The sequence below is a fragment of the Homo sapiens genome, chromosome 20 (assembly GCF_000001405.40).
Source record: "Homo sapiens chromosome 20, GRCh38.p14 Primary Assembly".
Classification (NCBI taxonomy): Eukaryota; Metazoa; Chordata; class Mammalia; order Primates; family Hominidae; genus Homo; species Homo sapiens.
Window position 1 is genome coordinate 57,639,487 of NC_000020.11, and position 135,291 is coordinate 57,774,777.

General features: G+C 50.8%; 1 protein-coding gene and 2 long non-coding RNA genes across 11 annotated transcripts, besides 36 other annotated features; 2 read left to right on the forward strand and 1 right to left on the reverse strand.

Annotated features, from left to right (window-relative positions):
* PMEPA1 (prostate transmembrane protein, androgen induced 1) lies at positions 8,910–71,986 on the reverse strand. 5 transcript variants are annotated; one of them, NM_199171.3, is made up of 4 exons: positions 71,838–71,986; positions 20,057–20,211; positions 13,547–13,600; positions 8,910–13,112 (listed from the first exon to the last, which is right to left on the reverse strand). In NM_199171.3, the coding sequence occupies exons 2-4, from the start codon at positions 20,168–20,170 to the stop codon at positions 12,567–12,569; spliced, it is 714 nt and encodes a 237-aa protein (NP_954640.1). In that variant the 5' UTR covers positions 20,171–20,211; positions 71,838–71,986; the 3' UTR covers positions 8,910–12,566. The 5 variants fall into 5 exon arrangements, with proteins under 5 accessions (NP_954640.1, NP_954639.1, NP_954638.1 ...); NM_199170.3 differs by lacking the exon at positions 71,838–71,986 and adding an exon at positions 70,981–71,091; NM_199169.3 differs by lacking the exon at positions 71,838–71,986 and adding an exon at positions 70,974–71,091.
* Positions 14,944–15,023: a silencer, noted in NCBI's record as "silent region_13065". NCBI's record gives its function as "represses an Ori minimal core promoter by ATAC-STARR-seq in GM12878 lymphoblastoid cells {active_cell/tissue: GM12878}" and the evidence as "EXISTENCE:reporter gene assay evidence [ECO:0000049][PMID:35858748]".
* Positions 15,217–15,816: an enhancer, noted in NCBI's record as "H3K4me1 hESC enhancer chr20:56229759-56230358 (GRCh37/hg19 assembly coordinates)". NCBI's record gives its function as "activates a minimal SCP1, AML or CMV promoter by ChIP-STARR-seq in naive H9 embryonic stem cells {active_cell/tissue: H9 hESC(naive)}" and the evidence as "EXISTENCE:reporter gene assay evidence [ECO:0000049][PMID:30033119]".
* Positions 15,817–16,414: an enhancer, noted in NCBI's record as "H3K4me1 hESC enhancer chr20:56230359-56230956 (GRCh37/hg19 assembly coordinates)". NCBI's record gives its function as "activates a minimal SCP1, AML or CMV promoter by ChIP-STARR-seq in primed H9 embryonic stem cells {active_cell/tissue: H9 hESC(primed)}" and the evidence as "EXISTENCE:reporter gene assay evidence [ECO:0000049][PMID:30033119]".
* Positions 18,250–18,379: an enhancer, noted in NCBI's record as "active region_18168". NCBI's record gives its function as "activates an Ori minimal core promoter by ATAC-STARR-seq in GM12878 lymphoblastoid cells {active_cell/tissue: GM12878}" and the evidence as "EXISTENCE:reporter gene assay evidence [ECO:0000049][PMID:35858748]".
* Positions 22,231–23,103: an enhancer, noted in NCBI's record as "H3K4me1 hESC enhancer chr20:56236773-56237645 (GRCh37/hg19 assembly coordinates)". NCBI's record gives its function as "activates a minimal SCP1, AML or CMV promoter by ChIP-STARR-seq in naive H9 embryonic stem cells {active_cell/tissue: H9 hESC(naive)}" and the evidence as "EXISTENCE:reporter gene assay evidence [ECO:0000049][PMID:30033119]".
* Positions 24,363–24,877: an enhancer, noted in NCBI's record as "H3K4me1 hESC enhancer chr20:56238905-56239419 (GRCh37/hg19 assembly coordinates)". NCBI's record gives its function as "activates a minimal SCP1, AML or CMV promoter by ChIP-STARR-seq in primed H9 embryonic stem cells {active_cell/tissue: H9 hESC(primed)}" and the evidence as "EXISTENCE:reporter gene assay evidence [ECO:0000049][PMID:30033119]".
* Positions 27,383–27,999: an enhancer, noted in NCBI's record as "H3K4me1 hESC enhancer chr20:56241925-56242541 (GRCh37/hg19 assembly coordinates)". NCBI's record gives its function as "activates a minimal SCP1, AML or CMV promoter by ChIP-STARR-seq in primed H9 embryonic stem cells {active_cell/tissue: H9 hESC(primed)}" and the evidence as "EXISTENCE:reporter gene assay evidence [ECO:0000049][PMID:30033119]".
* Positions 37,291–37,874: an enhancer, noted in NCBI's record as "H3K4me1 hESC enhancer chr20:56251833-56252416 (GRCh37/hg19 assembly coordinates)". NCBI's record gives its function as "activates a minimal SCP1, AML or CMV promoter by ChIP-STARR-seq in naive H9 embryonic stem cells {active_cell/tissue: H9 hESC(naive)}" and the evidence as "EXISTENCE:reporter gene assay evidence [ECO:0000049][PMID:30033119]".
* Positions 38,529–39,045: an enhancer, noted in NCBI's record as "H3K4me1 hESC enhancer chr20:56253071-56253587 (GRCh37/hg19 assembly coordinates)". NCBI's record gives its function as "activates a minimal SCP1, AML or CMV promoter by ChIP-STARR-seq in naive H9 embryonic stem cells {active_cell/tissue: H9 hESC(naive)}" and the evidence as "EXISTENCE:reporter gene assay evidence [ECO:0000049][PMID:30033119]".
* Positions 39,046–39,561: an enhancer, noted in NCBI's record as "H3K4me1 hESC enhancer chr20:56253588-56254103 (GRCh37/hg19 assembly coordinates)". NCBI's record gives its function as "activates a minimal SCP1, AML or CMV promoter by ChIP-STARR-seq in naive H9 embryonic stem cells {active_cell/tissue: H9 hESC(naive)}" and the evidence as "EXISTENCE:reporter gene assay evidence [ECO:0000049][PMID:30033119]".
* Positions 40,126–40,650: an enhancer, noted in NCBI's record as "H3K27ac-H3K4me1 hESC enhancer chr20:56254668-56255192 (GRCh37/hg19 assembly coordinates)". NCBI's record gives its function as "activates a minimal SCP1, AML or CMV promoter by ChIP-STARR-seq in primed H9 embryonic stem cells {active_cell/tissue: H9 hESC(primed)}" and the evidence as "EXISTENCE:reporter gene assay evidence [ECO:0000049][PMID:30033119]".
* Positions 40,651–41,174: an enhancer, noted in NCBI's record as "H3K27ac-H3K4me1 hESC enhancer chr20:56255193-56255716 (GRCh37/hg19 assembly coordinates)". NCBI's record gives its function as "activates a minimal SCP1, AML or CMV promoter by ChIP-STARR-seq in primed H9 embryonic stem cells {active_cell/tissue: H9 hESC(primed)}" and the evidence as "EXISTENCE:reporter gene assay evidence [ECO:0000049][PMID:30033119]".
* Positions 41,001–41,070: an enhancer, noted in NCBI's record as "active region_18169". NCBI's record gives its function as "activates an Ori minimal core promoter by ATAC-STARR-seq in GM12878 lymphoblastoid cells {active_cell/tissue: GM12878}" and the evidence as "EXISTENCE:reporter gene assay evidence [ECO:0000049][PMID:35858748]".
* Positions 41,451–41,560: an enhancer, noted in NCBI's record as "active region_18170". NCBI's record gives its function as "activates an Ori minimal core promoter by ATAC-STARR-seq in GM12878 lymphoblastoid cells {active_cell/tissue: GM12878}" and the evidence as "EXISTENCE:reporter gene assay evidence [ECO:0000049][PMID:35858748]".
* Positions 41,971–42,030: an enhancer, noted in NCBI's record as "active region_18171". NCBI's record gives its function as "activates an Ori minimal core promoter by ATAC-STARR-seq in GM12878 lymphoblastoid cells {active_cell/tissue: GM12878}" and the evidence as "EXISTENCE:reporter gene assay evidence [ECO:0000049][PMID:35858748]".
* Positions 42,121–42,170: an enhancer, noted in NCBI's record as "active region_18172". NCBI's record gives its function as "activates an Ori minimal core promoter by ATAC-STARR-seq in GM12878 lymphoblastoid cells {active_cell/tissue: GM12878}" and the evidence as "EXISTENCE:reporter gene assay evidence [ECO:0000049][PMID:35858748]".
* Positions 42,389–42,552: a silencer, noted in NCBI's record as "fragment chr20:56256931-56257094 (GRCh37/hg19 assembly coordinates)". NCBI's record gives its function as "represses an EF-1alpha promoter that drives an FKBP-Casp9 reporter gene in an ReSE screen in K562 erythroleukemia cells {active_cell/tissue: K562}" and the evidence as "EXISTENCE:reporter gene assay evidence [ECO:0000049][PMID:32094911]".
* Positions 42,389–42,980: a biological region, named in NCBI's record as "H3K4me1 hESC enhancer GRCh37_chr20:56257022-56257522".
* Positions 42,480–42,980: an enhancer, noted in NCBI's record as "H3K4me1 hESC enhancer chr20:56257022-56257522 (GRCh37/hg19 assembly coordinates)". NCBI's record gives its function as "activates a minimal SCP1, AML or CMV promoter by ChIP-STARR-seq in naive H9 embryonic stem cells {active_cell/tissue: H9 hESC(naive)}" and the evidence as "EXISTENCE:reporter gene assay evidence [ECO:0000049][PMID:30033119]".
* Positions 53,321–54,140: an enhancer, noted in NCBI's record as "H3K4me1 hESC enhancer chr20:56267863-56268682 (GRCh37/hg19 assembly coordinates)". NCBI's record gives its function as "activates a minimal SCP1, AML or CMV promoter by ChIP-STARR-seq in naive and primed H9 embryonic stem cells {active_cell/tissue: H9 hESC(naive and primed)}" and the evidence as "EXISTENCE:reporter gene assay evidence [ECO:0000049][PMID:30033119]".
* Positions 56,829–57,361: an enhancer, noted in NCBI's record as "H3K4me1 hESC enhancer chr20:56271371-56271903 (GRCh37/hg19 assembly coordinates)". NCBI's record gives its function as "activates a minimal SCP1, AML or CMV promoter by ChIP-STARR-seq in primed H9 embryonic stem cells {active_cell/tissue: H9 hESC(primed)}" and the evidence as "EXISTENCE:reporter gene assay evidence [ECO:0000049][PMID:30033119]".
* Positions 58,242–59,441: an enhancer, noted in NCBI's record as "P300/CBP strongly-dependent group 1 enhancer chr20:56272784-56273983 (GRCh37/hg19 assembly coordinates)". NCBI's record gives its function as "activates an origin of replication core promoter dependent on BRD2, BRD4, P300/CBP, MED14 and CDK7 cofactors, with strong dependence on P300/CBP, by STARR-seq in HCT116 cells {active_cell/tissue: HCT116}" and the evidence as "EXISTENCE:reporter gene assay evidence [ECO:0000049][PMID:35650434]".
* Positions 65,226–65,820: an enhancer, noted in NCBI's record as "H3K4me1 hESC enhancer chr20:56279768-56280362 (GRCh37/hg19 assembly coordinates)". NCBI's record gives its function as "activates a minimal SCP1, AML or CMV promoter by ChIP-STARR-seq in naive H9 embryonic stem cells {active_cell/tissue: H9 hESC(naive)}" and the evidence as "EXISTENCE:reporter gene assay evidence [ECO:0000049][PMID:30033119]".
* Positions 68,911–69,522: an enhancer, noted in NCBI's record as "H3K27ac hESC enhancer chr20:56283453-56284064 (GRCh37/hg19 assembly coordinates)". NCBI's record gives its function as "activates a minimal SCP1, AML or CMV promoter by ChIP-STARR-seq in naive H9 embryonic stem cells {active_cell/tissue: H9 hESC(naive)}" and the evidence as "EXISTENCE:reporter gene assay evidence [ECO:0000049][PMID:30033119]".
* Positions 70,361–70,790: a silencer, noted in NCBI's record as "silent region_13066". NCBI's record gives its function as "represses an Ori minimal core promoter by ATAC-STARR-seq in GM12878 lymphoblastoid cells {active_cell/tissue: GM12878}" and the evidence as "EXISTENCE:reporter gene assay evidence [ECO:0000049][PMID:35858748]".
* On the forward strand, positions 70,697–73,294 carry NKILA (NF-kappaB interacting lncRNA). The gene has a single exon (NR_131157.1). It is a non-coding gene; the product is annotated as an NF-kappaB interacting lncRNA (long non-coding RNA).
* Positions 70,811–70,930: a silencer, noted in NCBI's record as "silent region_13067". NCBI's record gives its function as "represses an Ori minimal core promoter by ATAC-STARR-seq in GM12878 lymphoblastoid cells {active_cell/tissue: GM12878}" and the evidence as "EXISTENCE:reporter gene assay evidence [ECO:0000049][PMID:35858748]".
* Positions 72,583–73,194: an enhancer, noted in NCBI's record as "H3K27ac-H3K4me1 hESC enhancer chr20:56287125-56287736 (GRCh37/hg19 assembly coordinates)". NCBI's record gives its function as "activates a minimal SCP1, AML or CMV promoter by ChIP-STARR-seq in naive H9 embryonic stem cells {active_cell/tissue: H9 hESC(naive)}" and the evidence as "EXISTENCE:reporter gene assay evidence [ECO:0000049][PMID:30033119]".
* Positions 75,574–76,102: an enhancer, noted in NCBI's record as "H3K4me1 hESC enhancer chr20:56290116-56290644 (GRCh37/hg19 assembly coordinates)". NCBI's record gives its function as "activates a minimal SCP1, AML or CMV promoter by ChIP-STARR-seq in primed H9 embryonic stem cells {active_cell/tissue: H9 hESC(primed)}" and the evidence as "EXISTENCE:reporter gene assay evidence [ECO:0000049][PMID:30033119]".
* On the forward strand, positions 79,188–89,738 carry LOC105372692 (uncharacterized). Of its 5 annotated transcripts, none has more exons than XR_007067675.1 (6): positions 79,188–81,171; positions 81,849–81,972; positions 83,126–83,216; positions 84,160–84,239; positions 85,117–85,245; positions 85,578–89,738. It is a non-coding gene; the product is annotated as an uncharacterized LOC105372692 (long non-coding RNA). The 5 variants fall into 5 exon arrangements; XR_936917.3 differs by having other exon boundaries at positions 79,267–81,171; positions 84,160–84,355; XR_001754689.2 differs by having other exon boundaries at positions 80,995–81,171; positions 84,160–84,338; positions 85,117–89,738.
* Positions 85,312–85,812: an enhancer, noted in NCBI's record as "H3K4me1 hESC enhancer chr20:56299854-56300354 (GRCh37/hg19 assembly coordinates)". NCBI's record gives its function as "activates a minimal SCP1, AML or CMV promoter by ChIP-STARR-seq in naive H9 embryonic stem cells {active_cell/tissue: H9 hESC(naive)}" and the evidence as "EXISTENCE:reporter gene assay evidence [ECO:0000049][PMID:30033119]".
* Positions 85,813–86,313: an enhancer, noted in NCBI's record as "H3K4me1 hESC enhancer chr20:56300355-56300855 (GRCh37/hg19 assembly coordinates)". NCBI's record gives its function as "activates a minimal SCP1, AML or CMV promoter by ChIP-STARR-seq in naive and primed H9 embryonic stem cells {active_cell/tissue: H9 hESC(naive and primed)}" and the evidence as "EXISTENCE:reporter gene assay evidence [ECO:0000049][PMID:30033119]".
* Positions 105,309–105,810: an enhancer, noted in NCBI's record as "H3K4me1 hESC enhancer chr20:56319851-56320352 (GRCh37/hg19 assembly coordinates)". NCBI's record gives its function as "activates a minimal SCP1, AML or CMV promoter by ChIP-STARR-seq in naive H9 embryonic stem cells {active_cell/tissue: H9 hESC(naive)}" and the evidence as "EXISTENCE:reporter gene assay evidence [ECO:0000049][PMID:30033119]".
* Positions 105,811–106,310: an enhancer, noted in NCBI's record as "H3K4me1 hESC enhancer chr20:56320353-56320852 (GRCh37/hg19 assembly coordinates)". NCBI's record gives its function as "activates a minimal SCP1, AML or CMV promoter by ChIP-STARR-seq in naive H9 embryonic stem cells {active_cell/tissue: H9 hESC(naive)}" and the evidence as "EXISTENCE:reporter gene assay evidence [ECO:0000049][PMID:30033119]".
* Positions 108,187–109,046: an enhancer, noted in NCBI's record as "H3K27ac-H3K4me1 hESC enhancer chr20:56322729-56323588 (GRCh37/hg19 assembly coordinates)". NCBI's record gives its function as "activates a minimal SCP1, AML or CMV promoter by ChIP-STARR-seq in primed H9 embryonic stem cells {active_cell/tissue: H9 hESC(primed)}" and the evidence as "EXISTENCE:reporter gene assay evidence [ECO:0000049][PMID:30033119]".
* Positions 109,047–109,904: an enhancer, noted in NCBI's record as "H3K27ac-H3K4me1 hESC enhancer chr20:56323589-56324446 (GRCh37/hg19 assembly coordinates)". NCBI's record gives its function as "activates a minimal SCP1, AML or CMV promoter by ChIP-STARR-seq in naive H9 embryonic stem cells {active_cell/tissue: H9 hESC(naive)}" and the evidence as "EXISTENCE:reporter gene assay evidence [ECO:0000049][PMID:30033119]".
* Positions 132,265–132,908: an enhancer, noted in NCBI's record as "H3K27ac-H3K4me1 hESC enhancer chr20:56346807-56347450 (GRCh37/hg19 assembly coordinates)". NCBI's record gives its function as "activates a minimal SCP1, AML or CMV promoter by ChIP-STARR-seq in primed H9 embryonic stem cells {active_cell/tissue: H9 hESC(primed)}" and the evidence as "EXISTENCE:reporter gene assay evidence [ECO:0000049][PMID:30033119]".
* Positions 132,909–133,550: an enhancer, noted in NCBI's record as "H3K27ac-H3K4me1 hESC enhancer chr20:56347451-56348092 (GRCh37/hg19 assembly coordinates)". NCBI's record gives its function as "activates a minimal SCP1, AML or CMV promoter by ChIP-STARR-seq in primed H9 embryonic stem cells {active_cell/tissue: H9 hESC(primed)}" and the evidence as "EXISTENCE:reporter gene assay evidence [ECO:0000049][PMID:30033119]".

Sequence of the window (135,291 nt, forward strand, 5' to 3'; positions counted from 1 at the left end):
TTTTAAATAAATTTTTTTTCAGAATTATATTTTTGAAATTTCGATCTTTTGGGATTGTAAATTTTGGGATTTCAGACTTGGGTGACTTTTATCTTTTAAGATTTCAACATTCGGGACTGTGTCTTTGGGATTATGATTGGCTCTCAAACAACACATTCCTAAATAACCAATGAGTCAAAGAAGAAATGACAAGGAAAATTAGAATATACTTTGAGATAAATGAAAGCATGAAACATACCAAAACTTATAAGATGCAGCTAAAGCAGCACTTAGAGAAAACTTTTAGCACTAAAATGTAAAGATCAGCAAAGAAGAAAGATCTCAAATGAACAACCCAAGTCAACACCTGAAGAAACTAGAAAAAGGAGAATAATTTAAGCCTAAAGCAAATAGATGTGAAAATAAAAATCGTAAAACAATTTTAAAAAAATCAACAAAACCAAACCCTGGTTCATTAAAAAAATCAATAAAGTTAATAAACCTCTAGCTAGGCTAATCAAGAAAAAAGAGAAAAGACATAAACTACCAATATCTGAAATAAAAGAGTCATCATCATTACTGATTCCATGGACATTGAAAGGATAATAAAAAATATCAAAAATTGCCTGGCGTGGTGGCTTACACCTGCAATCTCAGCACTTTGGGAGGCTGAGACAGGTGGATCACTTGAAGCCAGGGTTTTGAAACCAGCCTGGCCAACATGATGAAACCCCATCTCTACTAAAAATACAAAAATTAGCTGGCTATGGTGGTGCATGCCTGTAGTCCCAGCTAAGAGGGAGGCTGAGGCCCAAGACTCGCTTGAACCCGGGAAGTGGCGGTTGCAGTGAGCTGAGATTGTGCCACTCTACTCCAGCCTGGGCAACAGAGCAAGACTCTGTCTCAGACAAACAAACAAACAAAGTAAAAAAAAAAACAAACAAAAAACAAATTCTAAACCTACAAATTTGGTGACTTAGGTGAAACAGACCAATTCCTTGAAAGATAGAAGCTGCAAAAAACTCACACAAGAATAAATAATCTGAATACCTATGTCAACAAATAAACTAATTTATAATTAATAACCTTCCAATAAAGAAAGCATCAGGCTCAGATGGTTTTCTTTGGTGAATTTTGCCAAACATTTAAGGAAGATATGATACAAATTTTCTACAGTCTCTTCCAGAAAATAGAAACAGAGGAAACATTATGTAAATCATTCTATGAGGCTAGAAGTACTCTATTAACAAAAGTTTATAAAAACTTCACAAGAAATAAAAACTATGAAACAATATCTTTTTTGAACATAGAGCAAAAATCCTTAACTAAATAATGGCAAATTGAATCCAACCATGTATAAAAAGAATTATACACCATGACCCATGACCCAGTGGTATGCAAGACTGGTTTAACACTCAGAAAACCCAACATCATCCACACTAACAGGCTAAAGAGGAAAAATCATATGATCATATCAGCGATACAGAAAAAGTATTCGACAAAATCCATTATCCATTCTTGATAAAAGGTAGTAGGAATAAAGATGCAATAGACGGACTGTGTATCCCCAAATGTATATGTAGAAATCTTAACTCTTAAGGTGATGGCATAAGATGGGCGCAGGAGGAAAGAGCTTTCATGATTGGGATTAGTGCCCTTATAAAAAAAGATTTCAGAGAGATCTCTCACTCCTTCCACCATATGAGTTCCCAGCAAAACGACAGCTGTCTATGTACCAGGAAGCCCTCCCCAGACACTGAATCTACCATGGCTTTGATCTTGGGCTTTCCAGCCTCCAGAACTGTAAGAAATACAGTTGTGTTGTTTTTAAGCCACCTAGTCTATGGCATTAATGTCATAGCAGCCCAAGTCAACTGAGACAAGAGGAGAACTGCTTCAGCTTAATAAAGAGCAGCTATACAAAGAACTTACCATTAACAGTATACTTAATGGTGAGAAGCTGGATAGCTTCCCTGCTAAAATTAGGAAGAAGGCAAGGATAACCTTCTCACTAGTTCTGTTCAGTATTGTTCAACATTGTACTGAAAGGCCTCGGTAACTACCTAGGACAATAAGACAATAAAAGGAAATAAAATGTGTACAGATACAGAAGAAATAAATAAAACTGTTTTTGTTCATAGATGACATTATTGTCTACATAGAAAATCCTAAAGAATCAACAACAACAACAAAAAGTACCTGCAACTAATAAGTAATAATAACAATGTCTTCGGGTATCAGGTTAATACAAAAGCTAATTACTTTCCTATATACCAGCAATGAACAATTAAAATTTGAAGTTAAAAATATCACTCAAAACAGCACCAACCAAAAATGAAATACTTAGGTATAAATCTAGCAATATATAAGATCTATATGTCTAAAACTACAAAATCCTAATAAAAGAAACAACAGATCTAAATAAATGGATAGTCTGTGCTCATGAATTGGAAGATTCAATATTATTAATGAGTCAATTTTTCCCAACCTGATTCATAGAGTCAATACAATCCCAATAAAAATCCTAGCAAACTATTTTGTAGATATTGACAAACTGATTCAAAATTGTATATTGAAAGGCAAAATATCTAAAATAGCCAAGACAATAATGAAGAAAAGAAAAAAGTCGGAGGGCTCACACTAACTTATCTGAAGACTTACTATAAAGCTGTATCCATCAAGATAGCATGGTATTGGCAAAAAAGTGGACAAATTGATTAGTGGAACAGAATAGAGGTCCAGAAAGAGACTACACAAATATAGTCAATTGATCTTTGATGAAGGAGCAAAGGAAATTCAATGTAGAGAGGAAAGTCCTTTTTAACAATTGGTCCTTTTAACAATTTTAACAATTGGAACACTTGAATATCATGTGCAAAAACATCAACCTAGACGCAATGCTTACGCTTTCCCAAAAATTCACTCAAAATGGATCCTGGACCTAAAACACAAAACCATAAAACCTTGAGAAAGAAATATGGGTAGAAAATCTAGGTGACCTTTGGCTTGGTGGTGAGCTATCAGATATAACCCGAAAAGCATGATCCATGAAAGAAAAAATTGATAATTATTGATAAATTGGACTTTATTAGGATAAAAAATCCTGATCGGTGAAAGACAATGTTAAGAGAATAAAAAGACAAGCCACAGATTGGGAGAAAATATTTACAAAACACACATCAGATAAAGGACTTGTATCAAAAATATACAAAGAACTTGTGAAACTCAACAATAAGGAAACAAACAACCCCATTTAAAAATGGGCCAAAGATCTGAACAGATACCTCAACACAGAAGATATACAGATGGCAAATAAGCATATGAAAAGATGCTCAAAATCATTTGCCACTAGGGAATTTCAAATTAAAAAACAATAAGTTATCATCACACATCTATTAAAATAACTAAAATAAAAAGAAAACCTGACTATACCAATGCTGGCAAAAATATGGAGCAACAGGCGTTCTCATTCTTGCTGGTGAGAATGCAAAATGGTACAGCTACTTTGGAAGATGGTTTGGTAGCTTCAGACAAGGCAAACATAGTCTTACTATGTAATCCAGCAATTGTGGTACTAGGTATTACCCAGAGGATCTGAAACTTATGACCACAAAAAAAGCCTGCATATGAACATTTTAGCAACTCTGTTTGGAATTGCAAACTAGTGATTATGAAACAACAAAAATGTCCTTCAGTAGGGGAATAGATAAACAGAACATGGTATATTGATACAATAGAATACTATCAGCAATGAAAGCAAATGAGCTACCAAGGCACAAAAAGACATGGATGAATTGTAAATGAATACTGCTAAGTGAAAGAAGCTAGTCTGAAAATGTTACATATTGTATGCTTCAATTACTTGACATTCTGTAAAAGGCAAAATTATAGTAATAGTACAAAGATAAATGGTTGCCAGGGGATTGGGGGGATGGTAAAGGGGAGAAGAGATTCATTAGGTGAAAAATGGGAGATGTTTAGGCCAGTGAAACTATTCCATAATGATGAGGTAGGAGGCAGGACTTGACTCCAGAAGTGGGGCTCAGACACTAGGCCAACCTGAGGACTAGCTAAAACAGGGATGGGGTGGAAGCAGCTTTCCATGAGACACACCACCAGTGTGCCATGTCAGTTTGCCATTACCGTGGCAACACCTGGGAGTTACTGCCCCTTTCCATGACAATGACCTAACAACCCAAAAGTTACCACCCTTTTCCTAGAGATTTCTGTGTAAACCACCCCTTAGTCTACACGTAACTAAAAGTAGGTATAAGTACGATTGCAGAACTGCCCTGAGCTGCTACTTTCAGCACACTGCCTACAGGGTGGCCCTGCTCTGCAGGAGCAGTCATGGGGCTGTAACACTTTTAGAACTCTAATAATGCTGCTTCAAAAAAGCTGTTTTCATCTACCCTACCACTGACTCACCTTTGGATTCTTTCCTGGGTGAAGCCAAGAACCCTTGCAGGCTAAGCCCCACTTTGGGGTTTGCCTGCCGTACATCAATGATACCTTAATGGTAGATTTATGACACTATGCACTTGTCAAAATCCATAGAACTTTGCAGAACAAAGAATGAACCTTAATGTATGTAATTTTTTTAAAGATTAGGAGGTTGAGGGAATCTCAGGGTGAAATGCAGAATGTGACCGAACAATCTAACTGCATTACAAATGTAGGGAACAACCTCACCGAAAGGGAAAGGGTGCTAACCCAAGTAACTTTGGAAATGAGTGGAGTCTGTAAGACTAAAGACAAAAGAAACTGTACATAAAAACTGGATGCTAGTTGATAAAATTATTTCCTATGAGGATACCAGTTAACAATTCTGATACTGCTACCTAAGTACACAGGAACTGGATAATTAAATAAATGGATGATGAGTGATGGGACCCATGTTTCTCACTGCTGGGGTGAGAGATTGCAGATAAGTAAGGGGAGAAGGCTAGAATAATTCATGCGGTGACAGATTAGGATTGGAGATAGCAGTATGAATTCATGTTTAGTTTAATTTAAATACAGATGGTTACATATACAAATATTTATAAATATATGTATATGTATATATAAATATAAATATTTATAAATATAAAATATTGATAAATATATGTATAAATATGGGCTACTATACACACATATATTTCCTTGCTAAGTCAGCTGAAAGGGTCTAGAAACAATGGAACCCATAATAGCATGAACACCTAGAGTTTGGAATGTCCTAGAGACTTGTTGAATGGCTTTGTCCAAAATGCTGATAGTGATATGGACAATAAAGTCCAGGCTGAGGTGGTCACAGATGGAGATAAGGAACCTGCTGGGAGGTGAAGCAAAGGTGACTCTTGTTATGTTTTAGCAAAGAGACTAGCAGCATTTTGCTCCTGCCCTAGAGATTTGTGGAACTTTGAACTTGAGAGAGATGATTTAGGGTATCTGGCAGAAGAAATTTCTAAGCAGCAAAGCAGTCAAGAGGTGACTTGGGTGCTGTTAAAGGCATTCAGTTTTAAAAGGGAAACAAAGCATAAAAGTTTGGAAAATTTGCAGCCTGACAATGCGATATAAAGGAAAACCCCATTTTCTGAGGACAAATTCAAGCTGGCCACAGAATTGGCATAAGTAATGAGGAGCTGAATGTTAATCACCAAGGCAATGGTGATGGCAGCCCTTCCCATTATAGGCCCAGAGGCTTAAGAGGAAAAAATAGTTTAGTGGGCCAGCCCCAGGGTCCCTCTGTTGGGTGCAGTCTAGGGACTTGGTGCCCTGCATCCCAGCTGCTCCAGCCGTGACTAAAAGGGGACAAGGTACAGGTCGGGCTGTTGCTTCAGAGGGTGGAAGTCCCAGGCTTTGGCAGCTTCCACAGGGTGTTGAGCCTGTGGGTGTACAGAAGTCAAGAATTGAGATTTCAGAGGATCTATGGAAATGCCTAGATGTCCAGGCAGAAGTTTGCTGCAGGGGTGGGGCACTTATGGAGAGCCTCTGCTAGGGCAGTGCAGAAGGGAAATGTGGGGTCAGAGCCCTCACACAGAGTCCCTATTAGGGTACTGCCTAGTGGAGCTGCGAGAAGAGGGCCACCATCCTCCAGAACTGAGAATGGTCGATCCACTGACAGCTTGCACTGTGCACCTAGAAAAGCCACTCAACACCAGCCTGCCCATGAAAGCAGCTGGGAAGGAGGCTGTACCCTGCAAAGCCACAGGGGTGCAGCTGCCCAAGGCGGTGGGAGCCCACCTCTTGCATCAGCATGACCTGGATGTGAGACATGGAGTCAAAGGAGATCATTTTGGAGCTTTAGGATTTGACTGCTCTGCTGGATTTTGTACTTGCATGAGGCCTGTAGCCCCTTTGTTTAGATCAATTTCTCCCATTTGGAACAGCTGTATTTATCTAATGCCTGTACCCCCGTTGTATCTAGGAAGTAACTAACTTGCTTTTGATGTTATAGGCTCATAGGCAGAAGGGGCTTGCCTTGTCTTTGATGAGACTTTGGACTGTCGACTTTTGAGTTAATGCTGAAATGAGTTAAGAATTTGGGGGACTGTTGGGAAGGCATGTTTTGTTTTGAAATGTAAAAATGGATATGAGATTTGGGAGGGTTCAGGGGTGGAATGGTAAGGTTTGGCTGTGTACCCACCCAAATCTCCTCTTGAATTGTATCTCCCACAATTACTACATGTCATGGGAGGAATCTGGTGGGAGGAAATTGAATCACGGGGATGCGTCTTTCCCATGCTGTTCTTGTGATAGTGAATAAGTCTTACAAGATCTGATGGTTTTAAAAATGGAAGTTTTGCTGCACAAGCTCTCTTCTCTTGTCTGCTGCCATGTGAGATGTGCCTTTCAGCTTCTGCCATGATTGTGAGGCCTCCCCAGCCACCTGGAACTGCAAGTCTAATAAACCTCTTTCTTTTGTAAATTGCCCAGTCTCTGGAATGTCTTTATCAGCAGTGTGAAAACAAACGAATACAGCAGAGATCAGAAAACTTTGGCAAAGGGTCAGATTCTAAACATTTTAGGCTTTGTACATCGTATGGCCTTTGTGGCAATTACTCAACTCTACCATTGCAGCACAAAAGCAGCCATAGGTGACCTGTAACTAAACTGGTGTGGCTGTTTTCCAATAAAGCTTTATTTACAAAAACAGGCAGCTGGGGATTTGGTGTATGGGCCAATGTTTGGTGACCCCTGGTCTAGAGGGACGACACAAACAGCCCAGGAGCCCAGCAGGGCCCTGACACTCCTTAGAGCATCTTGCTATCGAAATAATGCATTTCCTAGTCACTGAAATCCCTGTTTGCTTATTTTTTGTTACTTGCAGCCAGAAGCCCCCAGACAGATACAAGTGTGCCAGCTCCTGTGCCCACTCCTCCCCTGTTTCCTACTGGCTGCACTGGGGTGGGTGGGGGAGGCCAGGGGTGGACAGGCAGCTGGATGGTGCACATCTGTCTACTCATATCTGACTGTCCATCCATGGGAAGATTTTGAGGAAATTGGATGAGGAAACAGCGTGGGTGGGATAGAGCATCCCAACTCTTCCAAGCCAGTGACACAGAAGGCCGGCTGACTTCTCTGCCTCGGTTTCCATGTCTGAAGAATGGGGTGTTGTGAGAATGGAAGCAGTTGTGGAGTGCAGGCCTGGTCCCTCCTGGGAGCACGTGTTTATCCCCCATGGACAATGGACGTGAGTCTGGCCCTGACCTCAGGCAGTGCAGTGACCTTGGGGAGGAGCCATGAACGCCACAAGCAGTGCAGTGACTGCCTCAGTAGAGCCGGCACAGAGAAGCTGGGGGCATCCTGGGAGGCTTTCTGGAGAAGGTGCTATCAGAACTGGGTCTGGGTCTGAATGATGTCAGGGCAATGTGGGCTTTGAGAGAAGGGGATCCCAGGCAGAAGGGGCAGCAGTGAGCATAGCCACAGGGAGAAAATGGGGTGTGTGGGGGGAGAAACCGGTGCATGTTGCTGGAACATCTGGGAGATGCCAGAGAGAATGGGAAGGCTCTGCAGGGCCTTGTGAGCCTCGAGGGAGGTCAAGGCTGCAGTGAGCTATGATCATACCACTGTACTCCAGCCTAGGTGACAAGGCGAGATCCCCATCTCTAAAAAAATTTTATTTACAAGTAACGCATGGATTTTTGACAGCAAGGGGGTTCAGCGTGCCTTGAACCCCTCGTTGTTCAAGGGCCAAGTGTAGTAAAATAAATGAGACAGGGTCTGTAGTGGGTGCTGCAGGTGCCCCCAGGTCCCACTGGAACCCTTTAGGGAGTCTGTACAGCCCTCCCCCTGTCTCCATGAGCATTGCTAGTGGCTGGCTTCTGGGAGGACAGTTCTGCAGCTTCTGAGACTCACTCCTCCATCTTGTGCACCAGGAGCCAGAGGGGTCTGGGACTCTACCTTTCCAGGGTCCAGAGCCCCCACAGGTCCTCTTGGGATCAAGCTGAGGCTGGAACTCTGTCCACAAGTGTCTCCCTTGCTCAGGTTCTCCCCCTCCTTGATCCTCTTCCCTGACTCCCTTAGCGGAAGCCCCCTGGGAGCACATCCTTAAAACGTCCTAATCCCTTACACACAAGGCCACGTCTTGGGGTTACTTCTGGAAGAACCCTACCTAAGACAGTTTCTTTTTTCCTTGCAGACCTTATCAGAGCTTTCGTCATGCTATGGTGAATAATGATTTCCCGACGGAGGAAAAGTATGCAGTGTTTTGCAAAATTGTTTAACAACGACCACCCCCTTTACCAGAACCTGCCTGAGCTAGTGTTTTCACTGGGCTCCCTGAATGCTGCCTGAACTAATAAAACAGAAAGTTTGAACGAACTGTTCAAGGTTGCCCAGCAGCTCCGAGGGATCGCTTCGCCTCCCTTGAATGCACCCGGGGTTATTGTAGAAAGGGGTGGGAAGTGAGAAGAGCTACATTTGGCCAAAGAAGTGAAAAAGCCTCATTCCAAAGAATTGTAAAATTTATTGTATAAGTATTGCAGCTTTTCAGAATGTCATCATTGCCACTAATGATTACTGATACACAACAAGCAGTTTCTTCAGGCCTGTGGATTGGCATCCAAATACAGAGTCTTACGCAGCGGGGACGTGGGTGCGCGCCCCGCATGCCACGGAAAGCTTACATAAGTTTAACTTGAACAGAGCTTGGGAAATGGGGCTGCAAAGGAGAGCAGTTCCCACGCCAGGAACCAACGTGAAAGCATTGGAATCAGCACAACAGCCATGGAATCAGGCAGGCAGGGGAGGACGGGCTGTGTCCTTCTGAGCTCTATAGTACAGCAAGATTTCAAGCAGTTTCCAGAAAAACAACAACAACGACATTTTCTTTCCTTATCGACGGGATATTTTATGGTTCTGGAAGCTTCGTGTTGCACATAGGAAAAAAAATTTCTCTGAAACGTACAATTCATAGGGACGACCAATGAGGACAGGGAATGAACCCGGCTCTCCCCCAGCCCTGATTTTTGCTACATATGGGGTCCCTTTTCATTCTTTGCAAAAACACTGGGCTTTCTGAGAACACGGACGGTTCTTAGCACAATTTGTGAAATCTGTGTAGAACCGGGCTTTGCAGGGGAGATAATTTTCCTCCTCTGGAGGAAAGGTGGTGATTGACAGGCAGGGAGACAGTGACAAGGCTAGAGAAAGCCACGCTCGGCCTTCTCTGAACCAGGATGGAACGGCAGACCCCTGAAACGAAGCTTGTCCCCTTCCAATCAGCCACTTCTGAGAACCCCCATCTAACTTCCTACTGGAAAAGAGGGCCTCCTCAGGAGCAGTCCAAGAGTTTTCAAAGATAACGTGACAACTACCATCTAGAGGAAAGGGTGCACCCTCAGCAGAGAAGCCGAGAGCTTAACTCTGGTCGTTTCCAGAGACAACCTGCTGGCTGTCTTGGGATGCGCCCAGCCTTTGAGAGGCCACTACCCCATGAACTTCTGCCATCCACTGGACATGAAGCTGAGGACACTGGGCTTCAACACTGAGTTGTCATGAGAGGGACAGGCTCTGTCCTCAAGCCGGCTGAGGGCAGCAACCACTCTCCTCCCCTTTCTCACGCAAAGCCATTCCCACAAATCCAGACCATACCATGAAGCAACGAGACCCAAACAGTTTGGCTCAAGAGGATATGAGGACTGTCTCAGCCTGGCTTTGGGCTGACACCATGCACACACACAAGGTCCACTTCTAGGTTTTCAGCCTAGATGGGAGTCGTGTACAAACCTTGGCAAAAAAAGGTTGGAGGAGCAGGAGTAACCTCACCAAGCTAGGCACCTCCCTGGTAGAGACAGGGTGAGGACGCGCGAGGATGATGGGGTGTCTGAAAAGCAGGAGCCCTTGGTGGACCCTGGGAGGGGATACCAGTCCCAGGTGAGTGAGGCACTGTCCGGGAACGTCCTCACCGAGCGACGGGAGTGTCACTGCTTCTTCAGTAAGGCACTAGAGACGCGTCACATAAAGGAAAGATACGTTTTAATCATCTTTACAAGTGCGTCCTTGTACCTTTCGGGATAACCTGTACTGATTTCTCTGCAGGACCTTTTCAAAGAATCCTCTTCAAGAGAGAAACAAATTTTAGGCTGACGACTTCACGGAGAGGCAGGTTCTGCTGTTGCCAATGAACGAGAACTTTCTACTAGGCTGGCGGCATGCAGAGCCCACGTCTGTCAGCTGCCACCTTCGTAAAGCACACGTTTCACATGCATGAGCTCGAGTGGCTAGAACTTCAAAACTGTGCTCAGGTTTTTGTTTTGGAAGTTATAAAAAAGTTGCTCACAAACAATAGTTATTGCCTTTTATATCTTTTATGTTAGTCTACTAGTCAGCATTCTGCCCAAAATGGAAAGCCACTCCCATGGGAAGGGAGGGGGTAGCAGCTGGGAGTCTGCTCTTCCAGCTGGGGGCCCTCCCACCCCCATGGGGAGGAAAGACGTCAAGCTCCAGCCACTGGCCCCGGTGGGTCCCAAAGCCCCACCCCTCATGCTCTCCTCTGGTCACCTCTATTTACGCTCACATGCCCCTTCCTGTCCTTCACCTGCACGTCACCAGCAGGTCCCGCCAACCCCAAATCTATCTGGTGAAAACCTGGAGAACAAGAGCGGAGTCTAAGAGAGATGTAAATGAAAACACAGATCAACAGACACACCAGAAGGGAAGCGTTGTTTCCGCGGGGAAAGGAGATGGAAAGGGGAAGAGAAGGTGAAGAATTCTGCGCCCGAAGCTCGGGTTGGTGTTTGCTCAACTGCTTTACTCATTTTAACCCTTTCACCTATCCTGGGAGAAACCCAGGCTTGTCACCTTTTCATGTTGGGTTGTTTATTGGCCTCTTAAGTGAGAATTGATCCGTGAAGGGAAACAGACAGGAGGAGGTCAGATTGCGAATACCTGGGGCTTCCTAGGGTCCAGTGCGGCAGTTACCGCACCTGCCTTCACCGGTGAACCTTTAGCCAGCTGAACAACCACCAAAGCGCCCTGCAGAGACAAGTCATCGAGCCCTCTGGCATGTCCCTGGTAGCCCGGGCACCAGCCGCTGCGGCTTGTGAGGGGCACCATGCTCCACCCCACGGGGACCTTCACAGTTGGAAAAAAGAAGAGGAAAAACTAATTCCTTCGGTAACAGTTTATTTTCATTTTTGGGAAAGGCAAAACCACTACCTGGAACTCGGTGCCTCCGTGGTTAACTTTCCTATTTTGCTTGTGATTTAAAGGCTGTTCTGGGTCAGGGGGGAAAAGGTGTCTCCTTCGGTAGGGAATATATAACGTGGTGATAACCTGTCACTAGGCAGAAGCATCCACTCTGCAGGGACAGTGGCCCCTCGGGAAAGCCCGCCGCTCCTGGCCAAGGCCTCTCTGCAGACTCCACGGGGGCTCACCCTCTGCCGTCAGGCGACTCTGAAATTCCGACATTTCTCCCTTAAAGTCTCAACAGACACAAGAGAAGTTTCCATCAAGCAAGCACTGACATATTTATATTAAAAAATAGTGCAAAATCTCAACATTTATATAAATAACTCTAAACCCCTGCTTTGTAATTTTTTTCTTTACAAGGTAATACACACTTTCTGACTTGGCACTCAAAAATTGCCATTTTTTTCCTCTTCTAGTTCAGAAAACAACTTTTTTTTTTAATAGGCCTCTTCTAATACAAAAATACTCCTGCCCTCGCACATACAGTTTCTCTTATCTTATATATATTTATATATATAATATTGCAGATCTTTAAACAAAGGTTTTGTGCAAATATGTCTTTAAAGTTAAGTGAAATTATCATAAACAAAAGAAAATAAGCATTCACGCACGCAGCTCAACTAGAAACAAGAAAGACTACTGTAGAAATTTTTTTTCTTTTGCCTTCAAGACACAGCTCAACAAAGAAACGTGGTTTTTTTTTTTCTTTTTTCTTTTTTTTTTTGCAAGCTCTCTTAGCTTGTGCATTCAGACCAGACATCACATGTAAATATTTATACACAGGGAGGTGGGAGGGGAGGGCCACACGATGCGTTGCTGCGCCCCCCGCCTTCCTCTCACTCCTCTTCTAAGAAGCGCGGAGTGTTCTGCCTTTTCACCTACGCAGCCCCAGCCCGGCCCCCCTGGGGACCCTAGAGAGGGTGTCCTTTCTGTTTATCCTTCTCTTTGCTCCAGATGGCTGCGCTCTCTAGGGGCGCGATGTGTGTGTGGTGGAGCCGGGTCCCCTCCAGCAAGGAGGGCGGCCCACTGCTCTGCTGGTGCTGGAAGGAGGACCCCGGGTAGTGGCCGATGACCTCGCTGTAGGTGGGCGGCGGCCCCTCCATGCGCCCGCCGCTGCCGTAGCACGTGGCGCTGATGCCCGAGTTACTGCTGGGGGGGCAGGGGCCGCCCAGCCTGGCACTATCCATCAGGTCACTGTCGAAGATGGTTCTGTTTGGGGGTGCGCGCACCGACTCCCGGTTCAGTTCCAGCTGCTGCTCGGGGTCCCGAAGCTGGAGGGTGCAGGGGCCCTGGTAGGGTGGGGGCTCCTCCCCGTCTGACAGCGAGATGGTGGGTGGCAGGTCGATCTCGTGCTGCAGGTACGGATAGGTGGGCTGGAAGCGGTGGAAGCGCTCCCGCTGGGCGAAGGGCGGCACGGCCAGGCGGTCGGTGGGCCGAGGCGGGGCGTAGACCTGCGGCTGGAGGAAGCAGAGCGGGAGTGAGGGAGGGCGGCTGTCTCAGGTGGGTTGTCCAGAAGCGATCCTGAGACTGGAGTTCTGCTGCATGGGACTTGGCTCTCTGGGGAAAGGGAGAGGGCAGCAGGGCTGGCGGGGGCGGGAGCCCAGAGCCTGATCCCGCGGGGGCCCTGGCCTGGGGGGCAGCACTGCAGAGCTGCACCGCCCTCCTCCAAACAGTGGCAGCGTCCGTGCTCCCGTGTGCAGAGAGCAGAGAGCTGGGCTGCTCCCTCAGGGGCAGGGAGCAGATGATCTCCGGCAAGGAGGATCCCAGCAGCAAGGGCACTGCAGAGGAGGGCGGAGGGGTGAGCCTTTAGCAGCCCACACTGTTCCAGCCGCAGCGGGAGCAGCCCAGGGTGGGATGGGGGTGTTGGAGGGGAGGCCGAGGGAGGTCTCACCTCTGGGATTCCGTTGCCTGACACTGTGCTCTCCGAGGGCCACAGGCATCCTTCCTGCACAGGAAGAAACGTACAAGCAGGGTCAGTGGGGTGGGCAGGAGGGACAGCAAAGGCTCAACCCAGATTCGACTCTTAGGCCTTTACCCTGGAATCAGCTCTTGAACCCGCCCACCTCTCTGCATCGGAACCAGCTTCCCCAGCCCCTGGCCCTGGGCGCTTTTCCAGGACGTGAGCGCAATCACCTCCTCACTGATCCCTGAGGTGCCCTCTGCTGTCCCCTGAAAATCCAGCCTGACACTTTCCAAAACATACACCCACTTGTGGGGCCCCCTTCTCAAAGCTGCCTGTAGCTTCCCGTGGGCCTCAGTGGCTTCTCACCAGGCTGAACATGGCCTCAGCCCCTCACCCCTGGCCCCACTCCCCTGGGCCTGGGCCCCCTGCTGGCTGTGTGACCTGCGTCAAGTTACTTAATTTCAACGCTGCAGTTTCTGTACCTGAATTACAGTTCTTGAGATTACAGTACTTGCCTCATAGTTGCTCAAGCACTTGCTGAATTTGAATGTAAAAACCACCCGGAGCCCACGTGGCACTCAGGTAGCATGTGAATGTGCTGGGTGTCACCTCCACACTCCCACCAGCCATGCTGACCAGCCCCCTGGGGCCTCAACAAGCTCAGCCCGAGCCCCAGGTCCTTTACACGGCAGGCCAGGCTGCACGGCCCGCTGCTGTCCACTTTCAGTTCCAGCGTCCCCTGCAGACCCTTGGAGACCAGCATCTGAAGGGCCTCTCCCGTGAACCTTGTCATCTGTTGATTCCCTTTCCAGCACCTGTCCTAACTTAATCATTGCTTCTATGCATTTATTTCTTTACAGTCTTTCTCTCCCTTGATCTAGTGAGCCCATCATTACTGATGTCCCAGTTCACAGGTGAAAAACAGGAGAGTTGAGGAAAGTGCCCAAGGCGGCTGCTCTGCCATAAAACAGTGATTCAGCCTCTGGCAAAGGAGGTGTGTGGTTCCACTGTGGCGCCAAGCTCTGGTCTGGGTGCAGGGGCACAGCTGCCACTTCATGAAGCTTATGCCATCTGCTCTGAGGAAAATGAGACCCCATGCCAGGACCAGTTCCTCTGAGTTTCCCCAAATGCCATGACGGTGAGCCCTGGGCCCGGGGAAAGGGATGTCTGTTACTTTTATAGCTTCATTGAAATATAACTGATATGCAAATAAATGGACATATTCAAAGCATACAATTTGGTTCGGGCATATATTTATACCAAGAACCTCTCACCACAATCAAGATAATGAGTATGTCCATCACCTCAAACGTTCCCTTGGGGCAGGTTTTTTGAGGGTTCCCAGGTAGGATACCGCTCACCTGCAGCCTGGGTAGGAACGGCCAGAGGGTGGTAATTTCCCATATGGCCACTAGGAGGCTCTGTGGCCCCTCAAAACTGTCCCGTCAGGACCGCTCCTACCCCTTAAGGAGGTCTTAACTGCCTCGTCTCCTGATTTAGCGAATGGCTCTGATATTCTTCAAGTTGCAAAGCCAGATCCACAGGATCATTCCTGACAGCTCCTCTCCCCACCACCCTTGTTCCACCCACCCTTGATCCCCTCTCACTTCTCCTTCTATTAGACAGTTCTATCCACCTCTCTCCCCAGCATCTGTGCCTAGTGGACAGCAAAGTCCTATGGAACCAGGGCCTCCATGTGCAGACAGTCCATCTGCAGCCTGCAAAAATGCAGATTCTGTAGCAGGAGGGCTGGCGAGCCTGCGTGTCTCACCATCTCCCAGAGGCTGCGAGTGCCGCTGGTCTTTGAGGTCCTTGAGGGGTCTCCCAGGGTCTCCTCCACTCTTGCCCTTCCCCAGGGCCCTTCCTCCTCACAGAAGTGGGAACATCTCCCTCATGCCCCCCACCCCACACCCTGCCACTCCTCTGCTTAAACCGTCTGGGCCCCCCGCTGCCTCCAGGAGAGAAAGTTCCAACCCCTTACCGAGGCCCATACCCCCTAGATGTCCACGGCCGTAGTATAGCTGTTTCCTTTAACGGGTTTTCCTATCTGTATAGCGGGCTGATGACAGCGCCTGCAATGCACCATACAGTGTGTTCTGCAAGGTGCCCAGTGAACACAGACTCTCACGTCTTGCCTTTGGATCTGAGCCCATCCTGGGTCTGGACCAATGGCCCCTCTTTCCTCCCTTTCCTGAAGAACTTTGACTGGCCCCTCAAGCCTCTGCCCAGGTGTGCTAACCCCAGAGCTCTCCGTTAGCCCCCCAGGCGGGTCAGGCACCTCCTCCCATCTCCTCCAGTCCCCTCCTGCACCACAGCCTTTGTCCCTCTGCCCCCGGTGGCCTATTCAGGGGTCTCACTCGCCCTGCAGGAGCTGCTACCGTTTCCCCAGTGCCAGGCGCCGGCGTGCTATGCAGTCAGGGAGTGCTCAGGTTGCTACTTAAGTGCGGAAGTTGCTGGGTGACCCGTGCAAGTCATCTTTGTGGAATTAGGTTCCAAAGTGGCTTGAGAAGTCGGGGGAGGTGGGCCCAGCTTCAGAATTGTCTGGAACCTTCCCCAGCCTCTGGCTATGTCTGCCAGTCACCCCAGGTGGAGGACAAGGACAGGTTCCAATCCTACAGCCACTGCTGACGAGCCCCCTGCTCCCAGCAGCCTCCAACCACTCCCAGACTCCCAGGGCTCGGGGTGGACTCCTCTTCTTTGAAGTGGGCGCACCCAGTCCACCTGCGCCTTCCCCATTTAGATGCTTCTAGACCAAGGGTCTGAAAACTGTTTCCATAAAGAGCCAGAGAGTAAAATATTTTCTGGTTTGTGGGCCGGCGGGTCTCTGTCATACCACTGAACCCTGCTGCTACAGCCAAGCGCAGCTATGGGCAAAACGCACTCGAAAACACTTCATTCACACTCAGAAAAGACCTCATTGACAAAACCAGGCAGCCGCAGTGAGCTGACGCTCAGGCAGCTCCTCCCAGACCCCTCCAGAGTCTTAACACCACGAGGCCAGAACGTAGCTGCCCATTCTTCCCCTGGAGTCCCCAGGAACATCCAAGGGGACGGGATGGCCTTCTATCAAACTTCGAGGACTCAGAGATGTTTCTAAAGAATAAAGAGATGTTCCTAAAAAATTCGGTACCTCCCATGTCCTCAGGAGATACTGAATTCCCCCACAGCCCAGCACAAGGGGCCTGGGGGAATTCGGTATCTCCTGAGGCCATGGGAGTGGACGCTAGGTCTTTGGCTCCCGCTGCTGGCAGATTGTCGCACATTGGCCTGGCCACAGTCTTGTCCCTGCCCCTGGGAAATGGGCCCTTGGTGGGCTGGGTTCTCTCGGGAGCAGGAGACCCACACTGAGGACTGATTGGGGGATAAAGAGGACAAAGGGTCACCCCATCCAAGGCCTGAGTTCCTAGTCTGAGCAGGCCTTGGGCACAAAGACTGGGATTGCCTTTCTGGGTAAACCTGAAGTCTGCGCCACTCCGTGGCTGGGCGGTCACTGCAGTGACGTTCTGCATCATGTCCCGAATACCCTCGGAGCAGCGCCAGGGTGGAAGTGCCATCCCTGGTCGAGGGGCTTGCCTGCACTGGAGCCTCACCCTCAGAGGGCAGATCCTTGCCCAGTGTCACACAACAAGGAGGTGACAAGGCCGAGAAAAGACCTCAGAGCTCAGGGTCTTACCTGAGATGGTGAGGCAGGTGGGTGAGGCACGAGCTCTTGTCTCCATACAGGCAAGAGGGGACCCCCAGGGTCACCCTGAAAAGGGGCCATGGTCGGATAGCCATGCCAGGGGCAGAGCATGGATGGGCTGGGGGGATGTAGACTGGGCCCGGGACAGATAAGAGCTGTATGTGGATCTCTATGGAAGGCCGCGGGGCCCAGGGACTCCTGTCTGGCAGGGGGTCCCCAGGGGAGCTGCCACATTCTGCTTTAGGCCTAGTGAGGCTCCACGTTTACCCAGCCAGGCATCCCGGGCGGCTGTGCAGGCGGCTGGGTAGACAGTGGGAGGAGACTTTCTATTGGCCGAAGGTGTGACGGAATCCTACCCCTTCCTGGCAGCAGGATCCCAGGTGCCGTCTCCTGCTCCACAACAGTGAAGCCCCTGCAGTCGGCCTCTGGGTACGGTACACTCTCCACTAACTGCATCCTCCCCATGACCACGGGCCGCACAGGCCTAGCTTCAACCCACTGTGGAGATGCACACACTGAGGCTCCGAGGGGCAAGGTGAGTCCAGCCTGGAGTTAGTGCCCCTCCAGGGCTGGTGCCTTCTGGAATGTCCAGGCACCGTCACTCTCCCCAGCACTTGAGGGAGGACGGAATAGGCTGTGGGCTCTTCACACCGGCAGTGACAAGCAGTGTGGCCTCCGGCAAATGTTCCACCTCTCTCATCCCCAGTTTCTCCTCTGGAAAGTGGGGTGAACCCCTGAAGTCCCTGATGGCATCCCTGGGCAGACGTAACCAGTGCTTGTTGCTGGAGTGGTAGCAACAGCAAATAAACACGTCGGGGCTTGAGAGCAGCAGGTCTGCAGCACGCCCTCCGGACAGCGTGCTGGGACGCACAGTGGGCCCCGGGTCTGTGGGCCAGGCATTCCCATCAGAGGTCCCAGGGCTGATGCTCCTTGCCCTGGCAACCTGGTGACGCACTGAGGCTGGGGCCTGATGCAAGCAGAGGTGTCCAGACCTGCCAGGGACAGGCCTTCCGGCTAGGGACTGTGGCCAACAGGCTTCTCAGCTGACTTGGCTCAGCCCAGGGACTCTGGGCGCCACCACCAACCCCAGGCGTCCCCAGAAGTGGGGAGGCCACACTCAGTGCTGCCTGTTCTGTGAGTCCTCCCCACACCTGGTGAGCCCCGGCTCAGAGACGTGCCGCAGCCCCAGGGCTGGCCACGTGCCACCTCCTCCCCACAGTTCCCAGCCTGCTCTTTAAACAGCCGCTTCCTGCCCCACGTGGTTGAGTTACACATCCTGGGTGCAGAGATGGAAGCCATTAAGAGATTAACTCTGTGCCGCCCTTTGGTCCACCTGCTGAAGGATACCGAACAGCCGGGCTTCAGGCGGCCGACATGGAGCCGGGAGTTCACCGTCAGAGGCGGGCAAGTTCCCACCGACCCAGATCTGCCCTGTTTGCCCCTGACTTTGTGGAGATTCGAAAGGGAAATTCTTGGGGTTTCCAGAACACCCACCAATGCTCACAACTCTGAGAGATCAACACCCAGGACTGTAATGGAGAGCGGGGTCCCTCCTGCAGGGCTCTGTCCTCCTCACACTCCCGCGCCCACTTCACCTGGTCCTGCACAGCACGGCCTCAAGAGCAGCTCGCCCCAACTTCCTGGCCACGGCCCTCGGCTTCCTTCATCCGTGCACCTGCTCCTGTCTGCGCCCATCCAACTCACCAGCAGCACCCCCTGGGACTGGCTCACAGCCACTTCCCAAACGCAGGGGGAATTTTGCATACCCCGTGTGTGTGCTGGGTAGAGATCTGTCAGGTGGATGGATGGATGGATGGAAGTGCTTTTATAGCCAGTAATGACCAGACCCGTGCTCTGTGCTAAAGCCCTGAATCTCTGGGGAGGTGGATGTGACTGTCAGCCCATTTTACAAATGGGGGATCTGAAGCCCCATTTTGTAGATCAGGGACAGGTCTGAGGGCACGTGGCCAGTACTGGTGGAGATGGGATTAAACTTAGGCCCCGGGACCTGGTGTCCTGTTGCCTCTATGGCTCTCCAAGGCATTGTGACCACATGACCAGATGTCAGCATAGCACGGGCACGAGGGCAGGGCCGCCACCTCCCTTCCGTCTGGGTCAGGGCTGCAGGACTGCAGGCACCTTTCCCACCACTACCCCGGTGGGTAAGAGCCAAATGCCGGCCCCTCGTCTCCACCATCCTGTTGTGTCAGGCCTCTGTGTGGACCCAGAATGCCTTCCTGTGCTGCCTGCCCCAGGTGCCTCCCTGCTTTCAGCCTCATCTCTCTAGGTCTGTCTCCACTCAGCCTCGAGAGATGTGGGTCAAGACGGGGGTCAGCTTGCGCTGCTTGTGAGCCCAGCCCTGCCTCCCTAGCCGAGGGTTCCTCGCAGAGGCTCCCCCAGGTCCCAGTGGTCGCATCTCCTGCATGGCGCTATCACCACTGGGCGTCTCATCTCCCTCCTGGAACGTCAGCTCCATGACAGCAAGGACCTGTGTGCTGCCCTCTCCCCAGGCCCTGCACAGAGCCTGCGACCCGAGGCTGCTCGAGAGTCAGCTGAGTGCGTGAGTGGATCACGAAGCCTCTTCCCAGCCCAGCTCTTCATTCCCCACGTTCCTCCAGCATCTCTGAGGCCCGCCTGGCGGGTGCTTTCCTCCCATTTCAGGGGAGGAAGCTGCTGTCAGGTGGGCTCCCCAGCCCCTGTCTTCCTGCCCTGAATCTGTTTCCTGCAAACGCTGCCATTGGATCCCGTCTGAGTTTTTACAAGGGGCGTCCCACTGCCGCACCCTCAGGCCACAGATGGGATGGCGGGGCACTTACTGAGGACAGGGCATCTTCTCTCCTCCGCCCCTGGCTGTGCCGGCTGATGAAGGACCGTGCAGACAGCTTGTAGTGGCTCAGCAGGCACGTGATCACCACCACCATCACCATCATCACCACCACGATGATGATGATCTGAACAAACTCCAGCTCCGCTGTGGAGACAAAGAGGGACACGTGAGACCCTGGACACCTGCAGGTCGCTGTGCTCAGGGCTCAGCCCTTTTGAGCTTTTTCACCCACCTAGGGGGACGAGAGTGCAACCCAGACTCAGGAAAGCCCCCGCCACTCTCCCGGCAAGGTCACAGGCGATGCCTGGGGCTGGGGTACGTGCAGGGAAGCTGCTCTCACGGCGGAGGAGGGGGTACTGCTGGCTGGGAGAGCACCTCAAAGGTGTCCTGGGACCCAGACACCCCCTCTGTAGGGACTGACCGGAAGGAGGTAACGGGACAGGCAGGAGGAAGGCCCTGCTCTCTGCTCTCAGAGCCTCCTGGAGCCGTTCTGCAGATGCACAGCGTGAGCTGACTGGCAGAAAGGGAGCCCTGCGCACTGGCTCCTGTCGCTGGGCAAAGGCTCGGGCAGACGGTCACAGACCCTTCTTAGGGGCCCAGGGAGGGAGCAGTTGGGAGGAGAAGGGGACCCCTGAGTGCGGAGAGAGGAAGTTGGCACTGAGTTTGGGAGTGAAGCTTTGTGGAATTAAACAAAGAGGAGCTACATGTGAACGTGTGTACACAAACCTATGCACACCTGACACTCCTACACATATGTCAACACACCAACACTCCTACACACACAACACCAACACAAATGCCCCAACACTCCTACACACACAACGCTCCTAAGTACACGTCAACACCAACACACACCCAACACTCCTACACAAATAACACCCCAACACGTACCCCTAACACTCCTACACACAAAACACCCCAACACTCCTACACACACAACACCCCAACACTCCTACACACACGTCAACAACGCTACATACTCCAACACTCCTACACACACGTCAACACCAACACATGACCCAACACTCCTACACAAATAACACCCCAACACGTACCCCTAACACTCCTACACACACAACACCCCAACACTACATACTCCAACACTCCTACACACACATCAACACCAACACATGACCCAACACTCCTACACAAATAACACCCCAACACGTACCCCTAACACTCCTACACACACAACACCCCAACACTCCTCCACACACAACACCCCAACACTCCTACACACACGTCAACAACACTACATACTCCAACACTCCTACACACACGTCAACACCAACACACGACCCAACACTCCTACACACATATCAACACCCCAACACACACCCCTCAACAGTCCCACACCCAAGTCAACATCCCAACACACACTTCCCAACAGACACAAACACACACAGACACAGCGCACCACACGTGCCCACACACACACATCCATCCCAGGACTCACAAACACACGCCACGCTCAACAGGACGGGGGTGTCAGGACCCTCCTCTTGGTGAAAAGGCCTCAGAAAACCCACATTCCAGATGGCTGCGGATGTTGCCATTCGCATTTTCTAAGGTTGGGTTTTTTTGTTTTTTCTTTTTTGGTTTTTGATTTGTTTTTCCCCTAGAAGGCGGAAAAACCCTCAAGTGCTGGAATAGGAAGAAGGTTATTTTGATCCTGCCTGAGCCGGGCAGTTTCTGCTGACTCAAGCGGGTCTGTGCCGAAGCGGCCTCGGCAGCTGGCCGAGCACGGTGCCAGCAGAGCCCCCAGCAATGGGCAAGACGCCGGGTCCCTTGGAGTTGACACGGCAGAGTGGGCACCAGCCGGCAGCGTCCGGGGCCAAAGCTCCTCCAGCTTCGCCCTGCCCAGGACACCCTGCCCAAGGTGTGCAGGAATGTGACTCCCCAGACCCCGGCTGGCATGGGGGCAAGGAGGACTCCCCAGGGCTCCCTGGCACTAACAAGCAATTAGCCAGGCTCCCTGGGGGCCCCAGTTCAAGCCCAGTGCCACTGACTCAGTTCCTCCTCCTCCCAGGACCGAGGAACCAAAGCCGGGGGAGGGGGATCGGGGTGGGCAGGTGTCAGGTGGCAACTGGAGAAAAAACAGGCCGTGCAGAGCCGATGCCAGGCGCTCGGGCCATCAGACAGCCCAGGCAAGCACACTCCAAACCCGGGGGGCCCAGCCATCTCCTGCCACCAGCCTCGCTCTCCCCAAGGCAGGAAAGCAGCCCATCCTAGGTGGGAATGTCACTGTCTGTGAAGTGGCAGACGCCTCTCCACACAGAAGCACTCCCACACCTGTGTCCACTGCCACTCCTTCTTCCCCAACAGGTTTTCCAGAACTTCCCCGTCTCGGGCACTTTATGCATCTGTGCCACCCTCAGCGCGCCATTGTCTACACTGCTACTGAGCCAGTGTTTCTCAGCTGGGGCCGCGTCTGCACCCAGGGCTCAGCGTGCCACTGTCTACACTGCTACTGAGCCCGTGTTTCTCAGCTGGGGCCGCATCTGCACCCAGGGCTCAGCGCGCCATTGTCTACACTGCTAATGAGCCAGTGTTTCTCAGCTGGGGCCACGTCTGCACCCAGGGAACATGTGGCGATGTCTGGAGCCATTTTTGGTTGTCACAACTGGGGGGTACTCCTGGCATGGAGTGGGTGGAGGCCAGGGGCTGTGGTAACCGTCCTGCACCGACAGGACTGTCCCCCATGACAAAGAATGATCCAATCCAGTCGGTCATGCTGTGGGCTGAGCACACCTAAGAACGGGCGTTTTTATTATCATCCCCATTTCACGGGTGAGGAGACACGGGCTCAGAGGGAAAAGTGATTGCCTCGAGAAGTCCAAGACCCTAGAGCTGGCGCGTCCTCCCACTAGGCTTGGTGGGGCTTTCCCAAGCCCCGAGAAGGCTTCGGCCCTGCCTGCTGGGAACTCAGGCCCCAAGCCCTGGGCCGCCTGTGGGACACCCGCATGTTCCTGGCCAGGAGAGATCAGGCTTCAGACCCAGGTCGCTGTGGCCACACCTCCTGTCTCCCCAGACAGGCAGGTCCAGGGCCGGGGCAGCCTGGCCTGATTCTGTAGGGCCCAGGTCCGTCTGTTAGCACTCAGGATAAAGCCGCATTCAGGGTACACACAGGGCTGGCTTTGTGTAACACCCACGCCCCCCCACCCCCGGGGCCTGCAATTCCCTGCCCCCCAACCCTGTGCACTCTTCACCCCAGTTCCCCCTTCCCCAGCTGTCTCCAGGGGCCCAGCCCACATCAGCCCTGGAGGGAGGGAGGTGTGTGGCTGTTTTTGTCCCTGTCCCGGGCCCTGGCAGCCCGCAGGACCCAGACAGCAGTGAGACGGTAGCTGGGGCTGCAGGGCCGGTGGGATGCAGGGGCAATGGAGGAGGCCCCTGCAGACTGAATGGGTGTGGACAAACCCTCACGGCTCTCCTGGCCCCGCCAGGCTCGGCCCCAGGGGCAGGGGGATCTGACTTTTGGACGTCTGTATCCACAGAGTGAGAAAAACGCTCCCAGAAATGAGCACCGGGCTCAGTAGCGCATAAGAGCGTCACCCTGGTCCCTGGGCCACCAACTCCCATTGGGTCACTGGCCCAGGAAAATTCACATGGGAGAGGAGAGAGAAAAACTCTCTAGAAAAGAGAAACTACAACTGACTGCTGGCTAGACTTGGTGAGCCAAGGGCCTGGGTCCAGGCTTAGGGAGATGGAGATTTGCAAGGGTTGCCGAGACTACGGCTCAGGAGCACCCTGGAGAGGAGCAGGGTGGTGGCAGGGAAGCACAGTGGCTCTCTCAGAGGGCCCGGGTCCCAGCCTGGCTCTTGGGGGCCCTCTCTGAGTCCATCGCAGTCTCCCTGTGTCAGCGGGGGGACGGTGGGCAGCAGGGGGACAGTGGGCAGCAGGATGTGCGGGGGACATGTGCTCAGCATGTAGTGCTCCCTGGAGGTGGACCCAGACACGGGATGCTCAATTCCATCCTGGCTCCACCAGAACAAGGGTGGCCCAAACCCATCCACCCTCAAAGAGACATGACCTGCTCTGGAATCGCAGAGGGAGCATCTAATGGAAGACCCTGGAGGGCTCCCTGTAAGGTGGGCACTGAGGCTTTTGGTGCAGGGCACGGAGTGCGGGGCAGAGTGGAGCACAGGCAGAGGGTATAGGTGAGCAGAGGCCGGAACCCAGACCCTCCTGGATGCCCCTGGACATGCCCAGACCTGGAGGTGTTGAGGGGGGCAAGAGAGGTGCTCCAGCCAGCAGCCGGGTCACCCCCACCCATCAGGAAGGCAACACCCTGGGCCAAGGAGGCCCCGAAATCTCCATCCAGCTCCAGTCAAGCCCCACCGGCGCGGATGCTGTGCGGGAGGAAGGCTGGTCAGGCACAGCAGCATTGGGGCCCACAAACAGGTCCAACGAAGACCACCCTTGGGCATGGGGTGAGGAGGCACCTTCCACGCACTTTCACACCCATGGTGCTGCTTCCAGGAGACGCTCAGCTTTAGGGGACAGGAATGCATTCTCTGGGGAGTGGACCATGCAGTGCCTGCTGGCGAGGTCGGTCGCAAACCAGAGACCCAAGGGCACGCGCACCGACCGTCCCTGGCCCCAGCCGTGTTCCCACCTGGCATCACGGGAGCAGGGCTGTGGGCAGCCACCCTCTCCACAGGCCTGGTCCCGGGACTCACCTGGCCTGGGACAGCCACGCCCTGACACTGTCGGTCCCCACCCCACACCACCCCAGGGATGCCTGAGACTCAGCATGCGGGCCTCTACGACGCACTGATCAGGGCCCACTCAGGCCGAGTTCATCAAGCATGGGCTCCCTCCCCACACTAAGTCCCACACATCCCTCTGGGCAGGCACCGTGAATCCACCAGCAAAGACCCCTTGGGGGAGAGAAAGGTGCCTCCCCGCAAAGGCCTTGGAGTCAAGTTCAAAACATGATGTGTGTATGAAGCGGCACCAATATAAACACGGCTCTCCACCCGCGGCAGCTCGCAGAATCCTCTTCGTGCCTGCATTTGTTCCGAGGAGCGCAGGGAGGCTGCTGGGGCCCATTCCCAGTCGCAGCTTGAGAGCCGGACTCTCAGGATCAGATGCCTCGCGGGCAAGGGAAGGAACCCCAGCAGGACTGCCAACGCGAGGCGGAAGGAGAGAAGGCCCAGCGCGGCCGCATCCCTCCCTCTCTCCAGAGGACCCTGGAGCCGGCTGTGAAGCTGTGGTCCTTTAAGGCTGGAACCTCATTTAAGAGTTTTAAAAGGGCCAAGCAGGCCACACCCAAGGCATCTGCAGGGCAGGCGGCTTCAGGACTTCTGGCCAAGAGTTGGGCCCCAGGTCACTTAGTGACTACTGGCAGATATGGAGCCACACCAATCCTGCCTCAGTTTCCCTAATCTGACAGACTGCCCCTTTACCAAGGCATGGACAAAGACATCCCAGATCAAATGCCCAGTATGACACCTGCAGGGGTGGGTCCTACCACTGTCCCTGACCTAGGCTCAACTCTGCTGTGACCACAGGACACATTGCCAAGCAGTCATAGGCCACAGGGGACAGAGCAGGAGAGGGCACACCCAAACTCACTGTAGTCACTGTAAGTATTGTCATGATTCTAACACATGACCCGGGGCCACTGAGCTGAGCCTCCCCAATTTAGGTAACATCACCATGCCCATTTTGCAGATGAAGAAACTGAGGCTTAGGGAGAAGTAGCCCTAGAAGATGCAACTAGGAGCAAGGTTGAGACTTGAGCCCAGAGCCGCCATATAGGAACTCAAAAGGGGGAAGGGTTTCATTCTCCTGCTAAATTTTCCTAGCTCGCCCACGGCGTTAGTCCGCCCGCCCCCTGCCCCGGGAATCTGAGGATGTGGTTCTGATGTTCTGGTCCAGTCCTCGTGCATCCATTGTCTGTGTGATGCTGTGCGCATCTACCTCCTTGAGAGGAAGTTACCTCATCTGTCAAAAAAAAAAAAAAAAAAGAACCAACCGGGGCAGGGGTGAAATAATGGATGCGAGAGCTCAGAACGGGACAGAACGTAGCACACTCAACTGTCACCATTGTCACAATTACTGACACTCCTCTGGGGACAAAAAGCATCCCTCGTTCCCCTGATGGTCCCTGGAAATGCTGAGGTTTGCTGGGCTGCAGAGTACAAGCCTGCTTAGCCAGGTGTTCCCTGACTGGCTTCTGTCCCCAAGGTGGGAGATTTGAGCTCAAGTCAGTCCCAAAGGTCACCCAGGATGGTGGCTGGACCCAAGGCCCCTCAGGGGCTAACATGCGCTGGATCCCATGTTTATATTGGTGCCGCTTCATACACACATCATGTTTTGAACTTGACTCTGAGGCCCTTGCGGGGAGGCACCTTTCTCTCCCCCAAGGGCCCGCCGTGGCAACACAAGCCGCTGGGAAGGAGAAACATCTCGCTCTCATTTCATTCTGGGCATCAAGGCTGTGCTCATCACTTGGAGGGCCCGGGGGCTCCTGCCATTTTTCTTCGTAATTTTTCCCTTGGGGAGGGTGATGAATGCAGCAGGCTCTCGGGGGTGACCAAGCCCATCTTCCAAACACAAAATAAGGTCACTCTAATTTAATTTAGTGTCCTCTTTCCTTGTGAATAATTTCACATTAACAGGTTCGTGTGCCTCGTTGGAGAGGCCCCATCCTCCTTTTCATGGTCTCCTCCAGAGACAGGCACAGTCCCTCTGGGAGGTGCGGGCACAGCTCTGCCCTGTCCTGTTTGTCCTACACTGGCAGGAGAGGAACCGTGAGCAGGCCACTCCCTAGATGCCATGCAGGGGGGCCGAACCCTTTATGCACATCATCTGATTGAATTCTCACCGTCATTCTGTGAGGTCCGTACTTATGGGACCCCCACTTTGCAGATGAGGAGACTGAGGCTGGGAGAGGTGAGGCGACCGCCAAAGACCGCACAGTCCAAGGCTCAGAAATGAGTTCCTCTGACCCCAAAGCCTGACCGTTTGCCCGACCCCCAGCAGTCCTGAGTGTGATTATCCCAAAATGCCAGAAACAGCGGGAGATTGAGCCAAGGGCTTGTGTTGAATGTGACTGATCTTGGGGTCAGTAACAAGTGCCTGGCGTGTCGCCCCCAACGCAGTCCATGAAGCTGGTATTCATGGCCTGTGGTACCCACCTCTGAGCCAGCGCAGAGCAAAATCCGGACGGTGAGGAAGGAAGCGGGTGCCAGGAGTTATGGGCACCTGCCATGGCATAACACAGACGCTGACAGCTGCCCTCTCCTCTGCCTCTTCCTGTGTGCCAAGCCCCTCACCACGAAAGACTTCACCCTGTCTCTGAGTTTTTCATGACAAGCCCCGAGGGGCAGCATTGCCCCAATCACAGGCGAGGGGACGGGCCTGGAAATAGTTTCCAAACTCCGAAGCAGATTTGTGACACGGGAATGATACACACGATGGCACGTGTGCGATACAGAAATATAATTGCATTAAATGACCTCGCAGTGGACACCCACAGCGTCCAGAGCTGGAAGGCCTGTACGGGACATGGGCCTGTGGAGTGAAGATGGTGGCTCCCACCTCCAGCTGTGTCTTTGGTGCAGTCAAGGAGACGATGGTCAGGTGCCTGCATTTGGGATCCAAGGGGACCCCACCTTTCAGTTAGAGCTCAGGTAAGGCAAAGACACTATTCTTTCCCATCCAAGTTTCTGGACCTCTGTTCTTGGGGGCAGAGCCTGGACCTGAACTGAGGGCAGAGCAGGGGCCTCAGGGTTCAGATCCCTGTTGGGACGTTTCATGGCTGTAAACGGGGAGAGGGTCGCTGGAAAATTTGTTAATGTGCAAGAAGAACCCACCCAGCCCACGGGGGCACTAGGCGGGGAGGTGCGGCGGCGACTGAGTTTCTCAGAAATAACGGGGGCAACAATGGGGTGCTGGGGCTCATTTCTCTCTCTTCAGCTGGGGAGCTGGGAGCAGAGTCCACCCGGCTCCTGCCGGCCCCATGGAGGTTTCCAGACCAGACGACCCCCCTCCACCGCCACCCCAACAGTCTGTCCCAGGGGAGGGGCAGCTGGCGTCCTTCCTGGTTAACAAGCAGCCAGTGCATGGGGCCCTGTCTGGCCTCCTGGCCGCACACCGAGGAATTAGGAATTGGCGCTGTCTGAAATTTATGAAAATCTAATCTTGTTAGGCCTGCCTGGATGAGACCCGCCTGGCGGGGCCTCATTGTCATTCTGCAGAGCCCCAGCGGCCCTGGGGTTCCAGCCACTTCATTTACTGCCCTCTCCCCTACCTACCCCCACTACATTTGAATAGGAACCCAGCTCCCTGCCACCCCACCCCAGCCCCCCGAATTTTAAGTACAATCAAACCAGCCGTCAAAGGAATAACTTTCTGATCACTCCTGGTGCCATTTCAAACACCCCCGACGGCATGTCTATTTCTTAGGGTAAGACCTTTTATGGGTAAAAAAATTTGCTCTGTCTTCCTCTTGAGGTTTGGGGGGCGGGCGGCAAATCTAGGCCGGTTTTCTCGTTTTTAAAACCAGACTGTACTGCTTTCAGAGTGCTTGCTTTGTGGCAAGCACACGGCTGAGCACCTGGCACCCGGACAGGTGAACCTGGGACACTGTCCCATGTTGGGGAGGGACGCTGAGAGGGGACAAGTCACGTGGTCAGCCAGGGTGGGGACTGGGGCCCACATCAGGGCCTGCGCTGGCTCCCTGCCCTGCTGTTCTTGGTAGAATCTTGGGATAGAGGTTAACAGCATGCAGCTAGCACCCAGTGGTCCTGGGCTCAAGTCCTCGCATTGCCATTTGCTGTGACCTTCAGTAAATCTCCTGGTACCCTCATCTGAGAAGAAAACGGAGAGATAACTAAGTCCCCTGTACACAAGGTTGTAGCAAGAACTACGAAAGTTAACTTCCCGGATGGAACCTCTTGAGTCAAGAACTCCAAGCTCTGGGCTAGGCTCCTCCTACGCCTGTCCCCTGTCCCCACAAGACATGAGCTGCAGGCATCCAAACTCACAGTGGGTGGAGAAGGTTCCCTTAAGCAGGCCCCGGTCCAGCGCCATCACTTATGTGCAGTGTAGGCTGGAGCACCTCTGCAGAGTGAAACAGCAAACTCTGGATATTTTCAGGTGTGAACCTTTGCTCCAGCATATAGACAGCTGGGTGCTGATCACCCATTTCCAGTTCCCCTGGGCTCCTCCCCCATGTGCTCTGTTCCAGCCACTTGTTTTCTGTTCTATAAAAGCACCATGCATGACCCACCTCAGGACCCTGGCACGTGCCATTCTTCCTGCCTGGAATGATTTTTCCTCAATATCTTCATGGCTTGCTCCCTTCATTGCCTTGATCCCGGCCCCCAGGTCCCTGCCTCAGACTAAAACAGCCCTCTGCCCTCCAGCCTCCAGGACCCCCATCCCTGTGCCTGCTTTACTGATCTCTGCAGCCCTGATCTGGAAGCTGTATATGACCCACCCAACACTGCACTCTCTGCCTCTCCCCTCTGGAATATCAGTGGCTCAGAGCGAACTCATTCTCCATGGTGTCCTCAGCACCTAGAATGGTGCCTTCCCCAAGGCAGGCACGTAATGACTACACTGAATAAAAAAGCACATTTATTTATTTATTTATTTATTTATTTATTTATTTTTGAGACAGAGTCTCACTCTGTCGCCCAGGCTGGAGTGCAGTGGTGCAATCTTGACTCACTGCAACCTCCACCTCCTGGTCAGGCAATTCTTGTGCCTCAGCCTCCCAAGTAGCTGGGACTACAGGCACCCGCCAGCACGCCCAGCTAATTTTTGTATTTTGAGTACAGACGGGGTTTCACCATGTTGGACAGGCTGGTCTCGAACTCCTGACCTCAAGGGATCCACCCACCTCGGCCTCCAAAAGTGCTGGGATTACAGGCGTGAGCCACCGCACCCAACTGAAGCTCATTTATTCTGGTGTACACAGATGAGTGTGCAAGAAGGCCCCCTGCAGGTTTGCACAAAAGGTCACAATCAACTGGGAACCACTGAAATGTCCCTGGCAGGGATGACACCACCCTGGGAAGCACAGCCACCGGTCAGTCTGTATCCTCACGGGATGAGCCCAAACTGGGTTAGAAAAGAACAACAAATATGTTTTTAAAAATACAGGTGAAACCTTCTGATACACACCTATATTTATGAGTGACTGTCCACGTCTGCACAGACCAGGGACCAGCAGGGCATGCATGAAACTGCCAGCTGTGGGTCCCTCGAGGAGGGACCACAGACACCAGGGGACATCCCTTCCGTGTAATACATTTCTGCAATCTCAGCATTTTGGAGCACATATAATTATATTTATAGTAAAAGAGGGAAAAAAAAAAGATTTGAGAAGCATCTGTCAGTATCCAAAACAGACAGCTGCTCCCATAACGAGGCTTCCCAGGTGGTCTCTGCGGAGGTGCTGTCACCCTGGGCTGACAAGGGCTGCTGCGGGAGGGGCTCGGAATTAGGGTGGGAAGGCCGGACAGTCTCTGCCTGACCCTAGGAGCACAGATACTGCACTGGGAATGGGTGGGGCAGGGAGGGGCACCTGACCACCCCTCCACGTGCCCTGGCTGAGGGCCCCAAGGTGGCATCCAGGCACCAGACATCTCGCTTCCTGGGCCTTCCCTCTCCTGGCCTGGAGGTAGGGGTGGGGTGGGGGGGGTAGTACATGGAGCCAGGCATGCAGGCTGCCCTGTGGCACCCACCGGTCCACTGTCTCTCCTTCACTGGGCCACTCCAGGGAGGAAGGTGTCTTCTCTAGGCCTCCGTGGTGCAGCACAGCTAATGGGCTGGCAGATGATGGTTCTGAGTGTGCTGTCTCACCACCCGGCCTCAAGCCCCAGGATCCACACTCATGCCCGCTGTCTAGAGACCACTTCCACCTTTTCTTCACCTGGCTGACTCACCACAATCTTTCCTCCCTCCTTCCAACCTCCCTCCCTCCTAGGTGCCAGGATCAAGGCTGACACGCCTGACAAGCCTCCACCCTCAGGTCGCATGCACACCTGCAATGCCCCGTCGGCCTTGGTCTTCCCCTTCCAGGCTCCCACACTAACTCCCACTTGGCCCCCTGCCCTATGGTCTGAGCCTGTCAGGCTGGGTGTGCCTGACTCCGCGTTGTATTCCGTCCCCAGCCAGCACAGACCCAAGGGATTTCAGAGATCAATGAACGGCACATACCTGGCCTCTGTGTGCTTCTCTTTTCACTGGTACCCTGTTCTAGTTTGCAAAGGCCCACTCAGGTTAGGGGCGGGCTGCCTTTTTATACCACCCAGAGAGAACTGTGCAGAACCCCATTCATTTCCGAAGCTTTGGGAGTTCCTGAGCAACACAGAGAAACACGTTCTTCCCCACCGCCCCCCCAACCCCCAACCAGTGTCCCGAGTCATCACACAGGAGGTGGACCTGGAGGAGGATGCAGCGCGGCCGTGGGTGAGCCCTGCGTCTGAAAGTGCATTCAGGGAACAGGAAAGTAAACGGTCTCTAGAATCATTTTAGAACCTGATGATTTTAGAATACTCCTCCAATGAGAAAAGACAAAGCTGTGCCTTTTATCCTTCTTGCTATTATCCAAATGGAAAGAACTAATGGGATTTTTGTTTCTATTGTCACTGACATCGAACACCTTTAAACATCCACTGTCAGCAAAATATCAGTCACCGTTTGAATTATTGGCAGAACGGAGTGAACTCACAGTGAGCGAGCAGTCAGTGGACATGTCGGAGGTGCATAACATCCGAAAGTTATTTAAAATAAACCAAATGTGTTTGTTAATTGAGGAGAGTGGACGACAAATGGGGAACGGGTGGGCGTGGGTGAGTGAGTCCGTGGTGGTGTTGACGGCCACAGTCTTCTTGGAGGATATTGAGCAGTGCCTGTCAACATTACACAAGCACTTCACCTTTCAACCCTGCAAGTTCAACTTCCAGAATCATATCCAGTGGAAAAATTCACAGAAGGGCCCAAAACGTATATATAGATATACACAAAACAAATATGTATATACACACACATATATATCCCTGTTCATATATATATATTGCATGGGGTGTTTTTCAAATGATCAACCAGAGACCATCTAAATGCCACCAAACACACCTTGGTACATCACATTATGGGATGAGGCCATTAAAACTGATGACATAAATCTACGCTGAGCTCTGAGCAGGGGAAACTGAGCTTGGAGCTGGATCATCTCTATTGTGGGGCCGTCCTAAGCAGCAGGGTGTTCAGCAGCAACCTGGGCTCTACCCACTAGAGGCTAGAAGCACCATCAATCCCCATTGCGACACTCAAAAATGTCTCCAGGGATTGCCAAACGCCCCCTGTGGGGCAAGTCACCCCTGGCTAAGAACTGCTGGTCCACTGTCTGGCTCCCAGGAATTGAATCCAATTCAGTCTGATAATGGATGGATGCTGGCAATTATTGTGGGGCAGAAATAATGAAACTGGAATGGTAAATAAAATATGGATCCATTTTTATAGCAAAAATGAGGATAAAAAATTAAATTGTTCATGATGACTTCTTCTAGATGAAGGGGCTATCCCTTTTACTTTTTTGTATTCGTAAATTGTTTGCATTTTTATAACAGGCATAACACTTCTAATTTTTTAAATCTTAATAACATACCAGAAAGACTCTCGCACGCGCACGTGTGTGCCTGCATGCACTCACATGTGTGTTTCCAACCGGCCGACAGTGACGCACGTATGCCCTCGCCACTCGGCAAGCACCTCGTGCTCCTTGGTAACCAGCAGATGTTTCTCTCAATTACTGATTTTCAAGAGCCTGGTGTTTCCTGACATGAGCCAGGATGGCGGGCGGCGCCCAGGGGAGGGGAAGTGAACCGGGGCTCCGTTTCCAAGGCTCTTGGACAAAAAGCGAAGCCCTGGATCAGGAAGCACAATGCGGCTGGTATTTAGCCGCTTCTCAATAGTGCCTCATTCAATCCCCGGGGCCTCATTGATGCCCGCCGCGTGCTGGAGAGCCTCTGAGGGTCAGTCGGCGACGGGCACCGTCTGGAGGGGTCTCGCCGCTAACCCGGGGTGGCTCTGTCTTTCGGGAGCAAGAGGGGCCCAGCTATTCTCGGTCTCCCCTGGGGCAGAGGCAGGGAGGTGGGCAGATGGGCAAGGTCAGGCGTCAGAGAGGCTGGAGGAAGCAGTGAGGGTCTGGGCAGGCCCCTTGCACCATCGGGCTCCCAGGAGTCGAATCCAATTCAGTAAACACTCAGCGGAGTAGCTTAGCGGTTAAAAGGAATCCTGGCGCTGTCCTGCCTGGATCCAACCCCCAGCTCTCCCCATGGCCAAACACAGGGCATCAGGAAGTGATTCGTTCACTCTCTGTGCCTCGGTTTCCACATCTGGAAAAGCGGAATACCACTAGCACCCACGCACGGGTTGCTGTGTGGATGCAGTGGAGTGAAGAGCCATAAAGTACAATGAACGGCACCTGGTGCATACTTAGGTGCGCAGTAAGTATCAGCCGCCAGTAAGAGGGCTGCTCCCTGGGCCCAACATGCCGGTTCTCCTGGGCCCCCGCCCCGACTTCATCACCAATTGCCCCTGACTGTGGTCCAAGCCTCTTGGCCGCCAGCACCCTGGCCGCACTGGGAGCAGAAGGCCTGCCTTCTTGGGGCCACACCTTTGCCCGGGCTGGCCCACCTGCCTGGGGTGCCTGCCCTCCTCCTGCTGCCCATTCTCGGTGGCCTGCGTCTACCCCATTTCCAATGGCCCAGCCCCTGCAGCCACTTCCTTCTCTGGCTGTCTCTGGCAGTTTTAAACTCTCCCATGTGGTGGTTAATTTTGTAAATACCACCCAAGACATCTGCTATGACTTCTAAGAAAATGTCTAAGTCATGACTTAGCCTTTCCTCGGTCTATGTCTTGCTGCCATCGTTGGTGTGGCCACTCTGTCAGATGCAATCGCCTCGTCCTGCAGCCTCCTCAAAGCCGGCATGAGCCCGGCATGCAGGAGTCCAGTCTCTAACTGGTAGACTCCTCTTTAACCCTCAAAGCCCAGGGCTGGTCGCCTGAGAACTGCCACATCCTGCATAGTAGTAGTAACTACTGTGGTGTCAAGCACAGGCCACCACCACGTGGGACTCCCAGCTACAAGGAAAAGAGTGTCCCATCATGAGTGTCCCTTTACCAGTGTCCCTGGCACCTGGTCCACAGCCAGCAAAGAGACCCACAGCCAGTCAACACATGATCAGCCAAGCTACTACCTCCAGAGCAGTACAGAGGCTCACGGTGTGAACCTGGATGTGGCACACACCTGCACCCTAGTCCGGACCCTGCTACCTGCCACCTGAGTGCTACCCTCCCCTCTCTGGGCTTGTTTTCCCACCTTCAGACCCCAAGAGCAAATGGGGCCTCACTCATGCAACCAACATGGGAGTTCCATAGTAAATGCCTCTCCCAAAGCCTGACAAGTGGTGGCCACTATTGGGTTGTTGCTAATAGTAACATTATAGAGGTGGCCATTCCCACCTCCCTTCCCAAACCCTCTGTTTGGAGCAGAAAGCAAAGGACCTCGTGTTATAGACCTCTGTGCCCCTCCAACATATGTTGAAGCCCTGACCCCTGGTGTGGCTGCATGTAAAGACGGAGCCTCTAGGGAAGTAATTAAGGTTAAAAGAGGTCATAAAGGTGGGGGCCTGATCCAACAGGATTAGTGACCTGATAAGAAGAGACAGCATAGAGCTCATTCTCTCCCCCCTCCTTCCATGTGCTGGCACCAAGGAACGGCCATGTGAGGACGCAGCCAGGAGGTGGCCATCTACAAGCCACAAAGCAGTTCTCACCAGAACCCAAACTTGCTGGCCCCTTGATCTTGGACTTCCCAACCTCCAGAACTGCAGGAAAACAAATGTCTACTGTCTAAGCCACACAGTCCGGGGTTATTTTATTACAGCGGCCTGAGCAGAATAATACACCTTGTTTAGACAGACAGAGGGGGCTGAACAGAGGGAAATGAGCTGCAAGGTGAGGAGGCAGGACCCCTGCCCTGGATGATGGACTTGCAGAATCCCAGCTACACCCCTTTGGGACAGAATATTAGCAACCTGCCCTCTGTCTCCATGCAGGGACGCCCAGGGGGATGTCTTATTTTATTTTCCATGAAAGACATTTTCTTCTGTCATCTAAATCTATCCTCAGGCCCTTTCCCTTCCTATTCCCTCACTGCGGCAGCGCATATATTTATCGTGCCCCTGCTGTATGCCAGGCCCTGCATGAGCACTGAGAATTCACGATGATTGAGGCCAGGCCTCAGGAGCGAGGGCACGCAAATTCTACTGTGATCTGTCCTCTCTGGAGCACAGCAATTTGATCCTGTACCCCAGAAATCAGGCTGGACTTATATCTGGACAGATGAATGTGGACATACGAGGAATAGCTTGGAATCTTCTAAAGCCGTTCTGACCACAGTGAACGTGCAGTAGGTACAGTGAGCTCCTGCTGTGTTTCATGCCCCATATGGAGGGGTTTCTGTCATCTCATTTAATTTTCTCAGCAGCTTCCCAGGAAGTACGCTTGTCTTATTATCATCCCATTTTTGGGATAAGGAATCTGAGGCTCGGAGAGGTGCAACAATGTCACCGCCCACCCTCCACCCGTCCCGCCCAGAAAAGTCACAGAAGTTCAGGTGGCAAGGGCCAGACTTTCCCTGTGCCTGGGACACAGAGCCCGGTGCTGTGATATCTGTTCTCACTAGTCACAAGAGTGGACAACAAACTCAAAACAAAGTACCCACCCCGAAAAGCAGCCTCCAGCAGCCCCGACCCCTCCACCGGCAGCCATGCCTTCACCTCCTCCGACCTCTTGGAAGCAGCAAAAGGCAAGGCCTGAGTCCGTCAGGAGCCCGACTGAGCTGGAAGGTCACTGCCATCATGACCCACGTGCCCCCCAACCATGCCAACTTGCTGACCCTAGCCTGGCGCTTGGCTCATCACCTTCATGTGGGGCTCAGAGGCCCAGGAAGACCCCTGGCCCACAGGCGGGGCATTCCTTGCTACGAGTGTTTTCCGGTTTGGGGGAGGAGGGTCTAGGAAATGCTGCTGGCCACACTGACAGTCGGCCCCTGAATGGATTGCCGGGCCCAGCGGCAGCTTGAGGAGGGAAGGAGCTCAGATGGGAAGGGCGACCTCGCTAGAGAGGGGGCTCCAGGGCAGCAAACGTGTCCAAGGGTGTCTGTGTGTCTGCCTCCCACCTTTGATTGTTTGGGGGTGTGTCCTTTCCTCTGGGGCATCTGTCTGTCTGTCTGTCTCCGGTGTGTGACTGTCTGGGGTCTAAATCCGTTGAGTCTTTCCCTGTGTCTCCATCTGTATGAGTCTCTTCCTCTTTCTTTTTCAGGCAACGTGAAAAACAGATTCCAAGAAGGAAGTTCTAAGCCTCCCAGACATCAGCCGCCTCTCCCTGTCCCCGCCCCACAGGCGAGGCTATTCCAGCCCTTGCTATCACTTCCTTTCGAAGCAGCATCTTCCAGAAGCAGAAAATCCCAAATTCTGGGAAGACGAGGTTCTGACCAACTGTTCTGCGAAGGCAGCAGGGGAAGCTTCCGGAGGTGTCTTTTCTCTGAGCGTCGAGATGGGGACACAGCAAAGCTGTGGAAGGCAGGGAGCCTGGCTCTGGATTCGAATCCAGATGCAGCCACCTGCTGTATGTGTGGTGTCTGTGGTGACCTGGCCCCTTGCCTCAGCTTCTTCACAGTAAGGCACGAATCAACAACAGTACCTGCCTCACAGGACTGCTTAAGGGTGAACTCAACAGGGACATAGGTACTAGCTCTCGGAACGCTAGCTGGTACACAGCAAGTGCATAATAAATGGTGATCATCATGACATGGCAAAGCAGGCATCATGACATGGCAAAGCATGCATGCTGACCGGGCAAGCATGGTGAATGCGTCAAGGATGTCAGGCGCACGTTTATTAACGATCTGGAGTGACTGATACTGAGCAGGTAAATTCAATTTATAGAATCACAACTGGTACGAAAAGAGGAAGAAAGAGAAATGGTGAGAAAACTCAAGAAACCAGAAACATCCATCAGAAGACAGACCTAGATGGGAGCTCACGGTCCAGCTGCAGAGGCTCAAGGGGCCGACTGGCTGGGGATCAGCTCTCCTGCCCTCGAGGGGCGGAGCTGTGGGAGAGCCACTGGGAGCTGGACCCCCCATGACGAGAGGCCTCCTTGCACTGCTGAGCACCCACACAGAGACCCTGTGGCCAAAGGAGGAGGAGAGAGAACCTTGGCGTTCATCCCTCAAGAGCAGAAGGTTTCTCCACGTGGCCTCCTTGTCTCCCTACTTCCTCTCTTGCAAACACACCCCCCGTCTATTCTCCACCCTGCAGCCGGAACAATCTTTAAAAAAAATCAAGTCTCTGACTTCCCACACTATGCTCAGGTTAAAACCCTGCGAGGCCCACCCCACCTCACCACTGCACTTCCCATCTCCTTCCTCGCTCACCATGCGCCAGCCAGCCTGGCCTTTCGCCTGCTCCCACCCCAAGGCCTTTGCACATGCAGTTTTGTCTGTGGGAAGACTTGCCCTGGGTCTGTCATCCCACATGTGCTCTCACCTCTTCTCTTACTCTGCATCGCCTGGTGGCCTGTCTTGGTCACGAGGGGCAGTGCAGAGTATGGTCAGGAGCATGGATTATTCTGGCTGTGGGAGCAGCTGTGTGTCTCCACTTCCTTGTCTGTACCATGGAGTGAACTATGGCCCCGTCTCATTGGGTTGTTTGAGGATCGTAAAGAACCCAGAAAGCACCTGGTGTGTAGGAAGCACTGAGTACGTGTTGGCTGCTATGAGAAACCATCTTCTTTCTAAGTGCTTGCTTGTTCATTGTCAAGTGCACCTCACCAGCAAGAAAGCGCCTCGATGACCCTTATTTACCCTGGCGCTGTATCCGTGAGGGCTAACACCACACCTGACACAAGAAGTGGCCCTCGATTAACATGTGAAAGAGGAAGGAATCTCTGCAAAATGTCCATTCCCCAGCACTCGCATCTTTCCACCAAAGCCAGAGACCAGAGGAGGGCATGGATGTGAATGGAAACTGAAGGGTCTTTCAAAAACTAAATCTGCAACTCCCATCCGACCCAGCAATTGCACTCCTGGGCATTTATCCCAGAGAAATGAAGACTTAATGTTCACACAAAAACCTGTGCATGAGTGTTCACGGCAGCTTTACTTTTCATAGCAAAAACAAACAAACAAACAAAAAAAACTGGAAGCAATCCAGATGTCCCTCAACAGGTGAATGGTTAAACTAACCATGGTGCATTCATACCTTGGAACACTACGCAGCAACAAGAAGGAATGAACTACTGACACCTACAGCAACGTGGAGACATCTTCAGAGAATTACGTTAAGTGAAAAAAGCCAATTTCAAAAGGCTAGATAGTGTATGACTCCATTTCTATAACATGCTTAAAATAACAATATTATAGAAATGGAGAAGAGATTAGTGGTTTCATGGGTAAGGGGGTGGATACAGTTAGAAAAGGGTAGAATGAGATGTTCTTGTGATGGGACTGTTGTGTCTTGACTGGTGGTTACACAAATCTACGCATACAATAAAACTGCATTGAACGAAACACACACACAGACACACACACTCGAATGAGTGTGTGTAAAACTGGGGAAAGGTAAGGTTGATGGTTTGTGACAAATGTCAACTGCTGGCTTTGGCACTGTACTACAGTTATGTAAGACGGTACCATTGGGGGAAGCTGGAGGATATCTACATAGAACCTCTCTGTATTATTTTTTACAACCGCATGCTAACAAACAATTGTCTCAAAATAAAAAGTTTTCTGAAAACAAGTGAACGGTCTGGGAGTGCCCTGTCCCTTGGCATCACCAGAATCGCCCTGGCAGAGGCTGAGGCCAGCAGCCTTAAGCGGTCCTTAGGGCCTGGCCCAGGCCTGGCACTGGGGGAGGGGGTTAGTTTCCTGCAAAGGGAGGGTAAGAGCCGAAACAGAAGCCGCTTCCCTCTCTCGCAGCCTCCCTCGCCTCCCGCTCACAGCATCTGCCATCTGGCTGCTGCAGCCACACGAAACCATCTCTCGGCTGTCATCTCTCCACTTGCAGGTCTGGCTCCCAGGTTTGAAGATTAAATTCTAAACACGTCATTTAAAATTTAGAAACGAGGAAAGGAGATTTTAAGTAATCTGGAAGCACTGGCTCCTATTGTCTGCCCCAAGTAATAAGCATGGAACCTCCAACCTCTGTCTTAAAGGTGACAAGAGCCAGGGGAGGGAGAGCAGCTTGGGATTCCCCGATGTAAAGTGTCACTGCCTCCCCAATACAATCAAATACTCCCAAAAGGATGTCCCAAACTACCACTGTACCCCCAAGAGAAAGCATCACTGTAAAGTATCAACATATTGTTCAGGAAGAACTGCGGACGTCTCTGCCAGTGAGCACTTCAGGCACAGAAGAGCCAGGAACTGCAGGGATCTCTGAACAACACGAGTGTTTTTGAAGAAGAGTCCTCCTCTGTCTTCTCCAGAACATGGAACAGAACTAGAGCAGGTTTGTGATAATGAGCACCTAGGAGCGGGGACCTCCTTAAATGATCTGGTTAGGGACAGCCTTTCGGAGGAGGTGGCTTTTCAGCAGAGACCTTAAATATGAGGAGAGTTGGGGAAAAAACACTCCTGGCCAAACAATGGCAAGTGCAAATGCCCTGAGGTAGGAAACCTTTGTCTCATTCAAGGGCAAGAAACCCTACCTCCTGGGGCATAGCATGAAGATACAATGAGGAGCTAGCTGCTTTGGGGCTTGGCAAAGCTGCACTGAGACTTCCTGCAGGTGGCCATGGGTGTGTATTGGGGCAAAGGCAGCATAGACAACGTGAACTTGAAACGATTCAGGTATCATTTTCCAGTGTGACTCTCCAAACACGGCACACATCAGACCTGCTGGGGAAGCTCCTTTCAGACAATGCGGGAGCCGTGTCCAACAGGCTGAAATTGACATCGTTCAGTGGCGGGTTCCGGGACCTGCAGGGAATGGACTTACAAGCGCCCGCTATGGATGAACAGATTCCAACCAGGCGCTCGCTTCCTTAGTGAAGGAACCACTTGTTCAATTATGAAGCCCAGGATGTGAAAGCAACTGCTGGAGCCACATAGGTGAATTTGTTATGCTGGAAGGGGGTGGTCACCTGGCACTGTGAGTGGCTCAGAGATCCCTAAGTGATCAGAATTGTAAACGACCCAGGGGAAAACCTTGGGAAAAAACTCACCCTCTTAGATACTGAGTTTCTAGGGGAGGAGAGTGGCTTAGAAGCCCCTAAAATGGGTCAGATGAGAAAAGGACAGGGCCAGAGAGGGGGAGGGAGTTGCCCAGAGACACAGAGCAACCGTGCAAAGCTGGCTAGAGCCAGAGCCTGCGCCTTCCAGTTCCTTGGGTACAGGCTGTCCACGCAGGCATCCCTGGTGGGAGTGAGGGTCACAATGGCTGTGACCTTGACCATCTTTGCAAGGTGAGCCTAGCTTGTGGCATGGAGTCTGGCTTGCACTGCAAGCCCCAGGGAACCGTCGGGGGATGAGTGGATGGTAAAAACGACTTCTGCCCGTCAGACACTCAGACACACCAGCGGGGAGAGCTGCAGCCACTCCAGCTTTAGCTGGGTTGTGCTAAGAGCTTTAAGTGCATTATATCATTCAAAGCTCCCAAGGAGCCGCTTTGGGGAGTCCCGTCAACACCCGCATTCTGCAGATGAAGGGACTGGGACCTCAAGGGCAGCTGCTAGGGCTAAGGTGTGGTTCTTCTACCGGAGATGATTTTGCCCCAGGGGACATCTGGCCATATCTGGAAACACTTGTGGTTGCCACAACTGGGAGGGGGTGTTACTAGCATCCAGTGGGCGAGGGGAAGTAGCTAAACATCCACCCTGCCACGCACAGGGAAGTCCCCCACAGAAAAGAATTATTGAGCCCAAACGTCAGCACCAAGGTCGAGAAACTCTGGATTAAATCAGATGATAGTGAATATCTCAGGCACAGTGCCGGGTGCATAGTGCTTGCTCAATAAACATTAGCTAGGCAACAGCTGATTCCTAATTAGGCCTCAATGTGAAGACAGAAGCAGGGACTGAAACCACACACAACCGGTTTGAAGAATAACAACAACTTAGTCTAAAAACATCTGCTTTGAAAGCAAACGCTTAGGAAAGGGCAGTTGTTCATTTCACACTTGGATTGTACATTTCTGTAGGCTGGAGTCGCAACCACCTTGATCACCGATCAACGCACACTGGCACCAACCACCATGCCAGACACACAGGAGGCACTTCGTAAATGCTTGTGAAATGAATACATGGGTGAGGGAAAGTGGCGGAGAGCAGTCTGCGTGAGGACGTAAGCACAGGTCCTTCTCTGGAGGCAGGAGAATGAAAATCATCCCACGGGTCGGGGCCGGGTCAGTGAGGAAGGGAGGGAAGGAGTTCTGAGAATGTCAATCTGCAGGACAACTTCTAGTTTCCACCTTTTGCATGAGGGATTTCCAAGTGCCCCAGGGCCTGGGAGTCCCCATTCATCAACCCTGGGTGCTACCAGGGACAGGGCCCATTGTGATTTGTGAGGCCTGCCTGAGTGCTGGTGGGGCAGGGGTGAGGCAGGCGCCCATGCTCCTTCCTGACCTCTCCAGCACGCTCCATCCACTTGCATGGAATCACGGCAGTGGGGAATGAGAAACACCCCTCCATCACTGCCACTGGGAACCCCCGTCCCTCCAAACCTGCCGCCTGCCTGAGCTCCTGAGGGCACCCTCACCCTGCATGGGCCTCCTTCCTGCCAGGGAGGGAGCCCTGTGCGAGGCAACCAGGGGTTGCCCCGGAGCCAGTCCCACTTCTGCCATCTGCGGGTGACAGCGAGAGACCTCTCTAGGGTGTCCCCTGCCTGAGACGACCGTGAGGATGGTGTGGCGCTGCCTCTTACAAGGGTGGTCCCAGCATCAAGAAGGGAACGGCCCTCCCAGACCTTTCACTGCTTAAAATAACCAACTTTTTAATTTAGCAACCATTGTCGTTTCACGTTCAATTCTGTAAGCAATAATAGAGCTCTCCACGTACCCTCCACCTCCTCCCCTGCTGGCAGCACCTTACAAAACTCGATTCTCTGTGGTTTTCCCAGAATCAGAACTTGTGTACGCTTTAGTCACCCCCTCATTTTACAGAAGAAGGAACTGCAACCTGGTCAGTCCCCCCTCAAGGTGACACGGCCAGCTGGGAACTGGACATGGCCACCACACCTAGCTTAGCAGACCTCACCCTCTCGGCTTCTCCTCTCTGCCTGAGGTACTCCCCCCAAGGTCTTCCCACCGCTGACTCCTTCTCATCCCTCATTCTCAGCACAAGGTCAGCCCTGCTGAGAGACCCTCTCAGACCAATAAAGCAGCCCCCAGGCACAGTCATGTGACACTGTCGAATCTCCTCCTCCGTTCAGTATCTGACTCTGTTTCCCATCTGCACCAGACTAGTAGCTCCCTGAGGGCAGGCTCAGGCCTGTTCCATTCACCAGGTCCTCCCATCTCCAGTGGCACAGGGAAGGAGCTCACCTACTGGATAAATGAACAGAAGATGGGTGATTCGCCCAAATACCGGGTCTGTCCTCCTTCCTTAGGTCACTATTACACACAGACAGACACAGCTACCTTCGATGGGAGGTGACGGCGTAGCAAAGGCTCCCAGTGGGAATGAAGGCTTGAGCTGAGTGTGAATGGTGCTCAGAGCGGGGGACCAGCTCCACCAGCGGTTCCCTGTGTGACCTTGGGCAAGCTGTTCTCTGAGCCTCGGTGGTTTCATCCATAAAATGGGGAAATGACAGCCCGCTGCCCTTGCATACCTAAGCACAAAGTCACTGGTAACTAGGGGCCCAGGTTCTGGGTCTCCCTGGAGTGTCGGGGTCCTAGGCGCCGGCCCAGAGGAGTTTCAAAGTCAGCCTTTAACTGCCCTCCCAGTAAAGAGGCTGCTGAATGCTACAGAGCAGGCTCCCGTGCCCACCGCCCCACACCTGGAAGACGAAAGGACACGAGAAGGAGAGGCACAGCTGCGTCGCTGGCTGTGACCCACACTCCTCCAGTTTTTGATTTAAAAAAAATCCCTGAAACAGCACCCACTCCCTGTCAAGTCTGTGTCCCCATCGCCAGCAGAAACCAACTCCTCCTGGAGGAAGGAAAGTTCAATGGATGAGCTATAAATATTTCTGCTAGATGCTGCCTGGGAGCTGGGCTTTCTGCATGAGCAGGCCCCGCTGAAAAGGAAGGCGGCTCGCCAGATTTGTTTCGAATTATGAAAATAGATGTTGTCTCCCCACCACATCTGTTTTGCCTGACAAATGAGCAGCAGCTCGCCTCCTAAATAAGGCAGCACACCAAGACGGTCTTGAAACTCCGGCTTCTCCAACTCTTCAGAAAAGGAGAAGAAGAAGAAAAAAGAGTCCAAGCCTCCCAGGTTTGAGCTCTAAAAGCCAGACCTTTTTCAATGTCATCTCTCACGCCGCAGTCTCCGGGGGCATTTACGCCACACTTGTCCTTAAGCTCAGATCTCCCTGAGCAGGTAGAGGCTGCTCACGTTAGAGGGCACGGATATCCCCCACTGCTTTTTAAAAAGAAAAAGAAGGCCAGGAGACACGCGATCAATTATAAAAAGTGCAAAGAAAGGAAAGCTCCCTAAACTCAAGCCAAGGGTGCGTTTTTGATGTGCTGAGAGAGGCCAGTTTTTGGAGGGAAACATCAATACTGTTGCCATTCAGTTCTCTATGCCATGCTGGCCTGGTGACTTGGGTTAATATAATCATTTTCCTTTAATTACTCCAGGAAAGACCCAATTACAGCGCAGACGCATCTGCCAGCCTGAGGATCCAATATTTAATAGCCCATCCTTCAGGAACATTCCTGCTTGGGAGCTTCCTGGAGCGAGCAGCCCTGCATGCATTACGAACTTGCATTACTATACTAACTCGGTGGTGGTGTTCTGGCCTGTGTGCGTGTGTGTGTGTGTGTGTGTGTGTGTGTGTTTCTTTTAAAAGTCTCTTCCCCTGAAAATACTTCATGTTGATATTTCTTCTTAAAGATGCTGTAATTATGAGAGAGCAGAAAGAACCCCCGAATGACTGTATAACTTGAAATATTACAAGCACAGTCACCCCACTTCCCCACTCCGCGGGGAAATTTACAGGCTTCCAGGCTGCCACCAAGAGGGAAGGACTAGAGCCCAGCAGCTCTCAGAGTTCTTGGAGTTCTCGGCCTCCGAAGCACACTGTCCAGCCACCTGCACAAAGTCCATCATAAACCCATGCGGGGCACAATGGGAGTAGCTGCTCAACAGACCACTCCTGCCTGTGGGCTGTCTGTTTTGGGGGTAGAAATAAAAAGATCTGGCCAAGAAACCTGGAGTGTTATGGGATGTCCTTCTCTATCTCCTGCAGACGAAATGTCCCACCACGCCCCACCCCCGGCTCCGCAACACCGCAGTCAAGTAGGCTGATAGGTTAGACTCGCTTCATCTGGCAGAAATGAGACGCAGTTTAGGGATCCCAGGAGACATCTGGTCAGCTGCCCACGCCTGACTCCCCCTCCCCAGCTTTTGTGCCCCCTACCAAGTAAAAACCGGAGGGCAGATTGATGACTGCGGGAGGGGAGGCGGGTGGAAATTTATGGCTTTGCAGCAGGTCAATGGTAATGACAATAGTTTTCACGGGTGGGGGTCGGGGAGTTAGGGGTCTAGCTGGGAGGGGGGCAGGGTGACTTCTCTCCACCCCGCAGCCCTCGCTCCAGAAGGGAACTCGGAAGCCTGCTTCCCTCCTGACCTGAACATGTAGCGGGCCTGGAAGTCAACTGAATTTCCCAAGTCCACTGGGCTGTGTAGCTGCCTAAGAAGGAGGGGGGCTCTGAGAACCGCCCCCACCACCCACTGCAGAGTCTGAAGGAGCCAAAGTGGGACCACTTTCTGGTTGCTGGCAGGACGATGCCTATTTGGCCTCTGCACCGGTTCCTGTTGGGCGGGTGATGGGTGATTGGGGGGCCCGGGAGACCCTCCACCCCCATAGCTTGCCAGTTTTTCACTGCGGTAACAATGACCTAGTCGCTATGGCAATGAGGTTAATTAATGCATCTATTTGGCAGAACTAAAACCTCGGACGCATTCAACTAGCCCTGATATTTTCATCCTTAAGAAGCCAACCTCTGGTGTTTTATTTGTCTAGGCATGTAGGCATGCCACAAAACAAAACATTGCCACAAAAGGAGGAGCTGTAAGAAGAAATGGGGGAAGTTGTGGGGAGGAGCTGGGAGGGGGGGGTCTCTGCCCACCCCTCAGAGAGAAGAAAACCTGGAATGTCACTTTTCCTTTTTCGATGATGGTATAAAATTAGCACAGTCAAGTAAATGTGTTATAAACACAAAGATGCTGCCAGGAGGCAAAGTGCCTTCATTTAAGGAGAGGAAGAATGGCTGAGGGGTTTTAGAAAGGGGGCTGGGTGGTCAAACGGTTGGAGGGGGTGCCGTCTGCAACCCTCCCAAGTACTGTAACCAGAGGGAAAAGCCATTTCCCCCGAGAACGTGCATCTGCAGAACGTCTAGACAGTCATAAAGAGGACAATTAAAAAAAGAAAAAAGCTGCAAGCCGCAGTCACTCTCCTCGCCAGGGTACCCACCCGGCTGCAACCTCCAGCTAACTGCCCGAGCAGGTGAAAAATTATAAAAGCAAGAAAAGCCAGTGTGGGCTAGGAGGAGGCCGGGGAGTCTGGGCCGAAAACAGTTTATGAGCAAGTGTTTTGAAATCCCGCTTTAAATAAGCCGGTAAATGAATTCAACCTTGTCAGATCTCTCTCCCCTCACGCAGACCAAATATTCCGCTGGCGTGCTGTCTAGACACAGATAACAAAGGACTTTTTACAGCGCACAGAGACGCGCTGACAAAGTAGCCATTTAAAGATGCAGTATTGCTTTCTCGGCCTAAAACGATTTGTCAGATGGACTTAAATGAAAATGCTAAGTTATCGGTCTGGTTTGGGGTCTGCTGGTGGACTGGCTGGGGGGAGGGGGCTGGCTGCTCCAGAGAACTAGAAACCATCATCTGTGATTGGGCTGCCCTCCAGGTCGCTCTTAAAATAGGACTGTACGTGGCCGCCCAGCAAATAATTCTGGCTCTTCTTGTTCTGGGAAGGCGCCTGCTAAGATGTCTCTAACACCTAGTAGCAGCAATTTTGTTGTAGCACTGTTCACTTAAAGGGGGCGTGTGGCAAAAAAAGGTTACATGAAAATGCATGGGGGAGAACTTGTTTCCACCTGCTCCGGGTGGACCAGAACCAAGAGGAGAGGAATCTGGTCTCACCTCCAACTTTGCATTTTAGCCCTTCTCATACAAAGGGTCACTATAAAATGAGTCACCCTCCCTTCCCAGGAAAGAAAGACAGGGTTGGAGGTGGGCTGGCTGCAAGGGTGTGGCCCGGGGACACACTCAGGGTGACACCCAAACACCCTCTAAACTGGGGAGTGGGCCTCCATGCAGCCAAGGTTCCAAGGGAGGAAGAACAGCATCCAGGAGCTCCCAGAGCCTCAACACAAGCCGTGCGCTGACCTCTCCTTCAGGTTACACTCCGGGGCAGCCGGACAGGGGTGGTTCTCCTAAATGGGGGAACTAGTTTCTTCCCCTGGGACTGTCAGCTTCCAATCTAGAGAAAGACCTGCTGCCTGCCAGATGCCCAGTGAGGGCTCATTCACTCCAGCGACCTTTCTCTGATGGGGTGCCGGCCAAGCGGTCACTTCCTTTCCATGCCTGCCCTGCTCATGGCAGCTTCTATATGAGACTGGTCTGCTCTCCTTCCTCTGTCTTTCCTTCCTGTCCTCCCTTCCTTCCTTTTTCTCTCTCAAATGTTGTAAAGCCCAGACGCTGGAACCAGACAAAGCCCATCTCCACCACCTTCAGGCTGTGTGGTCCAAGGGAAGTCACCTCCCTGAGCCTCAGTTTACCCTGCTGTGAAATGGGGTCTCAACCACCTGTCCTAAAGAGCTGTTGTGAGGATTAAATGCCCTTGTGCATTAAACCCACTAACCAGCCACTAACACGGCATCCACCGGCCTCTTTCAACAGCGAGGCCCTGGGCAGGCTCCTTCCCCCTCTCTGGGCCTCAAGGCCCTCACCTGTGAGATGGAGTGACCAGAAGTACCTGCCTCAATCCCATGCAATGAAGAGGAGATGACAGTGCACACCAAAGAGTGGAGCTCAGTGCTGGACCCGCAGTGAACACCCCACAAACAAAACCATGGTCAGGCTTAGGATCCCCACCAAAAACAGCTGTCTACACTAATCCCGTGGGAAGGACAGTGCACCAGGGAGATACACCCAGAGGACTTCTCCAGCTGCTCCTTACAGCAGCCTCCCAAAAGGGTGATGGGCTATGTCAGAGGACTGCAGAGTTTTCCCCCATTTCTGTTTTTGGTTTCCGCACTCTCATTTTTAATAATTGCTTTTAAACGACTGTTCCTAATCTTCGCTCCTCTTGCAGCAAGCAGCCCACAAGCTCTGCCGTCTGTGGGCACAGCCTCTGGTTCTGCCCCAGACGTGGATGTGTAGGTTCTAGAACCGATCTGCCAACGCGGAGGAATGAGTTCAAGATGTGGAGCAATGTTCTTTTTCCGTTAAGGGGTTCAACTGAGCGACTTCCTTCTTCTCCAGGTGATCTCCTGTGCCTGGGGCACCTGTGCCTGGGGCTGGTCCAAGGCTCCGCAAGATAGCACATCAGTGAAGTGACCCAGAAGCCACTGACTCAGCCCTGCCATTTAACAGAGGGACCCCAAGGCCAGAGGGGACATGACTTGCCCAGAGCAACCCAACCAGGTCAGGAAAGAACCCAGGTGCTTTTTGCATGTGTGACTTCCCCTACACATACCTACAGCCACTCCCTGGTCTGGCAACCACGACTGACATTACTAATCAATTGCCACACTCCTTCTCAAAGAGCCCAGCCCTGCCTCCAGGAGCTTCCTCTCCCCACTGCACCAGGAAGGCTCTATCCATCAGGCAAATACAACTTTTTTGGCCAACTCTTCCCCAAACATAGTCATGGGGTGGTTGACCTGAAAAGAAAGGATAAAATACTCAGAAGAAAGATGAGAAATCCAGCAGGACAAGATCAGGGGCATTTGGGGAGCAACTGACACAGCTGGGCTCCAGGAGTCACCAGAAATATCCACAGCAATGTCCAGCCTCTGCACCTGTGCTACAGGGCCCTGCTCAGCCTGCCCTTCTCAACTCCAAGCTGACCCAAGCTTGCCCAAACTCATTTCCAGCCCACAAGGGCCCCCAGCAGGGCTCCTGAGCCATGAGCTCTCTCTAGTCTATGGGTTCCCTGTCCAGGGAAGTAAGTCTGAACCTGCATCTAGATCGGGCCCTGACATTGGATCCACCCTGGGTTCAGTGTCTTTCCCTCTTCCCCTCTCACTGTGAGCACCATAAGGTCAGGCCGGGTGGTTCAGGCCTCTCTGCTACCTCTGCCCTCATCTCGGGACGGCCTCAGCTCAGCCTCCGCCTCGGGACGGCCTCAGCTCAGCCTCCACCAGCTTTGAATTCCCCAGGGGAGTAGGCACCTGGGTGTTTCTCCCCATTCCAAGATTTCTCCGTTTTCCTCCTCAGGTCAGTGCAACTACTTTCTATTTAGCCTCATGTGAGTAATTATGCAGGGAGCAAGTTGGAGAGGGGGGTGTCTGGGGCCTGGATTGAGTTAAATCAGGGTTCCTCAACCTCCACCTGCCTGACCTTAGGAAGGAGACACTTCTTTGTGGGGTGGGCTGTTCTGGGCATGGCAGGCTGTTGAGTTGCATCCCTGGCCTCTACCTACTAGACGCCTACGGGGTAGGCACTTCCTCCATGCCCCAGGTTGTGACAACCAAAAAGTCTCCAGACACTGCCAATGTCCCTAGGGGGCAGTTGAGAACCCCAGAGTTAGAGTATCAGGAAGCCACAAAGAACGGCAGGCAGCAAGGGCTGAATGACTACCACATCATCATCCTCAGCACCCAGTGGTCGACCTCACTCTGCCAGGCAGGGAACTTTGTGCCAGGCAGAGCCTCACATTCATTCTCCCTAAGGAATCACGGCAAATGCTCACATTCCCATTTGACAGATGAGGCGACCGAGGCTAAAAGAGGTACAGGCCTTGGATAGGCAAACACTAAGCCTAGAGCCAGGGAATCAAACTGGAGATTCTGCCTCTCTCCTGGGTCAGTACTTGGAGCTTCTTGTCACTAACGGCCATGAGGACAAGGTGGCTTCGGGGATGTTCCCGCCTGTCCTCCCCTTTACGAGGCACCCAGGCATGGTGAGCATTCCCTGAGCGGGTGGGGGTGGGAATTCTGCATCTTTCCCCAGGGGTTTCTTTGGCTCAGACCTGGCTGAGCGCTGCCTCTGGGCCTTCGATCCCCGCTGGCAGCCCGCCCCAGACTTATTGGCACAGGCTGTGGGGTTTTATTTAGACGGTGTCAGCTAAACAGCTCTGGGCGCATGGGCCCGAGTGGGCGTCAGCTTGATTGGGTTTCAAAACGCGTTTCTGTTTGGGAGCTGCCTCTATCATTAGAAATTGGTGCACGTTTTGTTGGTAGGGCTGGTCACTCGCTGGGCAGGCGGAGGGAGAACTGGCCGCCTCCTTTGAAGCCAGTTTCCCCTCACCCACTACCCACCCCCTCTCTTCTATCTCGGCCCAAATCCCACTTTCTGGGGCCCTCCCCCAACTCCTGACCCTTCGGAACAAAGGGAGCATGAGTGTCTAGACCGCCAGTCTGAACGTGAGAAGGGGGTATTGTGTGACCAGGACAGAGGCCTGGCCTTCCCAGGCAGAAAGGTCGGCTGGGGAGTGGGGCGAGGTGAGGGGTGACTCTGGCCTGGTCCACCTCTGTGGCAACAGACACCACCCCGTTCCTCCTGGGGAGTCCAGCATCGGACCCAGCACCGGGAATCGGACCTAGGTCAGTGCCAAGATGGGACAGTCTCCAAATGAAACTCGGGGAATCCTCTTTGCCCGTCGCTAAAGGAACTAGTTCAAGGAGAGTCCTCACAACTGTGCCCACATAAATAGCTGTTTCTCATGATGATCAGCTTAGAAGCTTCAAGTACATTCCCAGCTCCGGGGACAAGGGGACCCAGGGGCCGCCCTGAATCTGCCTCCCAGGGCCATGGGGAGATGCTCCTGCCTCCTACTCACCCTCTCTGGGTCTCAGGGACCTGTCGTAAAAAGAGAGGCTGTGGCCTTTCAGACGTGTTTGACCACAGAAGCCTTTGATTGTGAATCAAAGTCTGATTCAGCAGCTCTATATATCGGAGGGACACAGACACGGCGCTGCTGGGGCTGACGTGGGTCCCAGGGGCCAGTGGCTGCATCGCCCGGCAGCAGCCGAGGTCCATGGGGCACTTACTGTGTGCGAGGCATTTGCTGAGCTTCTCCCAACACCCGATGCACTCCTCACCTCAGCTCCACGAGCTAGGAACTGTCGGTGTCACCCCATTTTATGGATAAGGAGGACGAGGCTCTTGGGTGAAGGCAGAGCCAGCCAGATCTAACCTTCCCACCTGCCTGGCTTTCAGCCTGGGGGCCTCCATGTGGAACCCTCCCTGCCTCTGCCAGCTGGGCTGACAGGGAGGCCAGAGAGGTTCCCAAGCAAGCCTCTGACCTCACCTCTTAGCGAAGAGACGCTGGGCAGCGGCTTGGGGCACAGACCACCCGGGGGGGCCGGGCCCAGTGCCTGCACCCACCCCCACCACTGCCACCCGCCCTGCATCAGCGCTACACATGCAAATGCTCCTGAGAATATCCCCAGAGAAGAAACTTACCTCCATGTGCTGGAATTGCAGGCATTTTGACTTTTCGCCTGTCATTTATCAAATTCTTTGAATTTTTCGTTAAATAAGGAGTGTATATCACTTTTTACAATCAGAAGAGCCATGCTATTTTTATTGTGAAGCAAAAAAGAAGGATTAATTAACTGTAGCAGGAGGCGGGGTCTCCATTGCTATGGCGGGTGTAGAGGGTCATGTGCAAACAGGTGGCAGGGGCCTGGAGAGCAGGCGCGCACCCCAGCCTGCGCTTCTCCTGCTTGGGCTCTGTCCTGGGAAACACTCGGTGCAGATGAAGATCTGGCTTCTTCTGAGTTTTGTAAGTGACACGCCCAGCCGACCCCCACCTGCCGGAAGTCTGGGGTGGAGCCTGGCCGTCTACTCCTCACCCACCAGTTGGTGAGGATCCAGGAGCCGGGGGTTCTGGAACTTGCACCTCCTGGGAGAAAATGTGTGAGCATGCAGGTTCCTGCACTCGCCCCATTTCAGCTCACATCCGAGGAAAGAACTACTGCGCCTGATAAACGCTGATGCCTCTACACCCCGAGGCCTGGGGATCCCGCTTACAAGGCTACCAGAGAAGCAGGGTTAGAGAAAGCTGGTCCTGGTGCCTCCTCCTCGTCCCTACCGGCCCCTCGGTCTTTTCCTACGGGACTTCTGAAAAGCTGTTCTACAGTCATTGGTTTTCTGGCCGATTTCCAGTCTGCCACACTAGGAGCTGGCCTGTCTTTTTCACGGTTGTGTGTGTCCAAAACACTAGGCCCACCACACAGTAGGTGCTCAATGAATGTGTCAGATGAGTTCATGAATGGCGTGAAATATTGAGTAAAATTACCCATTAGCGAGGTTCCTAATTGTGCAAAATGGCAAATGCCACCCAGCCTTCTGGTGTCCCCTCCCATTAACATGGCATGAGGGGAGCCTCCTTCTCCCCAACTCTTCCGAAGGTCCCTCCAGCAGAGGGGCTGCGCTAGGGGTTCTTGTGCAGGCTCTGAAAGAGGAGGAACAGACCGAGGACCAGTCAAGGCCCCAGACTGACTGAGAGTTGAATCACAGTCTCTGGGCTGGTCTAGGAGGGCGAAGGTGTCCAGGCTATAGCAGCCCCAGGGACAGGCACCACTGGCACCGCTCCTCTCCCCTGAGCTGATGCCAGCTCCTACTCCCCAAAACTCCTTTCCTGCTTCCTCAGGGATGGGGTAGGGAGAACGTTTTCCCCCGAAGAAAATCATTACTCTGCTGTTGAGGGTTACACAGGTTGCAGCAGAGGTGGGAATAGGACAGGGGAGGCAGGACCCTCACCCTCACTCTCACCCCTCTCAGAGGAAGAAGCTGCGAGCTAAGGCTGGGTGCACCATCTCCCGGTCCAGACTGTCCATTTCATGCTCACAGAGGAGCTCAGACCCACCTCACTGGTGCCCGCAGCCCTCGTTCCAAAGCCACCCCCGCTGTGTGGTCTTGAACAACTACCTCCATCTGCAGAGAGGGGAAACAGAACCCTGGGTGTGCCTGGGACGGGCTGCTTCCTGAAACCTCCCCCTGGGCAGAACTCCTACTCACACTGCAGGCCTCATTCTCACATCTCCTTCCCCGACGAGCCTCCCAACTTTTCACATCCCATCACCCTCTTCTCCCTTTTCACGGGTAGGTCCCGGGGCTTACGGAGCCACCACTCCTCCAATACTGGCTACGTCTTACAAACAGAACAGGCTTTGTTTCTCGAGCATTTACAAAGCACCCAGGACTGAGCTGAGCCCTTGCCACAAACTGTCTCATTTAATTCTTACGATGCCCCCTGTGTAGTGGGTGCCTATTACAATCCCCATTTTACAGATGAAGAAACAGAGGCTCATAGAGGAGACGCAACCCCGAGGACACTCTTACGTGGTGACCACTCACTCCCTATGGATGGGGTGTGGCCTCCCCTGGACTTGGGCAGCTGCAAGCACCAAGGCACAGCCCACCAGGTGTGGGAAGAGTCATGGGGGCAGGTGAGCAATGGTCTGTCAGGGCTGGTGGCAGGAACTCACAGGGCGGCCCAGACAGGGGAGCGAAGCTCCCACCTCATGACCAGGATGCCCAGTACTCCTGAGCCCGGTCCCCCTGAAGCCCCTCCCTGCCAGGCCACTGCTCCTTCCAAGGGCCCAGGTCTGTACCTGGCCTGCAGCTGGCGGGTCACGAGCACGGCCACTTTTGGCCCCAGGAGGATTCAATTCCTCGAGGGCTGAGGCTGCCAGATGCAGAGGAGGCCAAGTGGCTGTCCCACCCCATGCCAGCCGGGTGCCACTGGCAGGGCGGCTTGTGGAAGCCATGGTCACCTGGAGCCTGAGGAACCTCCGTCCACCTCCTCTTGCCTGGATACTCTTCATTGTGGAAAGAAAAGGCAGAGATCCAGGCCAGGCTAAGTGGGAGGGTTCTGTTCTACAGGACAGCACTCAGCAATGTCTCAGGGAGCAGGGGGCTGCCTAAGTGCTGCTGGTAATAGGACTATTTTCCATCTTTCACAACTCATGATAATCAACTGTTTATCTCAATCCCTGCTGTGGGTCAAGGTGTCCCAGGCAGTGGTCAAACCGAAACCTAATCAGAATTAACCTGGCAGAATCAGGGCATAAGGAAACGTGGCAAAACTCAGCCAAGTCCCGAAGTGGCAAAACCACGATGTTCACGCTTATGTTGTGAGCAGGCCGGGAGTGGCCGCCTCGCTCTGCGTTCCTGCCCAGCAGCCAGGAGCTGTGTCTGAAGCCCGCCTACCCCACGCCTCCCAGGGCCAGGATCTCACATTCCAGCCGACCTGCAGTACCTCTGCGGGCTGCCATAAAAATTCCTAGACAGGTAGTCAGGTAGGAGGCAGGCCCACAGGATGAGCAGAGAGACCAGGCCCAGAGTGCCAAGTGCCCTCCCTGCCCCACACAAGTCAGAGCCAGTGGGCTCAGGAGCTGCCTCCTCGACCTTTCCCCCTAGTTCTTGTAGGATGAGACTCAAGCCCAGGATCCGAGACCTGCATCCAGGAAGGTCTGCCAAACCACAAGCCAGACAGGCGGCAGAACTTCCCCAACACCTCCCCGCCCCGGGACTTTTCCTAGCAGTAAAAGTCGAAGGTGGGGGCCAGCAGACGGTGGCGGCCAGCAGGTGGCAGGTGTAACTGCAAGGCCTGGGGCTGGGACACACCTGAGCCCTTTTCTTCACTTGCTTCCAATTGTCTTTCTCCCCAGAGCTAAAAAGGTACATGAGGAGGCTAAATAATAAGTCACAGACCTATTCTGCAGAATATCCACCCATTTCAGACATCACAGAACAATTAAATTAAGGAGATTTTTTTTTTCCATTACAAAAAGGGAACATCGAGATCTTGGTTAAAATACACAGAGATCAGGATGCCACACAGCTGCGACCTGGGGCAGGATACAGACACTCTGAGTCTCAGCAGGCTCTTCTGCAAGCCTTGTGAGGAGGTGTTGGGTGGTGACGGGGCACCAAGGAAGTACTCAGTGAAGTGCTGGCTTCTCCATCATCAGCAGCAGGCTGAGATTCAGGCTGGAGCCTCATCACCAGCTGGGAGCATCTCTGAGCTTTCTCTGCCGGTGAGGATGGGAGGTCCTTCTCTGTCCACACCTCTCCACCTCCCAGCCCTGCAGCAGGGCCACAGCCTGGACCACAGAACTCCATCTCCCACTTTCCTGGGGGCAACATGACCCTGTGACCTTGATCTCATTAGAATCGAGTTGCCCCTGACCTTCAAATAGCTGGGTGACCTCAAAAGGCCAAAGAGCAAAGTGCTTCCATCCTACAGGAGGAGCTGCAGATCTGTAACTGCTGATTAAAGGCCCACGAGGGACTTGGGACACAGCTCCCAAATGACACTCTCAGCCTTCCCGATTTTTGCCATACTCAAGTACCCCATTAAAGGCATTAAAATTCTTCAGTATTTTTCTTTTCAACTGAAATAAAATATTCAATTGGTTTACTTATTACTTAACCCGATCTTAAGCAATAATACTCACGAAATCGACAATGTGCTTGTTATATTTTTCCTAACATACATTCACATGAGTACGGAACTATTAAATTTTAAATGACCATCCACGTGCCATCTCCAGTTTTCTCATGTGCTACCGTTTGCTTCGGGTTTATAGATTTCTTGGAACTGACATGGGAGGGTGGCTAGGACACAGATGGGTGCAGTGGGCTGGACATCCAGTGGGGCCAATTACGAGTCATGCACCCTTGGGCAATTGACTTCTGCCCTCTGAGCCTCAGTCTATTTATCTGTAAAACAGGTCTAGTAGCTCTTGGAGGGTTGCATGTAGCGCCATGTAAGACAAGTCTAGTAGCTCTTGCAGGGCTGCATGTGGTGCTGTGCCTGGCACATGGTAGGCATTCAGGAAATAAGGGGAGGGGGGTCCATGCTGCCCTCACAACAGGAGGAAGTCAGGACTGCTTCCCAGCACTTCTATCTCTAGATGAAAAATAGGCCTGAGAGCCACAAAGCCGGTAAGTGAGGCTGCCATGACTGTGACCTGGTATCCCGGTGCCACAGCCACACTGCTCTTTTCTTCTTCTTCTTCAGAGCATGCTAGAGTCAAGGGGAGAGGGACCACTGCCTGTCAGCCCATCTCACTCCAATGAGGCCCTTCAAACACCCACCTCAGCAGCCATGCCCCAAGCCCAGGACACGAAGCTCCACACTGAGGTCCACGCTGTCTGGGAGGAAGGCAGCCTCGGCGTTTGCCGCCTCTGAGTAACCACCTCCCCAAGACATGATTCATACCTGTCTGGGGTCACCCACATCCTCATTCCCTGCAAAGGAATGCAGGCCAGGTGAGGCGGGCAGGCGGTGGCTCTGGGCTGGAGCCCAGCGGGGCTGGCAACAGCGGCTGATGGGCCAACCCAGCCCCAGAGCTGCTGGAGTCTGTCCAGTCTCCAAGGCTCTGCCACTATCCTGGGCCCCCTGGCTGGGGCTGGGACAGACACCCAGGTCTCTGGTACCCGTTACGGGCCCAGATTCAGGTTACAAAATGTTTTCCCCGCTGAAGCACCTGGCATTTCACCGCTAGAGAATCGGACCTCCAGCCCAGCTTGGCCCTTTCACAATCCGTCTGCCCTGCTTAAAACTGCAGGCCTGGCCCGGCGCAGCGGCTCACGCCTGTAATCTTTGGGAGGCTGAAGCAGGAAGATCAATTGAGATCAGAAGTTCGAGACCAGTCTGGCCAACATGGTGAAAACCCATCTCCCAAACTACTAGAATTACAGGTGTGAGCCACTGGGCCTGGCCTAGCAGTACTCCTCTGATTAGCACCAGAAGGATTTTGTGGCTGAAAAGTGGCCTGAGTTTCCTCCTCCCCCTCACCAGACCTCAACTTACCCATCTGCAAGCTTGGGGCTGAGGGCAGCTTAGCGGGCTTAACTCTGCCACACCCTGGAATTACCTGGGGAGCTTTAGGAAACCCAGATGGCCCGGCCCCATCCCAGAGGTAGTGGGTCTGGGGTGCTGCCACAGCCCCTCAGGTGGTGTTAATGTGTGGCCAGGACTGAGAACCACTGCATTTTGAAGAAGGCTAGAGAGGGTCCCTCCAGTCCAGATGTTCTCTGGACTCTCTCCTCACCCCTCCTGGGGAGCTCAGATCCTGCCCAAGCACCTCACTGGTCACAGGGACCACTTTCTCCCTTCAGCTGCAACCTGTTACCGACAATTTCTGCTCCCTCCTGCTCTGAGCCCCAGGGATCGCTGCTGGCACCCTTCCAAGGAGGGAAGTGTGTGGAGGATGGGAGGAGGAGGAAGGAGCAGAGGCCCCCAACCAGCCCATCCCTTAAACCAAGTGACAGGCGGTTCTGAGGCTCAGGGGAAGGTGGGCTCGTCCCTGCCTAGACAAATGAGGCACAGGCTTCAGGAAGAAAGAGGTATGAGCCTGGGCGCCCCTGGGGCTCCAGGAATGCCAGGAAAACCTTGTGTCTAGAACTTTCCCCTTCAACCATGGGCTGGCAAAGGGTCCCGCTTCTCTGTGACTCTCCCTCCCACCCTGTGCCAAGACACTGCAGCCCAAGTTCAAATCCTGCTCTGCGGTGTGCTGGGCAATCCCTGGCAGGTGACTTAGCTCCACCTCCTCCATGCGATGGGGTTGCCATGAGGATTAGTGAGACAGGGTGTGCAAAGAGCTCAGTGAGCACCTGCCACTGTCAGTAGGAATTGCTAGGGTTCAAAAAGCCGCGACGTCACCGGCAAGAACCCAGAAAAACAAGGAGACAAAGCTGTTGGGTGTTGGGTTCATTCCCTAAATACTGACTGCCTCCCAGATTCTCCCCTTTCTTGTCTTTGTTCCTGAACCCCACCCTCAACTCCGCTCTGAGTCTATTCTGGGAAAAGGATCCAGAGCTCATTCTCACTAGAGTGAAAGGGAATGCCGCGAAGCGCTCAGAGCAGAGCTCAAGATTTCTGTGGAGAGAGGCTGGCAAGAGAAAATGGAGGCCTCTGTGCACATTTCCGTTTACACCCCTGATTTTTAAAAAAGGAAAATGACATATTGTCAAGGAACCAAGGAGTAATGCTTACTCCGGGCAGCCATGCTCTTCGGGGAGGCTTGCTCTTGGAGTCACCCTTGGATGCTGCTTCACTGAAGTGTGGGAGTTCCCGCTACATGGTAGCTGAAGTGTGGGGCTGGGCCATCTACAGATGGGGAACGTCCTTAGAACTCATGGAAGGAACTGCCTTGGGACTCACACAGGGTGACAAGGAGGAGCAGATGGGAGTTGGTCCTGGTGGCTGCATGCACCAGGATTTCTGCAGCCCCACTAGTCTTTCAGTCAGCCATTTGTCTGCACAACTTCCAGTTTTCCCCATAAGGATCATCCACAACCCGATGGTCAACAAGTGTCATCACTCAAGCCCTCTCTGAACCCCGACTGGGAGCAGACACTGGGAGTACCACCTCGGTGAGGATCTGAGTGCAGCAAGGATGGAGGGTGCAATTGATTAGCAATGTCTGTTATGGGCAGCAAGTAGGGGACACTGGATGGAATGCCATGCACTCAACATCCCTCATCTATACTTTGGAAGTCACTAGGCAGCTCAATAAATACTGGCTGGATTCTACAGGGTTACTGGCAAATTTCTCCTCCAGTGAACTTTCTCACAGCCATCCAACCAGCAGCTAGACAGACACCAATGACACGCTTTGCACTTGGCCCTAAGCTAGGAGCTGGATATTGAAAACGACCTGAGAGAGACCCTTGTTCCCCGATGCAGAGTGGAGGATGCAGTGCAGCTATGCAGATGGGGAACCAACCAGAGGAAAGCACTGCAGGAAGAAATATTCCCCTTGCAGGCAGAGCCTAGATTTATACGGACAGTTGGAATTTGGACTCATAATTACACCTCTGGGCCATGTGGCAAACAACTCTGATTACCCTCTAGACGGGAGGACAGTGACAATTTAGGGCCAAAGCAACTAATAAAATTAGGCAAAATAAGTGGCACCATGTGTAAGTTCACACAGTTTGGAGAATAATGCAAAGAACGAACAACCGCAAACATCTAATAATTGTCATTGTTAGAGAAATGAGTAGGGAATGGGGCAGAGGCTCCCTTACACGTGAGCCTAAACATTTAAACATTTGTTTCATGGTAGGTCCAGCTGATACATTTTTTAAAGAGGCAACATTCTCTGCATCTGTGGCTTATGACTTGAAACGTCTCTCCAGGTCTGGGGTGGGGGCATCCCTCCCGTGTCAGCCTGCTCAGAGATCAAGATCCATAAACACAGGGAGAGATACACCCGAGATAGGAGTGCATTGAGCTGCGATCTATCCTAACGATCAACAGCAGCAAATGGAGTGGTGTTTAAAGGCTGGTTGGTGTTATTTCATTGGTTATATTCACCCATGTAATTGACACCCTCTCCATCATCTCAATACACCCGCCTCTTTTTCCCATATCATAAACAGATTAGAAAACCAGCTTCCTCCTATGGCCGTGACCCTATTGGCTTCTAAGCTCAGCCCCATATGAATCAGCCCTGGCTCACCGTGATGGCATCTGAAATGACTCAATAACGAGGAGGCATAGACACCAATAAATGAATCATGCCTTCCGCAAGACCAAACCTTTGGCTTTTACAGACACCAATTACAAAGTAGAAAGAAAAGAACAAAGAAATTACTCAGGGTGTTTGCGCAAAGTTGATTCAGACATTTACAGAATTATTACCAACTAAATTGTTTTTAGGAAGGCAATTAGAACTCTGGCCAGCTACAGACATCAGCTCAGCCCGGTGAGGGGAATCTGCGGAACTGGCGCGGCGGGCACCAAGTTCCTGCAGGGTTCCCAGACCTGTGCAAAGCTCCCCGGCTTCACTTTCCACCTTCTTCTGGAAAGCTGTTCCGGACCTTGCAGAAATCCTAAGAAGTCAGCACGTACATATAGAGGCACACACACACACACAGACTTGGCAAGTCTCTGTATTAACTTTTATTTTTTATTCCTTAAATGTAGCAGCCATAAGAGGACATTGAGAGTCTCCCTTCTCTGGGAGTCTGAAGCACATCACTGACCACAACCAAACTCTCACGCCATCTCTCAACTGACATCCACGAGGTGTTTCAGATTGAAGCTCTGCTACCTGCTGTATAACTCAGGGGAATGAAGAAAGGCGTTTGCTGTGGCCCCATGCAAATTCTGAGCCTCCCTAAAGGAAGTGTGGTCTCTGGAATGCATCACCCCACAGGGCTCGAACCGAATCTTGTTGTCTGGGCATCTGAACCTTATGGGACAGCTTGTGCAGTCTGTGGGTGTTGCCCACATCAAGGATGTGCAAGCCTAGTGGGCAGCTTGATGCAAGAAGGAGCCAACCTGAGCTCCGCCCAGCTCACACTCTCGGGCAGCCATCCTGCTTACCACCAATCCCTACTTACCATCGGCACCAACACTCTCGTGGCCATTTATTGAGCATCTACTAGGAATTAGCCCTGTGATAGGTGCTTAAAAGACAATTTGTTTAATCACCTCCGTGCAGTAATTATAAATCCTAGTTTATAAATCAGTCAGCCAAGATCAGGGAGAGTAAGGAGCTGACCAAAGACTCCACATCTAGAAAGCGGCTGAGCTATGTTAAAGAGCCCCAGGACCCCGCCACAGTCTCTCTCCCTGTGCAACTACCAGGTGCCAGGACTGCCCCACAGGCCAAGCAAGGCGTGTGGGGTGCAGGGCAGTCTCTCGGGATTTGGTCTAGATGAGCAGAGGGGTAACTAGGCAACTGAGACCACTGGTGCTGAAAACCTCCTGGGGGAAAGAGCAGTTTGCATTGCTCAAAATTTCTGAAAAACCGATTCAGCTTCCTACTTCTCTTGCTGCCGAGGACATGGCCTGGAAAATCTGATTTCACCTGCCTGGGGGAACCCGGGGCAAAGCTGGGAGAAGGTCAGGCTCACCTGAGCTCACCCTGTGACACACCTGTGGGAGGTGGGATGTCCGTGGTGGACTCCAACAAGGGACCTCAGAGAAGCCTCCCGGCCTCGGCGGTTGGAACGCACATGTTTCGACAGTCCGCGTTTTACATATATCATACATAAAATACAAATGTATATTGTATATACTTGAAGATACGTGGCTCTAAATATAAAAACACACCTTTTTGTATTCTTAACCACTGACACTCAGGCAAATTCATGGCTGGATTTGTCACTTTCATGCTCCCAAAGCCAGTGATGGAACTGGCCCCTCCTGGAGACCTTAAGGACCAGCAGAGACTCTTCCACTCCTGATGCTGATGCGACTTGCATACTGGGAATCCATGACAACCTGTCAATGACAATAGAGGCTGACAGCTGCCACTGACAGACCCCTCCACAGGCCCATGCTTTACCGAACATGTTCGGGGGAACAGGGAAACTGAGGTACACAATAACTCCACTTCCACCAACTGTCAAAATGTTTATTGATCTATTTGGTGCCAAGATCGTGCAACTTTTATCAACACAAATAAGCACTTGGCACAGCCACCTCCCCTGAAGCCCCAAAAGCCTATAGTGGGGGCAAATGATATAGGACAGTTTCTTAAGACTTAAAAGGCAAAGTGGCATCTCGAACCTGCATGGCTGTTAGGTGGTTCTAGCTGTGGCCGTCCAGCCCAAGGGGAGTCTAGCACCACTGCTAAGGAGGATTGCGAGGTGTTTCTTGCTGATGGTGAAGAGTTGGTTCGTGGAGGTCACAATCAACCTTTATCCACCATCCAGATCCCAGAGCCACTGGGGATTTTCAACTTGTTACTAAATAAAATTCTCTTTTCTGCCAGTAGAGCCATTTCCCAAGCCCACTGAAACAATAACAAATGATTTTAGTTAAAAGACATCAAAAAAGGAGCCGGGCATGGTAGCTCACACCTGTAATCTCAGCACTTTGGGAGGCTGAGGCGGGCAGATCACCGGAGGTCAGGAGTTTGAGACCAGCCTGGCCAACATGGCAAAACCCTGTCTCTACTAAAAATACAAAAAAACTAGCCAGGTGTGATGACTCATGCCTGTAGTCCCAGCTACTTGGGAGACTGAGGCAGGAGAATCACTTGAACCCGGGAGGTAGAGGTTGCAGTGAGCTGAGATCGCACCACTGCACTCCAGCCTGGGTGACAGAGCAAGACTCCATTTCAAAAAAAAAGAAAAGAAAAGAAAAAAGAAGACATCAAAAAAAAAAAGAGAAGAAAATCAGACTATAGTTCGAATCTTTCTGACATCCTTATTAGTTTATGGCAGGCACTGATTCCAAGCCACCTTTCTTCCTACCCCCATTCCCATTAACAACAGGTACATATTAGAATGTGCTGGAGCATTAGGAATAGCTGATCACCACCTGATACCGCCGAAGTTGAGTCACAATAGCTGCTTAGCTCGGTCCAGCATATGGCATCTCAACATCACCTCTGAGCAAACTCCACCTTCCTCCGTGAGGACAATAACCCCAAAACACTCCCAGTCTGCAGCAAGTGTGTGCCAAGAAGAATCACCCTAGGAATTCTCCTTCTGGGGGCCTGCAGCAAGCTCTGGCAATGCGTTTTTGCCATTTGATGGCCTTTGGAGGACTAAAGCCATCACTGTGAAACCTTGACCACCCAGGGCAACTGGAGCGGGTGCAGGGGAGGTGGGTCTGCATTGACTTCTGTACCTGCCCCTTAGCTCTAGAAGAGAGGGCAGGTATGAAACTCGGGCACAGTTTCCTGCCCCCAATAGTGGAAACTTTGGAGCATTAAAAATCACATTTTGTACCAGAGGTGCTTTTCAGGTAACGGTCCTGACAACCCCATAGAACAGATGTCATTCTTCCTTCCACCTCACAGAGGGTCAACTGGAGACTCGGGAGGATACCACGCTCACCCCCAGAATGAAGGTCTTCAAAGCCTGTATCTTGACCACAAGAATCTGGAATCTCTTGAAAGTTCACCTGCCCACTTCCTCCCTTCATCCAACGCACATGAGACTCCTACCAGGTTCAGGGACACAACCAACAACAACCCCTCGGTGCTTGGTGCCTGGAGGGAAAGCAGACATGGCACAGCTAATGACACAAAGATTCGATTACTGCCATGACAGGTGTGACAGGAGGAAGGCCAGGGTGCTCCTGGGCCCCAAACAGGACACCAGGCTGGGGGTCTCCCTAGGCGAGGCCCTGAAGGTGCCTCTGAGTGTGGCCTCTCAGCTTCCCTTCTGAAATGACTCGTGTTCTTTCACCTGTCTCCCTACAAGGGCAGCAGCTCGTAGAGGGCAGGAATTTGTCTGTGTCGTTCCCTGACGTTCTGCGGCCCTGGGAACAGCACCGGAGGTCAGAGGTGTGTGGCAGATGGTGCTGAACGCTGAGCCCCTGCGGAGGCTGTGTCTAGTGATGTCCCCTATCAAGTCTACATTTGATTCCCTGGGAACATTCCCCAGCTACTCCCCAAACCCCCGCCACGACATCTGTTGGTGCTGGTATGTCAGAGATGCACAGAGAGCTGGAGACAGAGACACCAGCTCCTCATGCAGCCTGACAAGGCACGTGTGTTTTGGGGAGACATTTCCAATGAATGTCAGCCGGTGTCTTGCCAGAGCAGAATGGACCCAATTGCTCTGAGAGGTGGCCAATTCGTATGTGTTCTTCCCTAACAAATGGTCCAATATGGGCTTGCAGTCTTGGGAGCCTAAAATAGCACTGCAATGGCCAATCTTGCAAAGAAAGCCCTGGAGCTCAGGAGGTCGGTGTAGTGGAAAAGAAAGCCTGGGAGTGTGGACTGCAAGGTCAGGGAGCTTGCGTTTGAATCCCAATGGAGCATCAGTTCCTGGCTGTGTGACCTCGAGCAAGTATCTTACACTCTCTGATCCCATTTTTGTATCCGCAGATTGGTGCAATAGCTCTCTCAGGGTTGTTTTGAACACTGAGAAAAATGCGTCACTAATACCTGGCACATAATAATCTCTTCACATTCAACTAGGAAAAAGAGCAGAAGCAAAAAAATCCATCAGTAACCCAGGAACAGAAAAGAGAAGCCATTCTGTGGCTCTCGGATAGTCTGGGGATGCCCCAAGCTCTTCCAGGCTCACCCCAGGGTGCTGAAGCCCCTGCCCTGGCTGGTAAGTCATTCTGGGATTTTTCCCGGTTTGGTGACAAACAGTTCTGCCAGTGCCTGCCTGACAAGACCCTGACGAGACCCCTGAGGTGTCAAGGTTTGGCTTTGTAGTGTCATCCAACGGGAAAATGAGGTTGACTGTCAGTACTCGGCACTGTCACAGCTTCACAGAGGGGTGCAGCCCACCCTGGGGAGAAGGCAGGAAGGAGTGCTTGGAGCAGAAGTGAAACTGAAGACCGGCCCCTCCCCGGCCCTCCCCCGCTGCACCTGTTGATGGGGGTGGGGGACATCAGGGCCTTTCTTTTAATGGTTTGCCCCCACATATGATCACCTGTTAAAAATTTCAATTGATTCTCACAAAGGGGAGCCCCAAACCATCAGAAGCTTCTGGGCTTTCTGCTCCCAGGTTAGGCTGTCTTAGGAACTGCAGCCAGTGGGGCATCTGGACGTCAGGGCGGTGTTGACCTCACGGCCCCAGTTTTGTGCCTTGCCTTGTACCCCCTCTTCCAGCCTCTGTCCACCAAGCCTGGCAGTGGATTAAGGGAACCCTGCTGGCAGACCCGAAGAGACCGTCTGGGGCCTCTTGGGCCAGCAACGGGCATGCTGGGGTCGTTGCCAGCCAGGTCTGCGGTGGGCCTGGCAAGGACAAGGAGTATTACACAGATAGTCAATTACCTCCATGTTCAAGGCCATGGGCCCCAGATGGGCCTGTTGATTCCAACCTTCCCAGCCAGTCCGAGGATGGGCAACCTTTTTCTGGTGAAGGCCTTCTCATCACTAGGCACTCTGTTACAGAGTGACCGCTAGGGAACCAGGCAGAATGGACCATCGAGTCCAATCCGCCCCACCATCATCGCTCACCTCTATGAACACACAGCTGCTCCAGACACTAGGCCACACACAGCCAGAATCTCTCTGCACCCTCAGCACAGGGACTATTATCACCCCACTTTACAGACCCATCAGATGACAGTGAAGGGGGGCACAAAGGGGACACGGCCAGCAAGTTTTGACGCCTCCATCCCTCTGGCCCTCGGTCTCACTCCTAACCCACCCACAGCAGGGCAGGTCACTTGATGAGACAGATGGGGTCTGCCAGCAGGTTCTGTGGGGCTTCTTGGTGACAGGGGAGACAAAAGGAACTGCCAGCACTTAAAACCCAGGAGTTTTATGTCAAAATCTAACCATTCGGCTGCCCTGGAACGGAAAGATCTGGCCACTCAGGGCCCATGTGGCAATGGTGGGCTGAGCAGTGGCCACAGTGCCTTTAAACTGGACTCTTGCCCCTGGTTCCCTGGAGCCCACCCCAAAGACAACTGAGTTTGCTTCCCTGAACCATGCTCCCCCAGCCTCGGGGAGCCCCTGGCACAGCATGGTACCATCCTTGTCACTCCAGAGGGTGCATGAAGAGTAGGTCCGTCTCCCGCACAGCTCCCGCACGTGCCCCAACCATGCGTGCGTTACGCAACACTTTGTAAAAAGCAAAAAATGGGCCCTCGGCTTCAATCTCCTTCTCTCAGCATGTGCACCGTACAGAACCCGAGGCTGGCAGCAGCACAGCCTCCGAAATTCACCGTGTAAGAGTTCCTTCTCTTTGGGCAGGATCCCAGACACCGAGGTGCCTGCAAACTTGGTCTCTGGATGCTAACACCTGAAGAGAGAAGGCCACACCGATCCTCAGGTTTGGACCCTGCCACCAGCACCTTCCTCCAAACATTTTCTGGCTTTTAAACTATTGACCGGACTATAAACGTTTAAACCCCCTGGCCCTGGGCCACGATGGGAGTGGAGATGGTGGGGGCAGGCATGTGGGCACACCTGACCCCGTGGCTCTGGGGCAATTTGGTGGCGGGTGCATCTTGCAGCATGGAGGCTTCCTTGGGGCTCCTGAGGGAGGCAACTCTGCTGTAGACGCTTCCAGCCTCCACAGACCTCCCGACGGCCTCCCTTCTCCTGGGCAGCGGCACACAGGGGTCCACCTTCCTTCTTTTATGGAGAGGGTGCATACCTTCGCACCTCTTACAGGGGAGAATGTGCACTCTTCCTCCTTTTCTTCTTACATGCCCAGAAGTTTTAACCATTCCCAACCCAAAGAGAAGAGGGCAGGAAAGACAGATGGGGTAGAAGCTGTGTGTGCCTGTGTATGACTGTGTGTGCGCGTGTGTGTGTCTGCACGTGTGCGCATGCAAGCACCCACTCACAGGCGCGTGTGTGTTTGTACAGGAACAATTAGTTATTTTGTGCTTTGACAAATGCTAAACTCACCTCGACCCTGGGTCACACTGGGCAGTGTAGCTGGCTTAACCCAGACCTCCTGGGAAGCTGAGGCCAACTGTCTGACCTAAGATTCGGGTCATAGAACTCAACTCCCTTAATAACTCCCCTATTGCACCACAACCTAAAACCCAGACAGTCAGAAAACCTGTGGGTGAAAAGTCCCAGGGTTTAGCGGGTCCACAGGGGAGAACAGCTGGTGTTGGACATCTGTATTTTAACCCCAATCCAAAACATCAGCTTTCACTAACGCCAGGGTCTCTCCTTAGAAAAGCAAATCCAAGACGAAAACGGGAAAACTTCATCTCAAGAGGAAGCCCCTATCTTTCCTTCATGGCACACAACAGGCACTCAGTAAAAGCTGAGTGGATGAGTGGCTGCGGAGTGGCCACAGGCCTTCACAGGGACGAACGTCTGACGGGAATTAAGGGTCTCCTGGCAACGCAGATGCTGCCCTCTGGCCCTCAAGCCCCTTAGGAGAAACCACTAACTGATTAAACAGTGGTCTCAGTAGGGGGCATTTGACCATGTCTGGAGACATTTCTGGCTGTCAAACCTGGGAGAGGGGTGCTGGTATCTAGTGGGTGTGGGAGAGGGGTGCTGGTAACACCTTACAGAGCACAGGACGGCCTTTCCTGCCCCCCAACAAAGAATTACCGGGCTCAGAATGTCACAGTGCCAAGGCACTGTCTCTACACCCTCACTTGATTCAAGCAAGTGTCAAACAGCATGTGCCAGGCAAGCCCAGGGAAACCTGGGTGTCCTGTGAGTTTCTGATATTTTCTCATATTTGTTTGGAAAAGGTTGGAGAAGAAGAATCAGAGGCTCGGTGACTCTGGCCAGTGGGTGATGTTAAAAAGACAGCTGCCACCGTAGATACCACCAGAGATGGGCCCAGGGCAGGGGCACCTCCCAGAACTCTCAGGAAACGCCTCCCGCGTGAGCAGACACCGGGTGGCCCCAGGTTCAGTCTTTCCCGAGAGCGAACTTAGCATCCATCTGGGCCCCAGAAGTTTGAGGCAATAACCAGAGGAGAAAGACCGGGGGTAATCTCTGAGACGCAGCAGAACTGAAATGAGGTAGATGAGGTTGCCAGGAAAACCAGGTGCCAGGAGTCCTTTCCTCAAAAGTAGCCGCTTCAAGCTCCAGGCTGACATCTGCAAGGCTGTCACTCGTGCTGCCTGCTTTTAATCCCAGGACCCTTGGCTTTTTAAAAGAAAGGGTTTTCCCACGGGTATGTTTTGGGAACACTGAATTCCCACCAGACAGCAGCCTCATCCCTCGACTCTCAGAAAAAATGGGGCCCCAGGAGTGTCCTGTTACAGTCAAGCCCACTCCATTCAGCATCCTGAGAGCAGACGTGGCTCCCGGCGTACAAAGGGGCTCTGACAATTTCCCCCAGCCCCCAATTTCAAGGAGGACCTGCTCTGGGGCCCAAGTACCAAATTCAAGAGGTGTGGGCGTGCAGTCCAAGAGAAACCACCCTGGCCTGGGGCTGGTGTGGGTTTTGGACCTCGGGCAAAACTTTCCACGGTGGACTTTCCTCATCTGTAAGTCAGGGATGTGAACCCCGAGCTTGCGTAGGCTCCTCTCAGGTCTGAAATTTGGGGTAGCTGAAGACCACACAGGGGAACCAGCAGTGGGTGGGAAGCCCGGTCCAGCCTGAAGACCTCCAGCCAGGCTCAGCAGGGGAGAGGCCCTATCTTGAAAGACTATAGAATTCTAGATTTCATCCATCACGGCCTCATTCTTCAGATGAAGACAGTGAGGCCCATCATGGCTTAAGGACCTAGCAAGGTCAATTTCCTTCTGCCAAAAGAAGGTATCTTACAGGATAGGAGCCACTTGGACACTGCCTCAAAGCCCAACTCCAAACCATCCATCAAGTTCTCGTTGCAAACAACTCCCAGCATGTACTAGATGAAAAACAGCAGCCACTACTAGTTAAAAGAAAAACCAAATACTAGCTTTTTTCCTTTCTTTTTTCCTTCCCTCCTTCCTTCCTATCTTTTGGTGTAAAGAAACTCCAGGAGACACCAGGCCTTACCACTTCCTCACCCTAGTCTCTCGGGGAAATCTGATGAAAACAAACTGTTACAGTATACCTGCATTTTAAAGACTGGTTGGTTCCCTCCGTGCCTTGCAGCTTTCTTCCAATAAGTAGGGGGCTGTGTATACACAGAACACAGGACTAACTGGGGCACCCAGGGGCCAGCTGGAACAGGCTAGGGTTCCAGGTATTAACCCCAAGGGTCCCAATCACTCAAAGGCTGCTGGCGGCGGCGGGGCAAAGTGCAGAGGGCGGCGGCAAGGCATTTAACAAGAGGCCTTGATGTCAGGTCAAAAACATCATGGACTGATGAGCCTAAGAAAGGACAGAAATAAGAACAATGCTTTTTTTTTTTTTTTTTAAGTCCTGAACCATAAAGAGAGACAAGAGCAAAATGATGCACTGTGCCCAGCCCTTGGAATAAGGGTGACACAAGGATGTGTGCCCCTCGAGCAGGAGGTCCTCAAGGCAGCTTTACAGAGCGAAAGGCAAAAAGTGAGGCAAGGAGGGCACTGAAGCAGCAATCCATCTAAGGCAAGACTCTCCAAACGTGTGCGAACGTATTTTAATAACATTCTCGTGCATTTCATTAGCCTCCTGAGTTCACAAAGGGCCTCTGGGAAGGCAAGTCGGTTCCGCAAACGCTGGCTCTGGGCAGGTCCTCCTGGCACCTCGCTAGTCTGGCACAGGCCAGCTAAGGTGGGGTAGGGGGAGAGCTTTCCATTCCAGGCTGGGAGGGAGTGTGGAGAGGTGGATGGATGGAAGGACCCACCACCAAAGCCCGGCCAGCCTGGTTATTTTTACCACTTGAAGCTCACTGTATAGGCTCAGGGGCCACAAACTGGCAGCCGCCTGCGGACACTTGCTTATGAGCCGCCCAGACACTGCCTTCATTCCACAGCGGCTGCTTCTCAGCTCCGGGCCCCAGCTAGGGGCAGCCTGGCCCCCAGCAGGGAAGGACTGTGTGCCCCTTCACCTGGCGTGCTTCTTCAGGGTGGGGATGGGGAAACTAAAGCTCAGGGAAGCAAAAGGTCCCCGAAAAGGTGGGCTGGGGGACAAGGTGTAGGCTAGAAGCTAGAAGCCAGAACCCGGGAGGTAGTGGTTCAATTCTCCACTCAACCAAATGTCCACCTAGGTGGGCTGTGTGTGCAGGAGGTAGAGACTTACTTATCTGAACTTTTGGGTGCCCAGGCGGCTGCGTTAGCGACAAGGTTCAAAACCCCACTCCCCACCGTTGGTCCACTGATCCCTTATTTAGGGCCAGGCAGTCCCAAACACAAACAGCCCCAAACTTTGACTCCTTTGTAACCATGGTCTCAGCCAGACTGAACCAAGCTGTCCAGACAGAGGCTATTTATAGGTGCGTCGGGGACACAGACACTGGCACAATGACACACACACATTCAAGATCCACGCTGGGCCAGACGGGCCAGAGCTGAGCCCTGGATTCAGACACCTGGACACACACGGTCCCCAGATCCGGCCCAACCAGACCAGACCCCCAGAAAGATGGACACGCTCAAGAAAGGCACCCCGGCCCGGACACGGGAAAGACACACAGAGAGAGGCAGGAAGACTCGGTGACACGCACTCTTGGGCAAGACCGCGACTCAGACCCCCAGACACCCCGAGAGACGCCGAAGACCCAGACAGAGCCACGCAGCCACGCACACTCCACAGACGCACGGACATCCACTCAGAGCCCGAGACACAGCGCCGCGAACACTCCAGACACACGCCCGGAGCCCCAGACACCTCGCAGACCAGACAGTGTCTCACACGCCCCTCCACCCCCGCCCAAAGTTGATAAAGAGCCGGCCTAAATGCTCCATCGCGACTGCCCTCAGGGAAATAAAATGGAAACTTCACGGATCCGCCCGCCCCAACCCTCCCGCGCCGTGCGCCGCCGCTGAGCCCCGGGTCCGAGTCCGGGCGGGCGGGGCGCGGACAGCGGGGGCCGTGCCAGGCTCGCAGCGCCGCGGGACAAAGCCGGGCCGGCCGCCAGCTGCCGCGAGCCGGGAGGGCGCGCCCGGGGCGCGGCGGGCGCTGCCCGGGCGCAGGGCGTTCGGTCCGAGGGGGCGCGCAGGGCCCGGACCCCCGCTCGCAGCTGTGCCCCGACATAGGGTCCGAGCCCGATGGAGTCTCCGGGGAGGGGGGCGTGGGGTCACTCACTGATCTCCATGCTCTGGAACAAAGAGCGTTTGCAGTTGCACGTGCAGGAGACATTGGGCTGCCCGGCGGCGGCGGCGGCGGTGCTGTTGACCCCCATCAAGCGGTGCATGGACGGCGCGGCGGCGCGGCGCGGGGCGCGGGGGGCTCGGGGGCGGCCGGGGGGGGCTCCGGCCGGCGCCCGGAGCTGGGGCCCCGCATGCAGGAGGCGCGCGGCGGGGGAGGCGCGCCCCGGCTCGCCGGGCTCGGGTCGCCGCCAAGTTCCCGGGGCGCCGCGGGGCTCAGTGCGCGGGACCGCGCTCCGCTGCGCCCCCCCGGCCTCCCCTCGGCAGCCCCGGGGGCGTCGGCAGTGCCCGCGGGTGGCGTCCGGAAAATGGGCTGGCAGCGGGGCGCGCGCTGCCGCCGGGGCTGAGCCTCTGCCGCTAGCTTTCCCCAGCCGAGCGCCTCCGCCGCCGCCGCCGCCGCCGCCTCCTCCTCCTCATTCAAGTCCAAGGAGATCGGGTTTCGCTCCGAGACCGCGGTCGGAGGCAGGCAGACGGTCTGACGTCAGCGCTAGACGGGGCTGCCGGTTCCCACCGCGCGGGGGCCGGGGAGGGGGCGCGCGCTGCGCCAATCCCCGCCGAGGTTCCCCCGCACCCCCTCCCCGAGCCGGGGGGCGGGGTGACGGGAAACGGGGCGGGCTCTTAAAGGGCCAGAGCTAGGCGGCCCACGTAGACCCGGCACCCGCGCAACGGAGGAGGGGCGCTGTGCCCTCTCCCCAACGGCGGTCAGCTTGGAACGCCTGCCCGGCGCACGCCCGGGGCCGGGGAGCCGAACTCGGTGCCAGCCGCACCCGGGCGGGTTGCTGGTGCGCCCTCCCCTCGCCCCCGTCCCTGGGGTCCTTGACCCAGGCTCTTGGGGCTAGCCTATCTTCTGAGGAGCACAAGGTCCCTGGGGGCTCAGGGAAGAGAAATTGGAGAAAGGGGGAGGAAGCCCCCAAGATGGATCACCCATTGCCTGGTTTCGCAGGAGACTGTCCGCCTTCAGTTCTCCAGCAGCTCGGGGATCATGGCCCACTGAACCCCCAAGCGCTTTCACCCGAACCCAAGGAGGACGACCAGGAAAGACGGGAACTCGCGTAGACACGCCCGGAAGCCCTTGTCATGTAAATAGCTGTCGGGGACTGGTGTATTGTCGCCGCCCCAGCCGGCGGGACCTGGGGCGAATCCACACCCATTGTCTGCTGCCCAAGGGGCCTCCGGCTGGGGGGCGCGGCTGCGGAGTTCAAAAGGGGTATGAGCAGGAGGGGTGTACTTTTAGTTCATTAAGTTTTAATTACAGGAGTGCTACAAGAACACATTCTTCAGGTTTAAAAAGATATTAAAATATTACATAAGAGACCTCCCCTCCCTGGCCCACCTCCAGCCTCTTAAAAATTTAGTGTGTCGCCTTTTAGACACTTTCTCAAAGCTTCACTTATTTAACAGGCACTTAAGGAGCACCTACCTGTGCCAGAAACTCTCCAAATATTAACTCAACCTGACACCGACTCAGTGTGGCCGAATATTACTCTCCCCATTTTACAGAGCGGGCAGCTGGTCAAGGAAGTCGCTTGTTGAAAGTCACACAGTGGTGGAGCCTGTGTGCCAACCCAGGACCCTGGGGAGCTGCCTCCCCCTCTCCCACGTAGTCCTGATTCTTTAAGTGTCCACATATTCCTGTAATGCCTGGAGTTTCAGTAATTAGCAGGGACTTAGTGTGTTCAGAGAAAAAAAAAGCTTTTAAAAATTATTGTTACTGTGTTTGTAACAGTTTGGATAGAGAAGGAAAAGCTGGAATTTGGGAAGTGAAGGTGGCCTCGGGGTAGAACTTACCTAGACCAGAGCGAATTCATCCTGAAGAACTCAGAGAAAGCCGGTGCAGGAAGTGGGTTCCCGCTCTCCCTGCACAGGCACAGTGATGCTGCCAGAGCTCTCCCAGAAAGACCAGGAGGCTTGTTCTGGAGAAGTCAAGCCCAGGGATGTGGCTCAGGCTGGTCCAAGCTCTTTGGAGGAGTCCAAGCGTGCCCAGCCCAGAGGGAGGTTCAGAGGCACTGACCGTCTTCTGTTTGGGAGGAGAAGCTCACTCTTGGAGCCACAGCCAGCACTAGGTCAGGACCCAGGCCCCGGCCCAGGAGTGGGGCAATACCCAGCGTCTACCCCAGATGGCACCCTGCTGTGAACTGGGCGCCCTCAGCCCCTGCCTTGAGGAAGGGGCAATACCACCAGCGTGTCTTTTATCAGGGAAGATATTGCTGCAGTTTGGCCGCTGCAACTTAAGAGAAAAGCTAAGGGGTCCCCCAGCATCCCTTGGGGTGCCACTGCAAATACTGGCTGGGCCTGGAGATGACCTGGGTCCCATTCACTTCCTAGGGTGAAGGAGGTCATCATTACCACCCCTGCTTTCAGCCATTTCTTCATTCATTCAATCAACAAACTGGCTGAGCTGCAACCCTGAGCCGGGGAATTCAGCCACTCCAGACACAGCCCCTGCCCTCCGGGAAGTCTCGGGAGACCTGGCTAGTCTGGCTGGGAGAAGTCACACGTTGATTGTCTTGGAAGTGAGATGGCATTTACACAATGGAGGCTGCACTGCCAGCAGGCAAAAATAACCAGTTAATTCAGTGGCTTAAAGAAACCAAACCTACCCACAACGCTTGACCTCCCATTGATCCATCTGCGACACCGGCAGTGGCTACCATTTATTGAGTGCTGATGGTGTCACCTGGGATTGACTTAGTGGTCTCTGGCGCTAGTTCCGAAGTTGATTCTGTCTGGAGAGCTTAATGCAGTGTTCAGACCTCAGGGTCCGAACCTGAGGGTCACCCAAAGATGAGTGGGACATAGCTGTGTGACCTCGGCTGAGTGCTTTCACCTCTCCAACCTCAGTTTCCTCTTCTGCAAAATGGGGTGGCTTCATGGCACCTTCACGTGGTGTGATTGCGAGGAATGAAGGGATCGATGCCTTGCAAGTAGAGGAGAAGGGGCCGGATACATCTTAGTTGTTATGTTATTTAATCATCTTGGCAACCCCGGGAGGGAGGAACCACTATCATTTTATTTTCCATTTTGCAGTTGAGGACAATGATGATTCCAGCACAGACAGGGCCCCTGACGGGGCAGTAGGAAAGGAGAATTGCTTTGGAAGGAGCATAGGCTGGACTGCCAGCACTCATAGGAGGCTTCGTGTGTGCCCAGGACTGCGAGAATTAAATACAGGACACCCAGTTCAGTTTGAATTTCAGATAAACTATGAATAATGATTAGTGTAAGTATATCTCAATTTAACTGGATAGCTTGTATTTTTCTTTGCGAAATCTGATAACCCTAGATGTGCCAGGGACTGTGATGCTGGCATTTTGGGCATGAAGGGCAGAGCCCACTGTCAGGCACAGGCAGAGAAGGTCACAACTCCCTGATTCTACCCAGGAGAAATGGGCAGAGCCAAGGTGTTAATGGGCTGAGGAGGGAGGGCTCACTGCTGGGAGTGGGAGTGGGGAGGGGGCACCGCGATTGGGCAGGCCTGAGTCCCTGGGAAGAATGCCACAAGTCAGAGGCAAAAAAAAAAAGGTTTTGTTCACTCATTGAACAAACATTCTGCTCCTATTCAGTGTGAAGCTCTGTGCTGGGTATGGGGCACAGGGCTGGGAAGAAAACCAACTCCCTGACCTCGTGTGACATTGTGGGGGACAAAGGGACTAAAGACACACACACACATGCAAACTCATAGCTCAATGAGGTCAGGAGGTCATTTCAGACATGGTGATAACAGGCCAAAGGCCAGAGTTGGGGTGAGATCAAGGAAGCCCTCCCTGAGGAGGTGGCATCTCATTCCACCTGCAGTTACCAACCACCCACAGGTGCAGCCCCAGCCATACTGAGGCTCACAGGTGAGGCTGACATCACATGTGTAAAAAGATGAGTCCAGGTGATAATTTCAGAGAGGGACGAGACCTGGGAAGAATATAAAAGGAGAGGGTTTGGAGGCGACTTGAGCCCAAAGGGTTGGGCCTCCTCTCTGGGGAGATGTGGGCTGGGCATGTAGGGGACAGTAGAGAGGGGATGCCAGGCCAGTGGGGGCATCAGGAACTGGGAGACTCTCATGGTCCCAGCAGGTTTGGAGTTTGGGACACATTTCTCAGCCTGGCTGTGGCCATGGGGTTGTGAAATGGGTGTGTGAAGCAAATGGATTGTGAAATGGGTGACTGCAGAGACAGGCCTTTCTGGGACTCCAGACAGCGTGTGCCACCATCCGCCCTGCCCATGGGTTGAATCCGCGGCCGGGGGGATTTTCCAGAGGAAACGTCCTGTTTCAGCAGGTTAAGGGGCTTTGCTCCCAGCAGCGCCGCGCATCTGTGCTCTGCTGGACTTGTGTGCAGAGCCAGCTTCGTGGGAGTGTGACCCCCCTGCACTCTCCAGGGCCCCATGCTCTGAAGGGTCGGGGGTTTATTGTATTATTTTATTTATTTATTTTTTAGTTTAATTTTTTCTACTGTTGACATCGTGAAATTCCTAATAGTTAACAGTTTCTGAACACGGGGGCCTGCAAATCTGTAACCAGTCCTGCTCAGATGCCAGGCCCACACTGGCAGCCAGTTGGGACCCCATGGAAGTCAGTGTGGGTTTTGGCCACAGCTGAGGGTGGCTGGCAGTGTTCTGACTGTGCCCGCTGGCCGAGGGTGGCTGGCCACTGTGGAAAGTGCCTGACTGAGCCAACAAAAGTCCTGCTTGGGGAGCCGGTTGAGGGGACAAGGCAGAGGCCCTCCTCAGGGCCAGCCGTGCCCCTGTCTGCCTGCCACCCCCGGCCTGCCTGGACGGAGCTGCCTCTGCAGAATTAGTCTTGGGAAACCTTAGGCAGATTAATGACCTCCCCTCCCAACTTAGCACCTTTGGAAACACCGTCCAGCAGGGTCATTTTCTTCCTCAGGTTGGGGTTAATTGGGGCTGTCAACTTTCACAGGTTAGCAACTTTGGATTTCATTTTTTTTGTCTTGTTTTACTTTTAAACACTAGTAAGAGCCAATGTTTATTGGGCACTGCCCATGTGCCATGCCAGGCCCTGTTCTAACCACTTCACATTCTTCCACTTAGTCATTCCACAAATATGCATTGGGATCCTACGGAGAGCCAGAAATGAGCTCACTGGATCCCCACGACAACCCTCTGAGGTCCAAGCTGATATTATTCCCATTTGACAGATGGGGACACTGAGGCTCAGGGACCCAAGGATGAGGTGGAGCTGGGATGTGAATCAGGTACTTGGGCCCTAAAGCCCATGGGCTGGCCTCAGCAAATGATGCCTTCTGCACCCTGTCTCCCTCCTCACTGCCTTTGACTGGGTCCTCCCTGGCCGTCCCACTGGACTCGGTTGGCACTGTGCCCCTGGCCGTCCCACTGGACTCGGTTGGCACCGTCCCCCTGGCCGTCCCACTGGACTTGGTTGGCGCCGTCCCCCTGGCCGTCCCACTGGACTCGGTTGGCGCCGTCCCCCTCAGCTCCACGGAGGCCCCCGGGGATCCACCATTTGCCTCACCGCTGGTGGTGTCTGTTCATAAAACCTCATCTCCGACCATGAGGGGCAGCTGACTCTGCAGCGGAGTGAGGCTGGAGCGGCTGGGTTGGTGAGAGGCCACTCCAGCACCTGCTCTGGGTCTGGCGTGGGCAGCCTTGGCAGGCTGCTTCAGCTCACTGAACCTGCGTCCCCTCTGCCACTAAACAGGGAGGAGCGGGATTTCACAGTGAGGGAGAGGCAGTGTGGGGAGGCCTCAGCACAGGGCCCAGCGGCCCCTGGACTCGGTGTCTGTGAGTTCACCATCCCCTCCACTGCTCCAGGGGGCAGGCCAGTCTGGCATGCCTTGCTTGGGGTCTGGCCTGCAGTGGGTGCTTGGCAAACCTCTGTGGACTAAATGCAGGAGGGACACCTACCCACAAACACATCCAAATCCCATTTTTGGCTGCCTTCATGACTGGCTAACAAGTCTTCCCGCTCACTCACCCTCTCCACCTCCAAGTATCCTCTTGCAGCTGAGTATCCAGAAGCCAGTCACCTGGGCTAGCACCTACCAAGAAGAGCAAGGAGCGTTTGCATGGTATCAACCAGAACCAGAAGTCTCAGCCAGAAAGACGTGTTGTGCATGTGTGGTCTCCACTGTGAGCTTGTGGGTGTGCGTTGCATGTATATGCAGGACGTACATGTGCATATTCACGCTGTGGGGTATTTGTGTGTGTGTGGTGTGTGTCGTCTGTGTTGAGGGTTTGAGGGTGCACGTTGTATTGTACATATGTTTGGGGTACGCATGTGAGTATTTGTGCTATGAGGGTATGTGTGTGTTGTGCGTGCATCTGCATGTGTTCTCGCATTTTCTTGGTTGTGTTGTGTGTGTTTAGGCGCTGATACAGGAGCTTCGCTGCTGTACAAATATACAGGAGCTTTGCTGCTGGACAAATGTCAGATGGTTGAGTTCTCCAACAGCAATCCAAAGATGCTCGGCTAAATTGGCCACAGATGACACCCCCACCTCCATCCCGGGGTGCCATCCCATTCTCTTCTGTCCAATTTTTCAATTCCAGCAGGGAACTGAATTCTTCCCGAGAAGAGAGGGCTTTGGAAGCCAGGCAGGGAGACAAGGGTGGGCAGAAGGAGAGGACAGAAGGGAACATTAGAGCCAATTTTGTCTTCTGACAGATGGGTAAACTGAGGCCCAGAGAGGGCCATGACTTGGAGAAGATTCAAGGTGCCAGTGAAAGGCAGAGCTGAGCTAGGATCCATTCAGTGCCTGACAGCAGCCCAGGCCCTGCAGGGTCTTTGGTTACCTTAAATAGCTTAATACACAGACTTTTCTACCACAGGTTGAGCTTGAGAGGGGAATGGAAGATTCCAGATGTTTAACTCATGTCTGAAACACTTTCAGAAAGAACTATGAGTCACTCAAGCTGATTTCACGGACCAGAAATACCCAACCAAAAGTGTTCTGCGTCTCTCTTGTCATGAATGACACATTGTACTGTTATTAGGAGTAATTAATAATATAAAACTGTGCTTCTCAATGACACCAGAGCGATTTAGGGGAGGCTGGCCCTTGGTGTTCTGCTGCTGGGTTTGAGGGGAAGCAGGTAGAGTGGTCTGGGTGTGACAGCAAAGGCCATGCTGATCACAGAGGACTCGGACATGACCGTGTCTGCCAGGCTCTGTGCAGTGCTAATGCCAGGCACCACACCTGGCACAGAGACAATTCCACACCTCGTGCCAGGTGCTGCAACAAGCCGTGGGGCTGCACAGTGACTAGCGCAGGCCAGCTCTGCCTCCACGGTATCCCCTCTGATGGGCTTACCCACTCATCTGCCCATTTCCCCCAAACCTGAATTCTGCATGCTGAAAACCGTGGGGTCAGGCAAGTACATGTTACCACTTCTGTGTGACCTTGCTGAAGAAAGTGAATGAACTACTCCGGACCTTAGTTTCTTCATCTTAAAAGTGGAGATCTGACAGGTATCCATCCACTCATAGGGCCAGTGGAAGATTACATGGGTAACTCATGCAGGGCACTCAGCACAGGGCCTGGCTTGGAGCAAGCTCTTGAAAAAGCTAATTACAGTAGTCCCCCGCCACCCACCCCATGCATGGCTTCCCTTTCCAAGGTTTCAGTTACCCATGGTCAGCCGAGGTCCAAAAATAGTGGGTACAGTACAGTAAGATATTTTGAGAGTGAGAGAGAGAGAGGGGGAGGGACCACATCCACACAATTTTTATTACACTATATTGTTATAATTGTTCTATTTTATTGTTAACTGTTGTTGTCAATCTGTTACTAGGCCTAATTTATAAATTAAACCTTATTGTAGTATCCATGTGTATGAAAAAATAGAGTATATAGGGTTCGGTGCTGTGTGAGGTTTCAGGCATCCACTGGGAGTCTCAGAACGTACCCCCATGGATAGGAGGGAAGACTGATTAACACTGCGCATTGTGCATCCCAGGGGCTCCCCGTCCCGGACAAAATACAAACAGACCCTACTAAATCCCTCTTCTTCCCTTTGGATAACTTATCTCAAATTATAAATTATAATTTTGTGTGTGTGAATTTGTGAGTGGCTTCATTCAGTGTCTCTCCCCAGCTAGACTGTGTCCTGTGTCTCCCCAGTGTCTGGTCTAGGGACAAATGCTGAGACGTCTGCAAGGCCATCTAGAACGCCAGGAAGGCACTGTGGGAACCCAGAGGAACAGGGCACGACGGTGCCCAACAGTCCCAGGAAAACACTCTGTGCCCTTCACCTACATCTCCATGCCAGGGTTGGAGACAGGGTCCTGTCCCATCTGCACATGGAGCCCTCCGGACGGGTGAATCTGTCGTCAGTTTGGGGCTTGGGAATCGGTGTCCAAGAGCTGGCTTCAAAGGCAATGAAACTGGCATTGCATCTTTGAAGGCAGCACAGGCTACATCTGTCTTATTCTCCGTGTCCACAGCCCCTAGCAGTGACTGGCATGTGGTCACGCCCAATAAATATTTGCTGAATGAATGAACGCAAAACAATTTGCAATGTGGACTAGTCCCTTAAAGTATGTGTATCTGCAACCGGTAAGTCTACCACATATCTTAAGGAAATAATCAGAGAAGTGAACAGTTTTAAGGAGAAGAACGTTGATCCTATCTTCATTCGTAAAAGCAAAAGTGCAATGAAATTAAAAACAAATAGAAGATGCGTAAATAAAAGGCAGTGATCATAAAACTGTTCAAAACCTTGTTTTCAAAAATTATCTGATGATATAAAGTCCCATATAAACTAAATTTAAAAATAGGCTGCAGAACCGATCTCAACTTTTTACAAAAATATTATTAGAAAAAGGATTAAAATGATATTTGCCAAAATATTAACAGTGGTCAGCTTTGTGCAATGGATTAAATGCAATATATTTCTCATATTGTTTGCTCTATTTTCTACCATGAGCATTCATTTAGAAAAATTTTTAAAAATTTTTACTTAATAGTGCCTCTGAAGCACCTCTCAAGTCCTACCTCCTGCGGCTCCTTTAACAGCGGCCAAGACACCGAAGAGGCGGGGGTGCCAGACAGGCTGACGTCATGGGCAGCCCGAAATGACACAGCTAACCGGCCAATCCCAAGTTTGGATTCCGGGAGAAGCACGATCTATTGGATACAAGTGCTGGTGGCCTCGGCCAATGGTGGGAGAGGGGCCGGAGCCCGGCGGCTGCGTGGGTTTTAAATCCACGTGGTGGCTGCGGGGCGGGGCGCGGGGCCTCGGTGTTTAAAGGCTTTGGGTCCGCCGGGGCTGCAGCGGCGGCGGCTCCGAAGCGCTTGTTCTTTTTTGTGAAAGGCGATTCCTCCACCACCTCTTAGGATCTTGGGCAAGTCACTCAGCCTCGCTGAGCCTGTTTGCATCAGTAGGGTTTTGTGAGGCTCCAGCCCTTCAACAGAACATTTGCTGAGCATCTACTGTGTGCCCAGCAGGGCCTTCTTAGATCAGGTATAAGGCAGGAGGGAAGCGTCGGGAGTCCCAGGCCTGCTGCCTCTGTAACCATGGGCAGGTGGTTCAACATTACCTCCCCTTCTTCCCCACTGCTCTGCCCCATCCTGGCTTTTATTGTATCTCCTCTAAAAGGGTGTGAGCTCCACGGGGAGGTACCCATGTGCTTTGAGGAAGGTCTGCCCCAGTTTATATTCAATAGGTACTTTTTGAATAATTATTGCAAAGACTAGTTCTCAGCACAGAGCTTAACACATAGGAGGTGTTTGATAAATGGCAATTGTTCATGCAATAAAGAACAATAGCAGGCCAGGTGCGCGGTGGCTCACACCTGTAATCTTAGCACTTTGGGAGTCTGAGGCAGGATTATTGCTTGAGCCCAGGAGTTTGAGACCCCTGGGCAATGGTAGTGGGACCTCATCTCTTAAAAAAAAAAAAGAAAAAAAGAAAAAAAGAAAAGAAAAAGAAAGACAGAAATATATTAGCCAGGTGTCTTGGTGCATGCCAGTAGTCCCAGTTAATTGGGAGGCTGAGGCAGGAGGATGGCTTGAGCCCAGGAGTTTGACGCTGCAGTGAGCTATGATTGTGCCACTGCACTCCAGCCCGGGCAACAGAACAAGACCCTGTCTCCAACAGCAACAACAGCAAAGAAGAACAGATAGCACTGATGGAATGCCTATTACGTGTAAAGTGGTGTTCTGGGCATTTCACGTGTATTACATGCAATTTAACATTAACAAAATTACAAGTCTTATATAACAATATTCACAAAAAAAAACCAGATTAGTCACCATTATTATTCCTATTTTGCTGATGTGGAAACCAAGGCAGAGAGAGGCGAGGTAACTTTTCTAAGGTCGCGTGGCTAGGAGGTGGTGGGGCTTGATTCAAATCCAGGTCTGTCTACTCCTGGGGCCCTTGTTCTTAACCCCTGCGCTATCCCAATACTTGTCTAGTACTCAGCCTTTTTTTTCCAAGAACGTTCTAAGTTAGGCCTGTGCTAGTGGGAAGTGGGAGAGGAGGGGATAGGAATCAGGTGGGTGAGGCAGAGCCAGGTGAGCTGGGGTCCTGCCCCCTATGGCATGGCCCAGCCCTATGGGGTGGCATTGGGCAGGAAGAGGGGCAGTGAGACAGACAGCCACTGGGGCCACGTGTCCTGTAAACAGGCTACCTGCTTGCCAGGCCCTGTGCTGGGCTGGTGGGGGGCAGTGCGGGGCAGTGCTGGGCATGACACACCCTCCCTGCCCTCATGGGGCTGTCAGTCTAAACCAGCTACCACTAATGGTGACCTGAGTGCAGCCTGCAGGAGGGGTTTTGGTTTTGCCTGCATGGTATTTAAACACTTTTTAAACATGAATTGCCTCGGTCCCCACCCCTCCCTAGTGTCACAGATGTCAGCTTTACTCATGTGTCCCACCAGCTCCTGAATGCCCTGAGCAGCTTTGTTCCCTGGTCTCCCCATGCCAGCAGCCCGCGGGGGGGGGGTGGGGGGGGGGCTCTGTGGCTGGCACACAGTGACTGCCCTGGCTTTCTTTGCTTTGCCTCCTGTCTGTGTTTGAAATCCCGAAATCACCGCCTTGAGCTCTGAAGCCCAGCGGCTCCGAGGCTGCAAGCCTCTCCGCTGGCCCCAGATGTGCAGCATGCAGCTTGAATCTCTGAGGACTCTGGTGGTGGATGCCAACTCCAAGTAAGTCAGACTTGGTTTCAAGTCCCAGCATCACTGCTAACCAGATGAGTGACGCAGGGCAAGCTAATAAAATCTGCAGAGTCTCAGTTTTTCTCCTCTGCGAAATGGGGATAATAGCTCCTTCTTCATCCGGTTATGGTGAAGGGTAAGTGCGTTGATGCAGGCTGAACGCTTGGCACAGAGTAACACTCTTTCTTTGGAGGCAGCTCATTTAGAACCATTGTCACTGGCAGGAAGTCCTTCCATACATCAGGCTGAGGTCTGCCTGCTTTATAACTTCCATAATTTGTTTTCCTAGCAGCATAAACATGCTTCTCTCTCCATAGAACGGCCCTTCAGTAACTAAGGGCCATGCTAAACATCACGGTGTTCTATTCAAGCTCTCCTACATCATTTGTGGAGCCCATTGCAAACTAAAAATGCCAGGCTCCATGTTCAAAAATTAGCAAGAACTTCAGGTTGGTGACAGCAGAACTCAGAGCCCCTTCTGAGGGCAGAGCCCCATGTGGCTACACGTTACATCCCTTGAAGCTGGCTCTGTTCTCACTGGGGGTCCATGGTATGGCAGCATCCTCCAGTACCACAAGATGGGGTCTTTCCGGAGCTGAGCAGGGCAAGGACAGGTTCTGGCTGGACCCAGGGAAGCCCACCTGCAGGTGTGGCCTCTATCTCTGCAGCTCACAGTGGGAATCTGGCCCACAGGACCCAGCCTGCCACCCTCCAGGGAGCCGTGGAGATTTCAGGATTTCTCCTCTGCGAAATGGGGATAACAGCTCCCTCTTCATCCGGTTATGGTCAGGGGTAAGTGCGTTGATGTAGGTTGAATGCTTGGGCAGAGTAGTGCTTTTTTGTTGTTGACGGCGCATATATTGAGAGCAAAGCACACAAATCCAAAGTCGATTGTTTGATGACTTTTCACGTTGAATATACCTGGATCACCACCTCCCGGATCAAGATTGAGAGCATTCCCGTCACTCCAGAAAGTTTCCGGTTACCGCCCACCTTGTTTCCAGTTACTGCCCACCTCATTTCTAGTTACTGCCCCCCTCATTTCTAGTTACTGCCCGCCTGCGTCCCTGCAGAAGAGATAACCACGATTCTGACTTCTTTGACGGTAGATTTCTTTAGTTCATGCTTGACTTTCTATTGTTTTATTTTTATTTTTGTATTTTTAGAGACAGGGTCTCACTTTGTCACCCAGGCTGGAGTGCAATGGTGTGATCATGGCTTACTTCAGCCTCCATCTCCCCTGGGCTCAAGTGATCCTCCCACCCCAGCCTCTCAAGTAGCTGGGACTACAGGTGCGTGCCACCACGCCCAACTAATTTTTTAATTTTTTGTAGAGACGAGGTCTTGCTATGTTGCCCAGGCTGGTCTTGAACTCCTGGGTTCAAGCTCCCACCATGTCCTTCCAAAGTGCCGGGATTATAGGCATGAATCAAGGCACCTAGGCTTGATGTTCTGTAAACAGAATCCTGCGGTATGTATTCTTTTGGGTCTGACTTCTTCACTCACGGTTAGGCGTGCTAGGTTCACCCTAAGCACAAAGGCATGCTGCTTTGTTCTTTTTCATGGCTCTGCAGCTTTCCTTTGTGTGCAGACACCGTGATTTGTCCCTTCTCTTGTCATGGGCATGGGTTGTTCCCAGCTGTTGGCTCTTGCAGGTGGGGCCGCTGTGGACACTCTTACCATTGTCTCTTGGCTTGCTCCTTGCACACTTATTCTCCTTTCTCTGGGGTCCTTTGTCAGGAGTGGGAACGCTGGCAGAGGGTGGGCTTGTATTTAGCTATAATAGATATTCCTGATCAGTCTTCCAAGGTGGTCGTACCGACGCCCATTCATTGCCACCCGCAGTGGACGGAGACTTCCTGGTGTTCCACATCCTCCCCAGCACTCGGTTTGCCGCTCTTATTAATGTAGCCATTCTGATCAGTGTCACCCTTGGATTTTGCAGCTGACCTAAGGGGGCTGAGGGTGAAGGCCACAGGCTGAGAAGCTCTTGCCAGTGGTCAGTGAGGAGCAGCAAATTCGGGTCTTGGCACTTGGTAGGTGCCCCTTACCCTTGGAGACACTTGCAAATCTGACCAGCATGGGTTCTGTGACTTCATCTAAGTGACTGACGAGCACCCAGAAGAGGACAGACCCCACTGCAGAGAAAGCCGGGGCTTCCTCTTAGACAAGCCCCTCCCAGTCATCGCGTTTTCACTCATGTCCTCTCCCAACAAAAGCGTGGAACAGGAAAGTATCTGCTCTTCACAGCGTCACATGCTCTATTTAAAAACAACTTTTGGGAGGAGAGGAGGGAGCAGAACAGATGTTTGGCCATGTTAAATTTACACAGTGATTGTAGGTTGCAGCCTCCTGCCTGAAAGATTAAAATATGAAAAAAATGCATCTCAGAAACACAACAATAACAACCCCAGCCCCTGTGGTGCACTCACTACAGGGAGGCGCTGTGCTGGGGGCTTTGGAGCTGGAGCGGCTCCATGTCAACTCCTCAGCAACCCTTGGAGGTTGGTGTTATCACACCATTTTACAGATAAGCTATGACCTCCAAGCCTCAGTTTCCTTATCTGTAAAATGAGAGGGAGGCAGAGGGAGATTCAACATGTGCAGAGAGATTAAACACACACAGAGGAGAAGGCCATGGGAAGACAGAAGCAGAGACGGGGTAGAGGCAGAGAGCAGGCAGAGGGAGGCAGAGACAGAGACCAGGATGGAGAGGGAGAGGTAGAGACCGGGGTAGGGGGAGGCAGAGACTGGAAGCAGAGACCAGGCAGGGGGAGAAGGCAGAGACTAGAGGCAGAGACCCAGAGGAGGCAGAGACTGGAGTGATACAGCTGTGAGCCAAGGGACATGGGCACACAGGCAGCCATCAGGAGCTGCAGAGGCAGGTGGGACCCCAGTGGGGCCTCTGGAGGGAGCCTGGCCCTGCTGACACTTTAATTTTGGTCCTGCAATAACTGATTTTGAACTTTCGTCCCCTAGAACTGTGGGAGGATCAATGCTGCTTGAAGCCATCGGTTTCTGGGAATTTGTCACAGCAGCCCAGGAAACACATGCAGAAGGTTTGGAGATTGGTCTTTCCGATGACTAGGGTGCTTTGTGCCCATTTCAACACTCTCTGCCCTCAGTGGCACATTCAGACCACGTTGACTTGGGCAATGGTGAGGGAAATGCAAAGGTGAGCCAAAAATACCTGGTCTCTGTCTTTGGGGGGACTTAAAACAACAGCAGCTCATTCTGTCGCAGTCCAAGAGGCCAGAAGTCCAGAATCACGATGCCAGTGGGGCTGGCCCCTCTAGGGGCTCCAGGGAGAATCTCCAGCATTTCTCTCCTGGCCTGGTGGCTGCTGGCTCCTCTGGCGATGTGTGGCATGTGGACGCGTCACAGAGATCGGCAGGCAGATCTCTGCCTCTGTCTGTGCATGGTCTTCCTCTCCCTGTGTGACTCTCTGTGTCTTCACTTGGGCTTCTCACAGGGACACCAGTCACTGGATTTAGGGTGCACTCAAATCCAGTATGACCCATCCGAACTCATGACATTTGAAAAGACCCTTTTTCCAAATATGGTCACATCTGAGGTCCCAGGTGGATATGAAATTTGGGTGACACTGTGCAACCCAGTACCATCCCTTTTTTTTGAGACGGAGTCTTGCTCTGTCACCCAGGCTGGAGTGCAGTGGCGCGATCTCGGCTCACTGCAACCTCTGCCTCCCAGGTTCACGCCATTCTCCTGCCTCAGCCTCCCAAGTAGCTGGGACTACAGGCGCCCGCCACTGCGCCTGGCTAATTTTTTGTATTTTTAGTAGAGACGGGGTTTCACCTTGTTAGCCAAGATTGTCTCGATCTCCTGACCTCGTGATCCGCCCTCCTTGGCCTCCCAAAGTGCTGGGATTACAGGCGTGAGCCAGCGCGCCTGGCCCAGCACCATCCCTTTTTGCAGGAGTCACCCTCTTTGGTTTCTGAAATGCGGACACACGTTACAATGGAAACGAGCACTTGGGGCTCCCTGTCTCGGAAAAGTTGTTGAATCAATGCACGTTGATTGCTTCAGCAATCTAGGAAATACTATGTAAGTTTTCTTTAAACAATGCCAGTATGGCCACAGCGCCCCCCAGAATTCTACTATTCATTCACTCACTCATTTACCTCATTTACTCATTCATTCATTCATTCATTCATTCATTCATTCAGTGTTCCGTCCCTGATGATTTGGTTATGACCAAAGCAGACACAATCGCTGACCTCAGGGAGCATGTGTTCTGGTGCAAGAACTGACGCTGAGGTCCCCCTGACTCTTTGCTTATCCTTCTGACAGCAAAAGTTGTCAGGAAAACAGACAGAAACAAAAAATGCCCACTCTGGACTGAATTGTAAATCTTACCCCTTTCTCCTCACCCAAAGCCCAACAAAGCAATTTGAAATTCCAAACCTGTGACCACTGGACAAGATCACCTTTCTCCCACTGAGAAGAAGATCAGCGTTGGCTCGGGCCAAGTCTGGGAGACAGACAAGGCCTCCTTTCAACATCGTGCCTCCAGGGGAACCAGGCCAAGTATCGGCCCTCCAGAGACAGCTGCAGCCCTTGGAGGCCTCCCCACTGAGTCCACACCCCTGGCCCAGGGCACTCAGGCTAGCTGACCGGCCCTGCTCCCTGGCCAGCCTCATTTCCTCCTGTTCTCTTGCTTGGTGCCCCTAGCAGCCGTCTTGCACCTGGCCACTGCTTCCCACGCCAGGGCCTTTGCCTTTGCTGTTCCCCTGCCTGGCATGGTCTCGTCATTCAGGGCTCAGCCTGAATGTCACCTCCTCCTGGAAGCCTTACCCTCATCTCGTTATGTCCTACCCCATCACCCTATTTCTTTCCCTTGGGTCACCAGTAAGAACCTGGGTTGAGCTTGTGCAGCCGTCTCATTGTCTTAGCCTCACGAAACTGTAAACCCTTTGACAAAAGGGATCTGTCTGGTTTGTTTGACGTGTAACCCCAGCTTCCAGCCTAGCACAGAGAAAGCTCCATGGAGACACTGACTGTCAGATGACTGCAGACCTCCCCACAAGGAGGAGGGAAGCTGGCCTCCAAGGAGGCGCATCCCACAGTGCAGTGGTCTCTGGCCAGGGTGGGTCATTACGCCATTGGTTTATAGCGCCATTTGCTTCGGCCCCTTTTGGTGGCATCCCAGGGTTTAAAGTGACCAGGCAGCTAGTGTGGGGAGACGGGACACAGCTGTCTGAGGTCAGGGGGTCTGTATGTGCCTCTCCGGCAGGGAACAGCCTCGGCCGTCAGAAGCCAGGTTTCAGCATTTAGGATGCAGCCAACAGCCAAATTGCTTTCTTGGTTTTATATATAAGGGCTTTTTTTGGTACCATAAGGGCGGGTGGACAGGGCTGCCTTTGCTTCCTGGAGGGTCTGGTTCCTTTCGGGGAAGGTCTCAGTTGGCCACTGGAGTAACAGCACTGCGTCGGCCCATGTGGCCAGCCAGCATCCCTGTGCTCATGGCTAAGGACAGGCTGTTACTCTGTTCTGCGGGTCTTGAAGTCATTTGGTCAAGTGGACTTCAGAAGGAGAGAGAGAGAAGGACAGACAGCATCCATGGAGACTGCCACAGAGAATGGAAAGAGAATGGGATCTGCAGTCTGATGGGCTGGCATATCTCAGCAGCAGCAACAACAACACAATAATATGGAATTCAGTCCAGGCACGGTGGTTCCCGCCTGTAATCCTAGCACTTTCGGAGACTGAGGTGGGAGTTTGAGCCCAGGAGTTTGAAACCAGCCTGGGCAACATGGTGAAACTCCATCTCTACACGAAATACAACAATTAGCTAGGCATGTTGGCATGTGCCTGTAGTCCCAGCTACTGGGGAGGCTGAGACAGGAGGATTGCTTGAGCCCAGGAGGTGGAGGCTGCAGTGAGCTGTGTTTGTACTACCACACTCCAGCCTGGGCGACAAAGTGAGACCCTGTCTCAAAATAATACTAAATACTGAGTTCATCTTGCATTCCTCCTACACGCTGAGCACTACTCAGGCATTCACCTAAATTACTTCACACAGTTCTCATGAGAACCTTATGAGGTAGGTCTCAGTACTGTCCCTTTTTACAGACACGGAAGTGGATGCCCAGAGAGGGTCACTTGCTCCCTTTTTTTTTCTTTTTTCTTATTTTTTTTGAGACAGTGTCTGGCTCTGTTGCCCAGGCTGGAGTGCAGTGGCATGAGCTCTGCTCACTGCAGCCTCCGCCTCCCAGGTTCAAGCGATTCTCGTGCATCAGCCTACTGAGTAGCTGGGACTATAGGCATGTGCCACCATATCCGACTAATTTTTGTATTTTTAGTAGAGACAGGGCTTTGCCATGTTGGCCGGGCTGGTATCGAATTCCTGACCTCAAGTGATCTGCCCGCCTCGGCCTCCCAAAGTGCTGGGATTACAGGCGTGAGCCACCTCAGCCAGCTGTCAGTTGCTCACTTGGTGAAGTCAGGATTCTAATTCAGGCTGTTGGAGTTTGAAACTGAAGCTCCTCTCCATTAATGGAAGAACCCAGATTTGGGAGTTTCCCGGAAGAACCACCTGGGGTGGGAGGAGAATTGACTGGAGCAACACTAGCAATGCCCACAGTAACAACCCCAGCGACGCTAATAGCCTGGCCGTGGGAGCAGCTGCTTATGAGCCTGGCCCGCAGCCGGGCCCTGGTTAAAGACCTTCATGTACTTCATTCCACGCTCCCAGCAACTTCCCACAGCCAGCACGTCACGGGTGCTTGGGAAGTGTTACTTGCACATTTGTTGACTCAATCACTGAACAACTCTAGGTGGCCGTTAATTTTATCGCGTTTTGCAGAGGAGAGCACTGAGATTCAAAGGAGCCAATTTGCCTGGTGACTGCCCTGCTCAGCGCTGAGGACCAGTTCTGGTCTGGGATGACGTTTCCATCAGGCAGCTGCGAAATTAGGCCACATGGAAGATGTTGTGAACTTTTTGCAAAAAGAAGTGTTATTTCTGTTACGTTGATGTTAAAGATTCTCCTATGAAATTATTTTGATTGCAGAAAGTAACTTTAAAATGTTATTATTACTAACCTATGGTGGTCTCTTGCCATCCCCTTCTGAAAAGTCATGCCAGTTGGTGAATTCTGGACATGTGGGAGCCACTTCTCAAGGTCACAGCATCCAGGTACCTGGAATGTGAGCCCAGGTCTGGGTGATTGCACAGCTCTGCCACCTGATCAGCTCCATAAACTAAAGGTGGGGGATTTCACCTTTCTTAGCCTCATCGGGAAAGCAAGGCATTACAAGAACCCGCCCTGGCACATTACTGAGAAACCAGGATGAAGTGAGGATTCCAATCCCATTTCCTGGCATACAGTAGATGCAGGTTTTGCCCTAATGCAAACCCAGGGTCCCCCATGCCTGAGGGCAGGCTTAGAAATGTCATAAATCAACCCAGAGAAGAGAAGGGAGAGGCAAGCATGTTTGTGGGGGAAAAAAATGCCTGTGGGGTGGAAGACTACAGTGATAAATGAAGAAGCAGAGGACTTTGATTTCTGGTAACAACGACAAAAACTAAAGAAAATGTTGATGTACACTCACAGTTTGTCAGTGGAATGTCCCAATGCTGAAAGTAAGTAGGAATATAAGGGAACACTGGGATTGGCACCAGGGAAAATACCTCCAGGCTGGGGGAAGTGATCCAGTGGCTTGCAAAGGTGGAAGAGGCAAGTCCAGCCAAGGTCAGTTGTTGGGGAAGGTTGCTTGGAGGATCCTTGGGTCTGACCACAGCTTCACTCTTGAAACTTGATCATCTCAGCTGCCTCAGTAGGTCTGGTTTCCTGAAAGCCAGGACCACTTAGCGGAGGTCCTTGGGCAAATCACTTCATCTCTCTGGGCTCAGTTAGCTCCTCTGTAAAATGGGTGGAAACATACAAATGCTGTCATGGATTAAAGCCCTCGGAGCAGTGCAAGGCACCAGGCAGCCACTCAGCTCTGCTTGCTGTCCCTTGTAGGAAGGAGGCAAACCCCCAGTCCCTGTGAGTCCCTCCCCAGCACCTGCACACAGGGTTGGGCAAACAGTCAGTGGGGAGAGACGGGACCGTCCTGGAAGGTGAGGGGAACTTCAGACAGCAATTTCTAGAATCCAAGTTCTCCTCTGGGTTCAGTCTTAGGTTGGCAGCTGCCAGGCACTTCCGGGAAAGGCAAATAACAGAATTGCTGGTGTTGAGAGGTGAAATAATACAGTCCCAACAGTGCACGCGCATGCTTTGTAAGTCAAGAGATTTTGATATGCTTCCAGCTGTATCCCCAGGATACACAGCACTATGCACTATGCCTGGTGCATAGCAGATGCTTAATTAACATAACTTGAGTCAAAAATTGAATATGGTTCTCAAGGGTGGCAAAGTACAGCCTGTGGGCCACATCCAGCCTGGTGCCTGTCTTTGTACCTGCCAGTTACGAGTGGCCTTTACATTTTTAAATGGTTGGAAAAAGGCAAAGGAATAATATTCTGTGGTACATGAAAACTGTATGCAATTCAAAGTTCTGTGCCCATAAATAAATTATTTTGGGGAATGCAAACAGGCTCATTTGTTCACATATTGTCTATAGTGGCTTTTGAGCTACAAGGGTAAAGGTGACTAGTTGTGACAGAGACTTTTCAGCCCACCCAGCCTAAGATACTTACTCTCTAGCCCTTTAAGAAAAAGTTTGTGGCTGGGCACAGTGGTTCACACCTGTCATCTCAATGCTTTGGCAAGCCGAAATGGGAGGATCGCTTGAAGCCAGAAGTTCAAGACCAGCCTGGGCAACAAAGCCAGAGTCCATCTTTACAAAAAATGAAATAAAATAAATTAGCCAGGTGTGGTGGTACACACCTGTAGTCCCAACTACTTGGGAGGCTAAGGTGGGAGACTGCTTAAGTTCAGAGTTTGAGGCTGCAATGAGCTATGGTTATACCACAGCACTCCAGCCTGGGCAACAGAGCAAGTCCCTGTCTCGATAAAAAAGGAAAAGGTTTGCCAACCCCTGATCTAGACCAATTGGTCTCAACTTTGGCAGTGCGTTGGAATCACCTGAGAGCTTTAAAAATCCCGATGCACAGGCCTCAGCCTCAGAGATTCTGACTTAACTGGTCAAGAGTGCAGTTGGGACAGAAGATTCTAATGGGCAGCCCAGGCTGAGAACACTCCCTAAGTGCTGGCTGTTAATCAGGACTCCTCTTTTTGGTTGTTAGTACCTCCCAAGCATGAACAGGGCATTAGAGCACCATGGGGAGAGCAGCGCCAGGCTCCTTCCAGAGATCCCTGAGCCCAAACTTGCAGACTCTCAGGCTTGTGGGGCCAGTCAGGAACAAACATGGGGGAGTGGGCAGGTAACTGAGCACGGGCTGTCTCAGGTTCTCTGTCTCCCTCTGCTCCTGGCAGGTGGGCTCAGGAGGGTGTAGATGCAGGGCTGCGTCTCCTCTATGGGCCAGCAGCATCTCTACATGTTTCGTGGCACCTGGTACCATGTGCTGAGCACTGGCCGTCATGCCCATCTATTTTGGTGGTGTTAGAAGCAGCTCCCAGGTATTGAATGCTTCCTCTGTGCCCAACAACTCTGTGCCACCCTACGATGGGGGGAGTGTCTTTCCTTTTGCTGAAGAACTTTTCTGAGGCTTGAGGAGGGCAAATCACATTCCCACAGCTGCCTAGTTACTGCCAGGCCAGGGTTTGAAGTCAGACCCGTCAGGCTCCAGAGGCCACTCTCTGAGTCCCTGTGCGCTCCTGCCAACGGGAGGAAGAGAGAGAGCTAAGCCGTCTCTCTCCTGGGAGGCTGGGGCGTCTGGTTTCTTAAGTGATGAGCACCGCAGCAGTGGCAGCGGCACCGTCCTGTGGCTTCTTTCTCACAAATCTTTTATTTTTGGCCTGAGACAGCTAATGCGTGGCCAACGTATCCTAGGAAACCAGGATGCTTGGAGCAAGCTGTACCAAATCTCCATGCTAAAACCATCAGATGGCTAATTTGGGCCTCTCTAGTTATTTATTTAATTATTTTTAGATGCCTGTGTATCGTTTTACACACTTTCTTGACAAATGCAAGCGTCAGGCACACGCGTGCAGGGCATTGGACCATGTGCCTGTTCCTGTGTGCACCCGCTCACTGTTCCTCTCCTTGGTGAGCCTCCCGGGGCTTGCGGGTGAGGCAGGATCTGCCCAGTCCTCCCCCTCCTGCCTCTTTCTCACCCTTCAGTGGCACATCCCAAATGTCAAGCCCTGAGGTCTAGCTCTGGGTCATGGCTTCTCAACGTTGGCACTATTGGCATTTGGAGCCAGGGAACACTGTCCCGTGGGGCTGTCCGAAATCAGACCTGCAGCAGTGTCTCTGGCCTCTACCTCCTAGGTCCTAGTGGCTGTCCCCCCCATCCCCCATACCTTACCCCTCACCCCCTGTTGCGACAATCAAAAATGTCTCCAGGCATCACCACATGTCTGCTGGGGTTTGAGTTGCCTGATAAAATACAGGACACCCAGTTAAATCTGAATTTCAGATAAGCAGGGAATTATTTTTTATTTTTTAGTATAAGTATGTCCCAAATATACACATAAGTATAGCATAAGAATGTCCTATGCAATATTTGGGACATACTTATACTAAAAAAAATTCATTGTTTATTTAAATTCAAGTTTAACTGGATGTCCTGTATTTTATTTGCTAAATCTGCCAATCCTAACTAGGGGGCAACATTGTTCCCAGTTGGGAACCACTGGGCTAGAGCCTGGGTTCTTCACCACAATGCCTCAGTTTCCTCACCTGTACAATGGGTATGATATCAGTTCCAACCTTGTCAGCGTGTCCAGGCTCTAACACAGCTGAGACAGGTTGGGAGGCATGTGACATGCTCAGCGAAGGCCAGGACGTGCTGTTGGGGCCTCAATGATGCACCTGGGCCTCTTTCAGCCTCCCTGTTCTTCTCCCTACTTTCTTCTGCTCTTTGTCCTGGATCTCCCTTGGGTGACTTGACCAAGGAAACACAGACACCACCCTAAGAATGGGCAGCAGAGGACAGGCCCTGCAATCCAAGTACAAGTTTAGAAAGAAACCATTTCTCATGGGGAGTGTATTAGTCCGTTCTTGCATTGCTATAAAGAACTACCTGAGACTGGGTAATTTATGAAGAAAAGAGATTTAATTGGCTTACAGTTCTGCAGGCTGTACAGGATGCATAGTTGGGGAGGCCTCAGGAAACTTACAATCACGGTGGAAGGGTGAAGGGGAAGCAGGCACCATTTTCACATGGCAGCAGGAGAGAGAGCACGGGTGTGAAGGGGGCAGTGCCACAGACTTTCAAACAACCAGATCTTGTGAGAACTCACTATCATGAGAACAGCAAAGGGGAAAGGCATCCCCATGATCCAGTCACCTCCCACCAGGTCCTGCCTCCAACACTCACTCCAACACTGGATCACAATTCAACATGGGATTTGGGTGGGGACACAGAGCCAAACCATATCAGGGAACCAGCATCTACTGCACAGAATTCCTTGTGCCTAGTTCTGTGCTTAGAACTGGGAACAGTGGTGCTAAAACACAGATCCAGGCCCTGCCTTCCACGAGCTGCCTGGTTCCTGGGTCCCTCTGATGCCTCCCTCCTTCCCCACACCCCCCACATCTCATCCATTGGCAAATCCTGGAGCTCTACTTCTTTTTAAAAATAGCTCTATTGAGGCATCTTTGGCGTACAATCAACTGTACCATTTGGTAACTTTTGATCTATGTATGCACTGTGAACCCTCAACACCATCCACATGCTGAATATCTCTGTCACTCCTGGTGAGCTCTCTCTCCCGCCCCCTCTCCCCCAAGCAACCACTGATCTTCTCAGTCACTATAAATGACTTTGTATTTCCTCGAGTTTTATATATAAATGGAATCATACAGTATGTACTTTTTTGGGTCTGGCTTCTTTCCTTCACATAATTATTTTGAGATGTGTGCACGTTGTTGAGTGTATCAGCAGTTCATAGCTTTTTATTTCTGAGTAGTAGTCTGTGGCATGGATATACCCCGGTTTGTTTATCCATTCACTTGTTGATAAATCTACCTCTTTTTTACAATGCAATTATGCATTGAAGCATAACATGCATACAGCAAAGTGCATAAAACATTCATGATAGTTTGACAGAAAAATAAGATCTAGTGTTTGATGGATCAGAAGGGGACTGGAGTTCACAATACTCTATTGTATATTTCAAAATAGCTAGAAGAGAATAATTTGAATGTTTCTAGCATGAAAAAAGACAAATATTTAAGGTGATGGATATTGTAAGCAGACTGATTTAATCTTGACTAATGATACGAATGTATTAAATTATATGTACTGAAAAAAATGATATGTGACCAGATGAGTGCATTTTCATGAAGTACACACCCTCATCCATGTAACTATAGCACCCAGATTAAGAAACAAGACATGGCCAGACCCCAGAATCCCCCCTGAGCCCCTCCTTGTCCCTGCCTTCCATTCCCCTCTGTGTTCTGACACATAGATCACACTGAGGGTTCTTGAACTTCATCTGAATGGATCACACAATACATTATTCTTTTGTGCCTGGCTTCCTCCACTCTACGTTATGACTGTGAGATTCATTCTCTGTGTTATGTATACCAGTAGTGTGTTCCTTTTTACAGCCGAGTAATATTCCACCGTGTGAATACACCACAGTTTGTTTCTCCGGTCCCCTGTTGCGGGACATTTGGGCTGTTTCCAGTAGTTGGCCATTTCAGATAATGCACCTGCGGACATTGCTGCCATAGCTTTTGTGCCTGTGTTTTCATTTCTGTTGGGCTGTGCCCAGGAGTGGGAGTGCCAGGTCCTAGGGTATGCATAGGGTCAGCTTTACTAGATATTCTTCCTCTTAAATTCTTTGTAAGACCATTTGCTCTCCAGCTGTCCACCACCATCCTAGCCCCAGAAGCTGCCATTTGCACCCGGGTGACTTCAACAGCCTTTGAACAGGTCCCTGTTTACCCCTCCCCAATCCACTCTCCACATGGAAGCCAGAGTGAGCGTTCAAAATGGCAATTTGGGTTATGTTGTTGCCCTGTCTTCTCATGGGCCTGAAGCCCATCAGGCCCTGCCTCGTCCCACCCCTGACTGCCCGCATGAGTTTCTTCTGGCTGCTGTGACAGATTGCCATGAACTCCATGGCTTAAAGCAGCACACATTATCCTAAGTTCAGGAGCTCAGATGTCTACAACAGGCAGCAGGACCCATCCCTTTGAGGGGCTCTAGGAGATAATCTGTGTCCTTGCCCTTTTTCAGGTTCTAGAGGTCACCTGCATTCCTCAGCTGCAGGCCCCTTCCTCTGTGGCTTCCATCCTCCAATCTCCTCTCTCACTGTGGCTCTCCTTCAGCTCCCTTATAAGGACCCCTGCGCTTGCACTGGGGCCCTGGCTACTCCAGGATAATTTCCTACCTCCAGGTCCTTCACTTCATTATATCTGCCTGGTCCCTTTGCCTTGTAAAGTTGCATATTCACAGGTTCCGCAGATTAGGACGTGGACATGGGGGAGCCGCTGCCTCTCTGCCCACCGCCCTGTCATCCTTCTCTGGATACACTGGCCTCCCCGCTGCCCCATCTCAAGGAATAAGCCTTCTTCCCCTTCAGCTTTGGCAGATGGCCCTGGCTTTTGCACACCTGGTCTCCCTCTGTTCATGTTTTCCACTTGTCTGCCACTGCATTATCCAGTATGACCTTGTTCACTTACCTGTTCGAACATTTCTGCATCCCCATCCTACTCCTCCCTGCCCCCGTTGGTCCCTGGAGCAGGGGCCTTGGCTGTTTGGTTCCCCGCTGTGGCTCTGGTTCCTAGGCGTTTCGTGACTCATGGAAGGTCCACATTTGTTGCCTGCCTAGGGCCTTCCGTAGTGCTGAGCACTCTACTCATGCTTCCTGGGTCAACTCTAACAGCAACCCTCTGCTGTGAGTGCCAGTAACAGGCATGAATTTGCAGGTGAAGAAACCACAGCATAAACAGGTGAAGTGACTTGTTTGAGGTCACACAGCTTTTAAGTGGCAAAATCAGGATTCATGCCCAGGCAGGTGGGCTCCAGAGGGCTCGAGGGTCTTGGGCCGCCTTGTGGGCAGGGCTTTGTCTCCTTGTAGCTGTTCTTCTGTTCACAGCAAAGGCAACCTCATCCCTTTGAGCCCAGACAGTCATGCCTTTGGGATGTGTCCACTTCAGAACAGGGTCTGTGCTTGACTTACGCATAATGAAAGCTCCACTGAGGGAAGTCCCCCTGGGTCTGCCCCATGGTGAGCGCGGGCCTCTTAAGGAGCCACCTGACACACTCCTAAAATGGACTTTTCAAGGTCCCAGCTAAAGCCCAGTGTGCTTCTCCTCCTCCCCGGCAGTCCTGCAGGAAGGTAGCTTTTCATCAGACAAGGAGGCCTGCTCTGGGCTGGGGGCCCCCAACCCCCTCCCACTCAACCGAACACCAGATCTCCTCCCCTCCCTCTCAGGCTCCTGTGTTACCTGAATAGCCTGTGGGTGGGTCTCCCTATTGTTCCATAGTCAGATGCAAACACGAAGTTGAAGTACCATTAACTTGGGGGATGAGTCCGTTTTCACACTGCCGATAAAGACATTCCCGAGACTGGGTAATTTATAAAGAAAAAGAGGTTTAATGGACTCACAGGGCCACGTGGCTGGGGAGGCCTCACAATCATGGTGGAAGGCGAAAGGCACTCCTTACGTGGTGGTGTCAAGAGAGAAAATGAGCCAAGCAAAAGGGGTTTCCCCTTATAAAACCATCAGATCTCGTAAGACTTCTTCACTACCACGAGAACAGTATGGGGGAAACCGTCCACATGATCCAGTTATCTCCTGCCGGGTCCTTCCCACAACACGTGGGAATTATGAGAGCTACAATTCTAGATGAGATTTGGGTGGGGACACAGCAAACCATATCACTTGGTCATCCAAGGTCACGTGGCTGGAAGGAGGGTGGGGCAGAATCCCAGCCTAGATTCCCCTGGTTTCACAGCCTGATCTCATTGTTTATTTATTTATCCAACAAATGGTGAGCACCTACTGTGTGCTGAGCAGTGTTTTGGAAGCTGGCGATAGGCACGGAATGAAACAACCAAAGTCCTTTTCCTCAAAGAGCTGGTATTCTTGAGCAGCAGAAAATAAATGCAAAGGTTCTTTACCACAAGGTTGAGCCTGGTGAGACGGAACACTCACACAAGAAGTCAGGCAGAGCAGACATCACTCACAGATAGGCAGCAAGAACAGGCAGAAACCTAGGACCTAGCAAGCCAGCTGCTCATGGCTCAGGAAAGCTGCCCAAGGCGGAAGGCGTTTCATCTGTGCATGCTCCACCTTGGACTACAGCCTAGGGACCCTGAAAGCACCCTGCCTCAGGTTTCACACCCTGGGTGACACTGCGATTGCTGAGTTCCAGCATCGAGGGACACCCTGATCTATGAGGAATGAGGATATATACAGCCTGGGCTGTTCTGGACAGCTCCTTCTAATCTCAGGACATTGGATTTGTGGCATATTCTACAGTGAGCCAGGGCACCAGCACTGATCCCCTCTCCCCTCCTCCCAGGGAATATTTTTGGTTGTCTATTCTCATTCATTCTACTTCTGAAACTGTTCAGAACCACAGGTCAGGTTCTGAGAACACCATGAGAGGAGGTGGGAGAGCTGTGTTAGCCAAGGCCATGTGAGGCTCTGTCCTCCTGCAGTAAACAAATAAGCCCATCTTATTGACACACACACACACTCACTACACCCTCTCCTTAGGGACACACACACAAAGCCTTTTTCTTTGTAATAATTACAGCAAAAATACCACGGCTGGTGCTCATTGGCCTGGCTTGTGTCACATGCTCATCCCAGAACCAATCAATGTGGCTGTGGGGATGGAGCCAAGCTTAGGTCACAGTCCACCCCCAAAGCAAGATAAACCGTCAAACCCACCTGGACCACACGGACTGAGCATGCTGATGGGGGTGGGGTGAGAAGAAAATCCAGGTGCTCCTACTGGAAGGGAAAGGGATGATGGTAGGCAAGAGGTCCAGTAGCCTTGACATGTCTGTGGGTTGATGACTCCCCCAAACTGTTCTCCAGCCCAAACCCACCCTTGAGTCCCGGACCCACAGTTCCAACTCTCTCCTGGCCACATTTGTTTGAAAGTCCTGTGGGCACCTGGAACGCAGTGTCTTCCTCCCCACAGCAGCTCCCTCTCTGGTGTTGCTTGCTCGCGGCAGAAACCTGAGCTCCTGCGCTGATCCCCTCTCCCCTCCTCCCAGGGAATATTTTTAGTTGTCCATTCCCATTCATTCTACATCTTAAACTGTTCAGAACCACAGGTCACTTCTCACCTGCACCAAAGCATGCAACAAAATGTTTTCCTGCTGCTCTTGGAACAAAGCCCTGTCCAGCAAATTTCACACAGGCTATGGGCTCTGAGTCCTGGCATCCGGGTGATTTCAGATCCTGCCGAAACGCCCTTGCTCTCAGCCCTCTGGCCACACTGACCCACGTGGGCAGCACTTAACAGGTGTCTGGCACAGATGTCTGAACGACATCTGGAATGTCCCTTTGTCTCTTGTTTCTCTCTTTCTCTTCTCTAAGCTTTTATTAGTGTTGCCCTGCTGCATGGAATATTGCCTCATAACTAACCTAGCTAAGTCATTCTCATCCTGCAGGCTTCAGTTTACCCATCGCTTCTTCCAGGAAGCTTCTGCCCATCTTCCAGGCTAGGTGTGTGTGCTCCTCCCACAAACCCTCATACTTCACCTTAACATGGTGCTGAGCAGATGGCGTCATTTCTGCCTAATCCCTTTTCTTCTTCCCTCCCTTCTTCCTTCCTTTCCTCCCTCCGTGCTTTCTTCCTTCCTTCCCTCCCTCCGTGCTTTCTTCCTTCCTTCTTTTCCTTCCTTTTTGCCTATCTTCTGCCTCCTTGTCCCCTACTGGGCCATAATCCCCTTAAGGGATAAGACTGTATCTTACTTACCTTTATAATGGGGTGCCAAGAACTGCAGAGTCATAGGCCCTTGACTAAGCTCTTCCAAAGGAGTGGGCTTATTCCCATTAGATGGGAGAGCATCAAGGAGAAGTGGGTCCAGCCCTCCACTGTTCTCTGCTGGGAGTCCTGGAGGATTTGGGGTACGTTCTGGCCCAGGAGACCTGAGATGTAGGAAAGCTTCGATTTAGAGACAGGGATATGGTGCTGAACCTTAGGGGTTGCAAAAGAAGTACTTGGAAATTGGCTTTGTCTTTACCAACTTGACCCTGGAAAGTTGTTTCCAGGGAGCCCCCTGGGTTTGCTGCCCAAGATCTTTTCAGCAGAAAGTTGGGATATGCTCAGGCTTCTGACCTCAGAGAACATTTTTTCCATAAGGTCTAACATAGGGTGGCCAGATAAAATACAGGACACCAAGTTAAATTTGAATTTCTAATAAACAATGAATAATTTATTAGCATAAATATGTGCCAACTATTGCATGGGACATACTTATACTGTTGATTGATGATTCACTGTTTAACTAACAAACAAACTTAACTGGGCATCCTGTATTTTTATTTGCTAAATCTGGTGCATTTCTATCACGTGGAGCTGAGTTGGATGAACAAACTAATGAGTTTGTATTAGTTATCTACTGCCCTGTAACAGATTACCAGAAACTCAGCAGCTTAAAACAACACACATGGGTTATTCTGCAGCCTCTGTGGGCCAGGAATCTGGGCACAGCGTGGCTGAGCTCTCTGCTTCAGGCCCTCCCCAGGCTGAAATCAAGGTATTGACTGGGGCTGTGGTCTTATCTGAAATCAAGGTGTGGGATTGGAAAGGAATCAGCTTCTAAGCTCTTGCAGGCTGTTGCCAGAATTTATTCCTTTATGGCTGGAGGACTCATGGTAGTTTGCTTTTTCAAAGCTAGTAAAGAGAGTAAGATTCCAGAGTGAGTGCTGGTGGATGGGGGGGAGTGTCTCCTGACATGACGTCATCATGGGAGTGACACCCATCAGCTTTGCCGTGTTGTGGAGGTTTGCAGCAAGCCACAGATCCCACCCACAATCCAGGGGTGGGGATTATATGAGTATGGCCACCAGGAGCTAGGGATCCTAGGGACACCTCAAAGTCTGTCCCACACAGTTTTGTTTCCCACCACTTCACTTTTGCCCACACAGTTACTCACAGCAGGGATATAATTTCCTTTTCTGAGTGGACACCAGATGTTAGCCTTCAAGGCCCCCTTAAGAGTTTGGGCTTCTGAGCCATACTTCTCTGCCTCACTTGGGCAGGTTTTGCCTCTCTGCATCTCTGTTGTCCCATCTGGAAGCTGGAGAGTAACAGTGCCCATCTCCTAAGATGGTTCGTTGATTGCGGCTATTCAGGAAGAATGCTCAGCTCAGGGACAGGGAGCACTCAGTAGACACAAGAGCCCCACGAGCTCTGCCCCAGGCAGTGCCCAGGAACTGCCCAGGGTCAAGCCATTAGTGAGTTTCATGGCTGTCATTAGACCCCAGTGGCAGGCAAAGCCAATGCAAAGTGGAAACACTGGTGGATGACGTGCTGGGTGATTTTTCTTAACAACAGAAATAAACACATTTCGAACTTGGTTTTATTTTTGGTGTCAGTGAAGGTGGGCAGTCAAAGTAACTTCATGCCAAGCGCTTCCTGTGTGCCAGGCCCTCCCTCGGCACAAGGACACAGCAGTAAACACTGGGTGTCGAGGGCTAAGTCTGGCGTGGCTGCTCTGTGGAATTGGCCTATGGAACTCTGAGATGTTCTAAGGTCCAGGCCCTGCCTCATAGATGCCCTTCATTGGTCTGGAGTAGCCATTTTCCAACTTTGGCAAGCTTGTGAACCACCGGCGGCATCTTTCTCAAAATCACAGGCAGATTCAGCAGGTCTAGGGTGGGGCCTGAGGTTCTGCATCTCGGAGCAACTCCCTGGTGCTGCTGGTCCACGGGAGTTACAGTGGAATTGGAGGTGTTGATATTTATCAGGCTACCTCGACAGTGATGGTCTTGAAATAAATCCATAGGTTCTTTGATACTCCTCCCTTTAAGAGGTAAAGCTGACTCCCCCCACTGCCACCCCTTGGAGTGTGAGATGGACTTCATGCTCACTTCTGAAGAGTAGAATATGGTGGAAGTGACGGTGTGTCTCTTCTGAGACTTAAGTCCTAAAAGGCACTGAGGCTTCTATCTTGCTCTCTCTTGGATCACTTGCTCTGGGGGAACCAGATGACATCTTGCAAGAGTGCTCAAGTTGCCTACGGAGAGGCAAGGAATGAAGGCTTGGAACGTGCCCATGGCAGGACCTAAGGCCTGCTGCCAACATCCAGTGAGGAGCTGAGGCCTTCAGCCAACAGCCACACAGTGGGTCCCCTGGGAAGCAGATCCTCCATGTGGTCAAGTCTTCAATGGCCACAGCCCTGGCTGCCATCTTGACTGCAATGTCAGGGGAGACTCTGAGCCAGCTCCATCAAACTGAGCCACTTTTGATTTCCTGACCCACAGATGCTGTGAGATAACAAATGCTCATTGGTTTAAGCTGCTAAGTCTTGGGTATAACTAATACACCAAGTGATCTGAATGTGCAGCTGGGTAAGAGAACTGTTGTAATGGAAGAGACAGACAGTAGTCAAGCAGTTATTGAAGTCAGTGGTTCTTAAGCCTGAGTGTGCCTTGGAATCAGCTGGAGGGCTCGTTAAAACACAGACTCCGACTGGGCGCGGTGGCTCACGCCTGTAATCCCAGCACTTTGGGAGGCCGAGGCAGGCAGATTATGAGCTCAGGAGTTCAAGACCAGCCTGGCCAATATGGTGGAACCCCGTCTCTACTAAAAATATAAAAAATGAGCTGGGCATGGTGGTGTGCGCCTGTAGCCCCAGCTACTCGGGAGGCTGAGGCAGGAGAATCACTTGAACCTCGGAGGTGGAGGTTTCAGTGAGCCGAGATTGCACCACTGCACTCCAGCCTGGGCGACTGAGCGAGACTCCATCTCAAACAAAAACAACAAAAAACCCACCAGATTCCTGGGGTGAGGACTGCCGCTCATTAAGTAGCTTCCTACTGGGTCAGGTTTACTGCCCACCTATCTTCTCTCTCCCTGCTCACTCCCCACTCACCTCTAAAGCACCCCCTTGTCTCAATAAATGGGGGAACCATCCCTGAAACCTTTCTGATCTAACCTTGGCCAACTTGATGCTCCATTACTGGGGAGATGGTCGAGTAAATATCAATACCTCCAAGCTCCAGAAAATAGTGCAGCAGTAATAAAAAAGGGTTTGGTTTCTATCTGTGGATCTAGAGAGGCGCCCATGATTTATCTTGAAGTACAGAAAGCAAGTTGCACATTTTTCAAAATGAAAATAGCTAAATTGTTTTTTACATCTCCACCCGCCCCCAATTATAAAAGCAATACATGCTCATGGCAAAAAATAGAGAAAACAGAAAAGTATAAGGAGAAAGAAAGTGGAAAGAATCCAGAATGTTACTGCCCAGAAACACTACTTTTAACATTTTGATGCATTTTCTTCCAGTCTCATTTCTATGCATATTTGCACACATGGGTGTATATATATATATATATATATATATATATATATGTATATATATATATATTTAAATTTATATTGAAGCAAAAATAGAATCACACTACGAATGCTGTTTAGTAGATTGCTTTTTTTCCACTTAACTATCACAGCTTTCCATGCTAATGAATATAGATTTATCATCATCTTTCATGGCAACAGAGCATTTGAGTTTGAATACAGCCCACGTTATTTGAGCAATCCCCTGTGGATGGACATTTAGGCTGTTTCTGGATTTTCATGACTGTGTAAACAGTGCTACTGAGGACAATGCTCCATTGTACCTTACCCGCTGGGTACTTGCCTGATCCTCGCCTTGGGATCAATTCTTGAGTGTGGAATCGCTGCTTCAAAGGTTGTGCACAGGTGGCTGTCTTCACAACGATTCTAAGGGTGGGTTCTGGAGCCAAGGGCTTGGGGGTGAGTCTGGGCCCTGCCCCTCTGTTTTTACAACTGTTTTCATCTGGGGCACATTCCTTAACCTCCTGGTGCCTCAGTCTCTTCCTCTCTAAAATGGGAATAACAATTGGATGTCATTCCTGGAGCTGCTGGGAGGAGCCAGTGAGATGGAAAGTGATCAGGGCTCAGGACTGGCACCAGCCGGCTCCTGGGTGAAGCCAGAGAGCCAGTTGGGAAGGTGCCTTGGGGACCTTGGTACCTGCTGGAAAGCGGAGAATACGGATAATGTAATGTTGGCTAATTGTGTGTTTTTCCTGCACAAGGCACTGTTCAGAACCCTTTGCTAACTCACCTCATCCTTATATAAGCCCCTGAGTTAGGCACTGTCATCTCATTTACAGACGAAGAAGATGAAACACAGAGAGGTCAGTGTCATGGCTTGGAGGAGGTGGAGCTGGGACCCAAGCCTAGTGGTGAAGCTCTAGAGCCTTCATCCCTACCACGATGCTGGGGGAAAATGATGGAGAGGAAAGAATCGCTGGGGTCAGAGAGACGGGATTCAAATTCCGGCTCTGCCTCCTCACAGAAGGATGAGATGTTGAGTGGCTGAGTGAGCATTCTGTGAAGGAAAGGGGAGGTGGGGGAGGAGATAGGCAATAAACAGCAAACACGTGTGTGATAACTGCAGACCCTGCTGCTACTGGGAAGGATTTGGACAAGAGAGTAACAGGAGGGATTGGCAGGTCTGCACGATCCTCCCTGAGAACCTGACTGCTGAGCTAAGATGAGGAAGACAAAATGAGGAGTTACCTCTGGAGAGGAGCTGGGTGTGGGGAACATTCTGGCTTGTGCAAGGGCCCTGGGGGTGGGCGAGACCTTGGTGAGTTTGAGAAACTGGAAGGAGACCCGTTCTGGGGCCACTGGAGGAAGGAGGAAAGTTGTTCTCTTGGCAACCCACTTGATTGCAGGAGAAACTGAGGCACAGAGAGATAAGTGGTTTGCCAAGTCCATGGGGCTGGTAAGCGTAGAGTAGTGCTTTTGACGCAGGTGGTCAGACGCCTGAGCCTGGGCCCTTCATGAGGCATGTGAGTCATGCTCACTGGCCTTCTGAATATTCAAGAGAAGCTGAAATGCTGATTTTTGTGTGAAATATCCTCATGTTTAAATTTTGGTAACCACTTAAAACATAAAGTAAAATAAATCCTGTGGAGATATGACCCAAGGGCCATGACCTAGTGTGTTCTGATGTCACCTCTCTGTCCCTTTATCTAACAACCTCTGTGCCTTTATCTAACAATGCACACGATGCCAGTCCCTACCTCGTAGGATTGCCAGAGCCTGTTAAGAGTTATGTGAGCGAGAGCTCCAGGAGGGGGCCTGTGTCTGTCAGCCCAAGGCTGAGGTTCCACTCGTGAAACGTGGTTCCTATTTCCTCACTCCTCACCATCTCTGGCAATAGCCTAGGCGAGTTCATGTTTCTAGAATGGCTTCTGCCTTTGTCCCAAAAATGACAGAGTAGCAGCAATTGATCCCTTGATGTCCCTCCCAGCTGCTGCTTTGCAGATGCTTATGATTTGTGCATTTAAAACCCGACTAGAAAACTCTCAGGGGCACCTCCCCCATTACCTAGCAAGCTTCATGGGAGAAATGTGTCTCCCTGGCACAAATGCCCAGAGATCTGAGTAAGAGATAGTATTAGTCCGTTTTCACACTGCTGATAAACACATACCTGAGACTGGGAAATTTACGAAAGAAAGAGGTTAAATGGACTCCCAGTTTCACGTGGCTGGGGAGGCCTCACAATCACGGTGGAAGGTGAAAGGCAGGTCTCACACGGTGGCAGACAAGATAAGAGAGATTGTGCAGGGAAACTCCCCTTTATAAAACCATCAGATCTCATGAGACTTATTCACTATCACGAGAATAGCATAGGAAAGATCTACCCCCATGATTCAATTACCTCCCACCAGGTTCCTCCCACAACACATGGGCCTTGTAAAAGCTACAATTCAAGATGAGATTTGGGTGGGGACACAGCCAAACCATATCAGAGATTGACAACCATTGTTTGAAAAGTCAAACTTTGGAAAAAACCTAAGTGCCCACTTAGTGCGGACTGAGTAGTTGACAACACAAGTCACAGTGGATACCCAGGAGCTATCCATGAGGGCAGGGCTAGAGCAGGGCTGACTAATGACGGTCCTCAGGCCAAGTCCGGCCCACAGCCTGAGTTCATACATAAAGTTTTATTGGCACCCAGTCACACCCATGTGTTTACACATTGTCTAAGTCTGCTTTCAAGGTACAATGACAGCGATGAATAACTGCGATAGAGACCATATTGCCCACAAAGCCGAAAATATTTACTTTTGACCCTTTTCAGAAAAGTTTTGCTGACTCTTGGACAGCATCAATAAACACCAAGGTGGAAGGTTCCCCTTGACCGACTGCTATGTGGGAAAAGACCAGAAGGGGAGAGGGGAGGGACAGGAATGCCAATAGGGTGGCTTCAGTTTTGTAAACAACGATGGAAGGCAACAAAATCGTAGAAACATGCACACAGATGTATCTTGTAGGTGAACAAACGTCTGAAAGGATACACCCCAGTCTGCTAATCATGCTACCTCTGGAATTTAATAGGTAATATACCTTATTGAGCATGAACTAGATTCCAGACACTATGCTGAAGGCACAGATTCTCTCAATTTTACAGGACTGATCCCCTTTTCACAAGTGAGAAAATGAAGGCACAGAGAGGCAAAGTCACTTGCCCAAGGTCACACAGCTTTTGAGTAGCAAAGCTGGGATTTGAACCCAGACCTCTTCGATTCCAGACTACGAGGGAGAAAGGCAAACACGTATTTGTTTTTGTCTTTATTGTTTGATAAGCATGAAAAACATCAAACGTGACTTGCTTAGCATAATTCGGATCAAAAGCCCTCTCAACACCCCCCTCCTATCTCTTAGGGGCATTCTTACAAGTTGGGGCTCATTGTGATTTGCCAGAGAGGTCACAGGGCAAGAACTGCTCTAGATAATAGGTGAGAGGCTGAGTGGGGGCAGATTCTGAGCCCTGGGTTAGGACAGGCACCCTCTTTTAATTTGAGGCCTGCCAAGCTCAGGACACACATTCGCATGGGAGCTGAGAGCTCACCTATTCTGCCGAGATTTTCCAAGACATTGCATTTTATGAGTGTTATTAAATGGAGTTGTTGTTAATACTGATTTTATGGTGCTAAAATGATTAAGCATGGCAGGCTTTTAAACAATGAGGTTCATAAAAGGTGTTAATAACCACTTAAGTACCTTAATAATATCCCCACCTATCATAAACTGCTCCCAGTTAGGCCTCTTTACTTTTCTTTGCCCCAGGAATGAGTCAGGAATCCACTGGAAGGCTGGATGGAGACTTCTGGAACAGAGGAGGAGCTGTACCCAGTTTGGGAAAGTCAAATGGAAAGGCCAGGAAATGTTCATGTGCATTCTGAAGGACAGCCCATTTCAGGCTTTCCAGAAAGAGGACCATGGTCATCCAGGCACCAAGAATGTGGTGAAGGGGGTGGGGGCAGGGGCTCTGGTGCCCGACAGCTCCACCTGTGACTGCTCGCAGTGGCAAAACCCAGACTGCAGTGATGGCACCGAGGCTTAACGTCTGGCTGCTGCGTGTAGACCTGACTCTACCCCGCTTTCGCCTAGTCAGTGTGGTCAGTTTGCCTCCCTCTGTGCACTGCACCAGTGCAAAAGGCAACTGTGCAGCCCTTTGTTGAAAAGTTACTGAAAATTTCAAGGTAATAACAGTAGAGCCTTCAACCAATTGTGGAGCCCTTCTGAGCCTGGGGCCCTGCATGACTGTATGGATTGCACCCACGAGGCCGATCCCTCTCTGTGTCCTGTTTCCCCTTCTATAAAATGGAGTTAGACACATATATAACTTAAAATTTTTTAGTAGTCACATTTAAAAAAGTAAAAAGAGACCAGGCATGGTGGCTTATGCCTATAATCTCAGCATTTTGGAAGGCCAAGGTGGGAGCATCACTTGAGCCCAAGGGTTCGAGACCAGTCTGGGCAATATAGTGAGACCTCGTCTCTACAAAAAATTAAAAAATTAGCCAAGTGTACAGGTGTGTGCTTGTAGTCCCAGCTATGCAGGACACTGAGGTAGGAGGATGGCTTGAGCCTGGGAGGCAGAGGCTGCACAGTGAGCTGAGATTGCGCCACTGCACTCCAGCCTGTCTCCAAAAAAAAAAAAAAAAAAAGAAGTAAAAAGCGACAGGCGAAATTCATCTTAATAATATATTTAAACTTTAAAATTATGTTTAACATAATATATCCAAAATATTATAGTTCCAACATGTAATCAAATAGGAAATTATCAATGAAATATTTTACTTTTCTAAAAAAATACCAAACTTGTGAATCCCAGCATATATTTTATAATGACAGCAACAGGTCATTTTGGAATAGCTGGATTCTGGGTGCTCAATAGCTACTCGTGTCTTGCTATTGCCATGTCAGACAGCACAGATCCGGATAGATTGCACCACTGTGTTTGGAACTCATTTCTTTCTGCGCCTCAGTTTCCTTAGTTGCCAAGGGCGCATCATTAGGTGGGTCTGGCAGGGCCATTCCAGACTCCCTGAGACAGCGTGCTTGATGCATGGTAATTGGCAAGTCCATCACTGTCGCCAGATTGGAATCGCTGCCCTGTGCATGCCAGCCGGGTGAACCTGGGCACGTTCCCCCTCCCCAGCTCAGGATGTGGAATGCACCTGCCAACCACCACCTCACAGGCTGCTGCGGGGACCAAAGGAGATGCGGGCAGGGGGAGGGTGTCGTGCGGGCAAAGGACAGGGCATCCCGTACGCACAAGTCAGCTGCTGGTGTTCACAGGGCTTTGCTTTCACTCTGTAATGCCTGCCCCCTCTGGGGATGTCTTGGATCTCCCACTTGAACATGGAGGCAGTGACTGTCCATCCTGACCTCTCAGTGTTAAGACTCTGGGAAGTATCATTATCTCTTCATATTTATAGCCCCTAGAACTGTCCCTGGTATGCAGTAGGCACTTAATAATCATTAAATAACTGAATGAATGAATGTACGAATAAATGAATACCTATGTGAAAGGAGCCATTCTGCTGTCTTGTCCTTTGGGAAGGGCAGAGATTTGAAGCTGGGTGGGGACTTGGGGGCTCCTCCTACCTTTGCCTGATGGGCTCATGATCTGCTGGGCGAGACCACTCAGGCCAACTCTTAAAGCCCAGAGCCCCTCGGGATCTGCTCTAGTTCTACCAAGGGGTTTCACCCTCCCTGGTACTGGGCTCTGGGTGGACCAGAAGGTCTGTGTACTCCCAGAGGGGCCAGCAGAGTGGCCTGTGAATGACCTCTCCCCCACCCCCACCCCAGCCAGGACTGTTTACTCCTAATACATTAGATTTCCAGATGGGAATCATTTGGGCAATCGTGCACTTTTATATCCTTGAAAGGAAAAGAGAAAATGGCAATGCTTCCCTTTCTGCCCTTCCCCTCAAGGTCTGCCAGGATGACATCAGACCCCCAACCTCACCAGGGGGCTTCCTCACCAGGGGTTGGCGGGGACCAGAGGGGCAGAGCTTTGAGGGAGGCCGGAGAGAGGGCCTGCCCCTTCCCCTGCTTCCCAAAAAGGAAATCATGAACTTGGAAATGTTGGAAGCATGTCCTCTGTTAACCTTCTGCACACCTCAGTCGTCTGCACTTCACCGTCATACTTTCTGCCATGTCTGGCTGCCACTCATACTATTTCTTCGCTTTTTTCTTTAAGATAAGTTAACAAAGTTTTTATATAGCATTAAAAATGTTTTCATTATGGAAAATTTTAAATACATACAAAAGTGGCCTGAATAATATAATGTAATCTAATCTAATACAATATACTCATAATATATAATGTATGTATTATATATAACATGTCATATTAAATGTTGCAATATAAGATACAATATTTGAAATGATATGTAATATACCCATCACTTCGCTTCAAAAAGTGTCCACTCGTGGCTGATCTTGTTTCTTCCATGTCTTCACTCGCTCCTCCACTGCAGATTACTCTGAGGCATACCCCAGAAATCATGTCTTTGCATCCACAAATATTTCAGTATCTCTCTCCCTCTGAAATGTTCGACTAACTTACAAAACTTAATTTGTCTTAAAAGTGAACTCTGTATCACTACCCTAAGAGGAAATCTGGGTAACTTTCCAAAACTAGATGGAAAAATAAACACCGCGAAAGTAAAATAGTGTTACCCATGTCTACGTGAGCGTGAGCCTGCTCTCTTGGTTCAAAAAAGGAATCCAAGTGCTCAGGGAGTGTTGAGGACAAGTTGGCACCCAACTGAGACTTTCTCCTTCACAGATAATTAGGAAGGGTGAAAGACAATTGGGAGGGGAAAACTTTCTCTCTGTTTGGTTCGTTGTTACCTGATACTGAACCATAACCTCACTCCTACCGGCACGTCTGCCCGGGGTGCCGGCCACTCCTGGGTGCCACAGCTGCAAGCATAGGCACCCACGGGCAGGGCTGGCTTTCAGGGACGTGCTGCTGCTGGTGCAGGAGGCCCGCCTGGGTTCAGATCCTGGCGTAGCCCTTCCTGAGTATGTGAGCTTGGGCACACAGCAAACTCCCCGGCCTCAGTTTCCTCATCAGGGAAATGGGGGCAGGAGTAGTGGTACCACGCATGGCTGTTGTGAGGCTCACGAGATATTCCAAGTATAGAGTTTAGAACGGAGCGTGACAGAGCAAAATCTCAATGAATGGCAGCTGGTGGTGGTGTTGTTTTTATTGTTATTATTACTAGCAGCTAAGTAGACATCCCGATTTCTTCCAAAGTGTCCCCTCAACAGTGGAGCTGGAGTTACCTTTTCTCCCTGGTCTTCCTGGTGGGGGCTAAGTCTTGCCCTTTCTCCTGCCCCAGGCATTTTGGTTTCTGAATTCCTGGAACTTTGCACCGCAGCATCGGGGCTCTCATGATCCCCTGAGCCACTTAGCCTGCCAGCCTGTGAGTCACCTCTGTCTACTGGGGAAAACCAAGCGGCCCAGAAAAAAAAATTCCAGACTCCCATGGGCGTCCCCAGCTGCCTGCTGCCGGGATGAGCAGCGCCACCGCCACCCCCATCCCTGCCAGACAGCTGGGCAGGCTGCCAGGTCCGCGGCTCACACCCAGGATGGCAGCAGACAGCTCCACTGGGCTGGGCTCTGCGTGTGTGTGCGTGTGTGTGTGCGCGCGCGTGTGTGTGCACGCGTGCGCCGCGTTCTTTCCCCTCTGCTGGCCTGGGTTGTTTCGCTCTGGGCTGCGCATTCATTTTTAGATTCCGGCCTCCTCCCTCCCCGCCATCTCCCGCTTCTATTCTTAGAAAGCAAACTGGGGTGTGCTTGGGCTTCGCAGGGAAGTCAGACAGAAGTTTGCCCACGTGCTCCGGCCGCCTGAGATATGGAGTTAATTAAAAAGGAGGCTTTGAGCGGCAGGTTCATTGGCCGGAAACGCAGCTGGCGGGGGCCAGGGCGAGCCTGGGGTGCCCGGCCCCCCTGCTCTAGGTGGACTTGGGGAGCTGAGTGGAGGCTCTGCCCAGCCCAGCTCCCAGGGCCTGAGAGGGCAAGGCTCTTGGGAGGGCCTGCCCTGCCTGGATGGGTTGGGGTGGCCGTGAGTGTTGGTTAAATATGAACTCTTCAAGCATGTTGAGCTGCTGAGAGATTTTTAATTAGATAAATAAATTGTAAAGGGTTTGGAGGAGGGTTGCCTTCAGGAAGCTGAGCTGGCTGAAATGTGCTGTCTGCGGAAGGAAGCCGACCTTCCTCAATGCCAGCCTGGCAGTGCAAGGGCAGGAAGGCAGGGAGAGAGGAGAGGAGGGAGGGAGGGGTGAAGGGAGAGAGATGGGAGGAGGAGGAGGGTCTGGGGGTACTGGAGTGTCTCAGTGTCAGAGGCGTTGGAACCAGAGCGACTCCATCTTGAGTGAGGGCTGGAAAATGAGGCCGAGACCTGCTGGGCTGCGTTCCCAGAAAGTCAGGCATTCTGAGCCTCTAGATGTTTATGGTTAAGGAACAAATTAATAATGTTTACTAAACAGACCCAGACTTGGGAGTGTCCAGATATCCTGATATCTGGAGAACAAAGGCATTCCTAATTTTACTTTAAAGATAATAATATCGATTCTTGTAAAATACAGTAATTAAGAAAACTAATCCTTTATCACAAACCCTCGTAGCAGAGCACATCTGCCCATATATACAAGCATTGTACCTAGGGTGGACGCGTTCCTCCTCTTACTTTCGGGAATGTCCTCCTCTGTCTGTGGAGTAGCTGTCCTTTCACCACTTGACTTTCTTAGTAAATTTGCTTTTACTTTGCACTGTGGACTCACCCTTTCTTGCGCAACTGCGATCCAAGAACCTTCACTTGGGGTCTGGATGGGGACCGCTTTCCTGTAACAGCAGAAGAGAGTGAGCAGCTGGAAGGAAATGTGCCTGAAGAGAGGGGGAGTGCCTGGTTGAAGGAACCAGCCTGAATGGGTTCAAAATCCTGGCTCTGAATTTTCCAGTTGTGTAACCTTGGTCACAGCACTTAACCTCTCTGTGTGCCCATTTGCTTATCTGTGAAATGGGCACGTTTATCATAATGGTGCCCCTCTTTAACTTAAGACAAAGGGCTTCAGCAGCATCTGGCACAAAGCAGGGATTATGAAGTCACCCAAATTTATGTCTGCAGCAGGGAACAGAGGAAAAACAGAGGCAAGGACCCTATGGTGTTTAGAGACAATGGTTACCCCTCTCTGTCTTAGCCCAGCAAATCCCAGCGGCATTGCACGTAGGAAGGGGAGGCAGCCCTATCAGGACTTAATCTTCTTGGAGAAGAAGCAGGTGAGACCAAGAGGGTTCCTTCTCTGGGGCTGATCCTCCATTGACTGAAAGAGATACAACATTCTCTGAGAGCTCAGAAGCCTTCTCCTCCAGGAAACATTCCCTGACAGCCAGCTCCGTGCAGTGGCTCCCTCCTCTCCCCTTACCATACATCGTACTGTAGGACAGTGTCTCTCTCTTATTTAAAGTTGTGTGTTTTCTTACTTAAGACATTTTCACAAGTATTGTGCCAACACATTCTCATTATAAAAAATTAAAAATTTCAGAAGCCTGAGGAATAAAATGAAGAGGTCTTATCCCTCATTCTACACCCTTCTCAACAGTTTGATATGTAACTACTCCTTATATGCCATTTTATTTTGTGCATACATGTGATTGTAGTATACATATTAGGTAAACCAAGTGAGCTTCAAAATAATGTCTTGATATCACTTCATGATGGTGCTTATTATAACTTATTGTTTTATTTTTAATTTTTATAAAGATTTTCCTCAAACCTATGGTATAGACATACAGTAAAAAAAAAAACTGTGCAAAAGGATAAAAAGTGAAAATGAAGTGTCTTGACAATGCTGCCATTTCTCTTCCCCAGAAGCAAGCCTGCTGCCGATTTCTCATGCATCCTCCTGGAGCTGGTCTGTGCACATACAGGCACGTGTTGTGTCTCCACCCCCCCTTTCTCTGTGCACGTTAGTAGCAGCACATACTATCTATGCTGCCCAGCTCCTAGCTTATTTTCACTTAACTCTGCATCTTGGGAGATCATTCCTCATCAATACAAAGCACAGCAGCCTACTTTTTGATGGCTCCCTAGTATTCCTTTGTACAGTTGGGCCATAAGTTATTTAACAGCCTAGTGCTGGGTGTGGGGATTTCCAAGCACATCACCACATCCTTTGACATTCCTCCCCTGGAAACTTAAGGTCTATATTCTCTCCCTTGAGTGTGGGTGGGCTTGTGACTGCTTCAGCTAACACAGCATGGTGGAACTGAGTCCATCTGGTTCCCTGGTAGGTGGCAAATGGCCAGAGAGCTTCTGCCTTGTCTGCTGGGCCACTCTGAGCTCGCCATGCTGTAAGGAAGCCCAAGCCACACAGAGGATTTCTGTGGAGGTGCTCTGTTCCTCAGTACTGGCGGGGGCCAGCCTACCAGGTTCCCCGAGCACAGGCACCAGACGTGTGCGTGAAGAGGCCTCCAGAAGAGTCTTTGGCTGTTTGAATCATCTCAGCTGAGAGCCTGAACACTGTGAAACAGAGACAAGCTTGTGTTCTGTCTGAGTTTCCTATGCATAAAATTGCTAGCAAAATAAAATGAGTGTCTGAAGCAGCTGAGCTTTGGATACTTTGTTACCCAGCAGTGCATGATCAGATCAACGGGCTTTAGCGTGTCCTTGTCCACTTTACTAACTGGCCTGCCTTGTCTGTGATTCTTTAGAATAGGGATTATCTATTGATTCTTTTAAAATTGAGGTGAAATTCACATAACAAAATTAGCCACTTTAAAGTGAGCTACTCAGTAGCATTTAGTGCGTTTACAATGTTGTGCAACCACCACCTCTATCTAGTCCCAAAGCACTGCATCCCCCTAAAAGGAAACCGTAGTCACGAAGAAGTTGCTCCCCATTGTCCCCTGTGCCAGCCCCTGGCAACGGCAAATTGACTTTCTGTCTCTACCATTTTGCTTGTTAGGAACACTTTGTATCAACGGGATCTTGCATTGTGTGGTTTTTTTGTGCCTGGCTTCTTTCACTTGGCACAATTTTTTTTTTTTTTTTGAGATGGAGTATCGTTCTGTCGCCCAGGTTGGAGTGCAGTGGCACGATCTCAGCTCACTGCAAGCTCTGCCTCCTGGGTTCCCGCCATTCTCCTGCCTCAGCCTCTCCGAGTAGCTGGGACTACAGGCACCCGCCACCACACCCGGCTAATTTTTTTTTTTTTGTATTTTTAGTAGAGACGGGGTTTCACTGTGGTCTCGATCTCCTGACCTCGTGATCCGCCCGCCTCGGCCTCCCAAAGTGCTGGGATTACAAGCATGAGCCACCGCCCCCAGCCTCTTGCACAGTGTTTTGAGGTTCGTCCATATTGTAATATCTATTAATACTTTTTTTTTTTTTTTTTTTTTTTTTGAGATGAGGTCTCATTCTGTCACCCAGGCTGGAGTGCAGTGACCTGATCACGGCTCCCTATAGCCCCGACCTCCTGGGCTCAAATGATCCTCCCACCTCAGCTTCTGGAGTAGCTGGGACCACAGGTGCTTGCCACCATGCCCTGCTAATTTTTGTGTTTTTTTGTAGAGATGGGGTTTTACCATGTTGCTCAGGCTGGTCTCAAACTTCTGGGCTCAAATGATCCACCCGCATCAGAGTGTCTCCCAAAGTGCTGGGATTTACAGGCATGAGCCACTGTGTCCAGCTAATACTACATTTCCTTTTGTGGCTGTGAATAATATTTAATTATATGGATATACCATAGTTTGTTTATTCATTCGCTGATGAACATTTGGGTTGTCTTCACCTTTTGGTTACTGTGAATAATGCTGCTATGAACATTTATATGCACATATTTGAGTACTTGCCTTCATTCTTTTGAGCCTATACCCAGGAGTGGAATTGCTAGATCATATAGTGATTCTATATTTAACTTTTTGAGGAATCACTAAACTGTTTTCCACAGTGGCCGAACCATTTTCTATTTCCACCAGCAATGTAGCGAATTCCAATTTCTCCATTTCCTCACCAATACTTGGTATTGTCCTCTAAAAAAAGATCCTAGCTGTTCTAGCGGGTGTGAGGTGGTATCTCATGGTGGTTTTGATTTGCATTTCCCTAATGGCTAATGATGCTGAGCATCTCTTCCTGTGCTTGTTGGCTGTCTGTATATCGACTTTGGAGAGCGTATTGATTTTGCATTCCTGGTGCCTCCTGCAGGGCCTGGTGCGGACCCAGTGCTCCAGACGGCTCTGCTGAGTAAAGAACAGGAGAATAAACAAGTTGTGTTCCCCTGCCGTGGTCCACGCTGGGCTCCTTGTGGACATACCTGTCTCGTGAGGCAGTGAGACCCCTTTGACATTCCAGGCTGGGTGAGTCTTACCTCTGCCTTGTTCCCTTTTATCCTGACTCTATGATTGAGCTAGAAGCCTGCTTTGCTTGCTGATGCCCAGGCCACAGCCCAGAGCTCTGCCAACACTGCTGAGCCCCACCTGGGTCAATTGTGATTCAGTCTGGGGACTGTTGAGAACAAGAGGGAAAATTTCCTCCTCGCTCCTAGGAGGGTGGACTGGAGCTGGGGGCCCACTTGGGCTCAACGGAGCTTGGGGCTGCCTGAGAGAGAATTGGTGTGTCCCCTCCCTCTGTGCTGCTCTCAGGCAGTGTGGGAGCCCTCAGCTGCTGCGGGGGGCTGTGCCTTGAGAGGTGAGAGTGGGGATGAAGGAGAGGAGGAGCAGGAGAGAGCAGTTCTCGGGTGGTAAATGCCAGGGCTCTTTGCCAGAGGGCGGGCTCAGGAATGAAGAGGAGGCCCCAGGAGCCAGATGGCTTGAGCTGCCGCATCTATTTTTAAAGTACTTTTTAATTGAGGTCTAGAGTAAAATTAATTAATCGTATTTGTACAGCTTGATGAATTTTTCCATATGTGTACACCTGTGTAACCATCTCCCAGAACCCCGGGAGACTCCTGCACCACCATTCCCTGGCAATGACCCCTCCCAAGAAAACCACCATTCTGACTGCAATCACCCATCACTATCAGTGAGTTTAGCCTGTTCTTGAATCTCATACAAATGGAACCATGTTCTGGGCACTCTTTTGTTTTTAGCTTTTTTTGTTCAATGTCATGTTTTTGAGATTCATCCACGTCATGGCAGCACTGCCTGTGCTCGCTCCTTTCCCTCCCTCCATCCCTCTTTCCTTCCTTCCTCCCTCCCTCCCTCCTTCCTGCCTCCCTCCCTCCTCCCTCCCTCCTTCTTTCCTTCCTTCTTCTCTCCCTCCCTTCCTGCCTTCCTCCCTTCATCCCTTTCCTCCTTCCTTCCTTCCTTCTTCCTTCTTTCCTTCCCTTCTTTCACTCTGTCACCCAGGGTGAGTGCAGTGGTGTGATCTCGGCTCACTGCGACTTCCACCTCCCACGTTCAAGCAATTCTCCAGCCTCAGCCTCCTGAGTAGCTGGGATTACAGGCGTGTGCCACCACACCCGGCTAATTTTTAGTATTTTCAGTAGAGATGGGGTGTCACCGTGTTGGCCAGGCTGGTCTCAAACTCCTGACCTCAGTTGATCCACCCTCCTTGGCCTCCCAAAGTGCCGGGATTACAGGTGTGAGCCACTGCGCCCAGCCCTTCCTTCACTTCTTCCTTCCCTCTTCCTTCTCTCCTTCCTTCCTGTCCTTCCTCCTTTTTTTTTCCTTCTTTTGCTCCTCTTATTGCTCTACAGCAGTGGGTCTCACTGGGAGGATTCTGCCCTCTGGGGACACCTTACAATGCCTGGAGACATGTTTGGTTGTCATAACTGGGAAGGGGTTGCTCCTGGCAGGTAGTGGGTAGAGGCCAGGGATGCTGCCAAACATTTTATACTGCCCAGCCCTCCCAAAAAAGAATTCTCCATCCCTGAACATCCGCAGTGCCGAGGTCATGAAGCCCTACTCTACAGTATCTCATTGTAGGGATAAACTACAATTTATTTATCCCACCTGTCGTTGATAGACATTTGGGTTGTTTCTAGCAATTACAAATAGTGCTGCTGCGAGCACCCTCGTATGTATCTCTGAGTGCCTCTGTGTGCATTTCTCGTGGGTACGCTCCTGGGAGTGGAATTGTTGGCAGGCATATGTTTCACTTCAGCAGATCCTGCCAAGCAGTTCCCCAAAGTGGTCATGCCATTTTAATTCCCACCCTTATGTGACTGTTCCAGTTACTCTGCTTTCTAGTCAACTCTTGGTATCGTCTGTCTTTCTAATTTTAGCCATGGGTGGGTGCGCTCCGTGTATTTTTCAAATGTGCAAGCCTCTTGTCCCAGACCCCTGAGTCCTCACACAGTGTTGCGGATGTGTGTCATTTTTTGGCTGCCCGGAGTCTGAGCTCTTCCCTGACGTTTGGAGAATCCCCTACATTATAAATCTTGGTGGGAGGTAGAGTTTCCACATTCAATCCCTATAGATCAGATACTCACTTTCCCAGCCTCCTTTGCAACTAAATTGTGGTTATTTATTCCCCATGACATGGCTAGGGGGTAGATCCTAATCTTAGCTTCAGCTCAGCAATGCTCAGTGAGGTGAGGTTGTCTGTTTGGGATTACATACTGGTAGGTGGTGGGGGCTGGCAATGGACCTAGGGCTGTCTGCCTCCAAATCTGGTGCTAAACATCAGGATCAGGGCCTCGGCAGTCCCACTGTACATCTCTCTCTTGCTTGTTTAGCTGTGGGTTTCCCCTTTGGGGCTATCAGGGGACTGATCTAAATTTATGCCTTCAAACCCAATACTGCATATGCTTACTGGATGAATTAGTGAATGTTCCTGGTCTTGGGATATCTTCACAGGTGTTTGGTCTCTCACTCTTTATTACATTAGAACAGATTGTAAGTCCTTGAGGTCAGGCCCTAAGTTTGTCTTCTTCAGTGACACAGCCCCAGGGCTTACCACAGTGCCTGGCACAGAGGAGTTGCTCAAAAAACCTTTGCTAAGTGAAGGAAATAAACAGTTTAGCAACCTACATGGAAATAGAAACTCTGAACAAGAAGATTTAAATGAGAAAAAGAAACTTATTTTCTGAAATAACCAGAAGTCCAGAGAGAGGGAAGGCTTCAGTCCTGCTGCGATAGAGGCTCTGGTTCCATTTTAGCTGCAAGTCTCTCGGCTCTGCCCTGCTTCATGCGTTGGCTTTGTTCTCAAGCTGGCATCCCTCACATCATAAGATGCTGCCAGCAGCAGCAGGCGTTCTTGTTCCTCTCTAAGGGGAGAAGGAGAAAACCTCTCCTCCAACCATGGAACCCAAGTCCCCCTTTGCTTAGGGCTGACTATGTTAATTTATGTCACATGCCCATCACTGAAACAGAAATAGTTGCCCAGTGATTGCTATGAGCTGGTGGGCTAAACTGAACCAACTTCTGGCAAGGGAAATAGGATTACCACAACTGGCTTAGGTAGATTACTGAGGGACTCTCCCAGTTACTATATCTAGGGAGGGGCTCAGCTTTTCCCCAGTTACAGCAGTGGCAGGGGTCCTAGGCACCAAAACAAAATTAAGGTTCTATTGAGAAAGAAGAAAGGGCAACAGTTACTACTAGGCAGCCAAGAGGGTCCACTGTGTTACTCTTTACACGAAGTCTCTTGTTAACATGGTAAGAATAAACTCCACAGCCATTTATTCAATCAACCAACTGAAAACCTATACTAGTTATCTAGTGCTATGTAACAAATTTCCCTAAAGCTTAGTGGCTTAAAACCTCATGTGGTTGCAGTCTAGATGTGGGCTGGGATTGTAATCATTTGAGGCCAGAATCTGCTTGCAAGATGGCCCACTCACACGGCTGTCGGCAAGAGGACTCAATTCCTTGCCACATGGCCCTCTCTGCAGGGCTGCTTGAGTGTCCTCACAAGATGGCGGTATCTTACTCAAGTGCCAGTGATCTAAGAGAAAGGGCTCAGAAGAAGCTGAAATGTCTTTTGTGTGCTAGTTACTTCTGCTATATTCTGTTTGTTAGAAGTAAGTCACAAAGTCCAGCCCACACTCAAGGGAAGGAAATGAAGCACTATCTCTTAATGAGAGGAGAATTTGTAGACGTATTTCAAAACTTCTATGGGAGCCATCATCTCTCAGCTCTTTCCATGTGAAAGCATAGAGAACAGGCCTCCTCCTACAAATTCTCTACTCTTGGCTCTGGCACCCACATCCCATCTTCATACAAGCCTGGAACTTTCTCTGAGTCAAGGGGCTTTCTGCCAAAGGTTATCTCTGCTGGATTAGAGAGCAGACACCTTGGTGTCCTCCATGGGGATTTTCCTGGTGACTTCCTAGATGAGTTTGCCAAAAGGCCAGATCCTAGTAGATAACTCTTGCAGGGAAGCTCGGGAGAAATTCTTTACTGAAGCGCCTACCTTGTGCCAGGTAATTTGCATGTATTTCTCTCATTGATCCTTGCACTGTCCCCTGAGAGAGGGAGGACCTTTGTCATTGTCACTGAAGGAAGCTGGGAAACAGATGAGATGGCTCACCCCAGGTCACCTGGTATGTGTGATGCCAAACCCGACTTTTCTGCCCCACATCAATCCTGTGTGGGAGAGGTTTCTGTTTAAGGAAATATCTTGAATCTTGAGTCTTGTTGATTCAAACCAGCTTGGTTATGTTTTAGACTTCAGGGGCCCCTTGAAGAGATGGGACAGGAACAGGCTGCACAGGAACCACTTTTACATATTTAGAAGTTGACAATAATTAATATTTGCTAAGGATGTTTGCTGTACTTGGCACCATGCTATGTCTTTTCTGCCTTGTCTTATCTCTTCTGCACATCAGTAATATTGTAAGGTAAGGATTTCTACAATCCCCTTGCCAAAGATGAAGAAAAGAAGTCTCAAAGACGTTACATAATGTGCCTAAGACCTGGCTGCTACTGAGTAGCCATGCTGGGATTTCTATCCAGTTTGCCTTGACTCCAGCCCCAGTGCTCCTGACCACTGTCTTATGAGCAGCCCAGTGAACACTGAGGCTCCAGCACACAGTCTACTGTCCCAAGGCAGCTTCCACATCCTTCAGCAAGAGCTTTGGCTTGGTGCTGATTGGTGGCATTAGCAGGATGTGGATGGAGGGAAAATGATGGGGAGAGGCCTTTGCTTGTCAGCTTGTAGATGCTCAATTAGCTCCCAGGCACACAGAAAAGGCCCCGCTTCCCAAATCACATCTATATTCATGATGGGGCCGACAGGCTGCAGGGGCAAATTGCACATTCTTCCTTCTGATTTTTCATTTATTTCCTGGTGATATATTTCATCTTGGCAAAAAGCAGGGGTTCCGAGCTCACGCAGAGAGGCAGGCATGCCATAGCTGGACTGGGCATCAGAAACTCTCCTGCACTCTGTGAACGACTAAAGGAAGCGTAGCAAGCAATGCCCAGTGCTGTGATTTGTCTATTTTGGGAGGTTGCAGGGCCTGAAGGTGCTTCGAGGTCATCTTCATGTCTTCATTCTCCATTGATGCTAGTGACCACCACATCTCTACCTCTCCAGCCCAAACCTCTTCCCTGAACTCTAGACCAGCACTGTCCCCATAGAATCTTTGTGATAATGAAAATGTTCATTCTCCTCTAATACTGCAGCCACTGGCCACAGGTGGCTACTGAGCCCTTGAAATGTGGCAAGTGCAACTGTGGGACTGAATGTGTCATTTTATATAATATTAATTCATTTAAATGTAAATCTAAACAGCTGCATGTGTCTAGTGGCTACTATATTTGACACCGTCATTCTAGGCCTTTATTTCCTTTATTACCTTGCATTTGAGTGAGCTCCCCAGAGGCAAGGATACACGTGGAAGCCATTTATAAGGGTAGCACTTCCAGAACAAACAGGGTAGGAAGGGAGGCAGCAAGACAGAGGCAGAAACCAAGGCAGGTGCAGAGGTGCAATTTCAGGGCAAGCCCAGCCCTGGCCTCATCCTCTGGAGTCTGGAGTATCAATTATGCCTCTGAAATAGTTCTGTTTGGAGTTGGGGGAGTTGGGTGTTCATGGTCTCTTGGCCAATCAATGGCTACAACTTGCCCCAGGGTAGGGGAACATAAACTTTCAAGCACTCCTGGCTTCCTTCGTGTCTGGTAGGAACAGCTTCAGCTGTCCATGGGAAGTCCTGTAGGAGTTCTACAGGTGCATGGTGTTGGGAGAGTGGCCAGAAACGGGGTAAGAGGTCCCGGGGATTGAGCAGATCACTGGCAATGTCCCCTCCGTCACTCCCATGTATCCCCTCACATTGGAAGGCCCACAGCCCTGTAAACTCAGCACGTCCAAATGTAGACTCATCTGTATTCTTTTTTTTATTTTGTTCTGTCTCACTCTGCCACCCAGACTGGAGTGCAGTGGCGCGATCTCAGCTCACTGCAGCCTCCTTCTCCTGGGTTCAAGTGATTATCCTGCCTCAGCCTCCCGAGTAGCTGGGATTACAGGTGCACATCACCTTGTCCAGCTAATTTTTGTATTTTTAGTAGAGACAGGGTCTCACCATGTTGACCAGGCTGGCCTCGAACTCCTGACCTCAAATGATCCACCTGCCTCTGCTTCCCAAAGTGCTGGGATTACAGGCATGAGCCACTGCACCAGCCCCTCATCTGTATTCATTTCTGATTGCTGGTGTAACCAATCACCACAAAGCGAGTGGTTTAAAGCAATAGAGATTTCTCATCTTACAGCTCTGTAGACCACTGGTCTTGCTGGGCTAAAATCAAGCTGTCAGCAGGGCTGCATTCCTTTCTGGGATCTCCAGGGGAGAATCAGTCTCCTTGCCTTTGCCAGCTTCTAGAGGCCCCTGCATCCCTTTTCTCATGGCCCCTGTTTTTGTCAGAGCCAGTAATGCCCAGTGGGTCCTTATCACGTTGCCTTTCTCTGATCCTTTTCCTTGTTTCGTCTGTCTCTGACCCAGCTAAGAAAGGTTCCTCCACTTTTAAGGCCTTATATGACTAGGTTGGGCCACCTGCATGGGCCAGACCATTCTTCATCTCAAGGCCTACACCCTTCGTCACATCTGCAAAGTCTCTTCTCTCACGGAAGGCACACAGCTTCTGAGAATTGAGGTGTAGGCATCTTTGAGGGGCATTATTCTGCCTGTCACATTCTCTAAGCTCCCAGAACGGTGTCTACTCTCAAGTTCTCTTTCTTGGTGAATGGTCCCCTCCATTGCCTTCATGGTGTTTAAGCTAGAAACCAATTCCAGTCATCCCACAATCAATACACCCCCAAATCCTATTAATTCTACCTATTGATGGTCCTTAAATCAATGCACTTTTCTAGATCCTAACTGCCTCTACCCTGGTCTTGCCTGAATGTCTGTAACATCCTCCTAACTGATCCTGCCACCTTTCAATCTTTCCTTTAAACAGCATCCAGAGGGACCTATATCAAGTGAACATCAGGGTGTATCTGTCAGGCTGGGTTACGCAGCAGTAACAAACAATCCCCACATTGCAGTAACTTAACACAACAAAGGGGTGTTTCTCACACACGCTGCCTGTCAATGCTAGTCAGCAGGGGCTTCTGTTCCTTGCAGTAACTCAAAGACAAAGTCTGACAGAATCTCCATCTGAACTCATGTTTCCACCATCACAGCAGTGGGAAGGGAGAGTGGCACCAGCTCTTAAGATTGTGTCTGGAAGTCACATGGTACTTCTGCTCCCAAGTGATTGGCCAAAGCAAGTCACATGACCATGCCTAACATCAAAGGAGGTGAGGAAGTAAAACCTCCCCACAAGTCTAGAAGATGGAGAGGCTGAATATTTGGTTATCAGGCTAATGGTTGCCATGTTGGGTATGTCCTTCAATGGTACCTGGCTGGCTGGTAAATGGAATCTTAATTCCTCCATGTGACCCACAATTCCCTCTGGACCTGGCCCTTTCTTGCCTCTCCAGCCCCACCTCATGCACCCTGTCTGGCTCCTGCCACCCTGGCCTCACAGTGTAGATGCCCAGCCCTGCAGCTCAACTATCCTCTCTGCACCAAGCTCCCTCTGGTCCTTTGGCCCCAGGTTTCGGAGCCCTGGACTGAACAGCATGTCGAGCCTTTTGGGTCCTCATCAACTTTCCTTGAAGCTTCTGCCTCCAGCCCTGGGTTGGGATAAACCTGCCAGGGAAGGTGAGTTTGAGCTGCACAGGGTCAGCCTGCAGAGCTGAGCATGTGATTGTGAGTCAGCCGACAAATACTTGTGAAGCACCTACAATTTGCCAGTCACTGAGATATAAAAATGAGAGAGAATCCTTGTCTTCAACTTCAAGATTATACTTTTTTTTTTTTTTTTAACCACAGAGACAGGTTCTTTCTCTGTCACTCAGACTGGAGTGCAGTGGCGTGATCACCACTCACTGCAGCCTTGAATTCCTGAGCTCAAGTGAACCTCCCACCTCAGGCTCCTGAGTAGCTGGGATCACAGGCACACACCACCATGCCCGGCTAATTAAAAAAAAATTTTTTCTTTTGTAGAGGTGGGTGTATTAGTCCGTTCTTGCATTGCTATAAAGAACTACCCAAGACTGGGTAATTTATTTTAAAAAAAGAAGTTTAATTGACTCAGTTCTGCAGGTTGTACAGGAAGCATGACTGGAGACGCCTTAGGAATCATGGTGGAAGGTGAAGGGGAGGCAGGCACTTCTTACATGCCTGGAGAAGGAGGAAGAGAGAGCAGGGGGAGGTCCCACACACTTTTAAACAAGAAGATCACATGAGAGCTCACTATCATGAGAACAGCAAGGGGGAAATCTGCCCCCATGATCCAATCACCTCCCACCAGGCCCCTCCTCCAACATCAGGGATTACAATCTGACATGAGATTTGGGTGGGGGCATAGAGCAAAACCATATCAGTGGGGGTCTTTCTATGTTGCCAAGGATGGTCTTGACCTCCTGGGCTAAAGCATCTGCCTGCCTAGGAATCCTAAAGTTCTGGAATTACAGGCATGTGCCACTGCACCCAGCTGGAGCTTATATATGTTGTTGAGAGAGGCTGGCAAATGTAGTAGTGTTAAATTGGAAGTTTTGGCCAAGAGGCTGAGAGGATGGATTCTAGATGGCAGAGTGAGTCAGCAGAGAGACCATGAAGCACATCCCCAAAGGAGGTTGCCGAGAATCCAAGTGGGGACCCTTGAAGTCCTCGCCTTCATCAAGGGCGTGAAAGAATCTGGGATGTGAGACTAGGAAGAAGCTCGTTAAGAAAGGGTCTTAGCAGGAGCTGCTGAGGCTTTGGGGGTGTCTTCCCATGAGCAGGGTGTGGGCTGTATTCCCTGCATTTTAGGTCAAGAAAGAGGATGTGTAAGGGGACCACTCAAAGCATCCAATATATGGACCCTGCTATTTGGAGGTCACAGAGGGCAATGCCTGACTCCTTCCTCCCTCTGGAGATTTGCAAAGGGGAAACACCTGGGCAGCAGCTTTGCTGCAGAGAGTGAAGCGGTTACTGCAGAGGGCATTTCAGCCTGCTGCTCAGGGTGTGTGGGAGCAGAGAACACGTGTGTGCCATGACCTGGACAATGACCTGCATGCAAGAGCCAGTGCAGGACTATTCAATGTCCTGACTGAAAGGCCACCTGAGGATGGCGTCAGTGAACAGACCACAGAAGAAAGCAGCTGAAGCACTGGGCTTTCCATGCATTGCTGCAGGCTTCCTAGGGAAGAAATCTCTGGCTAGAATGAAGATAACTTTACTCTCTACGAGGGAACCTCAGAGAAGAGGCTTAGCAATTGGAGGTGGGTGTCTCCAAAGTGCCCACCAGGGAGAGTCCATGAGGCTGTGTCACCAGGCAAGTAAGGACTTCTTGGGCCTCTTACCTCTCCGACTGCATCCAGACTCCGGAGGGTCAAAGCCAGGTGAGAGAGTTGTGGGGAGAGCAGATAAGCCAACAGACAGGGCAGAGCCAGGAGGGAACCTCCTTCCGAATGGACAGACTCCCCATCTGCAGCAAGCCTGGAGCTGGCAAGGGGCAAACCTTCATGTTAAACGAAGGTCAAGGTTTTGACCATGACACAGGGTCTGGCGTTTGGATTATAGGTGGGAGGACTTTGTATCTGGTCATTTAAGATGACCAGAAAGTCATGGGGCCTGTTTTAAGTTATCATCCAGGCTAAAAAAATAGTCCCACTGAATAAATTTAAACAGAAGGTGGGAGACAAAAATAACGACTTTATGAGTACATCTCGAGCTGTGCCTGTTCACTGTGATATTTACACAAATAAATAAAACTACAGAGGTACTGAGAGGGCCAATAAAAATTTAAAAGGATTTATGTGATAAAGTGATAGAGAAACTGCTTTAGCCAGGGTAGAAGGGGAGACCCGTTGAGGAGGTGACATTGGAATTGAGGCTTCAATTATGAGAGGGAGCTGGCTGTGTGAAGGTCCAGGGAAGGGTGATCCAAGCAGAGGGAACAGTTTGTGCAAAAATCCTGAGGCAGGAGCAAGCTTGCAGCAGGATATGGAAAGTGAGAGGAGGATGGGAGAAGCTGAGGTGGAAGGAGAGGCTGGAAAAGAGCACCAGGCGGGGTCAGAAAGGGGGACTGTATTTCAAGTGTGATGAGAATTCATTAGACAACTTTTAGCAGGGAAAGAACTTCTGATTCATCCTTTAGAAAGGTCAGCTGGCTGCTATTAGAATGGGCAGGAGACAAGGGCAAGATTGGGGCTGCCGGGAGTGCAGCTTGTCCAGAACAGGATAGAGATGATAGTGTCTTGGACTATGGTGGTTGCATGGAGGAGGTGAGAAACATCAGGTTTAGACTATAATTTGGAAGCATAAAGCTCCATGTGTGATGTGAGAGGGTTAAAGATGAGGATTAAGGAGAGTTCTGTGGTTTTTGACCCATGCCACTGAATGGATGTTGGTGCCATTTCCAAGATGAGAGAGAGTTGGGAGGAAGCAGATTTATATTGGGGAGGGGAGTGTATTAGTCTGTTTTCACGCTGCTGATAAAGACATACCTAAGACTGGGTAATTTATAAAAGAAAGAGGTTTAATTCACTCACAGTTCCACGTGGCTGGGGATACCTCATAATCATGGCAGAAGACGAAGGAAGAGCAAAGGGATATCTTACATGGTGGCTGGCAAAGAGAGAAATGTGAGCCAAGCGAAAGTGGAAACCCCTTATAAATCAGATCTCATGAGACGTATTCACTACCACAAGAACAGTATGGGGAAAACCGTCCTCATGATTCAGTCATCTCCCACCAGGTCCCTCCTGCAAGATGTGGGAATTATGGGAGCTACAATTCAAGATGAGATTTGGGTGGGGACACAGCCAAACCATATCAGGGAGTCAACAATTCTCTTTTCACTGAGTAGTATGCCCAGGCAGTCCATTACTAGATAATGGGGAGGCCAAGAATTAAGGCTGTGGTGTCAAACAATTTGGGCTTCATTGTGTGACCTTGGCCACATCAATTAACCACTTTGAGACCAGTTTTCTCCACTACAAAATGGGAGTAAAAATAACAGTACCTATGTTCCAGGTTTGTTGTGGGGAGGGAAAGCTCTGCAATGGGCCTGGCACACAGTAAGGGCACAAGAAATGAAAGCAGTTATTGGCTCTTTATTTGCAAGGGCCATACTTATGAGTGCTGCTCTGTGTTGAGTGGAAAACTGCACTTAGGACAGTTTCATTTTTGTCTGCCATACTTCTCCTGAAACCTTCAGATCCTGGAGTCAACTGGCAAGAAAACCAGCTCCAGCCAGGATCCCTCACTAACATTCCTATGGTAGGCTACACCCTGGCCTGGCGTTTTCTTTGTGGGAAACTTTCGTGGACGCATTCCATTTATTTAAAAGATGTAGGCTATTCAGATTTTCTGTTTCCTCTGGTGTCAGTTTTGGCAAGTTATATTTTAAAAGGAATTTGTCCATTACATCTATATTGTTGAATAAAAGGGCATAAAATTGTTCACAGTACTTGCTTATAATCCATTTAAAGTTTGTGGGATATGTAATGATGTCCCTGCTTTCCTTTTTACTAGATCAGGCTTATCAATTTTATTACTCTTTCTACAGCACTAGCTTTTGATTTATTGATTTTCTCTATTATTTTTCATTTTTCTATTCCATTGATTTCTGCCCTTATCTTCATAACTTCCCCCCTCATACTTACTTTGGCTTTAATCTGCTCTTCTTTTTCTAATTTCTTAGCTCATATAAATGATTTAGGTTTTTCGTCTTTTTTTATGTAATTAAAGTTTTCACAGGTTCTAGCAGTTAGGAAAAAAGAAAATAATAATAATTATTATTTAAAGTTATTAATTTCCCTTCAATCATTGCTTTAGCTACATTGGACAAATTTTGATATGTTATATTTAATGTTCATTCAGTTGAAAATAATTACTAATTTCCTCTGAAGTTTCTTCATTGCCTGCTGTTAATTTTACAATTATGGGGGATTTTAAAATCATCTTGTTATTGATTTCTAATTTAATTCCTTTTGTTTTTTGTCAGGGAACATACTATCTATGATTTCAGTCTTTTAAAATGTATTGAGACTTGTTTTATAGCTCAGCATATGATTTGTAATTGTAAATATACCATTAAAAATGTGCCTTTAAAGGCCGGGCACGGTGGCTCAGGCCTGTAATCCCAGCACTTTGGGAGGCCAAGCTGGGCGGATCACGAGGTTGGGAAATCCAGACCATCCTGGCTAACACGGTGAAAACCCACCTCTACTAAAAATACAAAAAATTAGCCAGGCGTGGTGTCGGGTGCCTATAGTCCCAGCTACTTGGGAGGCTGAGGCAGGAGAATGACATGAACTTGGGAGGCAGAGTTTGCAGTGAGCCGAGATCACGCCACTGCACTCCAGCCTGGGAGACAGTGCGAGACTCTGTCTCAAAAAAAAATAAAAATAAAAAAATGTGCCTTTAAAAAGACATTTAAAAAGAATGTCTTCTGCCATTGTTGGGTATAGTGTTCTACAAATATCAATTAAGTGAAGACGATTTTTAGTGATGCTCACACTTTTTATGTGTTCAATAATTTTTTTTTGGCCTTGTTGTTCTATCAATGCCCAGAGAGGAGTATTAATAATCTCCATCTATGATTGTAGTATTATTTATTTCTCCCTTTGATTTTGGTACTTTTTGCTTCATGTAATTTGAGGCACTGTTATTAGGTACACATACATTTATGATTGTTATGTCTTTCTGATTAATTGGCCCTTCTATCATTTTACATGAATTTGTACAATATTAACTGTAAGTAAAACATTAAAAGTTAAGGACATCTATTCTAATCTCTATAGCAACCATATAAAAAAATGTAGAAAAGTATATTTCTTCTGTCCATCTTTATGAACATAAAGAAGTGTCCATCTTTATCTCTGGTAATACTTTTTGTCTTGAAGTTTATCTAATGTTAATATAGCCACATTCTTATGTTTACTGTTTGCATGTTGTTTTTCCTATCCATTTACTTTCAGTCTATCGATGGTTTATTGTTTCTCTTGAGGACAGCATATAGTTTGGTCATTCTTTTTTCCTATAATTTTGTATGGACTCTATCTTTTAATTTCAGTGTTTACTTCATTAATGTTTAATGTAATTACTGATATGATTGGATTTGGGTCCACCATTTAATTATTTTTCTGTTCTGTTCCAAAACACAAACAGAATATCTGAATATTTTTTAGAATTCCGTTTTAAGGCCAGGCTTACACTTGTAATTCCAGAAACTTTGGGAGGCTGAGGTGAGAAGATCGCTTGAGCCTAGGAGTTTGAGACCAGCCTGGACAACATGATAAAACTATATTTCTACTAAAATTTTTTTAAAAAAATTAGCCAGATTTGGTGGCACACACCTGTAGTCACAGCTACTTGGGAAGCTGAGGTGGGAGGATTGCCTGAGCCCTGAAAGTCGAGGCTGCAGTGAGTCGTAATCATGCCACTGCACCCCAGCCTGGAAAACAGTGTGAGACTCTTCTAAAAAAAATAATAATAAAGAGTTCCATTTAAATTTTCCTATTGATTTTTTAGCTAAACTTGTCTGCATTTTTAAAATGGTTGCTATAGAGATTAGAATAGATGTCCTTAACTTTTAATGTTTTACTTACAGTTAATGTTGTACAACTTCACTTAAAATGTGGAAACCTTGCAATTGTGTCAGTTCATATTTCTGCATCCTTTATCTTAGTTGTTGTATGTAACATGTACACACACATATATATATTTGTGTGTGTATACACACACATATATATATTTGTGTGTGTATACACACACACACACACACATATTATAAACCCCACAAGGCAAGGTTATAGTTTTTTTCTTTAAATGGTTCTATGGTTTTTAAAGAAATTAAGAGGAATAAAGAAAAAAGAAGATAATTGTCTTTTGCAGGCACCCAGATCCTATTTTCTGAGGATCTGAGTTTCCATCTGGTGTCATTTCCCTTCAGGCTGAAGAACTTCCTTTAGCATTTCTTGTAGTGCAGATCTGCTGGCAACAAAGCCCACAGCTTTCTTTTATCTAAGATATATTTGTTTTGCCTTCATTCTTGAAGGATATTTTCCCTGGATGTATAATTCTTGGTTGACAGTTTTGTTTTTTTTTCTTTCATCACTTTAAAGATGTTTTTCCACACCTTCTGGCCTCCATAATTTCTGATACAAAGTCAGCCATTAATGGAATGGTTGTTTTCCTATATGCAATGTGTTATTTTTCTCTTGTGGCTTTCAAGTTGCATTGTTTAATTTGGCTTCAACAGTGTGACTAGGATGTATCTTGGTCTGGGATTCTTTGTGTTTATTTTGCTTGGTGTTAATTGAGCTTCTTGCATCGGTACATTTCTCTCTTTCACCAAATTTGGAAAAATTTTGGCCATTATTTCTCCAAATATTATTCTGTCCCATTCTTTCTCTCCTCTGCTCTAAGACTCCATTTACATGTGTGTCAGACACTTGCCTATTTAAATGCATTCCTGAGGCTCTGTTCATTTTTTTCTTAAATCACTATTGTCCTTGTGTTTTGCATGGAATAATTTCTATTAATCTGCTTCAAGTTCATTTAGTCTTTCTTCAGCCTTCCTTCTCCATTTGGCTCTTAAAGGTCCACCCAGTGAATTTCTCATCTCAGATATTACATTTTTCAGTTCTAGAATTCTATCAGGTCCTTTTTTTGTTTCTAATTCTCTGTAGAGATTTCCTATGTTTTCATTAAATATACATATATATACACACACACATACATATATTTAAACTTTATTAGAAGTTTTAATAGTTGGTATAAAAATCTTGGTATTCCAGTTTTAACATATCTAGTTTATATTGGGGTTTGTCTCAGTCGACTTTACTTTCTCTTGAGAATTTTTTTCATTTCATTTTTTTTAATGTCAAGTAATTTTTGGATTATATTCTGGTGTGGTGAAAAGAATAATATCTCCCGCAGATTCCCCCCTGCAAAGATGTTGATATGGTTTGGCTGTGTCCTCACCCAAATCTCACCTTGCATTGTAATCCCCATAATCCCCTTGTGTCAAGGGAGGGACCCAGTGGGAGGTGGTTGAATCATGGGGGCAGTTTCCCCCATGCTATTCTCATGAGAGTGAGTGAGTTCTCATGAGATCTGATGGTTTTATAAGCATCTGGCATTTCCCCTGCTCACTCTCACTCCATCCTGCTGCCCTGTGAAGAAGGTGCCTGCTTCTCCTTTGGCTTCTGTAATGATTCTAAGTTTCCTGAGGCTTCCCCAGCAATGTGGAACTGTGAGTCAATTAAATCTCTCCTTTAAAAATTACCCAGTCTTGGGCAGTCTTTGTTTGTTTGTTTGTTTGTTTGTTTGTTTTTGAGATGGAGTTTTGCTCTTGTTGCCCAGGCTGGACTGCAGTGGCGTGATCTCGGTTCACTGCAACCTCTGCCTCCTGGGTTCAAGCGATCCTCCTGCCTCAGCCTCTTGAGTATCTGGGATTACAGGCACCCGCCACCACGCCCAGCTAATTTTGTATTTTTAGTAGAGATGGGGTTTCTCTATTTTGGTCAGGCTGGTCTCAAACTCCCAACCTCAGATAATCCGCCCACTGCAGCTCCCCAAAGTGCTGGGATTACAGGCATGAGCCACCACGCCCGGCAAGGGCAGTTTTTTATAGCTGTGTGAGAGCAGACTAATGCAGATGTCCACATCCTAATCTACAGCACCTGTGAATATGTGATCTTCCATAGCAACACAGACTTTCTGTATGTGATTGGGATTTGGAGATTACCCTGAATGATCCTGGTGGGCCCATTATAGTCACAGGGTCCGCTATAATAAGGAAACAGTAGGGTCAGAGGCAGAGAAGGAGATGTGACAATGGAAGGAGAGGTAAAAGCACTGTGAGGAAGGAACCACAAACCAAGAAATGCAGGCAGCCTCTAGATGCTAGGAAAGGAAAGGAAATGGATTCCCCTAGATCCTCCAGAAGAAACACAGCCCTTCAGACCTACATTAGTGTGAGATGATCAATGTGTGTTTTTAAGCCGTGAGGTTTGTGGAAATTCATTACATCAGCAATAGCAGATGAATACACCTGGACAGAAGGAATGCTAAATTGTGACCATTCTGGGCTTTTTCTCTGATGAGTGCTGTTTCTTGTGTTTTAGCAGGCAGTTAGCTTGGTGGAATTTGAACTTCAAATCCTGTTGCTAGGACGACATTTCCTGTCTCAGTTCACATCTTTATCTTCCCTAAGCTGAGGTTTCCGATTATGTGGCCGGAATCCCCCTGGAGTCCCTGTGGCCTGGTGCCTGCACTTTGTCAGCCACCCTTAGCCTCAGGCCAAAAGCCACAAAGAAAAGCCCTTGCTTTGAGCAGTGGCCTCCTCCCCTGCTCTCTCCACTCTCCAGGCTTTCAGGTGTTTGGATCCGGGGGTACTTGGAGTGTTCTTTTGTTTCTGAATTGGTTCTCAGAAAGACAGAGTGGAAAAGACGACAACTTTTCTAGCACTGGGTTCCAGCCTGGTTTCATTACTTACTCGCTGCATGACCTTGGGCAGCTGAGCTTGTGTCAGCCTCAGTTTCCCCATCCGTAGGTCTCTACATCAGAGGATAGTGTCTGCATCGATGAGCAAATGCACGTATTTGTAAGGTGCTGGATCCAAGCTTGGTCTCCTTGTTATTTTCCAAGCATCTCTCTGCTGCTCATGGAAGGACACCCCCAAAACTAACTGCTGGACAGATTTTCCAAGCCTTATCAGTTCATCCAAATGGTTAACTCTAAGTTTCTTTCCTGTCCGAAAAATAAAACTGTAAACAGTGATACAGAGCCATGGGTTGTTATTCAGGATTTGCAAACTTTATTTCCCCAAACCGGCTTTGCTACATAGGCTCTGCTCCTAAGCTATTGCCCACAGCAAACAAGAAGGGATCTGGAGGCCGGGCATGGTGGCTCACACTTGTAATGCCAGCGCCTTGGTAGGCTGAGGCACAAGTTTGAGACAAGCCTGGCCAACATGGTGAAACCCCATCTCTACTAAAAATACAAAAAAAAAAAAAAAATTAGCTGGGCGTGGTGGTGGATGTCTGTAGTCCCAGGTATTCGGGAGGCTGAGGCAGGAGAATTGCTTGAACCCGGGAGGCGGAGGTTGCAGTGAGCTGAAATCGTGCCACTGCACTCCAGCCTGGGTGACAGAGCAAGACTCTGTCTCAAAAAAAAAAAAAAAAGGGACCTGGAATGCTTCGTGGGGGTGTCGCAAGGTCTCGGAGCCTATGGAATCTGGTTCTGGAGCTGGGCAGGGCTTCCACTGGGCTCTGCAGTCCTGGGCCGGGAGCTGGCTCATTTGTTTATGGGACATTTGCTTCCTGGGAGTCTACAGTGTGGTGGTCCCTGCCCTGGGTGCTGGACACAGCAGCAAACAAGGCAGACACAGCCCGCCCTTGTAGCATGGACTTCTGCTCACAGCGCTGGGCACGTGCCTGGGTGTAAAACCACAACTGTGATCAGTGGAATGGGCGGGGGTGTCCTGTGAGTGTCCGAGATAGGCATTGATTGGGTCGTGGAGGCTAGTGGGTCACGCTGAGGTCTGATGGCTGAGTAGAATTTGCCTGGCCGGGTGGGAGGGAAAGGACAAGAGGAAGCAGCAAGAGCCTGTGCACAGGCCCTGTTGGGGTAAGGGACATGGTAAGTTCCAGAACTGCAGGAAGGCCTTGGAGGGCTGGAGCTCGGAGGAGGGCATGTGGGGAGGATAGGAAGTTAGGGAGCGGGCGGTAGGGTTGCTAGACTCAGTAAATGTAAATACAGGATGCCCAGTTAAACTTGAATTTCAGGAAAAAGTCAAATACTTTTTTAGTATAAGTGTGTCTCAAGTGCTGTATGGGACATACTTATACATACTCACACTAGAAAAGTATTCATTGTTGAGCACAGCATGCTGGCTCACACCTTGAATCCCAGCACTTTGGGAGGATGAGGTTGGAGAATCTCTTGAGCCCAGGAGTTCAAGACCAGCCTAGCAATATAGCAAGAGCCCCCATCTCTAAAAAAAAAAATTAAAAATTAGCTGGGCAGAGTGGCACATGCCTGTAGTCTTAGCTACTCAGGAGGCTGAGGTGAGGATCACATGAGCCCAGGAGTTCGGGCTGCAGTAACCCGTGATCACACCGCTGCACTCCAAGCCTTGGTGACAAAGTGAGACCCTGTCTCAAAAATACTACTACTACTGGGCTGGGCGTGGTGGCTCACACCTGTAATCCCAGCACTTTGGGAGACCAAAGCTGGTGGATCACCTGAGGTCAGGAGTTCGAGACCAGCCTGGCCAACATGGTGAAACCCTGTCTCTACTAAAAATACAAAAATTAGCCATGCGTGGTGGTGTGCACCTGTAGTCCCAGCTACTCGGGAAGCTGAGGCACAAGAATTGCTTGAGCCCGGGAGGCAGAGGCTGCAATGAGCCGAGATTGCACCACCGCACTCCAGCCTGGGCCATAAGAGTGAGACCCTTCCTCAAAAAAACAAAACAAAACAAAAACTACTACTACTGATAATAATAACTCGTTGTTTATCTGAAATTCTAATTTAATGGCATCTTGTTTTCTATTTGGTAACCCTATGAGCAGGGTCTTGCAGAACAGGGCAATGAACTTGTTCTCAAACCAGGAACAACGGTGGGCTGTAGAGCTACGCTGGGAGCAGCAGTATCCAGGCAGCATTTGGAGGTTAGCTGCATGCTGGGGAGAACGGATGGGAGCGCGCGAGGGGCAGAGAAGGACTGGTGAAGGCTGCTGCAGTGCCCAGGGGAGCCCCTGAGCATCGGAGGCTTGGGGAGGCCCCAGGTGCTGCGGGGTGGAGAAATGCACTGGAGTGGAATCTTGCCTGTGTCTGCTACTAGAAGGGAAGCTGCCCTTTGTCACAGGGCGATCACTCACTGGGTGCCGGAGGATGTGGTACTGACGAAGCGGCCAGGCTGGGATCCTTGCTTGATGTCACTTGATAGCTCCTTGATGTCACTAAGAGCCATCATCCTGCTCACAGCCCCTCCCCACCCCAAAATGAGAGCTGCTCAGCCCAGACAGACGTCTTACCCTCTGCTTGTTTTTGTGATTCAAAAATGAGTCATCCACCCCAGGCAAGAGCAGGCTGAGGACCTTTTCCTTGGCTGGGAGTTTGGGGGTTGGGTGGCTCTTCCGGAGGCTACAGGGTTCAGACAGCGTCTTGTCTGCAAGATTAATTCCTTCCAGTGCAAGAAACTTAAAGGGGCCAGATGCGGTGGCTCACACCTGTAATCCCAGCGCTTTGGGAGTCCAAGCTGGGAGGATCACATGAGCCTAGGAGTTCAAGATCAGCTTGGGCAACATAGCAAGACGCCATCTCTACAAAAATAAGCAAAATTAGCTTAGCTGAGCATGGTTGCGTGCACTTGTAGTCCCAGCTATTCAGGAGGCTGAGGCAGGAGGATCACTTGAGCTCAGGAGTTTTAGGCTGCAGTGAGCTGTGCTTGTGCCACTGACCATCAGCCTGGACAACAGTTCTGTAAGATGAGAACAAGAATAGTGCCTGGTTCCTGGGGCTGTTCCAGGATTAAATGAGACAGAGCTTATGAAAAATCTTGGGATATAGTAGATGCTCAGTTAATGTTATTTGCTTTCTTCCCTCCCTGTCATGTCAACAGAGAAGCTGGCAAGGTGAAAGTCAAGAGCAGGAGGTCAGAAAACATGTTCCTGTCAAAGCCCAGATGGAAAATACTCTAGGCTTTGCGGGCCAGACAGAAGCCGCCACAGGCAACATGCAAATAACGAAGGATGGCCGTGTTCCCATAAAACTTCATTTATTGACTCCGCTGTTTGAGTTTCAAATAATCTTCATGTAATTTTCAAATGTCACATGACATTAGATTTTCCCCCCAACCATTTAGCTATGTAAACACTAGTTTTAGCTCATGGAGTGCACAGAAACGGGCTGTGGGCTGCACGTGGCCCTTGGGCTGCAGTTTGCAACCCCTGCCGAGAGTGAGGTTACCATCTGGCTGATCTGTGAGTTTTCTGACTCTATGAAGGAGGCGGTGAGGTTGTCAGAGTCTTGAACTAGATAGAACCAAACTCAAAGTTTTATCTTTTCCTAAGTTTCCAGAACCAAAAATATTCCTTGTGAGCCAACCTGAACTGCAAAGATACTGATATATTTTCTAGAATTCTTTACTGGAAGCTCCCCACTGCTCCTCAAACTGTACCTGAATCAAATCAGTGAGTCCTGCTGGAGTCCCTGGAGCTCCTGGAGCTGGGGCTTAAAAGGGTGAGAAGGGCCTGGGGCAGACCTGGTTTTTAGTATTGAAAGTCCCACAACCCTGGGACCCCCTCAATCCAAGGCAAACTGGGCCGATTGGTCACGGGATAAGTGGATTAATTTCTCCGGAATTTCAGGCCCCTGGATGCTTTCCTTCCCCATCATCTCAGGGATGTAGCCCTCTGGGGCCCCTGGAGGCTTTCCTTCCCCATCATCTTGGGGGTGGGGGGCACCCTCTGTGTGCTCAGATCCCCAGTGCCCTGTCCACCATGGTTAGGGGGACTAGGGCGCCCTGTCGCTTCTCAGCCTTTCGGCTAAGATCAAGTGTGGAAAGGGGGCCCTGTGGGAGGCTCATTTTCCAGCAGCCACAATCCCCAGGGCGGTGTGGGACCTGCATCTGGTACCGCAGGAAGCACAGCTCATTGCGGTGGGGGTCAGGTGTGATGGGATGGCCTGAAGGTCAGTTGTGGTGTGTGGGATGGGGGACCTAGAAGATTCCTTGTCCCTTAGCCCTGACCTGTTGGCTGGGAGACGGAGAGAGGGCAGGAGGCTTGAGCTTGGCTTGCGAGAGGCCACCAGGGTGACGGACTCATCCCAGTTTCATCCCAGTTGGGATCGACTGTCCCACTATCAACAGTGAATGTCCTGCATCCTGGGAGCTCCCTCAATCCCCAGCAAACTGGGATAGTTGGTCACCTTAGAGGTCACCTTAGCCTCTGGCAGGAGACAGCAGAGCCTGTTCCCAGTGCCCTGGCTGCTCCAGATGTCTTGGGGACCATTGGCCTTGCAGGTGCCGATCGTGAAGGCCCAGAAGGCAGGCCTAGTGGGGTCTAGCCTCCCTTCTTCATAGCTGCATG

Coding starts and splice junctions, on each gene's coding strand:
- PMEPA1 (NM_020182.5), bottom strand. CDS start 70,096: ATGCACCGCTTGATGGGGGTCAACAGCACCGCCGCCGCCGCCGCCGGG. Junction 20,212..69,987: donor GTTCCAGAGCATGGAGATCA/GTGAGTGACCCC, acceptor TTGTCTCCACAG/CGGAGCTGGAGTTTGTTCAG. Junction 13,113..13,546: donor CAGGCAACGGAATCCCAGAG/GTGAGACCTCCC, acceptor TGCTTCCTCCAG/CCGCAGGTCTACGCCCCGCC.